Source organism: Beta vulgaris, chromosome 1 (assembly GCF_026745355.1).
Source record: "Beta vulgaris subsp. vulgaris cultivar EL10 chromosome 1, EL10.2, whole genome shotgun sequence".
NCBI lineage: Eukaryota > Viridiplantae > Streptophyta > Magnoliopsida > Caryophyllales > Amaranthaceae > Beta > Beta vulgaris.
The window spans coordinates 60,504,162-60,648,340 of record NC_079202.1 but is presented as its reverse complement, the minus strand read 5'-3'; the positions used below and the strand labels follow the sequence as shown (position 1 = coordinate 60,648,340).

The following is a 144,179-nucleotide window of genomic DNA, read 5'->3' as shown; positions in this document are numbered from 1 at the left end:
CACCTCTTAAGACTAGCCGCTAGCGCCATATGTATTTGAACAACTATGAAATGTTGTTGCCTATTGGAGATTTGAAGGTCTCGTTCTTTGTAGATATCAAATTTTAACTATATTGTATAATAAGGCGCGAACGATCCTTACTTAAAGAAACTTGTAAAACTGAAACTGAATATTTCAAATATGAGTGTCATTTGATCTATATAAGAAAATATGATATCCGCGTTTAAGTAATTCTTGGATATGATCATCCTATACTACTAGTTTGTTGTGAATATTAAAGAGATCGATTTGTGTGGACATGATTCATAGTAAAATTAGTAGATATCAGGCTCGCACGTGAATTGGGATACAAACTACTATAAGACATAGAAATCTGTCACAAACAGAGATACTATACAAGAGAGACATAAACTATATTACAACAAATACACTATAACATAAATAGACACTATCACAAATAAACTGTAGAAGTTTGTGCCTTGAATATGTTTGTGGAAATGCGTCAAAAGGCTTCGAGGGCTGTTTTGGTGCACCGCCCGATCGAGCCCGTAACTGAGCTGAGGAAAGAAGTTAAAGGAGTTCGCCCGATCGGGCGAGTCACCGAACAACGACTCGGGCGACTTCACCCGACCAGGCGCGCAAAGAAGATTGGGGAAGTAAAATACCGCCCGATCGGGCGGCTGCCCGGTAAACGCGGAAATGCGTTTTCTGAACGGGATATAAATACTTTTTTGTATCCTAGGGTTTTATACTACGAAAATTCATTCTTTTCTCTCTGTAATCTGTTCTTCTCACATAATAAAATATTCTCCCTCTCTCTGCCGTGGATGTAGCCAAATTGGTGAACCACGTAAATCTGTTGTCTGTTTTTATTGTTTTTGCATTCGATATCTGTTTCTCTCTCACGTCCGTTATAACAAATTGGTATTAGAGCTTTGGTGATCGATCTGTGTGAGAAAGATGTCTGGGTGAATGTCAAAATCGATAAATTTTCTGGGGGAATAGTTTTAGTCTGTGGCAGATCAAGATGCGGGCTTTACTGAAGCAACAGGGGTTTGGGCACCGTTGGCAAAGAAAGCAACGGATTCAGTCACCGCTGAGATGGCCGTTTTGGAGGAGAAGGCTCATTCAACGATTATGCTGTGTCTGGAAGATGAAATAATCACTAAAGTCGCGGAGGAGGAAATCGCATCTGGTCTGTGATTGAAATTAGAGAGTCTGTACATGACAAAATCTCTAACCAACAAGTTGATGATGAAACAACGTCTGTTCAGCCTGCGTATGCAGGAAGGTACGTCTCTAAGGGATCATCTAGATAAACTAATACTATCTTGCTAGATCTGAGAAATATTGATGTTAAAGTAGATGATGAGGATGCTGCTTTAATATTGTTGGTATCTTTGCCTATATCATATGAGAATTTTGTGGATTCCTTTATTGTTGGTAAAGATAGTCTGTCGTTAGAAGAAGTAAGATCTGCTCTGCATACTAGAGAGATTCGTCATAAGGCGTCTGGTACAGGTACAGGCGATCAGGCTGCTGGATTAGTAGCCAGTAGTAATGGACAGGAGAATTCGGACAAAAATACAGGAAACCGTTTTCTAGAGGTCCTAAATCTAGTGATGTCTGTAATTACTGTAAGGAAACGGGGCATTGGAAAAGGGAGTGTCCTAAGAAAAAGAAGCAGGAGGACAAGAATGAAGGTTCTGCTGCTTTGGCAGAAACTGGAGGTGATTCTGAGGAAGATCTGGCCCTAGTAGCTAATAGCAGTCACATTGTAGGATGTGTGGGTTCTTGATTCTGGGGCTCTTGTCATATGTGTTCGCGCAGGGAGTGGTTTATGAACTATAAACAGGTTGATGGAAGTGTTACTATGGCCAACAGTGAGGTCTGTAAGACAGTTGGTATAGGGTCCATCAGAATTAGGACATGTGATGGCAAAGTTTGTACTTTGAATGATGTTAGGCATGTTCCACAGGTCACAAAGAATCTGATTTCACTTAGTCTGTTAGACAAGAAAGGGTTCAGTTTCAAAGGTGAGGGTGGAGGGTTGTATGTCTACAGGGGTTCGAAGATGATTCTGAAAGGGGTTAAACGGGAGACATTGTATGTGTTGCAAGGGTCTACGTTATCTGAGTCTGGGGTTGCTACATTGGCTGTTTGTGATAGTGTTGAGAAACAGGTGGAGCACAGAGGCACTCTAGGTTGGAGTGGTGGTTCACGTCAGGGAGAAATCTGTCAACACTCACAATCTGAAATTCCGTGTTCTTCGTCATCAAAGTTGGGTCAGTCAAACTTGACTCCTGGTCAGCATGAAATCTTTGGGAACTCTCCCCAAAGGGACGGTTGTGAAGACATGGTGGGTTTTGCACTGTATGTCGGAGAGGTGAATATTTTTGGGCCGTCCAAGGAAGGTGTTACTTGTGCTAGGAAAGAGTATAAGGAACACATCTGTTCGAATCTGATTCCACAGGGTAAGTTCCAAGGTTGCTTGGACTTACAAGCTGTTCGTGGTGGGTTTTGCACTGTATGTCGGAGAGGTGAATATTTTTGGGCCGTCCAAGGAAGGTGTTACTTGTGCTAGGAAAGGGTATAAGGAACACATCTGTTCGAATTTGATTCCACAGGTAAGTTCCAAGGTTGCTTGGACTTACAAGCTGTTCGTGATTGTTAGTTGCCCTCTTGGGGCAATTCTGGGGTCCTTAGGGACTAATCTGTTCTGGTTGTCATTTGGGACAAATCTGGCTGAAGGGAGATTCTGGGCGTTATGATCAATGCATCTGTTTTTCTGGGTATTGTGAGAGGATTCAAGTCAAGGTGGAGATTTGTAGAAGTTTGTGCCTTGAATATGTTTGTGGAAATGCGTCAAAAGGCTTCGAGGGTTGTTTTGGTGCACCGTCCGATCGGGTCGGGCGAGGCCGCTCGATCGGGCCCGTAACTGAGCTGAGGAAAGAAGTTAAATGAGTTCGCCCGATGCCATTGGGCTGGTTCGCCCGATCGGGCGAGTCACCGAACAACGACTCGGGCGACTTCACCCGACCAGGCGCGCAACGAAGATTGGGGAAGTAAAATACCGCCCGATCGGGCGGCTGCCCGGTAAACGCGGAAACGCGTTTTCTGAACGGGATATAAATACTTTTTTGTATCCTAGGGTTTTATACTACGAAAATTCATTCTTTTCTCTCTGTAATCTGTTCTTCTCACATAATAAAATATTCTCCCTCTCTCTGCCGTGGATGTAGCCAAATTGGTGAACCACGTAAATGTGTTGTCTGTTTTTTATTGTTTTTGCATTCGATATTTGTTTCTCTCTCACGTCCGTTATAACATAAACACTATAGGTCTATAGCTTCTGTGAAAAAAAAAAATAAACACACAGAAATACACTATATCAAAATTGACAATATTATCCTAATCTCCTATAATATGATTGTACAATCAACTGTTATACACATTAATTAGTACATTATATAACAAACAAATACATATATAAGAAAAAAAAACACTCTAGCACAAAAAAAACTATCACAAATAAACATACTATAGTACAAAGAACATACTATATTACACACAAACACACTATATCGAAACTAACAATATAATTCTAATTTTTTATAACAGGTTCAATTGTACAATCAACTATACCACAAAATCGAAAGATACAACAAGAACTTGAAGAGATAGAAAGTGAAGCAGTTATGAGAGAGAAAATGAAAATGTAAGGAAATATGAGGAAATAGAAAGACAAAATAGTAAAAGTTGTAATATTACCACCTAAATAACATCTATTGAGTGCACATTAATTAGTGTATACCGGTATATATGGATTTTTTTGTAAAAAGATAGCCCAAAGACTATAGAATAAAAGAAAAATGAAATAACATACCGGTTTTAAAAGATGCTGAACATTCGTTTCAATTACTAGCTGGTATATTTTTTTAATCCATATGAGCCACGAAAGTGGTACAAAGTACAAATAAGGGCAGGGGGATTCAAACTTTTGACCCATCGTTCACAACACCTCAATCTCAACCACTAGGCCAAGAAATCTTTGGTATTACTAGCTGGTATCTAATTGATAAGTTGAGTGTACGACTAGTTGAGTGTTGTCAGGAATGGTCATAAACCATGAACAAATATTTATAAAGGATACTTTTTATGAAATATAAAATATTCATTTATTACATTTAAAAAGAAACAAAAATATATGCTTTTACTTATAATGATGAAATAGTAGTACTTTATTCGTTTTGTTTTAAATGCAATAAGTTGGTATTATTTATAAAATATTTATTTATTGTATTTAAAATGAAACGGAGGTAATATATATTCATTCTAAAATTAAATACTAAGTCATGAGCTAGCAAACCAATAATAGCCTGACATGTGGTGACAGTGGTGTTGTCAGGTTACTTCTCAATTTCTTTGTACAACTTTGCAAGATTTAATTTTTTAATTAAACAAAATAAGAAATAATAAATTTTTTTATAAAAAATCATAACTTTCTTATTCTTTTGCTTGATGATTATTGTAAACTTGTAGTTTAAGGTTTGCTTTTGTTGAAATTCTTCACTCTAATTCTCAACAAATCATCGCCCCAAAAAACTTTGGCAGATTACTTTCAAATCTCAACAATTCTGCTGCCACGTACTAACGTTACCAAACTTAGCATCTCTTTATTAAACAAAGGATTAAAAGGTTTCATGCAGCAATAACATTAACAAAATCAGAGTGGCGCAGCGGAAGCGTGGTGGGCCCATAACCCACAAACCTGGCTCTGATAGTTTAAGAGAAAGCTTCCTGCCTTTTTTTTCTTTTTTCAGTTTTGAGGTGTGACAGTGTGTTGGGCCTGTGGCATACTACAGCATTTTGGGCTCCAAATAAATTTTGTCAGTAAAAGTCTTACCCAGAGTAAGTAATAGTTTAGATTTTCATTCTCAAATTCTTTTTGAATCTTTGTGGGTGATAACTGACAAAAACACTCTGCGATGTTTTATTTGTTTTTCCTGTTTTCTTTATTCACGGGTGTAAATTACACACTTGTTATCAATATCTTTAGTTTGCTGTCAAAAAAAAAATATCTTTAGTTTGCTGTAAAAAAAAAATATCTTTAGTTACTCCTTTTTCTGAAATTATTTGTGTGATGTGGCAATACATAAATAAAAAATACACTTTTAACATATATTTTTAGTTACTTTTTGGTACTTCTTTTTTTTTTTTCCCAAATAAGGTAATATGCCATTTAAAAATTCTAAAACAGTGTAATTTAGAAATTTTCGAATTACTCGCACTAGGGATCGAGCTTGATTTTTTAGGTCTGGATCGGGTTTGGACTGAAAAATTAGGTCTAGTCCAGGTCTAGATGATCTTTTTAGACTTGTTTTCAAACAATTGAATTATATAGTAAGGAAAAAGGAAAACATTAGGAGATCGTACTCTCGAGAGGAACTCCTAATGCATCATTTATAAGGATAGAGTATAAACTAAAATTATTACACGGATTAATAACAAAAAAGTATCAATTAGATAACCCACATTTGCAATCTAAGTTGCTGTCCTATTAGCTTCTATGTAAATATATTTGATTTTTCAATTTGCCAAAGAACCGAGCAAAAGTTGAACGTTCATAATGATGTTAGCAATCTGTCAGAGGATTGAGCAAAAATCAGGTTTTTTTTATGTGATTTAGTAAGAAAATTTAAAAAACTGATGGATCGTAGTATGTATTAAAATAATTTTCATATCCTCAATACATACTTTAAAACTAGTCTTCCAAGATTCCAAAAGATAATATCTTCTATTTAAAATATATTTTATTTAAATTTTAGTAAAAGTGTGATCAAAATTTACAAAAGAGAGATTTTATGCCATTGGAAAAAAAGACAAAGAGAGACAACCAAAATCCAGAGTAACAAACAAATTTAGAAGCACCGCAAGTAAAGCACTGGGTATGCATGATGAATACTACTTGTGATGTAATAATTTAACTTCTTCTACGGTTCACCTCAAAAACTATAACTTCTTCTACGGTCCGTATATTGATGCACTTATACAAGAAACAACTCCAATACTCCATGTTCCTGTTCTTTCTCTTCTTCACTAATCCAATAAAGCACCTATAACAATAAGTTTAGAGGTCGAACTTTAACTAATTATTATTCTCAAAACATATAATTGATTATAATATTTTAAATATAGTATCCATCTGTGTGTTTGGTTTGGAATAAAATACTTTTCTAAAAAATTGTATTTCATATTATAACACACATTTTTATTGTTTAATATGTCATTTGATTGTATGGTGGAGGGGAATACATGTGGCAACATGTTATGTTTTTGCTTTGGATTTTATATATATAGAGAGATTCGTTTCTTGAGAATTTTTTTTATTTTTTTTAAAGGTAGGGAGAAGGCGCCCTAATAACCTGACCATAACCTCGCACAGGTCAACCTAACTCGGTTTTGCAGGCAAGTCCCCTTAGGAGTAGGGAGGAATGGTAAGGGAAAATTCCCACACCCAAAGTGCCTCTGTTGAAGTTTGATCACACAACCTTAAAATTATGAGATACAAAATAAACTACTAGACTAAGTAGTACTCCCTCTGTTTTTTTTATCCTTCTCACTTGGAATCTTGACACTATTCATACATAGACGGCCCGTTTGGTAGTTGGTCATAAATGGTGGTAATGGGAATGAATTTGTGTGTAAATTTGTGAAAAATATCATTGTCCATTCCCATGGTAATGCTAATTTATTCTAAAGTGTCTACTTTCCTTCTTGAATTTTCATTTCCATCCAATACCACCTTGTTAGGTGGTAATGAGTGGTAATGAAAATTGCTTCCTCTTGGAGGCAAAAATACAAGTTTAGGGGTGAGATTGCTTGTCCATGGAGAAAATATGCCTCCTTATGGAGATTTTAAGGGTGCTTCCCTAATAAAACTATACTTAAAATTCATTCCCATTACCGCAATTTATTAACGACTATCAAACGGGCCGAGAGAGAATCTTCTCAAATGTTCTCAATTTATAAGAAAAAACATAGTCATGTGGGGTCTTGTTTGATTCGTCTCAATTAGTATTTTATTAATATTCAATCGTTATAATTTTTACTAATATATAATGGAAGATATTTAAGTTTTAAAACGTGCATTGGAAGACGCACACAGAAAAATAGGTATGATAAAAAAAACAGAGGGAGTAAGTACTACTTGATAGGCCACCTAAAGCATCTGCCTTCTACTCAATTTTGCATTGACGAAGCCATACGTGGTAGGGTATACAACTACGTACAGTACAAGTCAAGCACGACTGCACGAGAAAGAAAGTTGGGTCATATTTCATCTTAGAAAATTTGTCTAGGTCTAATTAGTAAATCCATATAGATTCATATAATGGGTTAAATAGTAGGTCAACAATTTAGGGCTACTAAATCTAATGTAAGGCCTAATTAGCCGGCTATTTTTTCTTTTTTTGATAATTTTTTGGATTGTTTTCTATTAATAGAAAGAGAAGTATAAACTCAACTCTACACTAGGTATTAATAAGACTCTAAGAGAATTAGGAGTTTGTTTTCTGCTTGTTTTCTTTAGTAGTTCCTTTTGGAATTTCTCCCTTTTGATCGGAGAAAAAAAAGGATAAGGTAAGTAAATTCATACAATAGGATCGTGTTAAAGCTCATTTACACTAACGGCCCGTTTTGTAGTTAGTCATAAATGGTGGTAATGAGAATGAATTTGTGTGTAAATTTGTGAAAAATATCATTGTCCATTCCCATGGTAATGCTAATTTATCATAAAGTGTCCACTTTCCTTCTTGAATTTTCATTCCCATCCAATACCACCTTGTAGGGTGGTAATGAGTGGTAATGAAAATTGCTTCCCTTTGGAGACAAAAACACAAGTTTTGGGATGAGATTGCTTGCCCATGGAGAAAAAATGTCTCCCCATGGAGATTTTAAGGGTGCTTCACTAATAAAATTACACTTAAAATTCATTCCCATTACCGCAAATTATTAACGACTACCAAACGGCCCGTAAGGGTTTGTGCTCTTTGGCATAAAACAACTGAACTGAGTCAATGGAATTAAATTATAACTAAGATGATTGATAATTGGAGCTGGACTGAACCAAACCGATTGCAACTAAATTAATTGAATTGAACTGATTGCAATTGAGCTGAACTAAAAATTAGTTGGGGAGGACATACCCTAATATATTATAAAGGCGTCTCGAAATAATTAGCGACATCATGTAGCGCTTTGCCTTAAAGTGTTTAACTCCAAGTAATTCATGTCCAATTAAAGATGGATTGTGTAAGATTCGATCCTGTGATCACAAACATATCTATACTAAAGTCTTAACAACAATAGACCAAATGATACTTTTTTTTTTTGGACAAGATAAACCAAATGATACTTGATGATACCATTTTAGCATAAAATATTAATAAATGAAATGTTTAATTACCCGAGACATAGTTCGGACGTAAAAATATATATAACCTAAACTATGTTCATATTCATATAAGTCCAAATATGGATGTCATAATGTAGGATATCATCAGAAGAGAATTAAACTTTCCAAAAACACTCTCTGTCTTATCTAAACATTTCTAAAATACTAACAATGTTTTCTCCAAAATTATGCAATATACTCTTGTAAGTTTTTTATATGCAAATGAGGGAAAAATATCCTAAGAAAAGAAACAAAAATAGTCTTGTAAGATTGTAGTATAAAATAGGAAGGTATTTTGAGACATTGACTTTTTATATGCTAAAAATCAAAAACTATTATTATTATTATTATTATTATTATTATTATTATTTTCATTATTATAATATGTATAATCAACATACTACAATGATAATTTGTAGTTTATTAGCAATGGATTAGAACAATAAAAGATAAACAATTAGTATAGTTAGTAGTCAGCACTCCCTCTATTTTCAAATAGATTCTATATTTTGACTTTTATACTACTCGCTCTGTTTCAAAATATAATGCATTCTCGTTTTATGAAAATTTACTTTGACCCGAAATATCTCTCATAATATGATAAATAAAAATTATAAATATTATACCATTTGATTCGTATCAAAAAATACTATAATAATATTATTTTTTAAAATTTTCTATCAACATATATTGAGAGTCATTAACGGTCAAAGTTTGACCTAGAACATCGTGCATGCCTTAGAGCCTGTTCTCCCCAGCTTATTTTCAGTTCAGTTCAGTCCAGTTCAGTTCAGTTCAATTCAGTTCAGTTCAGTTCAGATCAGTTCAGTTCAGACCAGTTCAGTTCAGTTCAATTCAGTTCAGATCAGTTCAGTTCAGACCAGTTCAGCTCTTGACAATACTTTTACTCTCACATATCACTATTCATTTCAGTTTAGTTCAGTTCAATTTAGTTCAGATCAGATCAGTTCAGTTCAGTTCAAATCAATTCAGTTCAGTTCAGTTCAGTTCAACTGTTTTATGCCGAAGAGAACATGCCCTTAAATTTTGAAACGGATGGAGTACTTACGAACTCTAATTTAATTATTTCCCCCGTTTTTTTATTAGATATTATAATTTTCAAATCACGAACTCCTCGGTAATTTTTGGAGAGGAGAGAGATAGAAAGAATGAAAATAAAAGGGCTCCATGTGAACATGTGATAGGAGAGAGATAGAGAGAAGTTATTACCCAAAATAAAAGTATATTTTTCTGTAGATGTAATAATACCAATGATAGCATACAAGATCTTGTTGAATATGTTTCAACGTATATTTTCGAAATATTTTTAAAAAAATATTGTAATAATACACTATTAGATATAACAATTGTCAAAATTATGTATTAATAAAAGCAAAAGATGAAAGTGAAATATCTATTTAGAAAAAGGGGATGGATGAATTGAGTACCACTCATTGATGAGACATGCCAAATAACCAATTGGTCGGCCAATATTTGATTGGTCTCTTGGCTAGCTTATCTAATGGTCTCCTAGCATGTACGAATTGTGCAAGAGCACGTAAATGAGAAATTGCAAAACCGCCTAAAAAAGAGGGTTATACAAAGGAAGCTAAGAGGGTACGGACTACGGAGTACTAATTTTTTTAGGTAAAAAGGTACGGAGTACTATATAAAACCCTATAATGAGCAATCACTCACTACTTACTACAATTAGTAAAGATAAAAATTTGTAGAGACATGCAAGTATAAGTTACTATAACATGAAATGATTACCATAGAGTTTATATATCACCGGTAGAATAACGAAAACTAGGATTACAGTCTATAAAAGACAATTATTTTTCAAGCTCCAGCCATATCTCGAATATTTATATATTTCATGTATTAGTATTTTATATTGAAATTATAACACCAAATAATACTGATTTGGTGGTAAAAACATTAATACACAAGTTTGAAATCATGGGAGCAAATATTATACCATGCATAATCTAAATTTTTTTATTATACATAAAATACATGAAGTCAAAACTGTAAGAGGTAGCGCTAAGTAACACAATTCCTTGTTAAAAAAAATACCTTTTAATATATTATTATATAGTATTTCTATAAATTAATGTCCATAGGAGTCTATATATAGATGGACGTTCAAATGGGACAAAGTTGAGGAACATATATAAGACGAGGAAGCCATGTAGTAAATTTGTCAATATTTTGGCCACTAAGAGGAATAACATGATACTCATAAATGGCCAAGTGTGGCATTTTACTCATAAAATGTATGTCATCTCCATATGTTTGGTGTGTTCGCGTGCACACGAATTATAAGACATGTACACTGCATTAATATCAATAATCACGCTAAATCATGTTAGCTTTCCACAAGGGCCCATGAAGTGTGAGAATTAAAAAGTCAAAGTTTAAAAGAAGTAAATTTCATAGCCAATTTGCTTCACCTTTATATTTAGCCTTGACACTTTATATATATACAATGTAGTTTGCTATTTAGAACTGCAAACAGAAGTATTACCAAGAAGATGGAATAATCTTAATTAATACCCCAAACCCTAATTGGGAGTAAATTGTCATGATTAAGGCTATGTTCAGTTTACCTTATTTTTGCTTATTTCATATCAGATCAGATCAGAAAAATAAGTTCAAATCAGTTCAGATCATGCTTATATTTAAAAATCATTATTACTATTAAATATCTTTCATTACATATTAGTAAAAATTATAATAATTGAATATTAATAAAGTACTCACTGAGACGAATCAAACAAGACCCCACATGACTATATTTTTCTTATATATTGAGAAAAATCTAAAAGATAAGATCTTGTAATCAAATCAGATCAGATCAGTTCAGACATATCAGATCAGAATAATAAGTTCATATCAGATTGGATAAGTTCAGATCAGAAAATTTCGGGTGAACTAAACATAGCCTAAATGTGTATCTAGTACCACTAATAACTTTTTCCACAAATCAACACATACAAATTCTGTCGGCACATTTTGTCTCATCACTCGTGTGAAATAGTCATATATGTCTTGGTATAATGATTGACTTGAACATGATTTCATGATCATCTATCATGCATATTGCCTAATCCCTTAAATTCTAGGGCCTTAATCTGTCTCAGACTCAGACATAAGTATATGAAGCTTCTATTGTTTTTGACTAATTCAACGTTTACATATTAGTGAAGTTGCCTTAGACATAAGTATATGAGCTTGCCTGCAGATTTGGTTATGGCAAGATTATTTTCGAAGGGGATGCCCTGCTTGTGGTCAATGCCGTGAAGAATAAATGTGATGGTGGCTCACCTATTTTTCATATTTTTAGTGATATTAATCGTATGTGTTTGAGTTTCGAATCTTTTTCCTTTTCACATGTTAAACGAGCGGGTAATTGTGTGACCCATTTGTTAGCTCGTTGGGAGTGTGCAGGTAACTCTGAATAGTGTATGGTTTGAGTCTTTCCCCCAAAGTATTTCTACTTTGGCGGAACTAGATCTCCTTTAATCTAATCTGCTTTCCCCTCAAAAAAAAAAGCTTGGTCCCTAGCCAATACTTAAATGCATGAACCGTATTTTTTTAAAACAAATTCTTCAATGCATTTCTGCGATTCTTCTAAGTTTAATAATCTTACCAATTATTTCTACTACTTAGGACTAAGGTGCGACATGCGAGACAAGAATTATAGGAGAGTAAGTTAACATTGGTAAGGATATTCCTATTGTTTCTTGTCTCAATAATCAAATAAAGAGGCTACCAATATAAAAAGTTACGAGTACGGCTTTCAAAGTCATAAAGAAATTATAAGGTACTATAAATCTAGAATGATGAATTTCATGTTCTTGTTTCGGGACCAGTATCTCGAAGATCTTTGAAAAAAGAGAACGTATTGTGTCGGACTCGTCCGACCAAATGGTCGGACGACTTTCAGGTGGTTCCAATTTTTTTTCAGGTAGTCTTCATTTTTTTTCAGGTGGTTTCAATTTTTTTTCAGGTAGTCTTCATTTTGTTTTCAGTTAATCTTCTTTGTTTTTCAGTGAGTTTTTGTGCTTCAGTTAGACTTACTTGGGTTTCAGTTGGTCTTTATTCTTTTTCAGGTAGTCTACATTTTTCTTCAGGTAGTCTTCATTTTGTTTCATTTAATCCATTATTTCTTTCAGTTGGCCCATTATTTCTTTCAGTTGGTCCAACTGAAAGAAAAGAAAGTCCAACTGAAACAAAACAAAAACTGACTGAAACAATACAAAAACCAACTGACCTTCACTCTCCTCAACCTCACCAATATCTTTCAGTTCCATAATTACTAACCTTGCGCTTCTTTCTTCTTCCCTCCTATGTCCCAACTCCCAGGTTGCTCTCGTTAGTCATCCCTGCTTTCTCTGCCATTCTTTTACAAGTACTCTTACATCATAAGGTCCGAATAATAATTATATCATTATGGAGCCATTCAAGAAGAAGACATAGATTAATGGTGAGGTCAAATGTTGGAGCAGCCTTCACGCTTGATCAGATGTTATGACTCGGTATGACTCCTTCCTTTCAAAAAAAAAAAAAAGAAGATGGTATGACTTCCTTACTGAGAGCATTTCAAGAAGTCTGCTTTGGTCGAGAGACAAAGATGGAAACACGCCGCTGCATTTGATGATTGAAGCTAACCGTTTCGACCTATTAAAGATTTTCTTTGATGTTCTTATGGAACGTGAGTCGCAGTCGCCATCAAGTTCAATGCATCTATTGAGTATTGGGCTCAGCCCGTCTGACAGTAAGTATTGGTCAGACGGTCTGACCCAATACTTTCACATTGAGTATTGGGCTCAGCCCGTCTGACAGTAAGTATTGGTCAGACGGTCTGACCCAATACTTTCACTTGAAGAAATTGTACATGCATCTAACATCTAGTATGTGATATTATTCACATAGATCAATTCAATTCACCACACATACAGCCGTGTCTATATTTGCTCGATTCGAATTTTGGTTATATATTCACCTCAATTTTTACATTATACACATATTTTGTTTTCAAATTTTCGTTGTATTATTTTTACCAAGACATGTAAAAAACATGCATATGTGAAATAGTATCAGGTTTTTTTATCAATGTAAAATTCATGCAAAAAATAATGTGATATGTTAATACTATATATCAAATCCTCCTAAAACCTAGCCATCTAGCTAGCTATATATTACTCCATTAATTACCAAGTTTAACTTGACACACTTGGTAGGAATTCCACCTCATGACTTCAAGGTGTGAGGGCAGTCTAGAGATTATTCATCTTACCATATCAAATATATATATATAATATATATATAATATATATATATATAATATAATAATATTATATATATATATATATTATATTATATATTATATATATATATATATGTTTGGGCTCATTTCTTGGACCGGCCCATCTACGACGAAGTTACTAAAATACCCCTAACATCAGGGAACATAATCCTCCAGCAGCTGGAGCCGACTAAAATGCCCTCATTCATTACAGGTCTCACCCTCTATAAATAGGGGTTGTCTCATCAGACAAAGGTATTCAATTTTCACCTAACAAAACCAGAGCATCTCTCTCTAGACTGGATTACTTTCTCTCTCTCCTCAATCTAACTGACTTGCGCGTCGGAGGGGCTTTCCTGGGAACACCCCCGGGCCAGTTTTCCTTGTTTTGCAGGATTGGAGACTACGAGACTCGGATTCTAACCTAACTCGGGATTTGACTCTCACCTTAAACATATTACTCTTTTGACTAGTTTCGAGGTAGAAACAGTTTGGCGCCGTCTGTGGGGATACTACATCTCAAAGTCATGTACCGAGAGCAACATGGCACCCCGAAGGAAAACCACCCGAGGCTCACTGTCTCGCCAGCCCACACCCCTCCAACCTCAACAACCTGTCTTGGTCGAATCCCTGGCCCTAGACGACGAGGGATCAGCCCCCCGCGATGTCGAGCTCTCTGCACATGGGACGACCCAATCACAGTTACCATGGCCGACATTGAAAGGATAGCCCGATAGCTGTACGATATCATGCAAAGGAGTCTGCAGGAACTCGTAGCCGGATCCCTCAGTTCAATCAAGGGGGAAACAAAGAGTTGACTCGGGGAGAGTCTCGAGGCAGGAGGATCCCCAAACTCACGTTCCTAACCGGGACGGGCAGCGAGTGAGGGGAGAAAGGTCCCGACAGACCAACTCTCCAAGGACCCAGAACTCAGATGTCAGGCGCATCATTGAGGAAAATCGCAGGAGCAGAGCGGAACAGGACGCTCGGGAAGAGCCAGCTCATTAGGAGGATGATTAATCTACCTCTCGGGATAAGCAGAACAGCCTCAACTCTGGAGCTAATTTCCTCTAAATCCACCCGCCTCCACTCAAAGCGGAAAGGAGGATGCTCGGGAAGAAAAGGACCGAGAAGGTATTTCACATCACAAATCCCCGTAGAAAATGTGAAGGGACTCCCCTCGGATCCAACAAGCATAAATAAGAAAGATGCAACTCGGGCCCCAACAGGTGCTCAGGATTCTTCCTAGATATCATCACGAATTACCCATCACTCGACACTTCAATGTCGAGCCGGCGGCACATAAGCCTATCGGCGAGAAATTAAGGAAGCAAAAGGAGAGGCTCCCTCCCGGGAGTCCACCAACAAACATCATAATGCGAATGCTCATTAATCAGAAGCTGAACCAACTTATCCAAAAAGGGCTAAGTATCATTTATTGTGCCCTACTTGACATCCGAGTAGCAGCGTTCCGGTAAAAAAAAGACCTCATCGGGAAGTTGAGGCTCATTAGCCTCCCGAGTCGAGAATTTCTCCAATGGCACCCCCTCGGTCGTGAGAGGAGTGCCCAACCAGCTTAGCCAAAAAATGGCTAAGTATCGATTATTAGGACCTACTCGGCATCCGAGTAGCGTCGTTCCAACGAAAGAGACCTCCCCGGGCAGCTTAAAGTATCTCAACACCCGACTCGGGATCATCATGGAGGTCTCATTGGCCCCCGAGTTGGTGCACTAGCCTTCTCGACCTCAACAGGGGGATCAATGCTTAGCCTAAATTTGGCTAAGTATCTCAACACCCGACTCGGGATCATCATGGAGGTCTCATTGGCCCCCGAGTTGGTGCACTAGCCTTCTCGACCTCAACAAGGGGCTCAACACTTAGCCTAAATTTGGCTAAGTATCTCAACACCCGACTCGGGATCATCATGAAGGTCTCATTGGCCCCCGAGTTGATGCACTAGCCTTCTCGACCCTAACAGGGGGCTCAACACTTAGCCTAAATTTGGCTAAGCATCTCAACACCCAACTCGGGTTTACTATGGGGGGCTTATTGGCCTCCGAGCTGGTGCATTATCCTTCCCGGCCTTGCCAGGGGGCTTAACACCCAACTAGGGATCATCAGAGCACCCAGAAAGAAGGCGAAGTCTCGAACTCTTCCCCCCCATCCCGGGACCGACATGGTGCTCCAGACCAGGAATCTTTTTCAGGTTCCGCTAGACGATCGCTTCGGGAAGGAATGAGGCTACCCTATTCGTTCGTCCAACGTGGGGCTAATTGCTTGAACCCATCAGCTATTCCAATAAATGCATTCGATAGAGGGATGATGGTGTTGGTCATCCCCCCGAGTCAAGATTTTCTCCAATGGCATCCCCTCGGCCGGGGAGGAGCTACCCAACTAACTGTCATTATCCGAACAAATCAACCTCCTCGGGAAACATGGGGCTCATGAGCCTCCCCGAGTCGAGCATTCATCACGCGGTACCTCCTCGGCCATGCCAGGAGTACTCCATCACTTAGCAAAAATAGCTAAGTGCAAACAAATCAACCTCCTCGGGAAACATGGGGCTCATGAGCCTCCCCGAGTCGAGCATTCATCACGCGGTACCTCCTCGGCCATGCCAGGAGTACCCCATCACTTAGCAAAAATAGCTAAGTGCAAACAAATCAACCTCCTCGGGAAACATGGGGCTCATGAGCCTCCCCGAGTCGAGCATTCATCACGCGGTACCTCCTCGGCCATGCCAGGAGTACCACATCACTTAGCAAAAATAGCTAAGTGCAAACAAATCAACCTCCTCGGGAAACACGGGGCTCATTAGCCTCCCCGAGTCGAGCATACATCACGCGGTACCTCCTCGGCCATGCCAGGAGTACCCCATCACTTAGCAAAAATAGCTAAATGCAAACAAATCAACCTCCTCGGGAAACATGGGGCTCGTTATTCCCCCGAGTCGAGCATACATCTCGTGGTACCTCCTCGGCCATGCCAGGAGTACCCTATCACTTGGCAAAAATGGCTAAGTGCAAACAAATGAACCTCCTCGGGAAACATGGGGCTCATTATCCCCCCGAGTCGAGAAACTCATCCATCGGCACCTCCTCGGTGATAAGAGGAGCGTCCTATTAACTTACCCGAAAAACGACTAAGTATCGATAATTGGACCTACTCAGGATTCGAGTAGCGTCGTGAAACCTCCTCGATAAACATGGAGCTCATTAGCCCCCCAAGTCGAGCATACACTTCGTGGTACCTCCTCGGCAATGCAAGGAGTACCCTATCACTTAGCAAAAATAGATAGGTGCAAAACAAATCAACCTCATACTTAACCAAATAATGAGCTAAGTTCATTCATAACCAACTCGGGATTGCATATGGAGGCTCATTAGCCCCCGAGTTGGGTACCCCTACTTGGTCAATCCAAGGGCTCCCATACTGATATGTCACAATTATATATAGTTTTTAGATGCATTTAATTGCATTTGGAACTCTCTTTAGAGCATTTAGGTGCATAATGGTAAGTTGTGCTCTACTACTCCCCGTTTGCGTGTTTTGATCATTTTCAGGTTACTTTGATGCAAATGGATTATGATTACCTAAGATCAAGCCTATTAATCATTGAAGATGAAGATATCTTGCACAAGGATCACAATGCATCATTTCGGGACAATTTCGAGTTAGAATGAAGCAACGAGTTGGTGAAAGAAGAGTCAAAACTGACACATATTCACTATTTTGGCCATAACTTTTGATATACAATTTATAATCAAGAAATTCCAGTTGGGTTGGAAACTAGACTTCAAGGGCTTTCCAATGATAGGTCACATACCCCAATCCGACATCTGGTTCGAGAGATACAGCCTTCACAAGTTGACGCAAAATCACTGTTTCTCCGCCCGGTCGACCGGGCGGTTTTGCCCGACCGGGCGAAATCAATTTTTCACCAAAATGCAAGGAATGTTAGCCCGGTCAACCGGGCGAGAAAAGATCCAAAATCGCTTGCGCGCCCGATCGGGCGGATTTCGCCCGGTTGACCGGGCGGAATTTTTCCTTCGTTGTAAGTTTGCGATCACCATCGCCCGACCGGGCGGTTTCTCGGGACGCGTTTTTTCGGGTTTTTTAGCCGGTTTTGTAAAGAGGATAAATAGGTTTTTTATATTTTCGAGGAGATCTATCTTATTTTCTACGTTTTTTAGGGCAAAACACTTAGTTTATTCTCTCTACTTTTGTTGAACTTTTACATTGGAAGATTATATAGATCGTTGATTTCCTTTTCCATCGTTCTTCAATCATTTGGTATTCTTCTCTACTTAGTTTAATTTTATGAATTCTTTTACTTTGATTATGTTTATCGTTTTCAATATCATCATGAGTGAGTAGTCTATTTCTAGGGTTTAGAGAGGGAAGCCATGTTTATACCTTTTTTATTGTGATTTGATGTTCTTCAATAATTGGATTGAATTAGAATAATTCCTATTGATTTGTTATACTTGTTTAATTCATGTAATTGCGCAATATCATGAGTTATGTTTAGCTAATAAGAATTAGAATCGAAAGATCATATTCATTAGAGGCTTGTTACAATAGGTAGATTTGATTATGTTGAGCGACCGTACTGGCATATGTTAATCTAGGAGTTGTTAATGCCTGACCAAGGATTAGCGAAATATTTCATTTATTCGAACCTCAATCCAAGTGTTGTTGAACTATATTATATTGATTAAACTGGTATAAGCATGGTGGACCGATCGATTGCCCTAGGCTTTTAATTATTTGATAAATCTCCATTTTTCTGCGTTCTAGTTTATTTTAGTTTAGCTATTAATTAATCAATCATTTACTCTCTGCAAGTAGTTAGATAATTGACACAAATCTGTAGAACTCCTCTCCCTGTGGATCGACCCGTATTTGCCAGTTTCTGCTAAACAGACACCGTGCACTTGCGGTATATTTTAAAACACATCACATACTTAGCCAAATAATGAGCTAAGTTCAATCATAACCAACTCGGGATTGCATATGGAGGCTCATTATCCCCCGAGTTGGGTACCCCTACTTGGTCAATCCAAGGGCTCCCATACTTAGCCAAATAATGAGCTAAGTTCAATCATAACCAACTCGGGATTGCATATGGAGGCTCATTAGCCCCCGAGTTGGGTACCCCTACTTGGTCAATCCAAGGGCTCCCATACTTAGCCAAATAATGAGCTAAGTTCAATCATAACCAACTCGGGATTGCATATGGAGGCTCATTAGCCCCCGAGTTGGGTACCCCTACTTGGTCAATCCAAGCGCTCCCATACTTAGCCAAATAGTGAGCTAAGTTCAATCATAACCAACTCGGGATTGCATATGGAGGCTCATTAGCCCCCGAATTGGGTACCCCTACTTGGTCAATCCAACCGCTCCCATACTTAGCCAAATAGTGAGCTAAGTTCAATCATAACCAACTCGGGATTGCATATGGAGGCTCATTAGCCCCCGAGTTGGGTACCCCTACTTAGTCAATCCAAGGGGCTCCCATACTTAGCCAAATAATGAGCTAAGTTCAATCATAACCTCCTCGGGAAACATGGGGCTCATTAGCCTCCCCGAGTCGAGCATACATCACGCGGTACCTCCTCGGCCATGCCAGGAGTACCCCATCACTTAGCGAAAAAGCTAAGTAGCGTCGTGAAATCTCCTCGGGAACCATAGGGCTCACTAGCCCCCCCGAGCCGAGAAACTCATTCATCGGCACCTCCTCGGTCATAAGGGGAGCATCCTAGCAACTTATTCGGGATCCAAGATTCAGCATCCACGGGTCGGGAGAGCTTCTGTAAGCCCCCTTGCAAATCATAGACCCAACTCGGGACTTCCAGCCGCACCAAGTGCCGCGTCCTTGCAAATCGGCTGCCGGGTATCTCTTAAACCCAACTCGGGACTTCCAGCCGCACCAAGTGCCGCGTCCTTGCAAATCGGCTGCCGGGTATCTCTTAAACCCAACTCGGGACTTCCAGCCGCACCTAGTGCCGCGTCGCGCCAGCCCTACTCTCGGGTATCTCTTAGCCCCAACTCGGGTTGTCAAGCCGCACCAAATGACACGCCCCGCAAGCTCCACTGTCGGGAAACTATTAACGCATACCTAAGGTGTTGTCGGGATTTCAGCAATCAACTCGCACTGTCGAGGCTGTCGGGTAATCCTCACTTCAGCAATGAAGCGCTGGCGGTGGTACTGTCTCATGCCCTAAGAGTTCTTGGGATTGGGGAGGCGGGCACACCCCCAGAGTGTCCTAAGTGAGCTCTCGGGTTGGGGATGTGAATGTACACCCCTCTCGGGTTAGTCCCAACTCGGGAGTCAAGCCTCGGGCAAGCAAGGTACCAAGGTTAAAGCCTTGGAGGGGCACTCCCGTGCGCTTTGGACCTGCTCGGGGTTGGGGCTGTGAATGTACACCCCTCTCGGGTTAGTCCCGACTCGGGAGTCAAACCTCGGGCAAGCAGTTTAATAGTTTGGGGGAATTCATGAGACCTCCCTCCTCGGGAAACGTATACGTTGAAAAAGTTCGGGGGCGTTGCCCCCTAACCCCCACCAGGGCGTTTCACCCCTGGACCCCGACATGGTTAATCATAGCGCCAGATAGCTAACTCAACATCATTAAAACTCGGAACAAGCATTATTTTTCCGCCAATCAACCGCACTAAGAATGGCATACTCCGATTACTTGGCGTGGGGCTAATTGTTTGGGCCCATTTCTTGGACCGGCCCATCTACGACGAAGTTACTAAAATACCCCTAACATCAAGGAACATAATCCTCCAGCAGCTGGAGCCGACTAAAATGCCCTCATTCATTACAGGTCTCACCCTCTATAAATAGGGGTTGTCTCATCAGTTAAAGGTATTCAATTCTCACCTAACAAAACCAGAGCATCTCTCTCTAGACTGGATTACTTTCTCTCTCTACCTCAATCTCAACTGACTTGAGCGTCGGAGGGGCTTTCCTGGGAACACCCCTGGGCCAGTTTTTCCTTGTTTTGCAGGATTGGAGACTACGAGACTCGGGATTCTAACCTAACTCGGGATTTGACTCTCACCTTAAACATATTACTCTTTTGACTAGTTTCGAGGCGGAAACAATATATATATATATATTATTATATATATATTAATTATATATATATATTACTCCATTCATTTTCTACTTATTTCATTTTGAATTATACACTTTTTTTTTGTTTTTTTTAATAAGCAAAGAAAACTTAAACAATCCCCTTAATCCGATGCCAACCTAAAATGTCCTTATGCACGAGAAGAGAGAAATTGACATCAAACGGGGGAGAAAGGAAGTGAAGATCATTAAGGGAATGTCCACTATGCGCTATAAGATCTGTCACTTTATTCGCCTCCTGAATGAAATTTTGAACCTGACAATCATCAAACTTAAGTAAATAAGAATTACTGTAATAAAAACAATATTCTTAATTTCTCAAAGAACTTTCTAAATTTGAGAGTTTATAACAGCAAAATTGTCTCCTTCGATCACCAACTTAGTACTATCAAGGGATAAAGCTGCCAAAATGCCTACCTTTAGACCCCAAGCTTTAGCTTGAAGGATATAAATGTGAGAACCAAGAGACCGAGCCCCAGCCAAAAGAGGCTCACCTTTAGAATAGAGGTGATCATGGGCCAGGCCGCGGTCAAAAATTTTTGCCCATTGGTCAGGCCGGGGCGGGCCTAAATTCGGGCCGAATTTTTGTGTCCAAAGCCCGCTATTTCGGGCCTAAATTAGTGGGCTTTTGCGGGCCAAAACGGGTTGGGGCAAAAAATAGACTGAAAAGTCGTTTTTTTTTCTTACCCAAAGCCAAAAAAATATGACCGGGCCGAAAAATTATGCCCAAAACCCGGCCCAAAAACGGGTCAGGCCAAAATGATCACCTCTACTTTAGAATTACGAATAACAAAACCTAAAGCATAACTACCATTACTGAGTTTAGACCCATCAAAATTTAATTTAATGAGACCAGCGACAAGAGGGGATACAGATATATATGTATATAGGGGATCTTGTGAGAACGCATCTCTTATGTAAGAACACTTTATTATGTGACAACAAATTTGGGTTTAGAACATATGCAACATTTTTTTAGAACATACCTATTTTTTTTTATATAAAACATACTTAATTTTTTAGAAAATGTACGTGAAATACTTTTTAGAACATATGCAAACACGTTTTAGAACAACATATTTAACTTTTTTTTAGGAAATATACTTAACTTTTTATAACATACGCAACAATTTTTAGAACAACATACTTCATTTTTTAGGAAACATACTTATTTTTTTTAAAAGGAAACATACTTATATTTTAAGAACATACACAATAATTTTTAGAACAACATACTTCATTTTTTAGAACATATGCAATTGAGAACAACATACTTATTTAACTTTTTTTTTAGGAAATTTTTTTTTCTGAGGAAGTATATACTTAAATTTTTAGAGCATATATTTCATAATATATTTTTCTCCCATGTAAATTTTTTGCTTATTTTATTGATAATAAAAAAGAAAGGATGTTCTACGTGCTTGTTCTTATGCTCTAAATATAGTAAAATATATGTTACAAATAGTTGTTCTAGTGTTCTAAATAGTTCTTGTTGTGATCTAAATAGTTCTTCTTATGATCCAAATAGTTCTTCCTGTGACCTATGAGGTATGACCTATGAGGCTATGACCAAGTGATAACACCACCAGGTAAGCTGGAGACGAAGCTAAGACATGAGTAAAGTACCTCCATGATAGGCAAGTGACCCAAGTCTCGTGCAATTCGTTGCAAATTATTTTATTGGATTGCGACTAATTCAACCAGACAATTAACAAGTAGGAGGTAGCAAGTACCAAGTAGCAAATTGTTAATCACTACTTGCTCGGCTGTTGATTAACTGCCATGTGTGCACTCTATTCTTAAGTAATGAGATTCCTCATAGATGTATTAGGTTATTCTTTAAAAATCATATAGATTAGTGTTCTATATCACTTATTTTTTTGGATTTACATATATAAACTTATTTTAACTTTATTAAACTTAACTTATTACAACTTATCTATGTAATTAAGGCGCTCCGAACTTATCTAATCTTATTATTATAATTTCTAAAATAAGTTGCACTACTGAGCATAACCTTAGTATAGCTTTCTCATATTATATACTCTTACGGTCCTTGTAAATTTGTGAAGAAAAATAATATTTATTTCATAGTAATGTTAATTTATCTTAAAGTGTCTGATTTTCTTCTTACATTTTCATTCCTATCCAATACTACCTTGTAGGTGATAATGAGTGGTAACGAAATTGCTTCCCATTGGAGAAAAAACACAAGCTTATGATTGAGTTTGCTTTCCCATGGAGGAAAAAAAAGCACAAACTTCGAGGTTGATTTTTCTTTGACATAGAGGTTGAAATAATAGAGATATTAACGATCCTTCCTTGTAATATTACACTGGTTATTAGGCCCGGGCTATTCCCCGAGTAAGAAAACATTTCATTTATTAATATAATACTTTATGATAATAACACTAAATACAACTTACCCTAGTGGTTAAAACTTTAGTATATGTACTTGAGGTCTTGAGATCAAACCCTATACTATGCAATTTCTTAATTTTTTTTATTGTACATGGATTACATGAACTAAAACTCCCTAGGGAGAGCGCCACGTGACACAGTTTCTTGTTTTCGCACGCCTTTTAATATATTTGTATAGATATTAAATTCAATTCTCATTATCACCATTTATTAACGACTACCAATAAGGTCGTAATGCCATAACCAGGCATTGCATAAAGCGATACAATCAATCATAAAGCGGCCGGAGGCTGGGATAGGCCATGACCTCTATTATTAACGACTACCAAGTACTTATTGTATCGTAGATGAATTGGTTATTACACTATTACATGATTGAAACATTTCACAATTTGATCAACTTGCAAATTTTGACGGCTTTTGTCCAATGATGGAGCTCATTCTAAGCATATAGTTCCCGAGTTAAATACAAACCTGTGCCTCTTATGTCTTAAATATATCAGTTAAATATGGTACGTTTCCGCCACTAGATATTATTATACTGGCAATATATAGTACATAGTATAGACTACTTGCTAATTCTATTTATTAAGTACTCCATTCATGGATTTTTCAACGAAGCAAAAGGGCCCTGGCGCCATATCTGCATTGTTCGCAAGCTAAGTTTCGTACAGCGCGCAGGGCTACTTGCACCCCAAGTTGCATAAGTTGTCTATATACATATCTTCGTCATTTATTCCATCATTGTTCTTACTCTTTGTAAGACCGTTTCCTTACGACCTTACCTAACTATAATAAATTATACTTCTTCGCGTTATATAATAAGTAAAACATTCCTCTCACTCAAAAATTCTCACAAAAACGATAGAAGTATTTCACATATTTTTCGAACTGATAAAGTATTTGACAACTTATTATGTACCCGAATATATTCAAAAGCAATGAAATAAAAAGATTTGATTATTAGAGGGTAATTTACTTCTTTTTATATATTAGGTATAAGGTATATATTTCAAGTGTGTAACAGTTTATATGATTTTAACGTATTATGGCCTTAAATTGAAGACGACAGCAAGTCCTCTACATTACTCATGTAGTTATGTGCGAGAACGACTTCTACCACTGATTTACTAGGCCACATATAATTTATCCACTTAATCAGGCCTCCAAGATTTATAAATTTGCATTTATGCATATCACAAATTTTGTGAAAACAGACTATATATGTAGTTTTATAGGAAAAAAGATAAGTAACAAGATAGAGAATAATTGTTTTTATCATTAATAGTGCAAGTCTGGCCAATCCAAACGAAATTATTAATAACACCATTCGGTGCATATTATTACTAATTTAGGTTTTCTCTTAGTGCTATAATGTGGTCTCTACGTACGAATATATTTGTTGATGTCGAAGCATAAGAATATAAGGGTAATAATTAAGTACTCATTCCTATCAAAAAATGAAAATAGTACATCGTTATGAATTTAGAACTAACGAACGTTTGAACTATGAAGCAAGCAATTAGCTATATATATAAACCCCAAAGTAATGTCAATGTGTCATATGTATTCCTTCCTCCCACGCAATCAAATGACATATTAAACAATAAAAATATGTGTTATATGCCTCAAACAACCATATGTATATGTATATCAAATGAGACATTAAACCATAAAAGTGTGTGTTTAAAGACTCAAATACATGACCTCTCATTTGGTATGCAAATGCACTAACCAACTACACTTAGTACCCACTTAGTACCCACCTACGATAGGTGGGTAGCTATTCAAACTCAAATTTGCATCATGATCTTAAAAAGTAACCCTATACTTATACTTTCTCCGTTGTTTTTAACTTGCATTGCAACACTTTTTTCACTCCAATACAAAATTTGGGTAGAAGAGAGGTAGAGAGGAAAAAAAGGAGAGGGCCCCATGTAGTGTAGCAATGCTCATGTCGGTCTTTGTAGGGAAAAAAAAATCACTTAAAGACATATATTTTGAAGACTTTAAATGCATGTCATTAAATAATCCGGGGCGTATAATCCGGGACAACAACTAGTTGTTATTTAATTATCAAATATAAGTAGTGGGATCGTTGATCCTAAGCACAAGGATGCAAAACCTCATTAAGTTACTAGTACTATTAAGAAGGGATTTTTTAGGTGATTAAGAAAGGGTTTAAGACAGTGGTAATTGCGTTAGTCAATTATTATTTTAATAGAAGTAAACCCTAATAGGACTGATCTATTCATCCCCCCTCCCCCTAATTAAGCAAAGGATTTACATATCTGGATGACCACATGATAAATTGATCCACAATGCGATTTTTCATGTGCGTACGAAGATTAGATAATAACACCTGCACCTGCAAGTGTGACATCTTTCGAGAATATAAGTTGGATTATACGCCAACTATTAGCTGTTCTAGAATAAAGCGGCCTTCTAGATGGTATTTCTAGATGTACTGCATCTGCATGTACATATACTAGTATTCTTTTGAAACTATTTGAACGTAGTTTAAGTTTCAATTACAACTTCCTGTAAAAAAAAATATTCAATTAGTACTTGATCTTTTTATGAAACTAATATAAGGGATTGAAAATAATATTTATTAAGATTTTTTTTATATTATGTTTAAGTTTTCTTTAATGTTTCTCTTTAAATCTTTTTTTTTTTTTATATTGATATACAATACTCTTTCCATTTTTATCTGTTCTATAGAATATGGGAAGAAACCAATGCAAGTATATGTACTTTTTGCACTCTTAGCTCTCTCCCATACAATCTGAAATTTCTCTCTTACTTTCTGCTTATTTGTTGTTGCTCCAAATCTCCAATAAGTAATACCATCTCTATTTCTTAATAGATGTATCATATTAACTGGAAACACTTGTTGATTCACAATTTTGACCGTCAATATCTTGGTAATTTATTATAAAAATTAATATTTTGAAAATATACATTGAAATTAACCCAGTAAATTAAGATAATGACTTTTATTTTTATACAATTAATTTTATATGGTCAAAATTGAATTCTAAATAGTGTAAAAATTCAATATAATGCATCTATTAATAAAAAACTGATGAAGTATTCTCTATAGGAAATTTTTTCTAAAACATTTCAATAAATAAGTAGGGTTGATAAATAAAAACAGATTAAATACTTAGAAAGGACATTATTTATATAATTTTCAACTTTGTTATTAGTGTTAGTACATGCCTATACAATATACAAACTGGACGCAATTTATTTATTTCTATGGTTTGTTTGATGTCATTACAGGTAAGGTGGATGTACGTAGTTCATACTAATATAAAGAAATTTTTATACTTCCTCTGTTTTAAATTAACTGCAGCAAAAGAATATTTTATGTCTCACAAATAATATCTCTTTATTACATTCAATTAAAAACGGAGAAAGTATATAAGAAGTTATTAGATTGCATGTATATATATGTTGGCTGAATTTCTTATAGGCAAAATAATAAGTTTATATGTTATACTTATAAGAAGGTATTGGGTTGCATACTTGTATCTATATGAGTATATGAATATATGTTGGCTGAATTTCGTATTTGGACTACGTGTAACGCTTTTTCTCCTTCCTTAAAGAGACACTTTGACTTTCCACGTTCATGGTTTGTCGTTTCTTACAGCCTACTTTTCTTGATCTTTATGAATATGTGAAGAAAGAATTATGGATGAAAAGATTCTGAATTGGAGTAACTAGAAGAAGTCTCAATGTCATACCTCAATTATTTCTGATGTAGGCTAATTATTTAATAGTACTAACTTTTACGGTTGCAGTACTCTGATGAAGTGATAATCAAGAGTATTACTAATATAAGTAATAAGTTGGTTAAACAACAATGGAAAAGATCCACAAAAGGTATTACGTTACATAAATAATCTCAACTTCTTTTTAAAAATAATTGTAATTTCAAATTTGTCACATTTATCCTATTAGTAACCTAAGACAGTCGAAGTTTCTTTCATATTAAACCATATCACCTAAAAAGATCCTAGAGATAAAATTTATTTTTTGCAGGTAATAGACTTGATAGTGGAGAAGAGAGACGGTAGAAAATAAATTATTTTTTCATAAAGAAACTTTTAGTAATGGAAAATGGAAAGAAATTTCACTCAGGTGATATTGATAACATCAAACTTTGAATTATTCAAAGAATTTATCTAATTTTTAAGATTATATTAAGTCAAATTCTCTCACTAACGGTACCATTGTTTAATTTTTTTAAGTATTAATAGAGTAATACGGTAACAATCTTGTCACCTTTATCTCGTTCTTACATCGTCATTGACAGAATTGATTTGTCTCTTGTTACGCTTAACGCATAACCCAAATTAAATTTAAACACGCTCTAATACCAAAATTGTTTTGCACAAAATGACAATAAAAGGTATTCCGACTTTCAAATTTAAACATAATTTAACAAGATTCAAATGTATGGCATTTTGAGGTAACTAGAACCCTAAAACGATTTATATATCTCAACAACCTTGCTATTTGACTCAATTATATTATGAAGATTGGAGCATGATCAATGAGGTGTTTTATGCTTATGGACTGAAAACGTAAGCACGGGTTCTAACTATGACCTCCCATCTTATACGTCATTCTTGTCTTTCTATCTTTTAGGGGTGTCACTCTCATTTCTTCTCTCTCCACTAATTAACACCTCTTAATTTATTTATTTATTATTATTATTAAAATTTCATTCTAAAGTTTTAACTATATATAATGTGGTAGCAACCTATGGACAAAAAGAGAGAAGAGAAGAAACACGGAAAGAGGGGTTTGAACATTGAAAATTCTTGCTGTTTTCTTATCGTGATTTTTTGACTTTCCTTGCACTTCTTAATTTAGACAACAATAATAATAAACTAGCATTACATTACATGGATTACTCTAGAGATGGCCACCTAGTGTGGGCTGATCCGCGGGTCCTAGTGGGCCGGGCTGAAATTTCACGATCCAGGACCGAATTTGTGAAATTCACGGTTTGGGCAGGTTGGTTCAAGGGCTGAAAAATCTTGGCCCACTTCGGTCTGTTACCGGTTTTCACGGTTCGAGACGCGATTTTGGCGGTTCGTGGACCTACTGGGCTGGCGGGCCGACATGAGATTTTTTTTTTTCAAAATTATTTAATCATTGGAATCATTTATTATTGTTACATAACCTTTAAAATTAATTAAAATATATACAATTATTAATATTAATGAATAATTTCATTATTTTTGAATTTGATTGAATTCTAATATATGATATTTGATTAAAATATATACAATTTGATTAAAATATAATTACTTTGGTTCAGCTGGTCTGGTTCATGGGCCGGGTTGGATCGAGTTGGGCAGTTTTAGTAGCGGACTTTCATGGGTTGGGATCAAAAAATCTGACCCACGGCCCGTCCACCAATTTCACAGTTTGAGCTAGGTTGGACCGGGATTTTCGTAGGCTCATCCCACACGGCCCAAGAGGCGGACTGGGTTAGATAATGGACTGGATTGACCCGCACTATTGGTCGTTTAATTTCTAGATTACTTTTTTAAGGCAATGACATGGAGTATTTAATATTTTCTTATGTTGACGATGTATGTGTCTCAATACACTTCTTTGATTTCTTTTATTGCATATTCATTTAAATTATAACGATTGAATATTAATAAAGTATTCATTGAAACAGATTAAACATGACCTCACATTTATTTTTTCTTATATATTGAGTTAATTTTTTTGTCAATAATTTTTTTAACTTTAAAGATCTTTTATTGCATCTTAGTTTAAATTATAAACGATTTACTATTAATAAAGTACTCATTTATAGAAATTAAGCATAACCCCACATGACATGACTATATTTTTTTTCTCATATATATTAAGATTTTTGCTCTTTTATTTTTATTTATTTTCACAAGCTAAATTATTATGTCAATATGTTTATGTGATTAAATAGGAAGTAGAGTTGATCAAATAGGAGGCCGAGTCACCCCTAAAAAAATGTCCCTTAGTCGAATCGGGATAAAATTCTAGTCACTATTTTTTGCCCAAACCCCGTTATTTTCGGGCCAAAATTGTAGCTTAAAAACCATTTTCGGCTTTCTCAAAACCTATCGAAAGCTAAAAAATTATGCACAATCCCGGGAAATTTCGAGTCGGGCCGGGACAATTTGATCAGCTCTAATATAAACTATTGATTATTAATAAATGTTTACCTCATTATTTAGGATAATATTATAAAATCTTAAATTTAGAAAACAAAATTTTCTCCTACTAGCTACATGGATCCAAAAGCTAGCTAGTTTTTTGTAGTTCACATTTTGCTACTATTAGTAAGAACTTGTTTGGTTAACCTTCAAGTATATGAGAAATTAGAATTCCTAAAAAGTAGGTATATGTGTTCTTGTTTGGTTAGCAAAAACATGGGAAGTAGAATTTTCTAGAAAGTTTTATATCCTACAAAATGGAGGAAATAACTTACCTAGGCCCCCTAGGTAAGTGAAAATTCCCATGAAAAATAGAATTTCCCATGTTCAACGAAACAAAAAAATATACTTCCTAGGAAATGAAATTTTCATGGATAATGCAAATTCAAGAAAAGCTATACTCCCTCTGTTTTTTTTTTTTTATCTTTCTCACTTTCCATTTACACATCTTCCAATGCACATTTTTGAACTTAAATATCTTTCATCATATATTAGTAAAAATTATAATGATTGAATATTAATAATGTACTAATTGAGACGAATCAAACAAGATCCCACATGACTATATTTTTTCTTATAAATTGAAAAAAATTGAGAAGATTCGCTCTAAGTATGAATAGTGTCAAGATTCTAAGTGAGAACGATAAAAAAAACAGAGGGAGTACTTCCAACTTCAACCAAACGATCCCTAAATGATCATATATCTCATATATATTATTGTCTCACCTAACTTCTACTCTATAACAGATTAAACTACTTTAAGCACTAAGATATGATAGTTTAATATAATCATTAATTTTAACAATAATACTAATTACTAAGATAACCATACCTATAATAATTCTTATGAAATTTTGTACTACTACTTCATGACATAGTATTGAACTATTGATATGACAAAAACAACTCGTTTTCTCAGTCAAATACCACCTTTCTCATCATACTCTTTCTCTCTCCTCATTCGTTCCCTTTATATTTTTCCCCTTATCTTTTCATTTTTCAATCCCCCCATCTTTCATAACTCACACAAAATTTTCTCTCTCCTCCTTTTAAGATATCTCCTCACTTACCACTTACCTCACCTCCTCTTTCTTACACACTTCGCCCACTCTTTTCTTTCGCTCGTTCTTTTATTTCATCAAAAATAAATATATTAAAAACCCTCAAAACCTAAACATTTCTACGTAGTTTCTTGTGCATTTCCTTACAATATCTAAGTAACACCTTTATTATATATTCTTACTACTTTTTGTAATAATTGTCCTTTTACCTATTTCATCAATCATCATATATATATATTTGTAGAATGTCTACACCCTTTTATCAAACTTTCTCATGTTTTCTGATAGAAGCAGTCGACAATTGAATCCAAATTTTCGCATTATTATTTTATGTAAAACACATTTGTAATATAATTTTTTTTTCCAAATTTATTACAAAACTCAAGGGTTTTTTTTTTATTATTATTTAGGATGGAAAAGGTAAATAGTTCTGATAGAAGGGCTGAAATGATGAATGAGCTACTACAAGGAATGGAATTTGCAAAGCAATTAAGGAATCAAATTTCAAAACCAGGAAATAATAATAATCATTCTTCATCATTAAGTAATAATGATGATCATCAAGCTCTTTATTATTTGGACAAAATGTTGTCATCTTTTGATAAGACAATCAATATTGCTAAGTTGATCCACATTAATAAAGTTCCTCAACTAGAATCTCCTCATTCTTTGACTATTAGTAGCCCACATAGTGAAAACTCTCACCCTGAGTTTCCTCCTTCTAAGAGAAGGTAAATTATTATGTACATCCTTTTTTAAATCTTCGTCGAAAGATCTGGAATCGAATCCCGTCTATTTTATAGTCTCTTAAGTATTTTATGCTAATGTGAATATTGAGGTATAGTTTTAATTTGATGCAGGAAATCAGTGATGCCAAAGTGGACAAAGAATGTGAAGATTAACAATGGAAGAGTGATTTCAGGCATAGAGAATGCTCTTGTAGATGGGTATAGTTGGAGAAAATATGGGCAGAAAGAAATTCTTGGAGCCAAATATCCCAGGTAATTATGGAGAATTAACCTTTTTTAATTACTATATGTAGTATTTAGTATTTAGTATTTACTATGGGTTATATATCTCATATATCAACACTTAAAAATGCATGAGGAAAGAAAAAGGATTTTTTATTTTTTGTGGGGTAGGATTTTTTTCTTTCTTTTTCTAGAGCATATATCTTAATCCAAAGAAAAAAATGGAGTTTTTTTTAAGGGAAAATAAATGGATTTTTTTAAGGGAAAATAAATGGATTTTTTTGAAGGGAAAATAAATGGAGTTGAAAAAAAATACTAAATTTTAGCAATTGGGGGAATTTTGCACGTGGGATAATCATAAAGAGTTTTGGTATGGATGCATTACAATCTACTTTTGAGAGGATTATGACCTTTTCTCATTAATTTGGGGGAACAATTTGAAGATGGTAGTTGTAGTTCCCACTTTTGATGTAGTTAGAACGATAATAGCATGTACACCCCACTTTAATTTTTTGATAATAAACAATGGGATTGTCAATTGTTGACTTATTCTATAAAAATGAGTTTGTAATAATCTTTATATCTTTTTTTTTCATTATTCAACAAATGACTAGTTTTTTTGGCAATCTCGTTTCTAAAATCTTGGTTGTTTTCATAATTCTGAAGCTCAAATTTAGTATTAATATGAGGTTTTTCCATTTGTAAAAGGAAAAAATTATAACAAAGGACTCAATTATTATTCATTTTTTTTAAAGTCCCAACTATGAATTATTCTCGGAAGGTTTTAAGTTTACTATCTTGTGATCTTCATAGGTCATGAGTTACTTATAACCGGTTTATAAGATAAGATTTTTAAATGTTTGTCATATTCGAACACTTACCGCAAGTGATACAGTCATATGAATTGGAACTAATTAACGTTTAAAAATCTTATCTTCTAAACCTTTTATAAGTAAGTCAGGATTTATAAAAATTATAAGATGGTAAACTTGGAATCTCCAGAAAATAATCCACAGTTGAAAATTATAAAAAAAAGGAGTAATAATTGGGTTCTTTCTTGTGAAATTTTCCTTTCTAAAATGTTTTCTTTAATTGATTTTGTGCTATATAATATCATGGCGGTACTTTTTACAGAGTTGTGTTTTTTTTTAACTAGTAAGAATCACTTCTTATCACTACAAGTTAATTATAAATAGTAATTCTAATCAATATTAATTAGCTAAGTTTAACAAAGATAATATCAGGCCAAATGTGTTGCGAGATGTAACTAGGTTTCAGGGTCCTAAACTTTTGGACTGCTTGTTTATTTGTCAAAATCTGCAAGTTGATAGTCTTTAACAGGAGAAGCATTTGTCGTGATGTTCTTGTATTTGATGATGATCTATACAAAGCACCCAAACTAACCTTTGAAGCATTAAAGAGACGTATATGGTAGGCCCAAATTGCATTAAATGATTTCCAAGAGACTACTTTCTAACTCCCAAAATGAACCAAGTAAAAAAAGTGAAGTTGATTATAGTTATTTTAGGAACTTTGGTGGAGTGATTTTAAGGATTGGTAATTATAACGAGAGAGATAGAGGAAAAATATAATGACGTAATATTTATCGAAATAATTTTTCTTAATCTCTTATCAATCCACAAAATCACCCGAAATATTTTTCAACTTTGACCATATTAAATAATTAATGTTCATATTATATATGAAATATTTATTAAAGTATAAGACATTAAAATGAATGTTTTTCCTTGTACAATTTCCTTATTCTAAACATTAAAACTTCTATACTTTAAATGAACTGATGAGGTTTGGTGCACCGATCAACTTTTAACATCCTCCTTATAGCATTAATGTAGCTATAGTGTGCACCCTGAGAAGTGGGTAAGTGTGGGGTGGGACTTGGGAGTGGGGACTAAAGACAACATTCATTTGCTTGCATGACTTGGCCTTTTGGGACTTTTGCTAGCTTTGTTTGGATCAACTTCCACTTATAAGTCATGACTCATCAGAATAACTCAGTTCCAAATATGATCTTTTTCCTATAATCTGCTTGTTGGTTTGTAAAGCTTGTCTTTGTTGGGATTTTAAGAATTATAGGCTTCAAGATATGTCAACTAGTATATCATATAGTAATTCATCTTTGAATCTCTTTTTCAAAAAACATGTAAATGAAAAGCATAAAAGGTTGACTTGTGATCATATTTATGTTGCACTCATGTCAAAATTCAAAAAGAGAAGTCCATGATTGCCACCACAACCCACCATCATATTTTTTGTATCGTGATAAACTTGTGTTATTGTGTGACCAAACTTATATCGAGTTGTGTTTTCCGTAATAAATATCATAACCATTATATCAATTCGGACAATAAATAATATAGACAATATCTGAATGATGCTAATAAATATTGTTGTTACAATGAATCAAATTATTGCCTATGGCCATGTTTGTCAATTAGCGAATAGTTGTTAGCTGTTATCTGATTTTACTAGTTGATAACTGATTGTACTAGCTGATTGATTTTGCTGCTTGTATAAAGGTGTTTGGTAAGTGCTGGTAGCTTATTGCTACATAATTGTATAAATCGAACCAATAAAAACATCTTTATAATCTATTGTTGTACCTTTTAATATTTATTAATGTAATTTTCAACAACTTTAGGACATGATTCTAATTGGCACACTCATTCCCAAACCTCTGATGTCAAAAAGCTCATACACTAACTTTTTCAAAGAGAGCTTTTTGGACCCAATCAGCTAATTTAAACTTATTTTACCAAACACTCAAATTAGAAAACTGACTTATCAAATCCTCTAATATCAGTTTAAACCTCTAATTTTGGCTTTTATCAAACAAAACCGTAACGTTAATCGTAATTTAGCTTGCTAATAAGTTTCATGTCATGTATTCTAGTTGTATGATTTATAGATACGTTTCATGTTTTATGATTTATATTGAAGCTGTAACACATCCCACTCCCAAAATCAAAGTATTCTTGCAACTAAATTGCGAAGGTGTTAAACATATGCAGGGGATATTACAGATGTACCCATCGCCACACAAGAAATTGTGTAGCCACAAAGCAAGTCCAAAAATCAGATGAAGACTCATCAATGTACAAAATCACATATAGAGGCGAACACACTTGTGTCCAAGGAACCCAATTAATGAAGGCCCAACAAGATACCATTACACCAGCCCAAACAAAATCAAGCCCACAACAACCCTCAAGCCCACAACAACAAGAAATCTATATAGGCTTAGGCCCAGGAGGAGACCTCAAAGTTGAACCTGAATTAAAGCCCGAAAACCAGGCCCAATTATCTCAGTCCTTATCATTCAACTCAGCCTACCTACAACCTGATAACATTGAAAATTTCATGTTGAGCTTTTGCACTCCTCTTGGCTCACCAACAACCTCACATTCAAGCTATCTTCCGGAGTCTCCATACCCGGCTCCGATGGCGCATACCGGACTTTCCGTGCTGACGACAGAACCCGACATCAATGAAGCTCTTTCAGGTCCGAATTCGGTCACGAATTCATCAGGAATAGGTGGTGGTGACTTTGAGTTTTCCTTTGAGGAGTACATAAATTTTGAAGGAAACTTCTCTTTTGACAATTGAACTAGTCTATATGTAAGTTAAATAAGCAGGAAAAATCAACTCATCAAGTGGGTGCCTTTATACTAGTATAAGATACTAGTGTGAACTTCTTTTTGTAGTCTATATTAGCTTGGCTAGCTATCCCTAATTTTTTCCACCTCAAGAAACACTTCTACGTACATGTTTGTTATATGTTGCAGACTTGCAGTGTGTTTTGTGAAGATTGCTGAGGTGTTGTAAGTTGTAACATATGCTAGAAATCTTTTGTTGTATAATAGTAATAGGAGATTGGAGGTAGTTCACTAGTTTGTACCAAAATTTAGAGATGGCCAAGTGAATAAAATCTCTCTATATTTTGAGAATTGCCCATTCTCTCTTTGACCAATTAGTCAGATTGGTAGAAAATATCTACTAGTTTTTGCCATTTTAGGGGGTGTTTGGTAAGATTAATGGAAACGGAATGGAAAGGATTTTGATAAGGAGGAGAAATGGAAATAATAACCGTTACCTTTAATAGTTATTTGATAATCTAGTGGAATGGAAACAATTGAGAGGTTTATGATTGAGTAAGGAAACGTGATTTGTTTCCACTAGTTTGATAAGGGTAACAAATGGGGGGATTATGTTTCCCTCCGAAAACGGTATTTGTTACTTAACACTCATACCAAACAATTAGAAACGGAAACGCTTATTTGAATCCGTTTCCTACCTCAAAAGTTTTCATACCAAACACCCTCTTAGTATACTAGACAACATTTGTGCATATCTACATAATTAATTCGGTTCAACACATGTTAATATTTGTGGATATCAACTAATTAAGTTCGTTAATGTCATAGGAGGTGGTACTCGAAACTTAGGATCAAATTTGTCTAGATCATTTACCGTATGGCTCTCTTTACACCAAAAATAAAAAAACATGTTAATATTTCATAAAAATTGGAGTACAGGAGTCCAAAATGCAAAGATAGTAACAAAAATCTTCAAGTTATAAAAGCCGAACATTAAAAAATTCCAAAATTACAGTGAGTTCTACCTAAAATACATATAAATATAAATTTCACCACATTTAGTCACCAATTTTTTTAACCTTAAAAAATACTACTAATACGATATGTTTGATAGTCGTTAATAAATTGCGGTAACGAGAATGAATTTTAAGTGTAATTTTATTAAGGAAGTACCCTTAAGATCTCCATGAAGAGACATTTTTTCTCCGTGGACAAACAATATCACCCCTAAACTTGTGTTTTGTATCTAAGGGGAAACAACTTTCATTACCACTTATTACTACCGACAAGGTGGTATTGGATGGGAATGAAAATTCAAGAATAAAAGTGGACACTTTAGGATAAATTAGCATTACTATGGGAATTGACAATAATATTCTTCACAAATTTACACACAAATTCATTCTCATTACCACCATTTATAATCAACTACCAAACGGGCCGATAGAGTAATAGTAGTCTGTTGTCCTTTATTTTTGGAGAAAGTACTCGTGTATTGTTCAGATAAAGAGACTCTAAAATCTGAAGTATATTTTAGAATTTTTTCCTTAGATAATGCAAAAGTGGGTTTTAATTCCCAAAATATGCCCAAAAAAATTACAATTCCCTGCGTACCGTCCACGTAGGATGGCACGCGAGAAAATTATTTTTTTTTTGTTTTAACCCACGGAAACCGCTACTCAAAGTAGCGGTTTAATTTTAAAATAAACCGCTACTCTGAGTAGCGGTTTATAAATATAAACCGCTACTCGGAGTAGCGGTTTACCCTGGGCAAAATATGGTAAGCAGATAGCAGTTTTCATAATAAACCGCTACTCGGAGTAGCGGTTTACAAAAAAAAAAAAAAAAAAAAAAAAAAAAAAAATTTTTTTTTTTTTTTTTTTTGTAAACCGCAACTCCGAGTAGCGGTTTTACCTAAGTTGAAAAAAAAAAAAATTCTCGGCACTTGTAAACCGCTACTGCAAGTAGCGGTTTTACTAAAAAAAAAAATTCTCGCGTGCCGTCCTACGTGGACGGTACGCAGGGAATTTTAGTTTTTTTGGGCATATTTTGGGTATTAAAACCCAATTTTGCATTATTCAAGGAAAAAATTCGTATATTTTAGGTTGGGAGTGGAACAAAATCAGAGAGATGAAATTTCGAGTAATCCACCAGACCTCCTTACACATTTTACACTATCATCTAATATCATCTTCATGTCATAACCATACTTGAAACCATGGTCAATTAGCTTTGTTGATGCAAACCTAATAGTCCTCTTTGGTAAGTCCATATACCTGCATTTTACATAGAATCATAAATATTGCTCCTATTTGATAAGTAATTTTGTTTGATTATACGAAAGAAAGTAAATACTCCCTCATTTTTTAAATATTATGCCGACATTGAGAGTATATACTACATTACGTAAAATGAGTAAAAAGATTTTTAAAATAGAAAAAATATAAAATGAGAAAAAAAAAATTACAAAATAAGCAAAGGTTTCTGAAAATGAGCAAAAAAAACATGAAATAAACAAAAAATTTGTAAAATGAGCAAAAGTTTCCTAAAATGAACAAAACTTTCTTAAAATGAGAAAAAATTTCCTATTCAGTTAGGTTATTCATTATACATAGAATGTTGTTCATAGCAGAATCATATTTGTACATTACAAAGAATAATAATGACAACATAAATATTCATCACAGTGAACATATAAGTAATTGAAAGAACATTTTGAAGAACTTGGATTAACAAACTAGAAATTTGGATCAACAGTATGTTAATCAAGCGAGAAATGAAAAATAGTAAATTTAAAATATATTTTGAAATTTGAATTTTGAAAATCATCATCAATTTTGAAAATTCGTAAACATATGGAATTGTGGAATTAGTTGAAATTCAATCCAAAATTGCAATTGTTCATTCAACAGAAAGAATGTGTTTACTACACTAAATTTTTCAATAATGTTCACTCCAAAATTGCAAATGTTTAGTCAAAAATAGTGTGTGTTCGTTATACTACAGTGTCTATTGGAATAAATTGGATGTTTGTTGGTTAACAACGCACATGGGGTGAAAAGGTTGAGTAAAGAGAAATTGAGGTGGGTTCCACAAATGTTCATTCCAAAATTGCAAATGTTTACTGGATTAACAAAACAGTGCCATTTTGTGCCGTGTGCACAGATAGGAAGGTGCTTCCGTGCGCAAACACCAATTATTTCCTTTACTATACTAGTAAGGCACATATCCATTCCAGCAGAGTAGATGTGATCAAATAGCGAGCTAGGCCGATTAGCATCAAAGATATTCAACATCATGTCAGGCTAGATCGAACCAAACTTCTGGACAATTTTTGTATCCAAACCCGACTATTTCGAGCGAGATATAGCGCGCTCTTTGGAAAAGGCCAAATTTCAAAATAAAAATTTAGTTTTAAGCTGTTCAAATAAATGTAACATTGGGCAAGGTCGTACGATTGGGCTTAAAAATTCCGCCCAAACATTTGTCAATGCTGATTAATAACAAGTAGTTTATCCCTCTCACCTTCTCGAAGAGATAGTAGGTAAATGTCTTTCACTAATGATGTTTCAATTGAATTAGTGGCACCACATTGATAAACATAATAGTCGTTTGTCATGTAATCAAGGATTCAGACAAATCTTTTTCCTACTGAGTAGTTCTAACTTTATAATGAAGAGAAAATAGATGACAAACTTGGACTAAAAAAGTTATAATTATTACCCAATTAGCATGGCCCAAGTAAAGCAATGGATACGTCATGCGCACGAACACAAAGTGGCCCGCCCAATATCATTATTGTCAAAGTTGAGTTGGGTGATGTGGGACTTCTATTTATTAATTTTATCAATAACATTTTGTGTATCGGATTGTGAGACTATCTCACTTTTAGCAAAAATAATAAGTCACTTTTAAAATTAAAATTAGTTAATTTATAATTCAAAAGGAATCACTATTAAACAAAGGGCTATTTTTACCTTAGACGAGTCATTCTTTATAAGCAAAAGTGACCAATTTAAGGCAAAAATAAGTTACCTTTGCCGATTTACTACAAAAAAGTTAATCACTATCTCGCAATTATAATTATTGTGCATATTAGCATATACATCTCATGTAAGAATTTATGTATTAGTCTATTTACATTTAAGTCACTAATCATATACTTCAACAAATAAGTTAAAATGTATCTCATAGCCAACAAAATTATTTCTCTAACACTTTATTTGGATAGCAATCGATATAAAAGAGAAAGGAAGTAGAGGGATAGAGGGGGGAGGAGAGGAGGGAGATGGAGTTGTATTTTTCCTCCAAATCTCTCCAATTTAGAATAGATGTTGTTTTTAGAGAGGGAGGAAAAATGATTCCTTTTTACTCCCACCCCTTCCTTCCCTCAATCCCTCATCCATTTAAGTCCCATTGTTTTCATCCTTTTTGTTTCTTTCCGTTTCCTCCTACCTAAACAACGTGTAAAAGAACCATCAATTATATTTCTCCATTCTAATATAAGTAAAATACTCACTAATTAAGACCGTTTTTTTTTAAAAAAAAGGAAACTCTACTTTGTTTGCTACATATTTCTCTCCATTTCTCTTCTCATCACATGAGTCCCTCTTTTTCTTTCTATATGTCTCTTCTCGTAAATCCTTACGCCAAGTTCCTATGTTTCATTTAAAACAACAGAGGATGTATCATTTTTGCAAATAGTATAATGCAATTATACAATATTGCAATTGGTCTAGTTTATTTATAATATATAAACTATAATGAAATGAGAGAGTTGAGTTTAGGTGATAACATTTTAACTATCACACATATCACAAAGTATTATTTATACGAAAATATATATATAGTCATAAACGTATAGTCTCATATCCATACAAATTGTGCGTATTAAAACAAAAATAACTTCTATATATTTTTCTTACCGTATCAAAACAACAATAGTATAGATGACTCGCAATCACACATCTAAAAATTGCATATTGCGGGAGGCGCTTCAATTTAATTTGGGGCAAGTTTCGAGCTCGACATATGTCGAGTTTCAGTTAAGTGAGACTAAGCTTTGGGTACTCTCGCAGCAGGGTCATCAGTCACCAAAGGACATGACTTCATTGTAAGTTGAATCTTAGGAGGATGGTTCTTTTCATGGACCTTGGAATTTAGCATCTAGTGGACATTGGAGTCTACTAGCTGTCGTGCAACAATCTCTTTCTGAAGACCGTCGATGTTTGATCATATCTCAACAGGTTCCCTCTCATATCAGGTATTTTTCATCAAGACATATAATCCAACCTCATCCACCATCAAATCATGTTTGGACTGGACACATACTAGTTAATGTTTTCTTTACAAAGTATGTACGAGCAAATTAAATAAAGCTCTAGTTAGTTTCAGTTTGTTTCTGTTTGGATGTATTAGCCTCAGGTCGTACTCCAGTTTTGATTAATGCAAGTTTTCTCGATGTCAATTAAAAAACAACAATAGTAACATCTCAAGTGGATAAACTTAAGATATGTTTCCCCTAAAAGAAAAAAGCTTAGATACGTTTTATAACAAATTAAAACTAACACCAATGTTACCCGTAAAATAGATACATATAAACAATGTGCAACACATGCATGTGCATAAATGATTGAGGTTCAAATAATGTACGCATTCAAAGTCAAATTTTTCGATTAGACAATCAGCATGAGCTACCACGTTTGAGAAGTCCCAACAAAAGACGAAGTTTTATAGTAAATGAAGCATCTAACATAGATATATGAATAATGAAAACTCTACCAAAAATCGAATATCGTACATAAATTTTCTAGATGGGCCACCCACTTTTCATTATTGGAAGAAAAGAATAAGAGGAGATTTAGAGCAGTTGAGATGTCAAGATTGCAAAATTTCATATTTGTCCGCAAATTTACAAGGATTACTTGAAGGAAAACTGTGTAAAAGCCACTTTTTAAAGTGCTAACAGATGAGTTGGTAGTTTCTTTTTTTCCTGATGGAATTTATATAATATTTGGATTCGCGATAATTACGACTTATGCTAATCACAACATATAATGTATGTCCAAAGTTGTATAAAAAAAAAAATTAAGCATAAGATAATTATTTACATACATTTATCAGATTGGGTTTTTTTTTTTAGATAATTTGGATTGTGTTTTACTATCAGATCGGTTATTAAGATCAAGTCGATTTGTGTTGGTACTTGGTATTGTGTCGGATTCGACTTTTTGACTATTATAAGTCACATGTTAGGTGTAGCAGGTGTATTCGGCAGCTCCTTATTTAGTGCTATGCATGGTTCTTTGGTAACTTTTAGTTTGATCGGAAAAACCACAGAAAATGAATCTGCTAATGAAGGTTCCAGATTCGGTCATGTATCGACTTCTCATTAGCTATAGATTGTTCGCTGTTCTCCAAAAAACAGATTGGACTAAATTATTGATGAATAATTTTCAGTAGGCAGTGGTGGCTTCAAACCATCAATGATCCAATTTGCATGAAGAAAGGTAGATACCAAACATATGATCAATTTAATTTGAACTGTTACAATATTTTTCTTGTTATGGGGTCCATCATATAATTTTGGCTCTTTGTACCTTACCAATTTATAACATGCATAAGTCTCAACAACTGCCCTACCATTTAAAATTAAAAGTTGGTAGAAGCAATAAGAAAAGATTGACAAAAGAAAACAATTCCAATTTACATGATTCCAAGGAAAATTTAGAACAAAATGGAATTCAATACTTTATACAATGATGTCCAATTTACACACTAAGACAATGACATAAATGAAAGTTTGATAACAAATTAAATTGGAATTGAAAAGGATAAGCAGCAACAAAAGAAGTGGGGAAATCACAAGTTCAACATATAGAGGAGGAAAAAGATTGTACATTCACACGCACTAGAGTAATGAATACCCACCCATCTTTTCTTTTGTTTTCAATGCCTTCATGTAACATTATGAGTTTATGACTTTAATTTAGTGAGATTTCCACTTTTGAATCACTTCATAAAGTGCTTTTGTTGATGAACCATCTTCTCCCACCACTCTAGTGGCTGCATCCTTCAAATCATTCATCCGATTTCGGATTTCTTTCCCTTCTTCGCCTTCCATTAGACCCTTGACAACCATTCCAATCTCCCCACGACCAACGATCCCGGACTCATCCATGTTAGGCCTCAATGCAACCTTCATACCCTCGGTTAGCATTATCGCGTTCATTTTTTGCTCGGCGTAGAGTGGCCAAGCAATTAAAGGCACCCCGTAAACTATACTTTCTAATATCGAGTTCCATCCACAATGAGTCAGAAATCCACCTGTCGAAGAATGACTAAGCACTTTAACTTGTGGAGCCCATGTTGGAATAACTAGGCCCCTCTCTTTAGTCCTATCTAAAAACCCTTTAGGCAAATAATCTAAGGGATTCTTTTGATCACCTTCTACACTAAAGTACGTAGCATTAAGAGTCTCATCATTGGGACTTCTTAAAACCCACAAAAATCTCTGCTCACTCATTTCCAAACCATTAGCCAATTCAATTATCTGATTATAAGAAAGGGTCCCACCACTTCCAAAAGAAACAAATAAAACCGACCCACGTGGCTGCTCATCCAACCACTTTACACATTCGCATCCGTCACCCGTCTCATCACCCGCTCCGGTCTTAACCAACGGTCCAACCGGATAAAATAAAGGTTTCCCCGGTTCATGTTTTTGCAAGAACTTAAAAGCCCCCTCCTCTAACTCATTAAATGAATTTACCAAAATACCCTCAGCTAAACCATACCTTTTTACATGATGAAGAGTCCATTTATAAGCATCATTTTTTCTATCCTGAACCGGGTCCAACAGATCTTTTCCATGAACCGGAGTACACCCAGGTAAAACAACCGGTTCTTGCATGTCCTTAAACTCACAGGACACTTGAGCATCAAGCTGTGGAAGATGCATGAAAAAAGATAAACACATACCCGTGGTTGGGTAGAACAAGTACGACTTAATCCCAAACTCGGAACCGACGTCAAAAGCGTCGGTCCCGAAAAGGTCTACGACGAGGGCGGCGATATGATGGTTAGACTTTTGAAGGTCCGTAAGGTAGGATCGGAAGGCAGGGAGTGATCGGGCTAAGGTGAGACTAATCCTAGTCTCAATCATAGCATTCGCAGGTACATCATCAAGATTTACCTGCGGAAGAAAAGTGGATGAGACTCGATCCTCAGGAAGGACCGCCAGCACGGACTTTTGTGCCCGTGTTGGCGGTCCATTAGTAGGTACAACAAAAGAGAGTTTAAATTGAGTGATTTTTAGGATTCTCTTGGCGAGTTCTACGAGGGGAATAAGATGTCCCATCCCAGGAGTTGGGAAAAGCACTATGTGTGGAGGATTATTTTGAGGTTCCATTTTATGAGTTTGTGTTACAAAAAAACTTGTTTCAAGGGAGAAAACAAGAGAAATGGTATATTAGGATTTTAGGAGAAGTGATGCTTGAGAGAAATTGTGATTGTTTTTAAAGTGGTTGGGAAAGAATCAAATTATGGGGAGTGGTATTTATAGAGTGCTATAAATCTTGATAAAAGATTGTTTTGAAAAGTAAGTTATGGTTATAACCTTGTGGGTCTGCGTGAGTGGGGGGTAGAGAGGTAGTGGAAAGCATGCCCCTTGGTATACAATACAATTTACAAGTCATACGATAATATGGGATAGATGAACGTTATCAAAGAATAACAAAGAAGATGCTTTATTAATCAAATAAATGGGACACATATAATGTTGACAATTTTATTTCCCATATGTTTTTAATTCCCTAATTGATGTTGACCTAGAGTTTGTTTTTTCCACATATGAACTAATTCAAATTTTAAAAAAATTGTGTTTTCTTTACATATGAGCTAATTCAAATTAAAATAACTGATCAACTTGATATAATTAATTCGTTATGAGTTTATCTTATAGGTACATTTTATAGGTCGTTGTTAATATAAAGAAGTCTTGAAACTTACGTTATTAAGGTTGCGATAATGCACCTTTACTATTATGCTTTCATTTCGTCTTCAAATAGTTGTTTTGTATACTGATTTGATCAGTTTCCATTTTTAAAAAATCTTGTTACCTTAATTAAAAAATTTACCCTGTCCAATCCATTCAATTCATGTGACGTGGATTGCACTACTAACCATTTTTCTCTTATTCTCTCTCTTTTTCTATTCATGTGATGTGAGACCCTCCACTAACTCTCGATCTCTTACTCAGACAATAATTTATACTTACTTTTTCTATCTACTCATAATAAATTCTCCTAGTATTTGCTCTTAATATATGTGTCCAGACCTAGCAGGGCAATAATGTGAGGACGATGAAGGATTGTTACTTGAAAGATACACACGCAAGTTGTTGGTATATAATTGTCCAAATTCCAATCATTGTTAAATGGTACTCCCTCTATTCCAAAAGTGTTTAGCTGGTTGCTACATAGAAGTATAATTTAATTGTTAGTTTTTTCTGTTTTTTTTGGAAGAAAAATGAAAATTTCAAAAAATAAATAAATCCTAAACTCCTGGAATCAAATGACACATACAAAAGTACTGAACACACACATGTATAGTAATGCAAGGTGCATGCATCGCGTGTGGAACTGGAGGAGCCTGGTCATTTAATGTGCTCATACACACCCCTGGAAATGCCCAACGTTTATAAATAGCAAAAATTTGTTGCAAAGTACTAATTCTGCATACTAAGCCCAATAATATTATGGGACGGAGGGAATACTAAAATTTGTTGGATTTTTAGCGTTAGTTGTGATAAAATTTTACATGGCATTTTATCGTTGTATTTGAAAATCCTTTTGTACTTCCTCTATTTTTCCCAAAGTAAAGTGAGTAAATTAAAAAGAATCGGAGGAAGTATTTGCTAGGCAGTAATAAATTATGATAATAAGTGATGAACGTAAGTATACTTTTGAGAAAATTCTCATATCAATTTAATTGGGTAAGAACTTATCCTCAAATATATATTTTTATTTTTAGACTTGCAACTAGTCAGTTATATATACCAAGCAGTTCCAAATGTGCGTGGAGACTGGTAAAATATGTGACAACATTAGACAAACGTTACCAAGGTCCATGGATAATGACATTTTTTTTTATTTATAATTAACTGGTCCAAACAGGCTCAACTCATGAGTTAGGGGGTAAAAAGTGAATCCCAACCCATAAGAAAACTTTCAGAGACTGAAAACTGAAGATTTATAGCCAAAAGTATAAATCCACACAAATATCCCAAATATGGAGTTGATGAGAGTCGATCTCCCGGCCACAAGGTCGGAAGGTGGGAGCTCTTCTCCCATGAATAATGACATCAAACTTCAATTGTGATATTACATTAAAGAAATTTGAACGTCATATACTACCATTTACCAAAACGGCCATTAATTTTAAGATTTTTTTTTTTTACATTCTTTTGAATTTAATTTAAAATTACTCTTTGACGATCAAAACCATATATTTTGTATCTTCTGCAAAGACATGTACTCAAAAGATAATAAGAATTATGCATCTACGTATTTATTAAAGGAGGGGGTGTTTATTTAGGGGGTTATAAGAAAGGAAAAAAAGGAGAAGATTGATTCCATTCTCTTGTAAAATTTTTGGTTGAGGGATTTTGCTTTTTCCTCTCCCTCTCTATTACCCCAAATCCTTCTACTTTGATTTTCCACCTACCTTCGCTTAGAAATAAGTGTAGCGATATTCTCATATGACGACCCTTCGTAATCCCACAAACACCCCCCAATCACCCACCCGACCGCCAACACCGCCCATGATTCACCCCACCCTAGAGAATCGCCCAACCACCCCCAAAAAATTTCAACCAAAACACCTAACATTCACCGAAATTTTCCACCACCTACCCAACCACCCCTGAAAACCAACTATGACCACCCCACTCGTAGGATATCCACACCATCTATGTGAAAACCCACCCCTGCTACCTACAAACACCACCAAACGACGACAAAAAAGGGGAAGAAGCTAAGTTAGAGAAAAGAAGTGTCGGGAGAAATGATGGAGGGCATCAACAACGAAAGATGAGGGGAAGAAGAGAGAGAAAAGAAGCATCGAAAGAGAGGAAGAAGGGCATCAACGGTGGAAGAGGGTAATGGGATGGCGACGGAAGAGGGGAAGCAAGATGTGACAGGGTTCTAGTGGTGGTGGTGTAGGGGTGGAGATATATTAGGGTTTCCTGTACATAACCTACCAAATTTAAGGTTTTCACGTTCTATTCTCCTTCTTTTCCTTTCTCAAATCCTTTTCATTTTTCTTTTGTGAACCAAACCCCCTTTGAAATACTCCGATGGATAAGGAAAGGTGGTCATTTTAAGACATAATGAATAATGATTGGTGATGGATGTCCCAGTGAATTTGTTTTTTGGTTGATACCGATGAAAACTGGAAGAACCAATTGCCGCTACAATCTATTCAGATTATGAGATATAATTATCTTATCAGTATTCTATTGCAAACCCTTTACTAGTTTTGATATTATGAGTAAGATTATTTAGACGGGAGAATTCTATTTCAAGAGTTCGTTTAAGCTTAGACTATTATTTTTTTTTATGTTAATTAGCCTTTTGAGACCTTATTAGGATTCTAAGCCTAAGCTCTTAAAACAGAATTGTAATGTCTCATTCATGATATTTTGCTCAACTTGATATTTGCGATCTTCAAGAATCATGTATTAATCTATTACTAATGTCTTTAATTACATACTGGTAACAATTGTGAAGAGTTAATGGTTTAAAACTACACATTACGGTGAATCTATCTCCAAAGAACCCATATGATCGTGTTTTTTTAATTATATTTTGATGAGAATTTAAAAACTGTTTAATAGTCGTTGAATTATACGAGCATGCATGACTACATATCTAAAAATTAAATATCTAAGGGGCTAAGAGCAATGATAACTTTAGTTGATCAATCAACACCAATAGTCCTACTATTTCACCTTAAATAATGTTTGGTAAAGTGACTTGGTTAATTAACTTTATTATTGACTTTCAAAATTTCTTTCTTATCAAACAGACAAATTTGCATGATTGGAAAATCAGCTTTTGAACCAAAATTAATAAAAATTTGATATCAACTTCTTACATAATTTTGCACCAAACAACAAATAATGTATGTCAATTAATTTTACCAACTAGAATTTGACATGTTTACATAAGTTTCCAAATGATAGAGGGCATATTAATAAACTATAAAAACAAAATGATTAGTCAATAATTAGTACTTCTAATAAGTAATCTCTTTATGCTCTTGCTTTATCTGAAACATTCATGTTCCCAGCTGTCGATGCCAAAGATTAAAGGTGTACTTGGTTCCTTGTATGGTGTCTTTGGAATTTTGATGAGGTCAATTATTAGGCTGCTGTTGTGAAAGGAATTCTATTTGAGCAAGCTGACAGAGAGCGAAATCATGCATCAGGATGACAACAACTGAGTCGTCAGCATATTGTTCGATTTCAGTAGTCAAAGACTCAATAAAACTCACTATGGCTATGTTTAGTTCATCTTATTTTTGCTTATAAGGTTATTTTAGATTTAATCAGATTAGATCAAAAAAAAAAAGTTCAAATCAGAGTAGTCCAGATCATACTTATATTTAAAAATCATTATTACTATTAAATATCTTTTTTACATATTAGTAAAAATTATAATAATTGAATATTAATAAAGTACTCATTGAGACGAATCAAACAAGACCCACATGACTATATTTTATCTTATATATTGAGAAAAATCTAAAAGATAAGATCTTGTAAATCAGTTCAGATCAGATTAGAAAAAATAAGTTCAGATCAGATCAGAAAATTTCAGGTGAACTAAACATAGCCTATATGGTATTTTTTTTTCGACAAATGACTATATGGGAGGTATTTTATACTAATATGAAATAGAAGATATAATAGGTCAAATGTATGTTTTATAACTGTGCAAAAAGAAACATGAACTATATTTTGAAACGGATGGAGTAGTATTTGATCCAGTGGTTTGGTTTATATCTCACAACCTTAAGGTTGCGGGATCAGACCCCATTAGAGACATTTTGGGAGTAAGAATTCTTCCTTACCATCCCCCTACTCCCAAGGAGCCTTGCCTTCAAATTTCGGTCCGATCCGATCCAGGTTATGGTATGACCTTAATCTTTGCACAACCCTACTTGTAGCCATGTACAAGAAGATATAATTTCATCTCTACTAACATGGGACCATTTCGATTTCATATTCTTAAAAGACCTACTAAAAAAATCATCCTCTAAGGTTGTATCTAGCTTTTTGTACTTTTTGTTTAAATTATCAGGTTTCCTTTTACTATATATAATGGGTTTGATTCTCGAATTGAATTTAATAAATTCTATAAATTATTTTTACTTTAATGAGACTGTATTTATAGCTTGAAACTTATATATTTATTTTGAGTCACAATATTATTTTAATTAGAATGTTAAGAATATAAATCGTACTCCCTCCGTCCCATAATTTAGTGCTTGTTTCTATTTTACACGGTCTCCAAGACGTAATTTTGACCTTTAATATCTTCAATTCTGTATTAATAAAAAAAATAAAAATTTGATATTATGAAACTACACATTGAGACGAATCTAACAAGATCCCACATGAATATGTTTTTTTATATATACAAATGAAAATATTCGGTCAAAGATTTTAAAGTTTGACCCACCAAAAATGAAGTAGGCACTATATTATGGGACAGAGGGAGTATTAATTTATTTGAATTTTTTTTGCAATATATCAAAAATTTGACTTTCTGTCCGAATATACCAAATAATTTGAGTTTTTCAAAAAGTAAGTAATTCAGAAATAAGTTTATATTTGAAACAACATATACTTTTCGTGATATGGTCAACTTTTTACTTGTTAGAATCAAGTAGGTAGCCAGGTAGGACTATTATTAGTTAGACATACGAGTAAGTAGATAAGTCTTGCAAGTTGCATATCATGTAAGTTACTGACAGAACAAAAACACAAGATTTTTTTAAACAATATTGGTGTTTATGTTTAAACCCTTGGCAGCAAATACTTGTAGTTTTCGGCCAACATTCAATAGACAATAATGGCGGGTACTCGTTGACGTGATGATGATCTACCGGTGACGCAAACTATATACACCGGACATTATTCTAGAAGTAAAAACTAGAAAGTTAAGGGACCTTTTTGTGTACTTGACCGTGAAAGAAACTTTTGATGAATAGAATGATGGAGCAAGATATTAATAGATTGATACATTGACTACTTCCTTTGTCTTTAGTTACTAATGATATAGTACAATACATTGTTGCGGATACAAGTATTTAAAGGAGTTAAAAATTATGGTTACGACCGTAACATTATGGGGAAATGACAAATATTTGGTAGTTTTAAGTAGGAAGACGACATCCCTTCAAAAAAAAAAAAGATGACAAAAATAGAGGGGAATATTAGTATCTCTTTTGTAGACCATTTTACCAAATAAAGAAATGTTGCAAATAAAAAGAGTCATCCATTTAAGAAAAATATAACAAGTAAAAAAAAGACGGAGGAATATTAGGTAAGCTATTCACTCATGGACAAAACTATTTTGGGTAGAAAGGGACCTTGCCTCACCCGAGGTATGATAAACATCTAATTGCTAGATGTTTTACTAGCATCTAGTAAGGAATAAAAAAAGTAATAAAAGACAATATAAAAAAGATTTTTTTTTAATTTACATATTTTTATTTATCTTTTAATATATAAAACTACTAGTTGGTTTCATGAACACTATTTATATTTCATGGAATAATATTTGTTAGTTGCATAAAAACTACTTAGAAATACATGAACACTATTTGTAGTTGCATGAACATTATTTGTTAACATCACAATTTTAATTTCGAGGTCAATCTTTTTGTTAGACCGACAACTTTTTGTTATACTGGCACTATCTGTAAACACTATTTAAATTTCCAGAACACTATTTGTTATTTACATAACACTATTTGTAGTTATATGAATACTACTTATAGCTGCATGAGCACCACTATTTGTTAACATCACATTTTTCGATGTCACATTCTCATGTGACAAACATCTTTATCGTTCTTATTTAATGTAAATTGATAATTTTACCCCTGCTAGATGTTAGTAAACATCTAGTAGTTAGATGTTTATCATAGCTCGCCCCACGCTCTCTCCACTCTATACCAATGTGGCCTTAGGCCTTAGTGTCGGTCTAGAAGTGAACAACTTGGGCTCGACCTCAAAATTACCGAGTTTTGAGTAAAATTTTCTGCCTGCGGTTCGAGCAGGATTTTTGAGCAAAAAAGTCGGACAATGCGCAACCTACATCCAGAAATCAAGGCTAATTTTCGATTCACCCAGTATTAGTGGGCATTAGCCCATAATTTTTGACCAACACTTTTTGGCCATAGCCCAACCGGTCCATGATCACCTCTAAGTCGGTCTAAACGATAGCATACATGAATAACGGCTAGATGCTAATGTTGGATGTAACAATTGTCTTCAATAGATCATATAACATTTAATACTTTTTTTTTTAAGTTCGATTTTATCGAATCATTATAAATATCTAACTCTCTATATTTAATATTCGAAGAACAATTAACCAAATAAACCGACTAATATTATCAAATATAGCCACTCATTACATAATTTATCCCTCCATCAATTTTTCATAATTAGCAAGTTTACACACATTTCTCATCTAAGGATTTACCATATTTCATCACTGAATTATGTCATTTTTACATTTCATAAAGCTAGATGTTGGAATTGGTCTTACATAATGATCCATTCCTCCATTGACTTTGCCCTAGCAATCTGCCCAAATTTTTTGCACAACGGGCCTAGTTCCTCCATGGGATAGAGTAATCCTGGTCATATCTAAACCAGATTCAGTTGCTTTTGATACAACATTATACAATATTCGTCATGTTATACATCATTAGTAATTTCTTATGCAACATTATTATTTTCATCGAGTAATATCAAGTTTATGTTTCTCTTTAGCTTGTTTTCTCTTTAACTACCTTTATTGTATTGCAGACGATATGAAACATTATTTATTTCTTTCTAAATGACCTAGGATTTTTTATATATAGGTTCGTGAGCAAACATACAAGCTTTATAACCTATCTCTCGACACACAACAATGCACCACATCATGATGACGACATTTATAAAGTCATAACACTTAAGCTCAAATTCTCCCTAAAAGATATATAAGATAAGAAATAATTACTCTAAAATAATATTGAATAGTAGTATCTACTTGTTGAAAAACATCAAAAACAAAGATTAAAACTTGCTGCATATAAAAGAAGATGGAATTCTAAAAGTATGAAACCATGCCATGGTCATAACGACTAATTATATCTTTAATTATACACCATGGTTCCATTTTATAACATATGATTTGATTTCCATATGTAATACATACACATATACTACGTTCCTGCTAATTGGGGTTGGCATGAGTAATTAAGGGTCTCTCACTCCTTAATCAAGGTTTTGGGTTCGAGTCTTGGGTATGAAAAAAATCTCAATTAGGACTTGGGAAAGATGCTGCCCTTTGAGATACCTATGCAAACTCCCGCAAGAGATTAGTCCACTTGTCGAAGGCGGTGGGAAACTCCTCGTAGTTGAAAAAAAAAACATACACTACGTTCCACGAGCTTTGGTCAACATCCATTTTGTAGCAACTTCATTTAGTGCATCAGTGGAATCCCCAATATCACTTATAGCTTTTTTAGCATGATCACTAAATTCTTTCATTTGACTACGAATCATCCCACCATTTGTACCTAGCATCAACTCTTTGACAACTATAGAAACATGTTCTGCTTCAACAATACCGTGCTCATTGAATTTGGGCCTTAATGCTACCTTTAGTCCTTCATCGAGCATAATTGCATTCATTTTTTGCTCTGCATAAAGTGGCCAAGCAATCAAAGGTATAGCATGTATTATACTCTCGAGTATCGAGTTCCACCCACAATGAGTCAAAAATCCGCCTATTGACTTGTGACTTAGTACTTCGATCTGTGGGGCCCAAGACGATATTAGAAGCCCACGATCCTTATTCCTACCAACGAACCCTTTGGGTAAAAAACTAAAAAGTTCATCTTGATCAAGGTCATTGTAGTATGACCCAAAAGATGATTGATCATTTGGGCCATTAACCACCCACAAAAATCTAACTTCACTCATTTCCAGCCCAATTGCCAATTCTCTAAGCTGGTCATAAGATAAAGTTCCCCCACTTCCAAATGACACAAACAAAACCGACCCAAATGGTTGTTGGTCCAACCATCTTAAACACTCCAACCCACCCGAATCACAACCCGTACTCGACCTCACTATCGGGCCGATAGGATAAATCGGAGGCCTGTTTGGGTCTTCTATTTGCAAAGCCCGAATAGGTCCGGGCTCAAGATCCAAAAAAGTGTTAATTAAAATCCCCTCCACAAGCCCATATCTCTTTATATGGTAAAAAATCCAATCATAAGCCTCACTCTTACGATCATGAAGCCCATCCTCAAAATCCTTACCATGGATCGGTACGCAACCGGGTAATAAAACCGGGTCATTCATATCAACAAAGTCACACGACACCGTTTCATGCAGTTTAGGTAAATAAAATAGAAAAAGCAAATACATAGCATTAGTAGTAAAATACATGTAGGGTAATATACCTGAAAGAATTGGGGGAAAAGTATATTTTGAGGAGAAGTATCGGGGGTACGGGAGGGGCGAGGGGGTGGCCGAATAGAGGGATGAAGAGATTTGAAGGTAGGGCAATAAGTGAGAGTGTGGCCTTGGATATTACACCACTGACAGCGGCCTTTGAAGGGGTTACGAGGGTTTTGGTTGGGCTGGGAGTTGGTGGCGGGCGTGGGAGAATAGGTGGATGGGCGAGAGTAGGCAGGGCGAGCATGGGTCGGGTGGGCGACAGCAGGGAAGGTTGAAGGGGAGGTACGGTTTTTGGTAAGTTTAAGTTCAATGCGAATCAATTTTTCATTTAATTCGTCGAACGAAATGGGAGTGTCACGAGCTTGTACGGCATCAATAAGAGGCTTATAATCATCGTCCAGACCATCAAGTATGTGGTCCGTGACATCCTCGGGTCAAGGGGGCTCCAAGTAAGGCAAGTTCATCGACAATGCGGCGAGTTTTGTGCATATAGGTTTCGATATCAGTGGAGCCTTTGGTAAGATTTTTAAGTTGAGATTTGAGTTGTTGAATGTGGCCACGGGAAGGTTTGGCATAAGTGTGGGCAAGGATGTCCCAAGCTTCTTTGGAGGTGTGAGCACGGGAAATAAGAGGGCCAAGAGATGGGGAAAGAGTGCCAGCAAGCGCACCAAAGAGGAGTTTGTCTTGGCGCACCCAGGTAACATGAGCAGGGTTGAGAATAGATTGACCATCCTCAGTGGCTATTTTGGTGGGAGGGGGGTTAGAGGAGCCATCAATAAATTGATGGAGGTCATAACCAATAAGTAGGGCCTCGAGTTGCGCCTTCCAAATGATATAGTTGGAGGAGGTAAGTTTTTGAACTGAGTGAGCGTTCATAACGGTGAGGGGTTTGGAAGGTTCAGTGGAGTTGGAGAGAGAGTGGGAGTCATGAGCCATGGCGAAAAAAAATGTTAGAGTATGGATCGTTGCTGTGATACCATGAAAGAATTGGGGGAAAAGTATATTTTCCATTGATAATAGCCGTGGCTTATATAGTACAATGTAGGTATAGAATACAAGTAAAGATAACTTACGGAAGATAATATTCTATGCTAATATATCTCAACTAATGAGATCTAGAGTATCTACGTATAAGACTACCAATCTCAACAAGAGATAAGTAATACAAAAGATAAGTAATACAAAAGATAAGTACAGCTAGGAGATAACAATGTGATGAGTTGGACAAAGTCAACTCTTATCACTAACATGGCCCCGCAAGACGGACGGCCGAGGGGAAAGTCCGATCTTGGACAGAAGCATGGTAAGCCGACGGCGAGCAAGAGGTTTAGTGAGAGCATCAGCAAGCTGGTCATCATTAACGACGCGAGTAACACGAAGAGTACCAGCTTGAACCTTTTCGCGGATAAAATAAAAATCAATACCAAGATGCTTCATGCGCGAATGAAATACCGGATTAGCAGCTAAATTTGTGGCGCCAATATTGTCACAATAAATGGTAGGAGTTGAGGATGGAGAGAGACCCAGCTCGAGAAGCACATTACTCAACCAAGTAATTTCAGCCGCGGTTTGAGCTACGGAGCGATACTCAGCCTCGGTTGAAGAGCGGGCGACAGATCGTTGTTTCTTGGAGCTCCAGGAGATGGGGTTGCGGCCAAGATACACAATGTAGGCACCAGTACTCACGAAGTCATCCTTATCACCTGCCCAATCCGAGTCGGAAAAGGCATGTAATGTATGCGGTGAATGAGTGTAGATGTTGAGGCCATATGTAAGCGTGCCAGTGAGATAGCGGAGGAGACGTTTAAGAGCTTGCCAGTGAGTTGTAGACGGACGATGCATATACTGGGAGAGTTTGTTGACAGTGAAGGCCACGTCAGGACGAGTGAGTCCTAGGTATTGAAGACTTCCAACAAGAGTGCGATATTCAGTGGCATCATCGAGAGCAGAGCCAGAGCCAAGAGTGAGCGTGGCATTCGGATCCATAGGTCGGTTGAAGTGGCAGTAGGGGGTCGAGGTGGTAAGGGAGGGGAGGGGGGAGGAGTGGGTTCGGGGGCGGCTGGAGGCGGAACAGGAAGAATGGGGCAGGAGATAGCGCACCATTCATCAAGGGTAGGAAGAGGGGGAGGGGAATCGGGTTGGAGTGTAGCAAATGGGAAGGAGGACTCAACAAAGCGGACATGGCGAGAGGAGTATAGACGGTTTGTGGAGGTATTGAGACAGAGATAGGCGTGTTGAGTTGGTGAGTAACCAACAAAAACACACGCGGCAGAGCGTGGCTCAAGTTTGTGGCGAGTGTATGGGCGAAGCCACGGGTAGCAAAGGCTACCAAAGCTGCGAAGGTTATGATATTTCGGTGGTGAGCCGAAGAGGAGAGAATAAGGCGAGTCATGGTTTAGAGTGGTGGTGGGCATGCGGTTTATGAGGTAAGTGGCGGTTTGAAAGGCGTAGGGCCAGTAGGTGAGAGGCATAGAGGCGTGGGAGAGCATAGCAAGGCTAGTTTCCGTGATATGGCGATGACGCCGCTCCGCAAACCCGTTATGTTCGGGAGTGTGGGGAGGAGACGTGAGGTGAGCAATGCCATTAGAGGCAAGATAGGGGTCGAGTTTTTGAAATTCGCCACCATTGTCTGAGTATAAGGTAAGTATGGGGCGACTGAATTGTTTTTCAACGAGAGCTTTGAAGTGAAGAAAAGTTGGTTCAGTGTCAGATTTCTTTTTAAGGGGAAATAACCATGTAAATTTAGTGAAATGATCAACAAAAATCACATAGTATTTGTAGCCATCAATGGAATAGACAGGGGAGGACCATAAATCACTAAAAATAATTTGTAGGGGAAAAGAAGTAGTGAGAGAAGAGACACTGAAGGGAAGTTTATGACTTTTATTGATGTAGCAAGAATTACATGGCAAATCTAAAGATTTAGGAAGCTCTAACATTGATAACATTTTATTTAAAACTGCAACGGATGGATGCCCAAGACGATGATGCCAATCTATGGTGGTATGATGGAGAGAGAGAGCGAGAGGAGGCGTGGAGCTAGGCCATTGGTAGACACCACTCTTAGTTGTTCCGGATAGAATTTGTGCCCCCGTCACTTGATCCTTAACACAGAAAGAGGAGTGTGAGAATTCAACAAAGACATTATTATCTAAGCAAAGCTGAGAAACAGAAATAATATTTTTATGCATAGAGGGAACACACAAAACATTATTAAGAGAAAGAGAGTGAGTAGGGGTAGAGAGATGAGTTGAACCAGTGTGAGTGATTGGGAGCCCCGAGCCATCACCAATGACGATTTCGTCAGTGCCATCATAAGGATAGTGAAGAGAAAGATTGGCTAAGTCGGAGGTTACGTGATGAGATGCACCACTATCAAGAAGCCAAGAGGGAGAGGGTTGAGAAGAAGTCGTGACTGTGGCGGCGTGGACTTGAGGAGAAGTATCGGGGGTACGGGAGGGGCGAGGGGGTGGCCGAATAGAGGGATGAAGAGATTTGAAGGTAGGGCAATAAGTGAGAGTGTGGCCTTGGATATTACACCACTGACAGCGGCCTTTGAAGGGGTTACGAGGGTTTTGGTTGGCTGGGAGTTGGTGGCGGGCGTGGGAGAATAGGTGGATGGGCGAGAGTAGGCAGGGCGAGCATGGGTCGGGTGGGCGACAGCAGGGAAGGTTGAAGGGAGGTACGGTTTTTGGTAAGTTTAAGTTCAATGCGAATCAATTTTTCATTTAATTCGTCGAACGAAATGGGAGTGTCACGAGCTTGTACGGCATCAATAAGAGGCTTATAATCATCGTCCAGACCATCAAGTATGTGGTCCGTGACATCCTCGGGATCAAGGGGGGCTCCAAGTAAGGCAAGTTCATCGACAATGCGGCGAGTTTTGTGCATATAGGTTTCGATATCAGTGGAGCCTTTGGTAAGATTTTTAAGTTGAGATTTGAGTTGTTGAATGTGGCCACGGGAAGGTTTGGCATAAGTGTGGGCAAGGATGTCCCAAGCTTCTTTGGAGGTGTGAGCACGGGAAATAAGAGGGCCAAGAGATGGGGAAAGAGTGCCAGCAAGCGCACCAAAGAGGAGTTTGTCTTGGCGCACCCAGGTAACATGAGCAGGGTTGAGAATAGATTGACCATCCTCAGTGGCTATTTTGGTGGGAGGGGGGTTAGAGGAGCCATCAATAAATTGATGGAGGTCATAACCAATAAGTAGGGCCTCGAGTTGCGCCTTCCAAATGATATAGTTGGAGGAGGTAAGTTTTTGAACTGAGTGAGCGTTCATAACGGTGAGGGGTTTGGAAGGTTCAGTGGAGTTGGAGAGAGAGTGGGAGTCATGAGCCATGGCGAAAAAAAATGTTAGAGTATGGATCGTTGCTGTGATACCATGAAAGAATTGGGGGAAAAGTATATTTTCCATTGATAATAGCCGTGGCTTATATAGTACAATGTAGGTATAGAATACAAGTAAAGATAACTTACGGAAGATAATATTCTATGCTAATATATCTCAACTAATGAGATCTAGAGTATCTACGTATAAGACTACCAATCTCAACAAGAGATAAGTAATACAAAAGATAAGTAATACAAAAGATAAGTACAGCTAGGAGATAACAATGTGATGAGTTGGACAAAGTCAACTCTTATCACTAACAATACCTAGCTCCCTTGCAACATCAAACACCGGGGTGCCAAAGAGGTCAGTGACCACCGCGACAAGGCGGGGGATCGACGATAGCGAGTCTCGGATGGAGGGAACTGAGTGACGGAGAACAAGGGAGATGATAACATCGAGATCATCGTTTGGTACATGGGAGAGGTTGATAGGAGGGAGGTAAGTTTAAGAAATGGCATTAGGAAGAGAAGAAAGCAATGACAATTGTGTTTTAGTGGGATCATCATTTGCCCTAGAGGGAAGTAGAAGTATAATTGAGAAATTAAAACGGGAGATTAACACTTTGGCTAACTCTATGAATGCAATTAGGTGCCCTATTCCTGGACTTGGAATTAAGGCTATTATTTTTGCTGCTTCCTCATGTTGTACTTGCTCCATTGTTTTACTTGTGGTTTTGATCAAATTGCAATTATCTATGCAAATGTCAAATTGTTAGTATCATGTGTACATACAAATTATACAAACATATAAATAGAATACATGTATCATCATCATGGCAACTTGTAATATATCTTGGTTTTAGCAATGTCAACCATATTAATTTTTATTACTAAGTATTAGTATTGTATTAATATATTTAATTTTGCTAATAAATGATACAAAGATCTATTGTTGAAGTAAAGAAGACGAATGAATTTACTAATCTTGGTCTTCTATAATGTAATGCCAGAGTGAATGCATGTGTTGAATAGTTCAAATTGCTTTTTTTAATTATTCATATGAGCTACGAAGGCAGTACAAAGTACAAATAAGGGATGGGGAATTCGAACCTGTGACCTATCATTCACAGCACTTCAATTTTAACTACTAGGTCAAGACATCCTTGGTTTGAATAGTTCAAATTGTCAATTGAAAGCCATGAAGCTAAGAGAAATCAAAATTATTCATTCCCAAAATTTTTTTATACCCTTTTTGCGTGGCACATCATTTTAATATTTTATTAATTAGTTGGTAATATCACCATAACTTATTAATTTTAGTTTAAAATTCAAAATACATTAAAATCAAACAAAAAAAATATATCACACACAAATAATAGTAGTACATAAAATATGTGAGAAAAGATTTGAATTCCATCAATTCAGCTAATTGGTCATTATTTTGATTTTTGAGGGGTGGCTATTGGCTAAGCTAATAGCCTAATATGCCACCACGAAACAGCAGAGACTATATTTGTAAAACATATATTATTTGGTAGCATGAAAATTGATTAACATTGTATCAATCATATTTAATAGTAAATACTCACTCGGTCTCAAAATAAGTATTCCATTACTTGAATTAAGTAACATTGACTATATTTTCTGGTCACTATTATACAAAGAAAAATATAATTAAGTGAAATCTTGTTAGATTCGTCTCAATACTTTCAATATATTAAGTTTTTATAATTTTTACTTGTACGTAATTAAAGATATTAACAATCAAAGAAGCATATATAATTAAAGATATTAACATCAGTTCAGTTCAGTTCAAATTAGTTTCAATCAGGTCAATAAGTTTCAATCAGATCCAATAAGTTCCAATTAGTTCTAATCAGGTCCAGTAAGTTTCAATAAGGTCCAAAGAGTCAATAATCAATAAATTTACATTTAAATTAAATTTTAATTAAAGTACCACTACGATTATTATATAGTATTTTATATATAATATTGTCTATTGTTTTATGTTAATACTCATTAAATTTTTTGTCAAAAAAGGTCAAATAAGTTCCAATAATGTATGATAAGTTTAAATCAGGTTCAATCAGGTCTAATAAGTTTCAATCAGCAGGTCAATAAGTTTTAATCAGGTCCAATAAATTTCAATCAAGTTCAATAAATCAAACTAGGTTCAATAAGTCAAATTACCATTATTCAGATGAAAAAAATAAAACACATCATAAAAAGTACGATTTTTTCACGAGGTACCCTGACGTTTCTTAATATGCACCTGGTACCCTCTCGTTTTCCAAAATTCACCAATTACCCCTATGATTTTAGAAAATCTTTAGACGTGATCCTACCATTATATTTCCGTTAAATATGATCCTAAAAAACTTAATTAACCCTAATTTCTAACCCTACCCTAACCTCTAACCCTCCCACCAGCATCCCCCTCCCCCACCCTCCCACCAGCATCCCCCTCCCCCACCCTCCCACCAGCATCCCCCCTCCCCCACCCCAAACCCCCCTCCCTACCCCCACCCCCTGCGCATCGCCACCCCCACACACGTGCAACCCCTCCACCACCCCCACCCGCTGTGCAACCCCTCTCCCGGTCCTTCGCAGCCCCCGAGTCGATTTTCCCTCCCCTCACATTCGTCAAATTTCGCTCCTCTATCCCCCACCCTCGACGAATTTCGCTCCTCTCCCACCACCTTGTCGAATAGTCTTGCTTGCGAAACTCGAAGGGGGTGGGGTGGGGGGGAGCGAAACTCGACGCGACGGAGGGGGAGAGGGAGGGGGATGGGGAGGAGGCTGTGCGGCGGAGGAGGAAAGGGGGGGATGTGTGGGTTCTACCAGGGAGGGGGGCCTGCGTGGCTGCTACAGGGGAAGGGGGTTGGTGGGTTTTGGGGTTGGGTGGGGGCAGGTGTGGTTGGGTTAGGGTTAATTAGGATTAGTTAGAGTTTAATTAGGGTTAAATAGCGTTAATTTGGATTCATATGAATGATTTGGACGTAAACCTAATGAAGTTGATGGAAACTTAACGGCAGGATCATTTCAAGAATTTTTACCAAATTTCAAGATATCTGGTGAATATTGGAAAACGCGATGGTAGCTGCCTAGCTGGTGAATATTAACAAACTTTAGGAGTATCCGGTGAAAAATCCGTAAAAATACCTATAAATTTAGATTAACAAAAATAACGTAGGAAAAATTGTCGGCTACGGGACTCGTTCCCCCAACCTCCCAAAAAGCTTCCTCTCATACTTCCCTTTGGATCTCCCTCTTTCTCTCTCTACCATCATCGAATTCATCCTAATTTTGGCTGTGCTTTAATTTCGACCGAATTAGGGTTTCACTTTTTTCATTGTCTTGTTATCTTCATCAAATTTCTGGTAATTGTTCTTCACTTTGATCTTTCCTCCATTAATAAACGCGTGGTTTAGCAACATATATTAGTATTAGTATTATTTCGTCTTAGACCGATTTCAATTTCATCAAATTTCTGGTAATTTCTTCAATTTTTTCGAGCAAGTAGCATAATTATGTGTTAGACAATTATTCCTGCGATTCAAAAGTTTAATTACTATATCTGAAACTTTGTGTATTTAATATTTTTGATGAGAAGTGGAAATTGCGCATTTACGCCCTATTTTTGTTGTTTTTGATTAATTTCTGGGAATGTTTTATTCTTCGTTTCATACTGTTATTATGCAAAAATGTGTTGCTCATTATACTAAAACTCATAGATTTCCCTTGCTTTCTACCTAGTTTAGTTGAAGTGAGAAGTAAGAAAGTGTGTTAAAGGAGGAAGAACAGAATGATTTACAGAAAGTGGAGTCTGCTGAGCAGCACTGGGGTGATCGCTGGTGGCATCGTCGGTGCGGTTTTCCTCGGCAATCTCCTCTTTGTGAATGTCAGTCATTCTATCTTTTTGTTGCTATCATAGATCTAAATTTCTGATTGAGAATTATTCTTCCTCTTGATTTTGATCTGACTCTTTGGAAATTAAAGGTCATATTGATATTGCTTGAATGCTTGAATCAAAATGGTTTGAGGATGAGATTTGGATTAGTAGCTTGGTTGATTATATCATGGTGTCGTGAAATTTGTTATTTAATTTTATTTTTTTAATTTGATGGGTGTTGCTTAATTCATGCCTTCATGGTTGCATTCATTGTTGAGCAAGTTAAATCTAGTAAATACTAGAAATTGGTGTCGAGTTCTGATCCTTGTGTATGTAATATGTAGTTTTGCAAAGTTAACGATTTAGCCTTATGGATTATGTGACAGTTTGAGTGAGGAGAGCAGAGGGTTTGAGATGGAACTTGTTAGTCAACATGCTTATAGTGTTATACAGAAGTGAAAATATTGATGGATGCATAATACTATAGATCTTCAATAATTTCTTCCACTATGATCCAGACATTTGCCTTGTTTAACTCATATGCTTTTCAACATTTGTTCAGATTTCTTATGGATAAGTCATTACAGCTTCCTATGTTAGTTTGTTGGCCTTTTTTCCTCTCCCCTCCCCCCTTTAGCAAGGCTTGTTGGCTTATGCAGTCATTCAAATGAGGAAAGTGGAGGGTTAGTGAAGTGTAGGTTCTAATTCTTTAGGGCCTTAGGCTATGATGTATCTAGCGATCTTTGATAGATGAAAGTTTATTGGGAAGTCTACATATGTTTATGACAACATTGTCTTAGGCAGAGTCCTACCTTGACTATTGGTTTTTTACTTTTTACTTTTTAGCATTGGTTTTATATTGTCTTCTCTAGTTCTCTACTTATTAATCCAATGATGAATCCTTCTCTTCCTTGAGGAAGTAAAGAGATGGTTGCTTCTAGTATTGCGTGATCTTGCTTTTTTGACGAAACCACTAGGGAACAAATTTCTTATGGAAGATTTGCATATAGTTGGAATCTATTGCTTTTTAACCTGTCAAGAATCAAGGTCTTTGCGTAATCATAGTTTATGATTTTTTGAGAAGAAGAAGAAGTTTATGATTTTGTTCATGAGTGATGGGGAGAGTGGCGTACTAGTCATATGTTTATGCTTGATATTTACATTAGTGATGTTTTGTTCAACTTCTGTTGACTTATGTCAGCATTTTTTTTTTCAAAATGTTAGATAATTTTAGGTAAGTCTAGATCTATTCAAGCTGAGTTAGTTGAATAGAACAACACCCTTCTTTTGTGATTAATCAATGGTATAATTTCATATATGATTAACTAATTTATTTACTCCTTAGTTGTCAATTCTCTGATGCTTATGATCGTATTCCAAATGAAGTTCATTCTTCTCTCATCTATTTTAATATAGGATCCTCTTATGAAGCCTGCACCAAAGAAACAGAGTGAGTCTTCATCAAAGTAGATCTGTTTCGTAAGTGCTGTACCGGAATCTTATCTTCTCATGTTTGTGAGTTATATCATGTATGTTTGGACGGATGTATTGAATCTCATCTAAAAAACTGGTTTTATGGCTGAATAAACTTTGCCTCGTTATTATGGGCATCATTTGGCAAGTAATGCCTACAAATTGGTTAAAGAATGTGTCCTGTAAAATTTTGTATCTCCAGCTTGCCTGGTGGAATTGATACTGGAATTTGAGGCACTGCCTCTGGTGAATCCATAATTAATGTTTGATTGTCCATCAGTTGGTGATTGCCAGATTTATCAGTTTCTTCTGTATCTTTCTTTTATGAGTTCCTAATTGCAGTAGATATTTTTATCTGTTGGTAGGAGTATTTAGCTAAGATGAATTTCTTCTTCTTTTAGGATCAGCAGTTTAGTACTTAGAAAGATTTACATTCATTGGATACAACATAATAACGCATGTTAATGAGGAATCATGACCCTGGGGACAAAATTTGATGGCGTGAGGATGCCCGGGATATGAAAGGTCTTGAAGATTGTCATACACTGCCTCCGTATAGAAAGAGTAAGCCAACTAGCTTCTTATTGTGAAAGTATTAATGCCCATACCTTGAAATGTTTAGAAATATCAATCACATATTACTTTGGGATTTTAGATAAACTTGTTTAGGATTGAATTTGTAAGATGCCTTCACCCTGAAGATTGGGAGAAAGTTCAATTGATGCAATGATTACAAGGACCTGTTTACTGAGACCATGTGTATGTGTTGAGGAGTGGAATAAAAGTACTTATTTCTGAATGCTAATGACAACAAAAATATAGATGGGAGATGGAGAATTTGGCAGTCTCAAGGACAGAAGAAAGGTTCTGGTAGTATGAAAATCTGTAAAGATAAAATTCAGTCGAACTATACTACACTTCCCTTGCTGACAGCTTATCCTTAGCATTCCTCTTTAAAGTGAACAAACTGAAAACCTTGGAGCATGTTTCGACTCGAGATAATTAGACCTGGTTATTGGATAGGGTAGCCCAATGGTTAAAGGGTTAGGTTCAAATTTAAAGGGCTTTTATTGGACAGAGCTTTATTGGATAGAGTCATTATTGGGCAGGGCCATTATGGAGCCAATAAAGAAACCCAATAATTTTTAAAAACAAAATAGATTTTGTAAACACAATTACATATTCGGATTCACATTCATTTAAACTCACTTTTGCCTCTCTTTGTTCCTTATTTTTCTTGCTCGTTTGCCGGCTTGCTCATTATCAACCCGCTCTGGCCCACTATCCATTTGGCCCGACCTGCAATGAGGCGACCCTCTTATACCGACCCACTTCTGACTCGCCCCGATCCACACAATAACCAGGTCTAGAGATAATTAAAAGGGAGTAAAGACCAGACATGGAAGATGAGTGGAAGTGGTTGTGGTGGTAGAGTGAGGATTTCCATAACGCACACAAAATAAAAAATCTACTACTTTAGTTATTCCAGGTACAGAATAATACTTGAATACAATTCTGTAGATGGTCATGGGAGACAATAGTTGCTTTTTTTTGTTTTTCTTCCTGCGTTTGTTTCGTTAAATGTTCTTCATAATATATATGAATCTGGTTTGGCTTTAATTATTCCATAGCGCACACAAAACAAAAATTATTACTTTTGTTATTCCAGGTACAGAATAATTTCAAATACGATTTTGTAAATGGTCATGGAAGACAGTGGTGGAGAAACCTATTTTTGTTCATATTATGGGACTCACTATCATTCACCCATTTACCAAAACCTGTATACAAATACAATATTGTAACCATTAGCAATTTAGCGTAGTAACTTTTCCTATAGAAAATTGATAGGTAGTAAATGATGTTGTTTTTCCTGTTTTCTTTCCTCAATTAAGCTTATTAGACGTTGTAAACTCATATACTTCTTTCGTTTCTTTTTACTCGCTATATTTCTCATTTCACGGACTCCTAGACAATTTTTGGAGAAGAGAGAGGTAGAGAGTAAAAAGAAAAGGGACTCATGTGGGAGGAGAGAGATAGAGAGAGTTTATTGCCCAAAAAAAAAGTGTAACAAGTAATGTGAAACTTCCCGTAATGGAAAGTGTAGCGAGTAAAAAGAAACGGAGGAAGTAACACCAATTTACCAAACTCAAAATACAAGTAAGAAATTTGCTCGTAAAGTAGAAGTGTACAATCGATTATTGGATGTGTTACAAGGACATCTTGATATTTTCTCACATTTGCATAAAGGTAGTTTCTTGGCAGACAAATAAACAGTGTTAAAAGACACCGTAAATCATTTTTGGAGTTCAATTACTTTTGACTCCATATTTGAGCAACTTGGCTAAGAGTTCGTGTAGAATCTCCATCTTGACTCCTTGTCTTTCTAGCTAATTCACTAAATTCCTTCATCTTCTCTCTTGCTTTCTTACCTTCTTCACCTTCCATCAAATCCTTGACAACTCTAGCAACCTCATCTGCTTCGACAAGTCCACTTTCACTAGCCTTAGGCCGCAACGCGACCTTAAGCCCTTCATTAAGCATTACAGCATTCATCTTCTGCTCTGCATAAAGCGGCCAAGCAATCAGGGGCACCCCGTACACAATACTCTCTAAAGTTGAATTCCACCCACAATGAGTCAAAAACCCACCCGTAGACTTATGGCTCAAAACTTTAATTTGCGGGGCCCAAGACGGGACTAACAATCCACGATCCTTAATCCTATCCAAGTAACCCTCAGGAAGAAACCCGAAGGGATTATCTTTATTACCTTGTGTGAAAAACGACCCAAAAGTTGAATTACTAGGAGCTCTAACAACCCACAAGAACCTTTGCTCACTTTTTTCTAACCCAACTGCCAACTCAATAATCTGTTCATAAGTTAAAGTCCCCCCACTCCCAAATGATACAAATAAAACCGAACCGGGTGGTTCCCGGTCCAACCAAGTCAAACACTCGAACCTGTCATCCGAATCCCCTCCCAAACCGGATTGAATCACCGGTCCAACCGGGTAGATTTTAGTCGAATTTGAATCCCCGGATCTCAAAGCATTAATCGGACCGGGCTCAAGATCCACAAAGGAATTAACAAAAATACCCTCAGCCATATTATACCTCTGAATATGATAAAGAAACACATGATAAGCCTCATCATTACGATCCTGCACAGGATCAACAAAATCCTTACCATAAAGCGGCACACACCCAGGCATTACCAATGGATCCTCCATATCCCGGAACTCACACGACACTGTTTTATACACCCGTGGGAAGTTAAAAAAGAACATCAACGCATAAGCGTTGGTAGTAATATACAAAAAAGGCGAGATGAGCAGCTCGCGAGCAACTTGAAAGTAGTCGGTACCGAAGAGATCGGTAACGACAGCAACAACATTAGATAGCGAAGAGATAGCAGATCGTGCAGATGAAAGAGAGTGAGAGTGGATGATATTGATGGTAACTTCATGAGCTACGTTAGGAGGGAGGAGAGTTGGGTCGACAGAAGGGAGAAATGTGTAGGATATGGCAGACGGTAAAGTGGCTAAGAAAGTTGTTAAAGCAGAAGTTGGTGGTCCGGAGTTTGGTAGGAGGAGAGAGATTGAGAAGTGATGGTTGAAGTGGAGGAGTTTTGCGAATTCTACGAGTGGGATAACATGACCCATTCCTGGACTTGGGATTATGACTACGTGCTTGGTTTTTGGTTTTGTGTTGGTGTTTTCCATTTTTGTGTTGATAGTTTTTTTTTTGGGGTTGTTGTGTTTGTAGGGAGAGCTGGTGGTTTAGTTGTTTATTGGATGAGATTTTGTGGAGCACGATTTCATTGGAGAAGAGTGTGGTGATTGGTGAAGGGAGGTTGTACTAGTAGAGACTAGAGCTCAACTGTAGAGGGATGTGATTGGAATTTTGGGATATGTGACTCACTCTGTCACTATGACAATATGACTTATGATATGAGAATTAATGAGGAGCGTTTTGACACGTTTTTTCCTTTATGTTATTTTTTTGTTCCTTACCATGTTTGGGTATTTGACATACTGGCATTGTATCACTTTGTAAAAAAAAAAAAAGAAATTAGGATTTCAAATTCCAAGGAAATAAAAAAAATTCAGGAATCACATTAAATTTTTTGAAGGATTTCAAATTTTGGTTTTCCAAGAAAATAATTAAAAAAGGGAAAATTCTAAGATGATTTTTTTTCGAAAAAAGAGAGTATTGTCTCGTATCTAATATTGGACAACTTGTCCCATATCATGGCATGTTTTATAATTTTATTAGCAACTTGATTCAATATAATATTAATATAACATTCACTCAATATGATTAGATGCAAGTGGATATGATATAATAGCTCATTGATATGATAAGATGATATTAAGATATGATATTAGTCATTTAATACATCAATAAGATTTCAACTAACAATTCCCAAATAAAAATATATGAAAATAAATAAATAAAAATTAATTATAATTTTTAAGTATATTAATTTTTTTAAAACAAAATAACTGAAATGCCATGATATTGAACAATTTGCCTAATTGAGTATTGGAATATCATTGCTCATGAAAAAGTGAGGGACGGTAATGTGAGCACATGTTTTACTTTTGTTTTCCCTTTTCTTTTCAATGTTTTGCAAATACAAAAGTTATTTTTATATAATATCCAAATAAACCAAAAAAATGGATTTTTTTTTCAAAAATGTGATAATGAGTTTGTTAATAAAAAAAATATAATTTGAACAAGAATAAACTAAAAATCAAGATTCTAGGTTATTATGAATTTCACAAAAACATGATTTAGATTGTTGTATGATGTTGAAAAACCTTATTTTGTGTCTTCATGGAGCCGATTTATTATCTCCTTAAGTATTGATGACCAAAAGTAGAATAATTCCGAAGTAAACTAAGATTTCTAAGGAGAGAGAAAATTTGAAATGTGGAAGATTACTAAGGAAGAAGATGGCAAAACATAAACTTTAGGTAATTTCTAAAACAAGTTTAAGTAAGCAGAAATTAGACAAAACTTCAAAACCTACACTTTAAAAATGTATTGGAAAGAAACATTTCAAATCAATACTCCAAAGTACAAATAAGTAATCAATAAAACAGTCAAAAAGATATTTTGATACTACATCACATAAAATATTACAAAAGACCTTTATATTTTTTTAGAAGTTTATCCTCCATATATTTTGATTAAAGTAAGTTTTTGGCCAATGTGTTTTTTTAGAATATATCCTCTATTAATTAACAGTGTTAACACTAGATTGGTAATGATCAAATACATGTTCAGTAATAATCTAAAACCAACGTATTTGAAATTGAATTGAGCTTTTTGGCAAAAGGAGGGACAATGGGATTGATGTTTGGCAAAATTAGCGGTTCTAGTAGCTGTTAGCGATTCTATTAGCGGTAGCTGTTGGGGGTAGCTGTTAGCTGTCTACTAGTAGTTGTTAGCTGTCTACTAGTAGCTGTCAGCGGTCAGCGATTAAATTAGTTGTTTAATTAGAAGTGTTTGGCAAAAGTAGCTGTTGGAATTGTAAAAGATAAAAAAAAATTAGTTAATAATTATACCTTATGCTAATATATAGGATTATTTGCTAGACCGCTACCTCTAAATCTCAAACGTTATTTGTAGTAACGTTTTACAACCGCTACTCATATTCTACTCAAACTGCTACCCGCTACTACAACCAGTACCTTACCAAACACTCATAATTTTCTTGAGTAGCGTTTCAATCTTGTCCAACCGCTAACTGCTACCTCAAACGCTAATGCCAAATAGGGCCTAAGAGTTACTCTTGCGTGGACCTGATCACCATATGTAACTAAAAGGCAAAAACCTACCTCTTCTAAAAGTTAGGAGCCCTAAAGCCCCTAACTCCAGTTCTTCACCAGTGACGGCGACACCCATACTCACATAATCACATTCACTCCTTTTCTTTGTCTCTCCATCTATAGCAACCACCAAGTTTATATATGCCTTGAATTATGTGTCGCTAATTAACCAATCAAGTAGTACAGGCTACAGGGTATCGCCAGATTATCTCTCGCGGCTTGCTCGATTCTCTCTCACCAGTCACAACTAACGAGTATGACCATCGCGGCACTGTGGCACCACCAGCTCCTTACTCCTTGTTTTTCTGGGCTTCTGGTCATCACAGCTCAGTTGTCCATATATCTGGTCCTAGCATTGACCCATTCCTTGCGTCAAATTTGGTAATGGATGTTACCCTTTGACAATCGTGAGATTGTATCAGTACCTTGCACAGTTCTATTCCATGCCATCACTCAAAGGGGTTAAGGTTTGGATAACAAAATTATAATTTTTTTTGGTAGAAAATGAACTTTCATAAATTAAACAGGGTTCCGTTACAGTACTAAGTTGCTGCTGCCAATAGAGTTTCAGTTTGACAGATTACTACATACTAATAAGTCTGCTTCATAAGTACTAATACAATTCGGAGGAGAGGATGTCAAAATAAAAAGGTTATTAAAACCTTCTGTTATCCCTTTCGCATTATTCCTTGCCATGGAGTCCGCGAGCTTGTTCTCTTCGATCTCTTGGTTCATGCCTAATGGAGGTGTCTCTTTGCCCTCAGAGGTACTCCCTACAAGAATCAATAATCGGAGGTTCATTTTAATCATATTATTGATAGCTTCAACCGCTTTAGCACAATCCGAAACAACTTCGCGTTTACCCCAGTTTTTCTGATCAATCCATTTGAAAGCAAGGAGGATGGCTAGTGTTTCGGCTTCAAGGGTATCAGATGTCTTGGATCCCTTCCACCCAACGCCCTTTGTGGTCCCGACAGACCAAGCCCAAGTAGGCCCTTTTAGAGCGCAAATAAGTACATACACCCAAGTGCATGTAGAGCATGGTGCATCCGTATTTATTTTCAAAAAATTGGTGTGGGATGGTTTCCAATTTTGGACAAGAGGGAGGGTTTTTTTTGGGTGCTTAACCCACCTTAGGCTGGTTTTGGGTGAAAAATCATTCGGTGGCGAACAAAATTATAATTAGTCAATAAACATACTACTATATTTGAAACAATCAGTAATGGAGAATATGATATTGTTACTACCATTTTAGATGCTGCATAAACATTTATCATGGTACATTGTATTAAGCCTCAAAAAGTTTAACATTGATTTTAATATAGAGGCCTAATCATATTACGGAAGCCCATGAAAGAAAGTCAACAGAAGTCAAAGATTAATTCAATTCTTCAAGAGATAGAAGTCAAGCAAAGACGAAGAAATGGGCAGTTAATAACATGATCATGGGACGATGCTACGTGAATATCAGTAACGTGCATACTTCAGCGGCCAGAAAAACAGTAATGATCTTGAATCAAAGATGATTCAAATCATTTCCCTCCAAAAGATGCATAGAAGTTATGTAGCACATATTGGTGTATAAATACAAGGGAGATGACCAAGCAAAAGACAACAAACACAACGAACAACTTGCAATAACTTACTTTCTAGCGTAGTCTTAGCCTAGCCTAGCCGACCCCCTTATGTGGTTATAGTTTAGTTCTTAGATTTAGAGCATGTATTAGTGACGAGTTTGTTCATTTTCAGTTTTAGCAGGAACTCATGGAAGTAATCATCTTTGTGTTTTCGCTTTAATTGTCCAGCCTGGATTATCCTCATATGTGTTATAAAAGTTTATTCTAGAAGTTTGTGATGTGAATGAAAATATTTGGCTTTAATTAATAGATTACTTATTGCATGTCTTGTTCGATTTAATGTTTTTCGTCTGAATTTATTAGACGTTGTAGTTTAACCAATTAGATTACAACAAAGTATGTTAGCAATGTTTTATCAAATTAGAACCGGTAATCCTCATGGACTAAAACTCATGTGGCACTTAATATCAAATTATTGGATATGCATCGACTTGTTTGCAAAGTCAACCAACTAATTTTTTACACCAATAGATATTTATCCATGAAACTAATACCAAGCTTATGTAGTATTTTACTAGTTAACCAGCTAATATGCGATCGAATCAAGTCTGTCTTGTCTGCTCAATGTCGAATATACACTCAACTGAAGGGGAAAAAGAATCTCGACAGACGAAATTGGAAAATGACGACTCACCCCTAGTTGACTTTGTATGAAAAGACTATAAATAGTCGAGATGATTGTATATAGAAAGCCAACCAAAATAAAACTGCTCAAGTATAATATACTTCTAATTTCTAAATATTCTGCCAAACAAGCTAAGCTAATTCAATGGCAGGGCTCCAATTCAAATTTGATGTGAAGCTAATAATTTTTGGGTTACTCTTAATTTTCATCTCATCAGGTTTGGTATAACTTCATTAATTACCCCAGCTTTTAGATTAATATATTTCGAATAAGCTCATTTGCATAACGCAAAAATTAATGAGGGAGATGTGTTAGTTCAGTGGAGTAACACTCCGAATTTCAGAATTTTGTCTAGTGTTTAAATCCTCATCCTAATAATAAGTTGGGGATTTCTCTCTTGTGGTGGTAGTGGCATTTAGGCATGTCGTCGTTTGGGCTATTAAGCTTATACTCGCCTTTGAATTGGTTGGTTTTCGGTATTATCTCTCCGAGTTAAAAAAAACAAAAAGTTAATAGTCAAAATATATGAATATTTTCTCTGTGTTTTTTTTACATCTATCATTCTGACTTTTGACACTATTTAAATTATTTACTTTCTCTCTTTTTTTTTTTTACTTTTTACCATTTGCTGCTTACACATTGGCCTTTGCGCAACTTAGAGCAATTATATCTTTAATTAGGTATAATTAAAAGTTACTTATAATTTATTTACATACGCTAAACTTATAAAAAAATTACTATTGATATGGAGACGATTCCAACAAGATCCTATATGATATGTCTTTCCTTATGTATAATTAACATAAGAGGATCAAAATAGAATTATTGACTAGCGTCAAAATCAAAATGGTAAAGATAAGAGAAGGAATCAGAGGAAGTATTTATTTTGACCATTAACTAATATATAAAAAAAAATGCTATTATTTAAAATTTCATCGAATTTGTCTTAATGTATAGTATATTTTCAAGATATTTACTTTTGTCATTGTATTTTGTACTCATTAGATAGATATATTAGTTTAGCAGTCTTTTAGAAAATACAAGAAGTTATAGTTTTATCACATCTAATAAATGAGTTTTTAATTAACTACTTTATGATGAACTAGTAGTGGCTGTTAATTGTTGCAGATTTTGCAACGGCAAGGATGGGTGAAGTGAGTAGACGAATGATCTTTGAATGGCCGTGGGAAGGGTGCTTGGAGGAAGGTTGACCATGCTCTGGCGTAGTTGACAGCGGATGTTGTGAAGGACTGACATGCGCCAACCATAATGTATTAAATTTCGGTACATGTTGTAACCCTTCAAAGTCACCCGAGGAAGGGGGCTGCATGTGGTTTTAGTCCACTATGTGAGTCTGGATCCTCTAGAGTTTTATGAAAACTCTAAAAAGTAGAGTTGAATCCTGACCATATATTATAAAAATTATGTAACCTTACAAAGTCACCCACGATGTTGTTTCAATTGATCATTTCATTTTCTCGATCTTCAATGAAGCAGTATGTTGTTTCAATGAAGCACTATGTTTTATTTTGTTAATGTTATTTATCTAATTATGTTTCTTTCATGCCTTTTCATTATTGTTTGAATGATCATTGTTAATGATATTGTATTCAATGATTATAATAAATGCAATAGTTGCACTGTTGTGGGGAAAAATTGTCTAGATCAATAAGTCAACTTTTGGCCTGTATGCTTAAAATAAGTTGGAATTTTGATTAATTTAGAACAAACAAAGCTTGTGGGGTGTATTCGTTTCTAATGAGAAAAATTAAAATGTCAAGATTCAGTCAACCATTACTAGTTATTCACTTTGCTTCATACAATTGCTTTTACTCTATTAACTATATATATTTTTTTGTGAAAGTATTGGGTCAGACCGTCTGACCTAATACTTTCTGTCAGACGGGCTCTCTCTCTCCTCCATATTCACACACCCACCCGTAGGTTGTATGCGTATCCATTCTCTCTCCTCATTCATCAACCTCCCTTTGACTTCCCCTTACTCCACCATCTTTAATGTCGTCCATGCTACGCACCTCTAACTTCTGGTTTTAAAACCCCAATCAAATTTGCCACGGAGCAACACAATCTGCATTCAGAAACCAAAGTATTCACTACTGATTCAATCGGTTTGAACTCCTCATTAAACTCCGAATGCAAAACCAATGAAGAAAAATGCTCGTCCACGACAAAACCAAGAGACTTCACAACATCTTCCAGCCTTGGCACCCATTTTCAACCACCAGTACTTATACTCTCAAATTATTTTGTAAGATCTAACTTGGATAATCATCAATAATATGTTCAAGATTTTCTATCTCATCTTCATCTCTCCTCTGTTCAATGGCTGTCGCGCCGAATTCTTCACGGGCCTGGTATGGTGGATTTTGTGGTGAGTTTGCCCGATTGATGATGAGAAATCAGAATAGTTAGAGAGAGGTTGGAAAGATGTAAATGTTAACTCGTTTTTGGACGATTTTTTTTCCAGTTAATGCTTATAATTTTTCAGTTGATGTCTCTTTTGTTTCAGTTGATGTCTTTAACTTGTTTTGTACAATTTCAGCTAATTGATTTATTATTTCAGTTCATTGGTCTATTCTTTCAGTTGGTTGGTTTATCCTTTCATTTGATGTTGTTTTTCTTTCATTTAGACATTTCTACCTTTCATTTGGTATTTTTGATTTTTGCTTTTCTTTGATTATTTCAGTTGATTATTGTATTCTTTCAGTTGAAACCAACTGAACAAAAATTGAAACCAACTGAAAAAAAAATTGGAACCGACTTAACAAAAAGTGAAACCAATTGAATTTTTTTTGAAACCAACTGAAAAAAATTGAAACCAACTGAAAGTCGTCCGACCAAATATTATGGTCAGACGCGTCTGACCCAATACCTTCTCATTTTTTTTAGCTACTCTAATTCATTTACTTTTAATATATGTTAGAAGACCCACCTTTTTCACTTTCTTAAAATTGTTCCCCAACCATTGTTGCAATATAGATAAAGAAAGTAACTTTCATTATATATAAAAAAAACTAAATTTCACAAAATTTGACTATTATCTCTCAGTACCAAATGTCTCATGTATTTATTTCTAGCACATTAAAGTTGTCACTACATGCATCATGATTATATTGACTATCAGTAGCCTCACTAAAGAAATTAGACAAGTACATAGTTTTAGACACCCTTCATTCCTTTTGAATCTTATGTTGAGACCATTTGAGAAAAACTTCGTTAAGCATCTTGGTAGAATATCCACTCTCACTCTTGGCCTTTTTAGCTGCATCACTTAATTCCTTCATCATACCACGAGCTTTCTTACCATCTTCACCACCCATCAAATCATTCACAACCTTAGCAATCTCGTCAGTTTCAATTAGGCCACATCCATTTCCCTTAGGCCTTAAAGCCACCCCCAACCCTTCATTAAGCATCACAGCGTTCATCCGTTGCTCTGCATAGAGTGGCCAAGCAATCAAAGGAACTCCGTAAACTATACTTTCTAAAATCGAGTTCCACCCACAATGAGTCAAAAATCCGCTTGTCGACCCATGAGCCAAAACCTTAACTTGTGGAGCCCAAAAGGGAACTAATAGACCACGTCCCTTAATCCTATCAACATATCCCTTTGGTAGAAAACCAAAAGAGCCCTCATCTTGACTTTGACCACTACTAAAAAACGAGCCACAAGAGGACATATTATCAGGATTTCTAACCACCCATAAAAACCTTTGCCCACTTTTTTCAAGTCCAATTGCAAGTTCATTAATCTGCTCAAATGACAAAGTCCCTCCACTTCCAAATGACACAAATAAAACCGAACCGGGTGGCTGCCGGTCCAACCAACTTATACACTCCAACTCCTTCTCACTATCCCCCGAACCGGAACGAATTATCGGCCCAACCGGATAAATCGAGGTCCGGTTTAGACCCTCGGATTGCAAACCATTTAAAGCACCCGGTTCAAGATCAAAAAAGGAATTGACAAAAATACCCTCAAACAGTTTATACCGTTGAACATGATAAAGTTCCAACTTATAACCCTCACTCTGACGGTCCAAAGCAGGTTCATCAAAATCCTTCCCATAGAGCGGTACACACCCAGGAAGAACCACAGGATCCTCCATATCTTGGTATCGAAACGACACCGTACGGTCCAACTCAGGCAGATGAAACAAGAAGGATAAACAAAACGCATTAGAAGTGAAGTACATGTAAGGTAAAATCCCAAGTTCTCGAGCAACATCGAAGTAGTTAGTCCCAAAGAGATCGGTAACGATAGCGACGACATTCGAGAGAGAACACATGGCGGACCTAAATGAGTTAAGAGAGTGTGAGTGGATGAAGTTGATGATCACACCGTGGGAGGTGTTGGGAGGTAGTAGAGAGGTGTTCACGGGTGGGAGGAACGTGTAGGAGATGGCGGGAGGTAAGGTGGAGAGGAAGGATGTTTGAGAGGAGGTGGGAGGTGTGGAGGTTGGAAGGAGGAAAGATACCGTGAAGTGGTGGTTGAAGTGGAGGAGCTTGGCGAATTCTACAAGTGGAATGAGGTGGCCCATTCCAGGGCTTGGGACCATTACTATATGAGGTGATTGTGAGTTTGAGAACTCCATTGATGTTGTGGTTGGAGTGGAGTGGAGTGGAGTGCGGTAGTCTAGTTTGTTGGACGAGTTGGGATATATGTAACACAAATTATTGGGGGCAACTGGGGTTTCTGGCTGAGTGGTTAAGGGCATCTCGCTCGTTCCTTAATCAAGGTCTCGTGTTCATGCTTTGGGTATGGAAAAAATCCCAGTTGGGAGGGATATTGCCCTTTGAGATACCCATGCAAACTCCCGCAGGAGATTAGTCTACTCACTGAAGGCGGTGGGAAACTCCTTGTTGTAGGACAAAAAAAATTAAGACAAAAAAAATAATGATTAGGCGCAAATGAGATTCATGTTATTATTTGTATAGTTTAAGTTAGTTGTTAGTTTATGTCATTATATATGTTATACAATAAGTTATGGTGTAATATGTTGACATAAGACATATTTTATATGTAAAAGTATGTATTTTGTGTCTATTAGAGGGTTTTAATTTGATCTTAATTGGAATGTTAAATTAGGTGGGTTAGCACTTTGGGGGGTTGATGTTGATCTAGGAGATGAATGGAAATTGTAAATTAGATGATATGTTTTGTACTTAAAGAAAGATTGATTATGAATCACATTGTTAGAAAAACTATCTTTTGAAACTTTTTACAAATCTAAGTAATTACCTTTTATGATTACAAATTTTTGATTTACAGAAACATGTTTTGTCAAGTATGTCCTACCTTCTTACTTTTGCCCCCATTCGCTTGATTTCCTCCTCATTTTGTTTTTGCTTATGTTCCGTTGCATGCAACTCCAATACAATTGCCATATTTCTTGGATTCTATTTTTTTAAAAGAAAAAATAAGATTTTGAAATTTACAGCTTGTTTGATAGAAAGAATTTAGAAGGAAAAGAAAAGAAGTGGAAGAAAATTTGTTACTTTTTAATGTTTGGTTCATTAAAAAAAATTAAGTAAAAGGAAATGGGAGGAATTAGAAGGAAAAACTCTTTAATAAAATTTCACTTTCCTTTCTTCCTAAAAGTGGGGGAATTTGGGAGAAAAGAGAAAATTTATACCAAACATGAAAAGTTAAGGTTTTTTTTTCCTTTCTCTTCCATTCTTTTCTTTTCTCTTCCCTTCCTTTCTCTTCTCTTCCTTTCCTTTACTAAAATGAACCAAACACACTGTTAAGGATCCTTTGTTTTAGAACCCGATGAAAGCTCTACTCAATTCCTATCAAGACTAAGATTTGGAATTGAATTTCAAATATCAAGCTCCTTAACTATTGGAGGGTTTTTAGAAATTCAGGCTTCCATTTTAGTTGTTAGTTCATTGTTATTCCTTTCGTTTTTTTTAATTGTTGCATTTTTTAGATGGTTGTTTCTTTTAAATTGCTACATTTTTCTTATTTGGATTACTTGGCCAACTATAAAGTAATACTATTATATAAACCGAGCTCTTTTTTCTCTCTAAAACCCTAGCCTTCTCTACCCCTTCTTCATCAGTTAGGGGCTGCCATGGATGATTTCATCCATGGTAAGCCCCTTTTCCACTTTTATTTTCAGTTTTTTATTTCATTTTCTTGTTTTGTTGAATAAATTAGTATCTCTTTATGAGATTTCTTCAAACCCTGTTATGGGGTTTTTATTAGTCTCTGTTGTGGAGATCTCCTTCTCCCCTATGGGAGTTGTGAGTGTAGTTTTTTTGTTTTTACATATGAGAAATTGTTCTTATTGGTTGAAGTTCGAGACTCAACATGAAAGTATTGGAATCTCGGATGCGGTTAACATTGTTCGATCAAGAATGCTCTTCCCAAACTATGTCAGAATGATAGACTTTGTCATCAATAGTTGTTTGATTCAGCAAATACAAGGGAGTTGCGTTGTATTGCTCGATTTAGTTCATTATAGTTTCTTCGAAAACGAATTTGATTTAATCTTGTTTAATCGTATCTTGTTTTTTTTTAATATCTATTGTAGATGTCGTTTGGCCTTCAATTAATGAAATTTCTCTTTCAAAAAAAAAGTAATACTATTATATATGTTTTTCTCTTTTTCCACCTAAAAGTACTACTTTTTAACTTTTTCCCATTATTTTACATTAAATAAGCCAAAAATTACCATCCTAAAAGATTGAAAGTGACATTGCCTAAATTATTATGCATACAATAATACGACAGAAAGTTGGAAAAGAAGTGGTTGCATGATTGAATCCCAATAATAGAGCGAATTGTGATTTTATTTGGTCCTCAATGTGAAGCAATGGGTAGAGCAAAGACTTTTTCAGTCAACACCACACGATAATATTAATTACACAAGTCATTGAACGCACGGGTTATAAGTCAGTTTTATAATATTCCTCATAGACGATATGATTATAAAAATATTAAATCACGATATAATATTCACCCCATAATTTTGGGCAAAACATCATAAAATCATAAAATTTAAAAATAAAAAAAAAATCTCAAAACCTAGTACAATAATATAGCAATTAAAAGTAATGAAAGAGTACAAGTTTAAATTGTATTGAGTTTTTTCCTAGCCTTTGAGGTGTTAGATACAAAATTCGCATTTAATGTCTAGATACGATTTTACTTTTACACTACATATGCAATCTTTTTTTTACCATCTTTTGTGATTTTAACGTAAGGAAAAATATAGTCAAGTGAGATCTAGTCAAATTCATATTGATATAGGTACTTTCATAATAATATCAACTTTTTTTAAAAAAAATTTACATGTAGGAAATTGAACATAGTAATAGTTATGCATTTACAAGCATTATCTAGACAAATGTGTCAAGTATTTAGAAACAAATGAAGCATACCTTTTGTGCTATTTTTCTTTTTGGTGGAACTTTTTTTCAACATTTATCTAATTATCTTCATTTTTACTATGTTCTATATTTTGTTATCCATATTTGACGTAAATCAAATAGCAACATTAAATATCTACTATAGTAGAACTGATGGTTTAAATTAAATGAAAGACTACAAAATTTTGGGGAGGTGGGAGGTGCAGAGGTGAGAGGAGGAGATAGATTGTGGACTGGTGGTTGAAGTGGAGATTGGTGAACTAGGCTTGGGACTAGGGTATTGGTCGGGTCCGTTCACGAGTACGGTCCGCGGGCTTGGGGAAATGACGAGGCAGGCTCGAGCCCGTGAGTGTCGGACCTGAAATTTCCAGATGTTGTCCACGGGCCTACGGGTTAGGCTCGTGCATATTGCGAGTCTGACCCGTGTTTTATTTTGTTTTTGGATTATTAGTAGTTTTCGACTAAAAAATAAAGAGATCGGGAGTTCGGCCCATGGGCCATATATCGTCGTGCCTGATCGGGCATTAAATAAAATTCTTGACTGTGACAAGCTCATGACCCACGTAGCAGATAACGGGCCGAGCCCCAATCATGCTTGGACCGAGCTGGCCCACGTGCCTGCTCGGCCATGTCCACCTCTACTAGTGACCTTTGCTATATGGGCTGGTTGTTGGTATGAGTTCTCCATTGTGGGTAGAACCTTTTTTGGTGCTTCGGTTTTGATGGTTTTAGACATATTGCAGATTAAACATATATTACTATTTCATATCTTACCTTTCTTATTCACTTAAAGCCACATAAAATGGTTTCAATCCCCCAATCTCAAACAAAAATAAATATTTCTTCCCTTTTTTTTAAATGTTACACTTTTTATTCTAGAAAGTTTTAAATTAGATGTTATACTTTCGTTTTGGGTAACTTCTTTGTATCTCTCTCAGTCTCTCCTATCACATTCTTACATACTCTATTAAATTCAATGTTATAACGTCTCATAGGTTGTTTTCTCTCTCTAGAATTTTCTCTCTAGAATTTTCTCCCTAGAATTTTCCCTTCTAATGGAAAATCTTATCCACCCCACTCAAGACACTCACCAATCCAGAGAAGAACAAGACCAGTTAGTAAGATCAACTAAGAAACCAAAACGAAAAATAAACCATCTGATCTTTGGCCATGCTTCGCAAGAGGACACGAAGGTTATGGAGTCAGATGATAATGAAAGGAATAAAGTTCATATGTCCCATAATATTGGTCAACCAATTCCTATGTCTTTTAAGGATCTAGTTAGAAAGGGTAATGAAAATTCCTTTTCAAAGAGTTACACCTACTTTCAGGTTGAAGAAGACGAGGCATCTGATGATGACTCTCTACCGGATGACTTTGTAGAAGACGAGCGTTGCCCAGTTATTTTGCTGACCAAGGAGGAGAAGAAAAGGATGAGGAAACCTTGGAAAAACTCCCTTATCATTATCATTAAGGGGGTGTTTGGTTCACTAGTTTTAGGTATGAGGTATGGGTTTGGAATGAACAAAACCCATACCTAGTGTTTGTTTAACTTATTTCTAAATTTTAAACCCATACTTCAAACCCATAAGGTATGGGGTTTACAAACCCATGGGGGGAGGTGGGTATGGCTCATACCTTACCTCTAGGTATAAAATAAAAGAAGATTTTTCATTCCTAAATGAAACCAAACACAAGGTATTAAGTATCAAGTTCCAAACTCATACCACCTTGGTTTTATTCCTGATTCCAAACCCATACCATTATATGAACCAAACGCCCCCTAAGATGTTTGATGGTAAAATAGGCTATATGGGGCTTATGCGCAGATTGAAGAAAAAATGGAGTATCAAAGGTGAATTGGCGCTCACTGATATTGGTTGTAACTACTATATTGCAAGATTCACTAGTGAGGCAGACTATCAATTTGTGATCACTCAAGGTCCATGGCTAATTGATGACAATTACCTCACTATCAGGAAATGGGTGCCTAACTTCGTTCCTGATGAAAACCCCATTAAATTTCTCACTGCGTGGGTGAGAATCCCTAATTTGTCAGTAGAGTACTTTGACATTAATTTTCTCAACAAAATAGGCTCAAAAATTGGCAAGGTTCTCCGAGTGGATAAAACCATTGCACAAGCAGAGAGAGGGCAATTCACCCGTATTAGTGTTGAAATTGATATTAGTAAACCACTGCTTTCCAAATTCTGGCTTAAGGGGAAGATTTGGAAAATTCAATACGAAGGTCTTAGAATGATATGTTTCAGGTGCGGGAAATTGGGTCATCAAGAGGCCGAATGTCTTACAAAAGAAGATATTGTTACTGATTCAATGTGCATACCAGAAGAACACATTCATAATGGTGAACTGGAGCATTTGAATAAGCTGACTCTTTTCACTTCCTTCCCTACTAACTTTTGATCTCTCCTCTCTTAGGAGTCCACCTGCTCTTGACTTTAGACCCCAGTTCAGAAGTTTCGGTGACGGCTGTCACCCTCAAAGAGACAGAACTCTTAGTCTCTACTGCAAATAAGTTTGCGTCTCTCCAGGAGGTTGAAGGAATGGGCGGCGAGCACGATTTGCAAGGAGAGGATGTCCCTGCTCCTGTCCTTTCATCCAAAAAGACTCATGATGAGGGCCAGGCTACCAGCCACCCTACCCCCCCGGGAACACACATCACGCAACCTTTAATCCTCCTCCCCCGATTTTTGAACCCATTGTATCCAAAAAAATCCACAATAAAAAAAACCTCCCTCTCTCTCCCGAAAAAACTGTGAAAAATGGACCCCCAAGAAGTGTACCAGTTCTCCCCGTCGTCTCCACCTCCACCTTTGTCTCCCCCTCCATCCCCCTCTCCTCCGAGAATGGTACTGGAAAGGAACTGCTCCTCAATCATGTTCAACCGTCCAGTGAGGCCGATCATGCCAATGCTGAACCCAGGGTACATAGATTATCTCCTCCCCGAGGAGGAGAGCCCTCAAATTTTCTCGGATATAAGCCTGAAGGAGGTGAAGGCACTGATCCTAAACCCGAAGCTCTGTCCCGAGACATACAAGGAATTAATCATGTATGCGAATTCCGAATTAAGGGTGCCCCACATTCCCCAATTTCAGGTGGCGGCACACCTCCCCCCATTGTTCAAGATTTTCATCAAGTGGTTTCTTCAAAGAGAGGTCGTAGTCGAGGAAGAAGACCGGTGCTTGATGATGAACTTGGGCCCTTGGTTGGACCCGGCCCCGATATTGCCGAGAGTGAGAACGGTTGTCCTCATCAACTCAATGGCGTTTCGGGAATGGCAATGAGCAACACAGATGCAATCATCCTAGCCCGGCTCCACCGGCCTATGCGCCAGTTGGGGATAACAATATCATGGGTCGAGGCAAGAGGGAGAAGAAACCCACGCGAAGCAGAGATGGCTCTTTGGCCACACCGAAGGATGTGGACTTGTCCCGAATCCGGAACCGAAGTAGATCCGTGGGCTCTAGGAAACGAGGGAATTCTACAGAGAATCCTTCACACGCCCAACTTATTTGAAGGGATGACTATCCTCTTTTGGAATGTGCGCGGCATAGGCCGGCCTTCTTTTGTTACAAACTTTCGGTTGCTCGTTAACCAGCATTCCCCGTCTATGGTGGTCTTGGTTGAAACCTGGGTGAACAAAGCTAGAACGGCGGATATTGTGGCTGGTCTGGGTATGGACTCGTGGTTCCTTGTGGAGCCGATCGGTTTTGTAGGAGGGATCCTTCTCCTGTGGAACTCGAATGTGATCGACTTCCATCCTTTAGGAGACGGGGCCCAAGGCGTGCATGGCATCGTTCAGGTACATAATATTCATACATCATTTTTATTTTCAGCTATCTATGCGAGTCCTAAGAAGCATGTTAGACAAACTTTGTGGGAAGAAATTAAAGTTTTTGCTGAGAGTGTGAGTGAGCCCTGGCTAGTAGTAGGAGACTTCAATGAGGTTACATGTCAGAGTGAGAAATTTGGGGGTAGGAAAATCTCTTTGTCTAGGGCGGCATCTTTTAACTCTACGATGAATGATTGTAACCTAATCGACCTTGGCTATAATGGACCAAAATACACTTGGACGAATAAAAGGAAAAATAACCCGATTTATGAGAGGTTAGACCGTGGGTGGGCTAATGATGAATGGATCCAATCCTTCCCGGATCATAGTGTGTGGCACCTACCTAGAATAACGTCAGACCATTGCCCCATCCTAATTAAGTTAAAAAATGAAAACCAATCGGTAGGCCCCAAGCCATTTAGGTTCGAACCAATGTGGACCCTAGATAGAGATTATCTTCAGGTGGTTAACCAGGCTTGGAATATTAACAGTATTCTGGAGGAGAAGCTAGGTAAGACTAGAAACGCACTCTCTGAGTGGAACCGTTCCCAGTTTGGAAACATATATGCCCGTAAGAGACACATATATTACCGCTAGACTCAATGGTACCCAGATCTACCTCCAAAACAATCCCTTATCAGGCTATCACCAGGACCTTGAATCTAAACTTCAATCTGAGTTAATGACTATTTTAGACCAAGAAGAACTTCTTTGGAGGACCAAGAGTAGATTAGAAAGGATGGAGGAAGGGGAGCGAAATACTAGATTTTTCAATAGGAGTGTGATAATCAAGAGGAACCGGAGTAAAATCTTTTGTTTAAGAGACGAGGTGGGTAATACGATCACGAACCCTAATGACATATCCACCCATATCCTGGGCTTCTATACCAAGCTTTACTCGTCGGAACATATAGAGTGCCATATGACTTACCGGGACCATCCATGGGACGTTTCCCAAACTGACATTAGTCAAGCCCCCGGTCATGAGGAAATCCGAAAAGCCCTGTTCAGTATGAAACCGTTGAAAGCCCCTGGGCCGGATGGTTTCCATCCGTTATTCTTCCAACACTCTTGGGACTTGGGAGATCACATGCGGAGACGTGTGCACGAATATCCGGAATTGGTTCCACCAGGGTCAGATTCCGGGGGATCTGAGTCACGCCTTAATATGCCTCATTCCCAAGCAAAAGGACCCGAAGACCATTAAGCAATTTCGTCCCATAAGCCTGTGCAACACTCTGTATAAAGTGGTCACGAAAATTGTGGTAAATAGGTTGAAAAATGTCATCCCCAGTTGGATATCCAAGAACCAGAATAGCTTCATTAAAGGTAGAGGGCCTGATATAAACCTTGTAGTCGCCTCCGAAGTTCTTCATTCGATGAACAAAAAGAAGGGGAAATAGGGGTGGTTTGCGTTAAAGATTGACCTTGAAAAAGCCTATGATCGGGTGGAATGGAGTTTTGTTAGGGAGTGCTTGTTTATGTGTGATATGAATACCCAGTCGGTTGAGTTCATTATGGATTGTGTGTCCAAGGCCTCCTCCGCAGTATTGGTTAACGGGAGGAAAACGGAAGCGTTCAACACTCTAGGGGCCTCAGACAGGGTGACCCGATGTCACCATACCTATTTAATATCTGCCTGGAGGCCCTTTCGAGATCTATCCATGAGATATGTGATAGGAAGGAATGGACCCCCTTTTGGGTTGGGAGGAAAAATGTCCCCATCTCCCATCTTCTATTTGCGGATGACCTGCTGTTGTTTGGTAGGGTGGACGATGATACAGCCTACGCTGTTAGGAACACAATGGAAACATTCTGTCGTCTCTCGGGTCAGAAAATTAATGAAATGAAAAGTAAGCTCATTTTCTCCCCGAACACTTCTACCGAGCACAAGGAGCTTTTCCAGGAAACGCTTAGAGTCCAAGAGAATGACAACCTGGGATCTTATTTGGGTCTGCCGATTTCGCATAAGAGACCGAATAGGGCGCAAGTGCAATTTGTGGTGGATAAGGTGAGGTCAAGATTGACCATGTGGAAGACCAAATATCTCTCCAAAGCGGGCCGATTATGCCTTATAAAATCAACTCTCTCTGCCATCCCGGCGTATTATATGCAAGCGACGGTCTTTCCTGCAGCAACGCATAAGGATCTGGATACAATTAGTAATAATTTCCTGTGGGGAGACACGAAAGATAGAAACAGAATTCACCTGGTCGGCAAGGAGAAGACGTTTAAACCTCTGAGATGTGGAGGTCTGGGGATTAGGGAGCAAAGCCTCATGAATAAGGTTTACATGGCTAAACTTGGGTGGAAGCTAGCGCAAGCCCCGGCCAACCTCGCCCAGGAGGTGATAAGATCAAAATACTTATCCAGAGATCAGGCTACGGAGTTCAGAAATGGGTCCACGCGATGGAAAAACGTAGGTCTAGGGTGGGATATGCTTCGGGACGATAGTTTTTGGGTCCTCGGGAATGGTGAGAGTATCAGGGTATGGGAGGATGACTGGTTAGGAGTGGGTATGCTATGTGGGTACGTGGCTGGGCCTCTTAGTAAGGAGGAGGACTCTTTGAAAGTTCGAGATTTAGTTGTTGATAGGGAGTGGAAATTTGACAAAATATCTTTTGACCTCCCCATTTGCCTCCATGACCAGATTAAAAGTATCCCTCTCCCTCTCCCCCAAGATGTTGATGACATCATCACGCCCCCACTTCGCTCATATCCAAGGATTCTCGCTGGGAGATGCCTATGCGGCAATGATACAGGTCCCTCAGGTGGACCTTGACTGGGTTTGGAAAGGGAAAGGCGAGCCCAAATCAAAGTTTTTCTTCTGGCTCCTGTGGTTAGATCGTCTTCCCCACAGAAATATGCTCACCATACGTAATATTGCGACTGATACATCCTGCCCCCGTTGTCCTGGGGGGCCGGAGAATTCCAATCATATCATCAGGGACTGTCCTCACTCTCAGGAGGTCTGGATGATATGTACTCCCCCCATACCGTGTCATCTGCCCTTCCAGGAATGGTTGCGTGCAAACAGTGAGATGGAGTTCGAGTTTAGAAACATTAGCTGGCCTGTTCTCTTTCCCTATTTATGTTTTGAACTCTGGAAGGACCGAAATGAACGCTGTTTTCGGGACGCAAAACCATCGCCAGCAAGAGTTGTTATCCATAGAGCGAGTGTGCAAGCTCGTAACCGCATCCAAGCCCTCAAAATCAGGGAACCAAAACCCCAGAACTTGTTTAATTCACTTACTTTTGCTCCGAACGCCCTCATCATTCATGTTGACGCATCCTTTGTACGAACCTCTGAGCCGATAGGAATAGGGGGGTGGTTAGGGAGCCAGATGGGTCTTGGCACCTTGGGTTTGGGAGGAGAAGCTATGCCTTAGATCCCCTAACTGCTTAACTAAGTGCCATGTATGAAGGTCTAATTATAGCCAGGGATAATCGGTTAAGGGTGGCAACCATATATTCGGATAGTTCGATCGGTGTCTCTCTTCTAAAAGACCAAGTTGACTACTCTAACAAATACACTAGAATGATTTTTTCTTGCAGAAAGCTGTGGAAGACGTTGCCGGGAGTGAAGATTGAGTACTGCAACAGGAGCTGTAATAGTGTAGCTGATGTATTAGCTAAGTATCTTCGTTTGTCGGATTATGATTGTAATGTAACTAGGCTTTTCCCCACCCCCCTAGTTATTGTATGGAACCTCTTGTGAGGGATTGTATGGACCTCTTTAAATCTTAATTTATGTTTGGGTTGCTGTGTTCACCAAAAAAAAAAAAAAAAAAAAAAAAAAAAAAAATAAGCTGACTCACAAACCAGAAGACAAGGAAGATTTTGGTTCGTGGATGCAAGTGAAGAAACCGGTGCGAAAAAGAAATCCACGCCATGATAAAAAAGCCCAGATTGTTGGGCCACCCCAGCGCGGTGGTGCCAAGGTGGTTGAGAAAGATTCTGAGAAATTGGTTCACAATAAAATTGGCGCGAACATTGCAGAGCCTGAAATTTCGGCAGGAGTTACAGAAGTGAATGGCTCAAGATTCCCAATTCTTGAAGAAAATAACGTTAACAAGTTAACTGATATTCAGGAGCAAAATTTGGAAATTATGGAAGAAGATAATTCCTTCCAAACGATGGACCTAGCAGCCAATTCTCAAGTTGTGTTAAGGAAAGAAGATCAAGTACCAACCTTTAATTTAGGAAGCCAATCCCCAATTCAGCACAAATCAAAATTAGCCAAAAATACCGCAAAATCTTTCCAAGAAAAATCTAAAACTCCCACGACCCACAAAGGCCTACCCCTGCAAGAAAAAAATTCTAACATCCCAAAAAAGCCTAGTACATGCCCTAACCTAGACCTTACTAGTGGGAGAAAAAACAAACTATTCACAGTTGAAGCTAAACACTCATGCCCTCAAACGACTAGCAAGAAGAAAAGTTTGAGGATTGCAGAATCTCCAAGTACACAACAGGATGTTTCCCGGGTCCCTGCAACGTTCGAATGTAATCAGCCTCAACATCCCATCGGAGAAGACTCTATTCATAGGCCATGGGATGGAGAGACCTTACCCATACACAACCGACCCCCTGATTCATATCCTGGAGGTGAGAATCGACTCATGGCTAGAACCAATATCGACGCCCAGGGAGTTAGTGATGACATTACTTCCCCCCAATGAGGTAGAACGTGTACTTAGACTTATTAGTCAAGCTTTTATGTCATCTCTTTCATTTATTCCTGTTTCTATGTTTGAACAACTACCAAATCTTGTTCCGGAAAATCTTGCTATAACCTGTATGGTCTGGAATGTGCAAGGAGCGGGTAATAGAAATCTTGTTTCTGCTTTAAAAGAGATTGTAAGACAACATCGTCCTACTGTTATTGCTCTTGTAGAAACGCACATGGGTGGAGGGCAGTCCTTGAATATTGCCTCATCTCTGGGCTATACTGGTCATACTAGGGTGGATGCTATGGGTTTTTCAGGTGGAATTTGGGTATATTGGAAAACTGAATTAGTTATGGTTGATCCTATTATTAAACATGAGCAACATATTACAATGGAAATCAAGAGGGTAGGGCCTATTCCATGGTATTTCTCAGCAGTATATGCAAGCCCGGACCCAACTAAACGCCAAGATCTTTGGAAGGAGCTTGAGAATTTTGCGAAAAACCACAACCTGCCGTGGCTTATTGCAGGTGACTTTAATGACACTAGATACCCCTCTGAAAGAAATAGTGCATGCATTGAAACTCAACGTCGTTCTCATAAGTTCAATGAATGGATCCATGATAAGAATTTAATTGAAGTAGAATTTTCGGGTGCAAATCACACTTGGGCGCGTGGTCTAACGCCGGAGACTCGAAAAAGTGCCCGACTTGACAGAGCTTTGTGTAATGGAGATTGGGGTTTTCGGTTTACCAATGCTAAAGTGAAACACTTACCTGCTATTCAGTCAGATCATTGCCCAATTTTTATTTCACCCAATGGTTTTGCTCCTTTGCACAACATTAATAAACCATTTAAATTCCAAGCTGCTTGGTTGAAGCACGAAAGTTTCAAAGAATTTGTTGAAAGTAAATGGGATACATCGAGGCCCTTGCTGCCTGCTCTCTCTAAACTCGCTGAAGAGTTACAAACTTGGAACAAGGAAACCTTTGGTAACATTTTCCATCAGAAGAAAACCCTTCTAGCTAGAATTGCGAGGATTCAAAAAAAATTTTCTACAAGAGTAGATAGAGGTCTCATGAAATTGGAGGCTCGTTTGAGACGCGAGCTAGATGATGTGCTTGAGCGTGAAGAAATCTTTTGGTATCAAAAATCTCGTATTGATTGGTTGAAAAATGGTGACCGCAACACATCATTTTTTCATATGAGCACCATTATTAGGAGATGGAGAAATAAAATTGACTCACTTAAAAATGATGAGGGAATTTGGCTGCAGAATTCTGATGAAATTCGTGACCATATTGTTAGCTATTTCAAAATTTTGTTCACCGCAGACAATGAGCCTGAAGCCTTTAATGTCCCTAGTGATATCTTCCCAGAGCTTTCCAGTCGTGATTGGGAGGCCTTATCCAAACCTTTTGGTAAGCTGGAAATTGATGAAGTGGTGAATAATATGGGGTCGCTTAAAGCCCCTGGGCCTGACGGGTTTCAAGCTCTTTTCTTCCAAAAACACTGGACAACGGTTGCGAAAAGTGTATATGACATGGTACTATCGGTCCTTGAAGGCAAAGGTTTTCCTGAACACCTGAATGAAACTAATATCGTTTTGCTGCCTAAAAAAAATAACCCAGAGACAGCGACTCAATTTCGTCCAATTGGATTGTGTAATGTGTCTTACAAGATTATTTCCAAAGCTCTGGTAAATCGCATTAAACCTCATCTTCCAGTTCTTATCTCAAACACTCAAGCCAGCTTTGTTCCAGGGCGGCAAATCACGGACAACATAGTGATTGTCCAGGAGGTTCTACACACGATATGCAGCGTAAACAAGGAGTTAGAGGTTTCATGGCCCTTAAAATCGATTTTGAAAAAGCATATGATCGATTGAGAAGGTCGTTTATCAGAGATACTCTAACTCAAATGAACCTGCCAATTTTATTAGTGAATGTTATCATGGAGTGCGTGACTTCTGCTTCATTGCGAGTTATCTGGAATGGAGAACCTTCTCAAAGATTTCATCCAAGCCGTGGTATACGTCAAGGTGACCCACTGTCACCTTATCTGTTTGTTATGTGCATGGAAAGACTTTATCAGACCATAGAGGAAGCAATTTTACAGAAAAGATGGAAACCAATTCGTGCTAGCAGAAATGGTCCGTTATTGTCAAATCTGTTTTTCGCAGATGATATTATATTATTTGCGGAAGCTGATGTTGATCAAGCTTCTGTAATTCATGATTGTTTAAGTCGATTTTGTGAGGCTTCAGGACAATGTGTTAGCCTCGCTAAATCTCGGGTTTTCTTTTCCAAAAATGTTAATGCTCAAACACAAGAAAATATTGCAGCGGCCTTAGCAATGGAGTCCACCTCAGATTTGGGTATGTACTTGGGAATGCCAACTCTCACTAGTAGAGTGACTAAAGAAACATTTAGTCATTTGTGTGAAAAAATTGATAGGAGACTTGCGGGATGGAAGACTAAATATCTCTCATTGGCTGGGAGAATGACGTTGGCAAAATCTACGTTGTCAACTCTAGCTAATTATTCAATGCAGTCTGCAAAAATTCCTCGTAATGTTTGCGAGGAAATTGATAGAAAAACAAGGAAGTTCATTTGGGGTGGAGATGAAGACAGGAGGAAAACTCATTTGCTCTCTTGGGAAACTCTTCAAAAGCCAAGACAACATGGAGGTATTGGGATCCGCTCTGCGCAACAAGCTAATGGTGCGTTCCTAACCAAACTCGGCTGGCGAGTTCTTTCTGAGCCCAATGCATTGTGGTCACGGGTTATAAGAGCTAAGTACTGCAAGGGTCGCTGTGATATAGATATGTTCACTAGCAAATCTGGGGCTTCAAATGTTTGGAGGGGAATAACAGAGAATTCTAGGCTCCTTTGTGAAGGTTTAAAAATGGCAGTGGGTAATGGACGTTCAACGCTTTTTTGGAATCATGCTTGGGCGATTGATAAACCTCTTTCCAATCATGTTTTGCAGCCTATTCCACCGGAGTTAGCTGGGGCTACAGTAGATGAAATGTGGGATCACTCTACAGGCTGGAAATGGGATACTATTGCCCCTTTTCTGCACCAAGACACGCTGAAATTAATTCAAGCATTCGAGTTAAAAAATGACCCTGAGATGGCTGACCTCGTGTACTGGAAGGACGCTAAGCAAGGTAAATTTTCTATTCGATCCGCCTTTAGTCTAATGCGTCATGACAGTGACACTCTTGATGAGAAGTGTTGGAAAGCAATATGGAATGCACCGGTTCAGCAACGTATTCGCGCATTCATGTGGGTTGCTTGCCATGACCGTGTTCTTGGCAATCTGAACCGTTACAAACGTCGCATGACAGATGAGCCGAAGTGTTATATTTGTGGTGCTGATGAAGAATCCACGTTACACATTTTAAGAGATTGTCCCGCTGCACGCCTTGTGTGGCGCAAAATAGGTGGTCCTGCTCATTCTTTGTCCTTTTTCAATTATGGTCTCAAAGAATGGATTGAATCAAATGTGAGTAATGTGAGTTCTAACATGGATGATCACTGGAATACTATGTTTGGTGTGACTTTATGGTGGATTTGGAGGTGGAGAAATTGCTTTGTGTTTGATAGAAGGCAAGAGATTCCTATTGACTATGGAGCGTTCATTCAAGTTCGGTATAATGAAGCTAGGAGAGGGTGGGAAGAAGCTGGATCGCAGCAACCAGAATCGAGCACCAAAGTCCAGAAATTCGTGGCTTGGCATACCCCCCTAGTGACTGGTATGTACTGAATAGTGATGGTGCAGCAAAGGGATCACCTGGTGCGGCCGGTGGAGGAGCGTTAATTAGAGATTGCATTGGAAAATTTGTTTCAGGCTTCTCTGCCAACTTCGGACACTGCGTTGCACTCAAAGCTGAGATTATGGCACTTCGTAAAGGGATCGAGCTGGCACGAGAACTTCGCATCCACAAGCTCGAGGTTCAACTTGACAGTTTAACTTGTGTTCAAATGCTCAATAAGAATGCACCAATTGCTGGAAATTATGTACATGACATAATGGTATGTCGTGAGCTGCTCGCCAAGTCGGACTGGGAAGTGAAGGTAGTTCATGTATATCGTGAAGCAAACCGCGCGGCGGATTGGTTAGCCAATAAGGGAGTCGCTCAAGAAAACATAATGTCCTTCATTGATTTAATTCCTATTGGTCTAGCTCGTATTTTAGATGAGGATATCCAAGGGGTGGCCTTTCCACGCCTTGTTCCTCCCTAATGTTTGTTGTTTAGTCTGCTTTTTTGTTGTTTGGTTTTCTTTCTTTTGCTACGTTTCTTTCTCCTTTTGATGTAGCTCTTTTTGAATCAAAAAAACATTCTTACATACTCTCTCTGTTCCAAAAACATTGCTACATTTTGACCGTTGACACTATTTACTTGGTAACTTTGACTGTCATTTAGTTGATATACATAAGAAAAACCATAGTCATGTTGGATCTTATTTGATTCGTCTCGATTAGTATTTTCCAAATATATAATTTTTATATTTTTTTTCATATATGTAACTCAAGATATTGGTATTTGAAGTTGCATCTCATAAACTGTGAAAAAGTAAATGTAGCAACATTTTTGTGACAAAGGGAGTAGGTGATACGACCCTTTTGTTTTCTTTGTCTCTATCTCTCTCCTCTGCGAAAATTACCTAGAAGTCCGTGATTTTGAAAGTGTAACATCTAAAAAAACAAAAATCATTAGAAAAAACGGTCTAATTTTAACATAAATTAGATGAACTCAATAATGAATTTTCTTACAAGTCCATTCTGTTTCACTATAACCCAACATTATCCTAGTCATCCCTTCTCTTCTCCTTTTATTTCTTGATTCTCAAACTACAATAGATAATTTCAAAAACGTAACACGATAGTCTTACTGAACGTATTAAAGTAGTCACCAAACGGGTTAAAGAATGTCATTACTGAATAGATTAAATTTGTCACGAAATAAATTAAATTGGTTCCTTAATAGATTAAAATAGTCACTATATTAAAAAAAGGTAGAATGTTCCCTTCTTAATATTGGACTTGGGTCGTGCCTAATTTTAAGTTAAAAGTAGACAGTCTCTTATAAGACATCAACTGTTAAAAAAATGGAGGAAGTACAAATACAATTTTCATTAAAGAAATTTTTTTGGGAAATTTCCTCAGGTACCCCTGAGGTTTGACGTAATTCCCAAATTACCCCTCACATTTGGGGAATTCCTCAGATACCCCCGAGGTTTGTGTTTGTGCTCAAAATACCCTTACTCTTGACGGAACCCTAACGCCGTTAACTTTTTTTTCTCTCTTTCTTCAGTTTCTCTCCTTCCTCTCACCCTCCTCTATGGATGAACCTCCAAGCTTTCTCTCTCCTCCCACTATCCCCCACCATCCTCCAAACTTTCCCCATTTTTCTCGCAGCCCCTGCCTCGGCCGCCGCTCGCCGGAGCTTCGCCGTCCACCAGCATCCTCGTACTCTCTCTCTTTCGTCGCACTCTCTCTCTTTCGTCGCACTCTCTCTCTCGCTCCTCTCCTTCTCTAAAAACCTCTGACCCCTCATCAATGGTGGACGAATCCCACCTCCCTCTCGTCACCACGACCTCATCAAATTCCACGAAGCACCCACCACGGGCCCACTTGCGCGAACCAGCCAGCATGCCCACCACTGCCCCACTTGCGCGAACCACCCACCAACGGCCACACTCACGCAAACACCCAACCACCCACCTCCCTCCCTCTCGCATACCACCACCAATTCAATTCGAATGGGTTTAATTCGAAATTTCCCCAATTTAATTGCAAAATATGGGTTTCTCGAATTAGAGTTTTGATTGCTCGAATAATCTAGGTTTAATTCGAATTTGATTGCAAAAATGTTGCTCGAAAATTTGGATTTCTAGTCGAAATTGGGGTTTTGTTTTCCCAGCTGCAGTGGTGGCTCGCGTTAGAGAGGTGGTGGCTCGCGTTGGGTGGGTGGTGGCTCGCGTTGGGTGGTGGGCTGGGTAAGGGTGGGTGGTTGAGTGAGGAGGCAGGAGATGGTTTGGTGGGGTAAGGGTGGGTGGGTGGTTGGTGGGGGATGGTGGGAGGAGAGGGAAAGCTTGGAGGTTCATCCATGGAGGAGGGTGAGAGGAAGGAGAGAAACTGAAGAAAGATAGAAAAAAAAGTTAACGGCGTTAGGATTCCGTCAAGAGTAAGGGTATTTTGAGCACAAACACAAACCTCGGGGGTATTTGAGGAATTCCCCAAATGTGAGGGGTAATTTGGGAATTACGTCAAACCTCAGGGGTACCTGAGGAAATTTCCCAAATTTTTTCAATTTAAAAAAAAGGAAAAAAATGTGTACAAGTGTGGAGAATAATTGTGTTAACCTAATAAGGTTAACCCTGGTATTCAATATATATAGTGTTTACAATATAAGATCTAAGACTACGAAAAATCCCTTATATCCTTTTACATACAATATTACTCTAATACACCCCTTCAATCATCACGGGATGAAACAACGGATAGATTGGAACGGTGTTTAATAAACAAGTCAGTAAATAGGCCCTTACTAAAAATATCAGCAATCTGAGACTGAGTAGGAAATGTCGAACAATAAGGCTTCCCTTTACAACCATTTTACGAACAAAATAATAATCAACATCAGTATGTTTGCTACGATCATGATGAATTGGGTTAGCAGTGAGATAAGTATAGCAGAGACACTATCACAACACACGATCACATGTCGTCGAAGGAAAAATGGTCGATATTAGCAAGAAGTTGGCGGAGCCAAATTGTTCTTGTAGCTGTGTATGCAACTGTTCTATAGTCAGCTTCAGTGGAGGTTTTAGACACAATGGGTTGATTATTCGAGTGCCAGGAAATCAAATTTTTCCCAAGAAAAACAACATAACCATTAGTAGAACGACGAGTGTGAGGACAACCTGCCCAATCTGCATCAGAATAGGCAATAACAACAGTAGAAGAAGTGCTGCTAAGTAATACAAGATCAAAATCCAACGTGCCCTGCAGATATCTAAAAATTCTTTTCATATATAGCATGAAGGTGAGTAATACGAGGAGCATGTATATAAACTGAGACACCATATTAACAGCATAAGCAACATTTGGACGTGTCATAGTTAAGTACTGCAATGAACCAACCAAACTACGATAATATGTGGGATCAAGAAGGAGGTCTCCGTCAAGAATAAACAATGTAACTCTAGAGACAACAGGTGTGCGCACTGGTTTAACAGTATGAAGATGGAATTTACGGAGTAAATAAGAGATATACTTATTTTGAGGCAAAAATAAACCAGATGGAGTACGCACAGCCTGAACACCTAAGAAATAATGAAGAGCCCCTAAATCCTTTATAGCAAACTGAGAAGAAAGAACAACGATGAATTTTGTAACAAGTTCAGTACTACTAACAGTGAGAAGAATGTCATCGACATATAAGAGAAGATTGAAGAGATGACCATGAAATTTGAGAGTTAACATGGAAGTGTCACAACTGTCGCACTTGAAACCAATAGATAAGAGAAAATTGTTGAAATGACAGAACCAAGCTCGAGGAGCTTGTTTCAAATTATGAATGGACTTACGAAGACGACAAATATGAGTTGGTTTAAACGGATGAACGAAACTCGGAGGTTGTCGCATATAAGCTTCTTCATGAAAAAACCCATGAAGAAAAGCATTTTTGACATCTAATTAACTAATAGACCATTTAAGACAAACAACAATGGTAAGAACTTAGTGAACAATAGTAGGCAATACCTACCTGATGGTGATTGCCAAATACAACAATTCTGGCTTTAAACTGCTCCACAGAACCATTAGAATTGTACTTAATCCGATAAATGCACTTACATTCAAGTAAATTCTTGTCATAGTTGCAAGGTATCAATTTCCATGTATCATTGTTAATTAACGCCATATATTCATCAAACATAGCTTGACGCCAACTAGAGAATAACCTAGCTCTCAACTTCTAAATCTAAATTTTAATAAAAGAATGAATGACTATAAAATAATACGAGTAATATTTTAAGTTATAATGAAAGACTATATAAAATATAGATAGTCATTGTATATTTCTGAGAAACTCGATGATCATTAACGTAAAATAATTGACTTAAATTTATAAACGAGTAGTATTAGCACGTCTAGTTTGCGTCTACTAGCTACGTACACTATTAATTTTAGGGATATTCCATTTGGTACTATTGTACTTTTGGCTTTTCCATTTGGTACCACTATTTTTCAGATATTCTACATGGTACCACTATAATTTAAATTTATTCTCTATTGTAGCATTCAACTAAGTAAAGTGTTAATTTAAGTTAGAATATGCTAGAGTTTTACTTCGATTTACATGTTTTAATTTGCGTTAAGGTTTTAGTAATTCTTTGAGTCGTTAAGGTCAAAGTTGAGGTCATATTTGACATAAAAAGACATAGAATATTATGATCATTTTTATGAAAATTTTGACTGAAAAATAGAGCTTTAAGGGTTAAAACGACACCCTAAAATCTTAATTTATTAAATTTTTGCAACTGCAAATAGAAACATGCAAACTCAAACAAAATCGTATTCTTATTCAACCATTAACTAACAATTTACTTGAAAAAATGGTATGATAAAGATTAATATTAAATTATAGTGGTATCATGTGGAAGTTTAAAATAACAGTGGTACCAATTGGAAAAGCCAAAAATTCAATGGTACCAAATGGAATATCCCTTAATTTTATAATGCGATCGAATGAAATTAATTAGCATCTTCCTGAAATTTTATACTCGTATAATTATTAAGTTTTAATTTAGGGTCGTTTCCAGCTATGTTTACTGCAGAATTGGTAAAAAATAATAACGAGCTGACCTTACAAGTTATAGTACTGGAATTCTGGAAAGACATTATAAATAGAGAAGATGTGTATGGAAAGCCAACAGTGAGTCTTCAATACTAATCATTTGTCAAAGTAAGGTTTTTATTTTTTGAGAGGTGATATTTGTAAAAGTAGTTGATTATCATTTACCAGAATGGCGTGCCTCAAAAATCTGAAGTTATTAGTTTGTGTGATACTGCTCATTTTCATGGTATCAGGTAACGATACTTAAAAAAACCCTAGCCTCTCCTCTCCTTTTCTCTCTCTAAAACCCTAGCCTCCCTTACCCCTTCTTCATCAATTAAGGGGCTGCCATGGATGTTTTCATCCATGGTAAGCCCTTTTTCCCTTTTATTTTCAGTTTTTAGTTCATTTTCTTGTTTTGTTCAATAAATTAGTATCTCTTTATGAGATTTTCTCAAACCCTTTTATGGGGTTTTTAGTTTCTGTTTTGGAAATCTCCTTCTCCTCTATGGGAGTTGTGAGTATGGTTCTTTTGTTTTTAGGTATGAGAAATTATTCTCATTGGTTGAAGTTCGAGACTCAACATGAAGAATTAGGGTTTCACAACTTCTGTAAAATTATGGAAGACTATTGGAGTACGTTCATCCCAAAATTTCCGCATCTGCAGATCGTATGCCGAACCAGAGCGAACTCACAGATTGCATTGCTTCAGATGAAGATTTTTATTAAGGCAAAATTAAGTCAAATCTACGATGTTTACATTTCTAGGGTGATATGTATTTCTATTAGAATTTTATGTTTTTCAGAAATGACTTGTAAGTGTCGTTTGGCGAAATATTAATGAAATCCCTTTTCTTTCAAAAAAAAAAAAGGTAACGATACTTTATACCTTCTTTTAATATAGTGTTATTATTATTGTTGTTTCAAGATTGGAAAGGAGAGTATCTTATATATGATCGGAATCTCGTACAAGTTAACCCAATATAGCTACCCAAGCAAGATCATGTTAAAGTTGTGGGAGTATGGGAGTATAATGGAGTATATGATCGGAATCTTGTACAAGTTAACCCAATACTAATCATTTGTCAAAGTAAGGTTAAAGAATGTCTATAGTGAGAATTGATCCCACAACCCTACCACTAAACTAAAGTATTATTTCGTCTATTTGGTACTACAGCAATATATATTATTAGCTAAAAGATAGAGTAAAACACTATTATCGGGACTCTAACCATCCGTTTAATTATGTTTTTGGTTGAGTTGATCCTTTAACATGGTATAAGAGCTCGGGTTGTGAGTCTCTTCTAAACTGGAGGGGTGGATGAGATTTGAACATATGAACTTTATGTCACGCTCGTTCTGATACTATGTCAAAGGACGAACTCAATTTAAGCTGGTGGTTGGAGTCCTAAAAATAGATTTATACTCTATCACTTAGAGACTACTTTCAATATGCATTGAATAATATATTTTTTGGATGATAAAGGATAACAGATCGATTGATCTATACAAATATATTAATAGGCGTGCGAAAACAAGAAACTGTACTACGTGACGCTCTCCCTAGGGAGTTTTAGTTCATGTAATCCATGTACAATAAAAAAAATTAAGAAATTGCATAGTACAGGGTTTGATCCCAAGACCTCAAGTACATATACTAAATTTTAACCAATAGGCTAAGTTGTATTTAACGTTATTATCATAAAGCATTATATTAATAAATGATTTTTTTTCTTACCCGGGGCATAATCCGGGCCTAATAACTAGTTAATTTATAAAATGCATAAATTGTGTATATTTAGCTTCAAATTTTCCCTAAAAAAAAAAAAAATTAGCTTCAAGTTTTCTCTCAAAAAAAATATTTAGCTTCAAGTAATGCTTAAAATTAAATATTGTACCTTGTAATTTTGCAGATTTAGCATCAGGGCAGTGGTGCACCGTGAAAGGTTATGAATGCAATGCTAGTACATATCCATGCTGCCCTGGAACAGTATGTAGCGGGGTAATTTCTGGTTTCTGTTGTGCTCCTGTATGGTGGGGACATGACTGCTCCCACTAACCAGTAACCAATGACACAACACAAGTGCGTTATTGTGTGTGTGAACATGTGGTTGATATTTGCTATGCCTATCAGCCTATATTATACTACCTCTGTTTTTTTTAGTTGCAATGATTAGACATTTTCTACTCACACTTTATGTATAATCGTTGCAACTAAAAAAAATAGAGGTAGTAGTAATATTTACGTTTTAGTTGGAAGTAGGCACGTCGCCAAATAATAACTCCTCCATATGGAGGAGTATGTACTATGTAATATGTGTATGATTGAATGATGGTCCTTCGTCTGACTATCACATTATCTTTGTTGTTGTTTTTTTTGCCGAAAATCTTTGTTGTTCAATATGGATGTATTATCAATATTGTCTATGTCATGAATATATATTGAGAACTATGGGATATGTTTGTACTATATATGGATTTTTTAAATGTTTTTTCTGAACTTTTGATTTATTTGATGTTGTTTTCATCCTTAATAACAGGAAAATGTTTGAATAATTCTTAAAGTTGTCAACCCTCTTAGACAACAATAGTTATCTTAATGAAATAAGATACCAAAATGAAGAATACTTTTACAAAAGCGCCTAATTAATGAACCACAAGTTTCAAAACGACGAAGTTATTAAAAAATCTCCCTAAACTTTGAAAGCAAACCATGTTTTCCTTTTTCTCTCTATCAATATTTTAGTATACTTTCTATATTAATTCTCCTCTCTTTCGTACATAGAAATTAATTAATGTCACGCTAATCTCATTGTAAAGCTCAACTCATCTTCTCTCGACTCATATCCTCAATCTCGACTCATAGACTAATAGGTGTAATGTATAAAAACCAAAAATATTTCCACATTGTTTGTGTGTAAGAGCGACTTTATTTAATATTTAATAAATAAATAAAATCGTAGGCCATTTTTTTTTATAATGTTAAATATTATTATAAAATATTCATTAAGACGAATCAAACATGTTTCACTTAATTGTAATTTTTTTATATATTAAAAAGAATTTAAAATTTTCATTTAGTGTCAAAATTTCAAGTAGAAAAAAAAAAAACAAAGGGTGTACCAAACTCAGGTGCTAGATACGAGATTTGCATTATCAATATGGAACGAATTGGAGGAGTACAATCAAATTGTCAGAGTCTCACAGATGCATTGTAAACATAAGAAGGAACATTGAACTGCTTTGCAACACCAAATGCATCTGCCCTAAAGCTTCTGGAGTGTAACTAACTCCGCCCATGGAATAGGTTATGCTTCTCGAGTTAAACCTCCAATTAAACATTTTCCTTATTGGAATTGCAACTTTCCTTCTTTGTATCATTTTTTCTATGAGTTAACTATCCAATAAGGACCTAAACTATGAGAATTTTTTCTAACAAGGACCTCAACAATTTTTTTGATCTACTAAGGACCTCAAATTAACCATGGTTACATTTTCCATCCAATAGGTTACATTTTCCATCCAATTTTATTAACTTTGTTTATTTTTTGTTTAAAAAATTGAAAAGGTCCCACCAACTCAATTATTCTTTATTGCTCTCCATCTTCCTCCTAACTTGACGTCAACTTTTTTTTCATAAAACTATGAGTATTTTTGTCAAATTGGTACTTTAAGATACATTCTTTGATCATATGATCATTTTTAAAAAAAATCACCACATGTGTTTATTTTTAAAGATTTCCTTCAATCATATGAGTATTTCTAAAAATTTCGACTATATATAAGATATTGTAGAAATTTATTAAAAACACATATGCCGTAGTAATTTCTTTAAATACTCGTATGGTAAGTTCTTAACATATGTTGGCGTCCACCTTCCAACGACGTTGTAAACTCAATTTTGATGGATAAAACACTTCTTCTTCCACGTCGGCTGGTTTTTGCCTTTTATCCTGCTTTTGGGAATAGTTCTGGCATGAATTCATTAACTACTGACCCGAGACTTTTTATTAGTGTCCGAGAGAGAAAAGAGAAAAAAGGTAATGAATTGAGAGAGATATAATTATCGATTCTTTAGAGTTCTTTTGAGACAATTACTCTAAGAATATATAAGATGTAAATATAGGTGAATATATAACATTAGCTAAAGGGCTTATATGGTCAATGAAGATTTATTAAATACTTATAAGTAGTCCAAATATTTAAAAATACTCATATGATTAAAGAAAATCTTTGAAAATACACACATGTGATAATTTTTTAAAATATGTTCATGTGATCAAATAATGTATCTTAAAGTGCCAATTTGATAAAAAAAAAACTCATAGTTTTATGGGAAAAAAAAAGTTAAAGTCAAATTAAGAGGAATATGGAAAAAGTCAAAAAGATAAAGAATAATTGAGTTGGTGGGGCCATTTCAATTTTTTAAAACAAAAAGAAAACAAAGTTAATAATATTGGATGGAAAATGTAACCATAGTAGATATGAGGTCCTTAGTAGATCAAAAAAATTGTTGAGGTCCTTAGTAGATCAAAAAAATTGTTGAGGTCCTTGTTGGAAAAAACTCTAATACTTTAGGTCCTTACTAGGTAGTTAACTCTTTTTTCTATCTCTCTCTAATCAAATAGTTCCACTTTTTATATATTTCCATCTCTTGCCCTTTGTTTGAGTTCATGTGTCAATAAGGTATATTGCAATAATTATAGAACAGAGGAAGGGCATGTTCTCTCAAGCTTATTTTCAGTTCAGTTCAATTCGGTTTATTTCAACTTTGGACAATACTTTCACTCTCACATATCACTATTCATATCAGTTCAATTCAGTTGTTTTATGCCGAAAAAAACAAACCCGAAGTACCTATTATTTATTCATCGGTGCAATAGGTCATGTTGACAGGCCAATCACATATTATTATCTCCGTTTCTTTTTAATGGTTGCACTTTGAATTTTGACACTATTTACACAAACATGTTTGACTATCATTTGTGATTAATGGGTAAGGAAATATATAGTCATGTAATCTTATTTGATTCGTCTCGATAAAGTCTTTTGAAATATCAATTTATATAATTTTTACAAATGAAAATTTATAAATATTTATGTTCAAACATTTGCATTGACAAGCCGCAAGCGTGAAAAGGTGAAAGTGGAACTATTAAGAAGAAAAGGAGGGAGTATACCAATACTTATAATTTTTAAAGATCTTTTCAATTTTTTTAAACAATTACTTTTTTGGTAATACCTTTTTTTCTTTGACATTTATCTTCTCATTTATGTTTAATATTTTGTTATGGGAAAAGATATATGCAGCCATAGCCTTAAAAATGAAAAAAATATGCATTAATTAATCATTTATTACATTAGTTGATGCATTATTTTTCCATAAATTTACAACTTAATTATTTCCATTTTAGATAGTGTATTTATGTTTTATATACAATTATAAGGGTTGCATATAGCCTCATGAGATCACGTTGAATCAAGCCCTTAATCTCACAAAAGAATTTATTGCTAATCAATTCACGATCCCTTTACTAAAGACTCCTCAAATTTCTCAAAAATGGAAAAGTTATTCTATGCCTTATGTTCATGTGAATGTTGATGCTTCCTTTGTGAATATTAAAACGATAGCAAGTATAGCAGGTGTTATAAGAAATCATTGAGGAGATTACTTAAGCGGTTTTCAAAGTCTATCATATGCTACTAACCCTTTTCATGCAGAGTGCCTTGCTAATAAGGCAAGGTTTACAAATTGCTAGCAAGGAGAAATTTGCGTACATTGTTATACACTCGGATTGCAAAAGTCGTCGACCTTATCAACTCCAATACTAGCTGTATAGATATATATAGTAATATTATCAATGATTGCAGTGAGCTGAGGCATTACTTTATGGACATGGTGCTAGAGTTCGTTAGAAGACACGACAACCAAGTAGCGGATGTAGTAGCTAAAGAAAGTAGAAATGGGTCCAACCCCTCGAATATAATTAGGCATTTTCCCCTACCTCCTAATTATTGTCAAGCACTGCTGGATTCGGATTGTACTAGGCTTTTTGGCCAAAAAACTTAATTTAATTAACTTAAGGTTATCCTTTTTTTAAAAAAAAAAAATTTAAGACATAAATCATATACCAATTGGAGTTAACTACCCAATAAGGACCTAAACTATGCGAATTTTTTCTAACAAGGACCTCAACAATTTTTTTGATCTACTAAGGACCTCAAATTAACCATGGTTACATTTTCCATCCAATAGGTTACATTTTCCATCCAATTTTATTAACTTTGTTTATGTTTTGTTTAAAAAATTAAAAAGACCCCACCAACTCAATTATTCTTTATCGCTCTCCATCTTCCTCCTAATTTGACGTTAACTCTTTTTCATAAAACTATGAGTATTTTTGTCAAATTAGTACTTTAAGATACATTCAACTTTTGTCTTCATTCCGGAAGGTTACAATTGTTCACGTCTATCGGGAAGCCAACCGGGTTGCGGATTACCTCTCAAAGATTGGGCACCATCTCCAAAATCCATCTCAATTAGTTGATGTTCAGTCCAATATGTTTTTCAATTATTCAGTTACTTTAGATAGTTTAGGGTATACTCTTGAAAGAAGAGTTCCCTAAACTTTACTTGTATCTTTTCAAAAAAAAAAAAGATAAAATTTTGAAAAATATTGTTATACCAGTATCACCATTTTTTTAAAATGCCCACATTGCGAGAGGATACATTTTAAAATTTGCACTATCAATGGAAAAAATTAGGCTAAAGAGGAAAAGAATTTTAACTTTTAGGATAAATTTTGAATTTGTAAAGATGGTGGATGAGAGCTACGACCTACACAAACATGATATATTTTAAGAGAGAGACAAAGGGTTGGACGGTTGTGTAGGGTCTGATTAGTAATTACCAAATGAGTATTTTAAAATATAACTTCTCGCAGTAATTACCAAAGGGTAAAGAATTGAGACAGATATAATTATCGATTCTTTAGAGTTATTCTGAGACAATTACTCTAAGAATATATAAGATGTAAATAGAGGTGAATATATAACATTAGCTAAAGGGTTTATATGGTCAATGAAGATTTATTAAATACTTATAAGTAGTCCAAATTTTAAGAAATACTCATATGATTAAAGAAAATCTTTGAAAATACACACATGTGATAATTTTTTAAAATATGTTCATGTGATTAAATAATGTATCTTAAAGTACCAATCTGATAAAAATACTCATAGTTTTATGGAAAAAAAGTCAAATTAAGAGGAATATGGAAAGAGATAAAGAATAATTGAGTTGGTGGGGTCATTTCAATTTTTTAAAACAAAAAGAAAACAAAGTTAATAATATTGGATGGAAAATGTAACCATAGTAGATATGAGGTCCTTAGTAGATCAAAACAATTGTTGAGGTCCTTGTTGGAAAAAACTCTCATACTTTAGGTCCTTACTAGATAGTTAACTCCATATACCAATATATACTACAGATCTACTCTATAGCAGGAGTAATAGTTTAAATTATATGAAAGACTTAAATAAAATATTGGGTCAATTAATATTTGTACGGATATCGGTGAAGATTAAAGTAGTTGATGAGATTTAGATGAGGATTAGCACGTCTGGCTTGCGTCTAGAAATTACACTCACAATTTCATAATGCAAATTTTCCATAATTCAATGCCATCTTTTCCTTCTCTTGTTCTTCTTGAATCAAAATTGTGCTGAAAAACAGAGAAACGAGATAACAGAGAATGTTCAAGAAAAGTTCATTGCACAACAAACATAAAAGGCTTTTCTTGCTGCCCAAAAAAAAAAAAAAAAAAGATTTTGAGAATTTTCAGGTAACTTTTGTCTTTTAATCCGAGCCATGATCTAAAGGTTGATATTTGTTTTCACTTTTCATATGAAACACCATTCTCACCTGAACTCAATATATATATATATATATATATATATATATATATATATATATATATATATATATATATATGGTTGAGTTCTAATGAGAATCTTCTTATGGTGAGAATTGTGAGAATCACTTAAAATGAGCAAAAACTTCCTAAAATGAGAAAAAAAAGTAACAAATGAGTAGAAACCATTAAATTATCAAAAACGTAAAATGAACAAAAATGTAAAAGAAGAAAAACGTAAAATGAGCATTAAAAAGCTCAATGAGAAAAAAAAGTAAAATGAGCAAAGCGTAAAATGAGCAAAAACGTTGATAAATGAGCATAAAATTGTAATTGTTAAATGAGCAAAACAATAAAATAAATGAAACAAAAAATGGGCAAAAATATTATGAAATGATCAAAATCTTCGTAAAATGAGGAAAAATGAGTGGTTCTCACACTTCTCACCATAAGGATGGTTCTCATATGAACTTAAACCTTTAATTTTTTTAGTCACGGATTCGTGTGATGACAATTTTAATGGATGGATTAGTTATCTCCAAGCTAGTATATGTATTAAATTGAAAAAGTATATGGAATAAATACATTTTTATGGATACTTCTTCATTACATTGAAAAATTATTGAAAAATCATGTACCGACGGTGTGAATGTTGAGTTGTTCACTGATACTTTTTCCATTTCTTTTTAATCTACACACTTTATATTTTGATATTCACATATTTTACTATGACATTCATTTGTGATTTATATACAAAGATAAATATATTTATATAGGATCTTGTTAGATCTATCTTAATATATATTTTTCAAATGTTACCTTTATAATTTTTTCTTGTTTGTTAATGAAGATATGAATGGTCAATATTTTACGTTTGAGAAAAATAAAAGTCAAACGGCATAAAATGAAAAGAAAGTTATAACTACGCACCATGAAAAGTTATTTACTAACTCTACTGGATCTAAACTCCTTATTTTCCCCAAAAATCCTCCCCCTCCTTATCTCTTTCATAAAATCTGAGTCGTTGATTTTAAAATATAAGGTTAGGATTCAACTCCACTCAGTGGCGTATCCAGGATTCCGACCCTATGGGTTCGGAGCCGGTAAAAAAAAAATACTTTCATTTAAAGTTCAATACATTAATTCAAATATCAAATTACAATAACTAAATAGAATGTTAATTCATTACATTACATCAATAAAAAAAATTACAAAAGCATCCTACGAGTTTTCATACTTTGGAAACATTTTAATACATCATCATCACTAACTTGAACAAAAAGATCTCTCTCAAGAAATGTGACTAAGCTATCTACACAATAACACAAGCAAAAAATTTCAGCTCCATGAGTCTAAACACTACAAAGTTCAATCACATTAATCATTCATTCATCCACAATCCACAATCCACAATCCACAATCATTCATTGAAAATTTATTCAACATTCACAAATCACAATCCAAACTCCAAAGTCCAGAATCCACATTCATTCATTCATTCAAGTATTCATTATTCAACAAGACAACAATCAACATTTAAATGATTAACAAAATTAAATAACTACAATTACATATTTTAATCATCTAATGTGTAAAAGACTAAAACTGAAATAGTAAATTCATATTTAAAATTGAAGATATGGGTTTGGGCTTTACCTTTCAAACGGCCAGAAACTTGCTGTGGTGCTGCCGCAGTGCCGCCTGCCTGCTGGTTCGCACTTCGCCGTCGCGGTGGGGAAAACGGCCAGAAAGGTTACTGAAGGCGACTCGCTCGTTGGCTTTGGCTCGAGCCTCGTCTCATTGGTTTCGTTACTTGTTAGGGTTTACTTTTGGTTTGGGAGAAAGTGGAAACACAAAAAGAAATGAGAAGCAGACAAGGTTTAAAAAAAATGAGAAGGTTTTTTAAAAAAAATGAGACTTTGAGGTTTCGAACCTCAGACTTCTGAGTTCAAATCCCGCGGCCCGCACGCATGTGTAGGGATACAAAACCACTGAGACACTTGTTTCTTTCATGTTTTATTTTGCACGCATACAGTATATATCTAATATCTAAAATATTTTTAATTTAAAAAAAAAACCGGGCAATTTTTTTCCAAAAATCACTGGGTTCACCTGAACCCAGTGAACCCATAGTAAATACGCCCCTGACTCCACTATGTAGAGTTTTCATCAAACTCCACCGAATCCGAACCCCATGAAAAGTTATTACAGCAGCAATGAAAATACCTACCCGTGTTGCGAAGGACTAATTTGTTACGGTGGTACGTGACTACGTGTTGTCAATTGTCATCCTTTGTTATTCGGGCGGATTGGGCCTTTGGAGTTTGGACTGCTGCAAATGACACAAGTTTGAGTTACCAACTTACCAAGGAATATCCGAATATGTTATATTGTTAATTTGTTATTGTTGTACGGACTTGTATAACTTTCTTGTGTTATTTTGGACTAAATCATTGTGAACCAAACTGAATTAAAATGAATTTGTCTGGACTGAAATAAAATTGTTTGAATTGAAATAAATTTGAATTGAAATGAATGAAAATTGTGAGAGAAAACTAACTGAATTTAACTGAAACGAATTGATATCTGATATAAACTGAAATGAATTTGTCTTAACTGAATTTAATTTTTATTAATTCGATCAATCCAAAAGAACAGAGTCTTCTGTTACAAAGAAAAGATTTAGTTGTTGGAATAAGCCATGTTGCCAAGGTCCAACAAATAATAACTATGCTATTTTGTACCAATAAAAAATAGTATTCATTTTGTACGAGTACAAAAAAGGAATATTATTTTATAGTGAGGATGATATTAAAAAAATCAAGCAATATATTAATGCAATAAAAATTAATCTACGTTGGTTCATTAAACATGCAAAAGACTAATTTTGGATGACATGTTACTATGTAATCAAATTGCAAGGAACCGTTTACCAAAAAAAAAAAAGCAAGGAACCTAATCCAATTGTCCAAATAATCTAACTTTAACATTGAAACATTTATTTAGGACTTTGATTAACAATAATAAATATGTGAGGTGATAAAACATTAGATCATACAAACATGCATGTGCATATGAATAATATATACTGAAAACAAATACTTCCTCCGTTTCAAAATAAGTGCAGCATTTGCATAGTGTTTACTATTCACAGTTTAAACTTTAATTAGCTTTGGTGATTTACATTTTAGGAATAACATAGTCATGTGGGATCTTGTTAGATTCGTCTGAATGTGAATTTTTTTAATATCAACTTTTTATAATTTTTACTTATTGATAATTGAAGATATTAACGGTTAAAATAATGCATTGGCAAACGTGAAAACAAGAAGTGTTGCACTTATTTAGAAACAAAGGAAGTATATAAAGAAGAGATTTAGAGACATGTAAAAGAGAGCGTTAATTCCTTTAACAATCTACGTGATCATGACAAACAGGTTGTTAGTGATTTATATTTCATACATTTTGATTATCTTTTGTGATTTATATTTTAGGAAAAACATAATCTTATTGGATCTTGCTAAATTCTTCTTAATGTTTACTCCCTCTGTTTCAAATTATAAGGCATTTTAGCTAAAAAAATTTGTTTCAAAATATAAGGCATTCTACAATACCAATGTAAGATTAAATGCAACTTTATACTATCAAGATAAGCTTATAGGTTATTTTGTATTATCAATACAATTTTTAATGTCAATTCTTGTTACCCATGCAAACCCAACTAAAATTAACTAAATTCTTAATTTGTGTGAAAAAACCTTAAACGACTTATATTTTGAAACGGAGGGAGTATTGCTCTAATATGAACTCTATAATATTTACATATTGATAATTAAAGATATTAATGTTTGAAATTATGTATCAACAAGCGTAAAAATATGAAATGGTTCAACTATTTCTAAGCGGAGGAAGTATATAATTAGAGTTGTAAATATGCAGCCATGCAGGTGTGGAAATAGCAAGGATCAGTGGAGTGGTGAAACGATTCTTTAGAATTTGGCTACTTACTCGATCCACTTACTTCTATTATGTCAATGTTAATCACTACTGTTGCAATTCTGGTTCTTATTTATAGTGATAATTATATGTCTCATGATCGAGGATATTTGAGATTTTTCGCATATATGAGTTTTTTCAATACTTCTATGTTGGGATTAGTTACTAGTTCGAATTTGATACAAATTTATATTTTTTGGGAATTAGTTGGAATGTGTTCATATCTATTAATAGGTTTTTGGTTCACACGACCTATTGCTGCAAATGCTTGTCAAAAAGCATTTGTGACTAATCGTGTAGGAGATTTTGGCTTATTATTAGGAATTTTAGGTCTTTATTGTATAATAGGTAATTTTAAGTTTCAGGATTTGTTTGAAATATTCAATAATTTGAATGAGTAATGACCCAAGAAAGGCTATGATCTGCCGTAAAAGGTTATACATGCCATACTATATATGATTGTTGCGAGTGAATTTGTAACAAGTTTGGTACGTGTTGTACCTCAGTGTGGTAAGGGTGGGGTGTGGGGATTGCAACCACTAGCTATTGAAAAACTGATATTGGCAAAGCTTTTATAAACTCTGCAATGTTGCTTCCTCTTCTGGAGTCATAGGTTGTTTGAATACCAGTGTTGTCCTTTTGTGGATGTTTATGGATGATTACTGTACTGTACTATCATCATATATATCATTGGGATGTTCAATGAAGATGTTCTTTCAATTTCTAGCAACTTATCATGTATCGACTATCACCAACTACGGCTAGAACTGCAGCAATGATGTTTTCATATCTGGTATGGTCCAATACCATAGCATTTATGTAATTTTCATGACAAGTAATATTAAAAAAATATAATTATTTTTCATATATTTTTATTTTTGGGTATTGTTAGTTGAAATCTTATATCATATCTTAACACTATCTTCTCATATCAGTTAGCTATATCATATATGGGCTACATCTAATCATATCAAGTAAATGTTATGGAAAAAGTTGTTCCCTACCAGGTATGGGAGAATACTTCCTCCTAGAACTGTCAGTCGGGTTAGATCCGTTAACTCATCTATCAACTATCACCAACTACGGCTAGAAATGTCAGTCGGGTTAGATTCTTTAACTCATCTATCAACTATCACCAACTATGGCTAGAACTGTCAATCGGGTTAGATCCTTTAGATCATGAGTTATCTTGGTCGGAATCAGTTCGTATTTGGCACATCTACAAAAATAAATATAAAAAAAAGGAAAAATTGTCAGAAACTACCTATTAAAGACACTTTTTAAAAAAAAACTACCTTATATCATGTTTATTTTACGAAACTACCTTATAAGTGGAAAAACTTTAAAAAGCACTACCAAATTCAGAATTTACTAACCATGGTTAATACTCCCTCCAATTCTAATATAAGATTACTAAAATACCCCCTTTAATTACCCTAATCCCTCTTTGTTAGTTCCCTCATAGCCTCACAACAACGAAATTTAGGAACTTCTTATCAATTCAGTTTGTACTTACGTGAGACTAGCATATCAACCAGCTTGAAATACGAATAGTGCTGATATTTAGGGTGGGTTTTGTGAACCAATTTTTTTTCCTTTTCCTTCTGTAAGTTGGTGTGTGATCTAATAATCTGTCAGAAGAACTTGAGTTATGCTTTCTCCGATTCTTTTGGTATTGGACATAAGGACATTACATATCATCCAAAGAATTTCCAGATGTGCATGCTCTTATTATGCATGCTTACAACTTAGATAATGTTGATTTGCGTGTGGATCACCTGGGCTTGCACAAAGCTCTCTGTACGTTAACAGGGTGGAATTACTTGGTGATTATTAATAACACAAATACTGGCAAGGGCCAAGGGTAAAGGTGGGTGCATGGAATAGCTACCTCTTAAATGGAACTATTGCTAATATTTTGCTGTCCTCACATAAACTTATGTGCCTTGTATATTCGGTATTGGAGGTTTCTCCATATTCAAAATATTTGCAGTTTAGTTTTATATGCTTTTGAAGTCTCTCTCTTAGTGGTCTTCAAGTATGACTTGTCTTTGGCGCTTTTGTAGCTTTTAAATTCATCAACAGATAGTATATTATAGATGGCTACATAACGTCAGTGCTAATATTAGCTTGGTTTTTAAAAAAAATCAGAAGACACTTGCTACAGTGAGAAAGTTAAACGTTGTTGTGAGGCTATGAGGGATTAGGGTAATTAAAGAGGGTATTTTAGTAATCTTATATTAGAAGAATAATTGGAGGGAATAGTTAACCATGGTTAGTAAATTCTGAATTTGGTAGTGCTTTTAAAGTTTTTCCACTTATAAGGTAGTTTCATAAAATAAACATGATATAAGGTAGTTTTTTTAAAAAAGGTGTCTTTAATAGGTAGTTTCTGACAATTTTTCCTAAAAAAAATGAATAGAAATATCGTCGACTTTCTTGATCTTGTGGATTAGAGTTTGAGCATTCTCAATCAAAGAAATTTGTACATTTAAAACATTTCTCTTTTTTTTGGGTACATTACAAGTGAATCATAATTCAAAATTTTGCGCAAAAGAAAAACTTTCTGCCAAATCGATTAACTCGAACACTAGGCTCATTAGCAGCATACCCTTCAAGGTGTTAATTGCTCTTCCAATCCTATCATTTAACCATTCATCAAAATCTCCATGACCAAATCATTCCAGGAGTCAATTGGCCCGGGCAAACACCAATGCAAGCAATCGTATTGAACCTTAGCATTTTTATCCTTTGCAAAAGGATGCGACTGTCTGTATGGGCCGGGATGTCCATCCGGCCTCAATAGTGAGAGTCGAGTCGTGTCGAGAAGCTTCAATGAAATCTTTTTCTCCTGCACAACTCCAACTGCCCTATCAAATTCCTGCAATTCTACCTCATAAAGTACCCTGTCTATATCAGTTATGTTCACCTGACCGTCTTTAAAAGGCACTCGTCTATTGCAAGTTCCCCCATTATGCCATTCGCCATTCTCAAAGTGATCTGGGGTGATTGTTCTAAATACAACTTGTGCTCTATGACTCGAACTCATCACGAAGTCGAAAACCAACTCGAGTGCCTTGCGATATGCATGATCAAACCCGATTTCAGTCAAGTTCTTCCCGTGGCAGTAATGGCATCCCTGGACCATGTTATTCTCATAGTAGATTGCAGTTTTAAGAAACCATTTTCCACCAGCGATTATCACATAATCAAAGTCATTGTATTGGCTCGTCCATTTCTCGTCCAACTTGTCGAGATGAAGTCGGGTTTCGGCAGTTGAGAATCCATCGTTGTCTTCAAATATCTCGGCTTTGATGAGAAATGGGGACCAAATTACCGCGATTGTAAAATTGTACGAGGGAAAAACCCATTTCCTAGACTTATATTGCTCATCATGATAAATCTCCTTTGCTTGCTCCACCTGCAAAACAAGCAATTCAATCCACAACCATCCCAAGGCTTCAAGTCGAAGACCACAATCTTTAAGCATATTGTTTCGAGTTTATACTTAGTATACTCACTGTCCCTTATGAAATAAGCCACAATATTTAAGACTGTACTATGACAATAGAACACCTTCTAAATTAATTAAGTAAAAGTTTAATCTTTCCCATATATCCTATATACCCTAAACAAATACTATATCAAAAGAAATATTGGTACAGTGAAGATGCAAACTTTTAGATAGTGAAAGATAGTAGTCGTGATTTAACTCAAAAATGACCCCAAACCGAATGTGAACCATCAATTTTCCTCTTTCAGAGACAGAGGAATCGTACTCGTATTATTCTCATCATTCTTTCTTAAGACCTTGTTCAAGGTACCTAGGCGAGAAATTTGGTCTTCTAAAGGACAGTTTAACCTCAAACATGACTTTGCAACAAACACAGCATCTGGCACCGACAACTAATCCTACATATTTTTCTACAAGACCCACCAAAAAGATTATGGTGCTCATGAATGTTTAAGGGAATGTAGGACCCTGACTTGCATACTAAGAAAAAGACAGTAATTATAGCTTTACACATTTCTATGCTCCAATTAACAACAAGTGATATGCTAATCAAAACAACAGATCGCATAAATTTAAGTTTTTAACCATTAAAGTACATACAAAATTTCCACACAACGCAAAACCATATACCTGTGATAAGATACAAAGAAATGATTGCACATGATTGCGAGAAATCGAATCGCCGATGAATCCCCACGACTTGTTTCTCATAGAATCAAGAAACCTCTCCGGATCGAACTTGGCCAACTTGCAATCCAAGGGATTCCACCTCCAATAGAGGTAATCGGAATCCGGACGACCATTACTCATACAATTCTGAGGTTGCTCAATGAAAGGGCAGCTATTGTTATTGTAAACTGAGCCAGATGGATATGGAACCCATTCACCACTAAACAAATCACATTTTGGTTTTGCTTCGTCTCGAAACAATTTGGTTGAATTGGATAAAAGATAACCTATATTTAGGTAAAACGCATTGTGAGCTTCTCTTAATGCTCATACAATATACTCATTCAATAAGTAAACATTCACATTTTTGAGCTTAAAATCCATTACAACAAATCTTCTTTAGCAAGTTGCTTCAGTTGACTTAATATCTACTAATAACTTCAATCATTAGTTTATTTACTTGTGGAAAAAAAAAGCTTAATCATCAAGACAAACAAAAAATTGTAGTTTTCTAAGTCATCTATGTCACACCCATCATTTCATAATTTGCACCCACCAGAGAAAAAAAAAAAAAAAAAAAAAGTGGATCATAGAGAAGCAAAAGAATTGCATACACCTGAAAATTGTATATAATTCATAAAAAAAATCATGCTAACCAAATTTAATTCAATTACTACTATATTCTTTGTTTGATTATATCAAAGAAATTTTTAATCTAAGATGAATTCCCTTATTCCCAAGAACAGAAAAACCCTACAAACTACAAGAATCTTCAAAAACATAGAGAAAGAATTGAAAATTATGAAATGAAATTATACAACAAAATTATGAACATGCATGCTTAAATAATAACAGTATATAAATTGCAGAAATTTGGGAAACAAAGAAAAAGATTGTACCTTTATCAGAAGAAAAGAGGTCAGTTTCTGGGGAAATAAATGCAGGAGGATAAGACTGAGTTTCTAAAATTGTTGATGAATAATCAATGGAATGAAAAGGAAAGAAGCGAATTGTTAAACCCAATAAGAGAAAAAGAAGAAGAAGTTTAACAAAAAAAGAAGTTTGTTTGTAAAAAGAGAGGGGTTTCAATGGGTTTGAATCCCCCCTCATTTCATTCCTCTGTTAATTCCCCTGTTTGTTTTTTCTAGGGAAATGAAATTCTAAAGAATCAAGTTTTTTGGTTTTGTGATATTGATGTGTATGTAGTATTTACTACAACAACTTTAATGTGAATTAAGGCATGCATGAATTATAGATGAGATCTGGACCTCATTATTATAATGAATACAAAAGAAAAGTAGTTTAAAGATGTGGATGTTTTTACCTAAAATAATTAGTCATATGTGGATGAATACTCCTTTGTTCCTTTTCTTTTTTCTTGATGAATACTACTCCTTTGTTCCTTTTCTTTTCTTGAATGGAATGTTTTGATTAAAGAGTTAAATTTTGAACAAAATTTATTATTAATTTATAATTAAAAGATTATTATATTATCCGACTCGATTATAATATGAATTTTCAGAATAGCACAATGTAATAATTTAATAAATTTCATAGAGTATCGGCAACTTGGCAAGGCTTGGGACGTCCTACTTCTAGCCCTGGCCATGGCTATATAGGACGACCCTATTAGACGTCTAATTGGTTTTCCAAAATATACGAAAAAAGAGTTCATCGGCACAACGAAACTGGACTCTCTTTTGGGACAATAAAATATTGTTATGGTAGGTTCTTTCCCCGACAATGGTGATCAGCGACAATGGATGGTTGTAGGTGGAGCTAGGTTGGTGGATGTGGTGTTGGTGATAGAGCCTAGAGGTGTGTGTTAGAGGTGGAGGTGTGGTGGAGGATGATGAGATCAATGGGAAGTGTGAACAAGAGAAAAGGAAAGAAGGTGAGGGTGTGCTTAGAAAAAAATGTGAAAGTTAGAGCAATTTCAACGGACCATTTGAGATCCCAACTTGCTAATATGAGAAAGTTGGAGCTAGTTGCTTACTTGCTGGAGTGAAAAGCATGTTGTTATTTGGGGAAGTCAAGTAGCTCAAAAGCCTAGTTGTGTTGTTCTACTTTTTATAGGCCCTATTTTCCACTTTTCATTGGTTGTAGCTTTCCCTTGGGACCTACAAAAACTACAAGTGGTTGTACCTTTCTACTGGAAGAGGTTATAGCTTGGAAATCTGATGTGGCACACAAAGCTACAAGTAGTTGTAATTTACGATTGTAGTTGCTCTTAAAATCGACACTAGGTAAAAGGTTTTTTTCACTCCACCTTATTTTTTTCTCTAACTTTTCCTTTTTTCTCAATGCTTCTAAACTTTTTCTAAATAAAGAAAAATTAAGGTGAAGAAAATAGCCCAAGTAGGATGGCGTTTAACAACACTCCCAAAAACACACTAGTATAGTAGTGGGTCCAGATCCTCTAGAGTTTTATGAAAACTCTACCAAATAGAGTTGAATCCTGACCATATATTATAAAATTAAGGGCTCATGATTAGTGGGAAAGGAAAAGATATGGCAGGATTTTTGAGGGGAAAATAGGGGGAATTTTTGGGAAAGAAAATGCAAGCCTTTGATTTCTTAATCAACGACTGATATTTAACGAACTCTACTGTGTAGAGTTATTTTGAAACTCCAGAGGATCTCAACACGTATAGTAGTATGCATTAATAAGTGTAATTTAAGCAAGAAGTTAGCTTCTATCAGGAAAAAAAAAAGAAAAAAGAAACAATAAAAAAAGTTATCTAAGGTAGTGCTATATATTTAAATTACACTTTTGATCCATACTGGACATTTATGGATATAGAAGTATAAATGAAGAACAGCCAACCTACTGGCTACTGTATCACTGACTGTAACAACAACTCAAGAGGAGAAAGCTTTCAGAACAGCTAGAGTTCACATATCTAGGACCCCACCACGTCATGGCTTTATAGCAATTGTAGATGGTGGAAGTCTTTTATCTGTTTTATTTATTGGTCATAAATGATGACTTCTTGCTTAGCTTTGCCTACTTAACAGTTAATTCTGCAATATCTGATTGTGATTTGTAGTCCGTATTATGTAGAGTGTAGAATTGTAGATGAACAAAACTTATGGTGATGCTCAAAAAACTTCATGTGATATGTTTGATTAGTGGTACTAAATTGCTTTATCAAATGGCCCGCAAGTGGTAATCAATTGAATCTCGGATTTGCTTTACCAAAAATCCCAAATTTGAGAATATGATAATTCTATGACATTATCATAGCATGATTATTTTTTTTCCGAAACACAATAACTTATAAATAACTCTCTATGTCCATTTTCCTTCTTATTTAGAAGCTTTTTAAGAGATAAAAAAGTCGAACTAGAAAAAACAAAAAAAACAGAGTGTAGTATAGATTTTTAGACGCGAAAGTGGTAATTAAGTCCCCTAAATTATTATAATATTCAGCCATTTTCCCCTAAAGTGGTCAAAAGTGAGATTAGGCCCCTCAAGTTTCACTTGTGGTGATTAACTCCCACAACTTTACCCAAATGTGAGATTACACACTTATTATAATATTCAGCCATTTTCTCTTTAGTAAATATTTTTTTTAATACTAAGATATTAGATTATAGGTATTTTTATACAACTTATTCTTCCTGGCAAGGCTATGAAGAAGATGAGAATGATTGCATAGTGATAGGGCCTAATCTGACAAGGTTATGAGGAAAGAGAGATGCACGTCTAGTGAAGAAGTTTTTTTTTATTTATGTATGTTTGTACTTAATATGTATAATTTATGTATGTAAGCTAAGATATTTCATATCATCATAAATGATTTTTGAATCTTTTCCCATGTATTTTTCCTTAAAAAAACCATTTGTAAAGAAAAAAATGGTTATATATACTAATAAGTGTGTAATCTCACATTTGGGTAAAGTTGTGGGGGTTAATCACCACAAGTGAAACTTAAGGGGACTAATCTCACTTTTGAGCAAATCTAAGGAGCCTAATTATCACTTTGCCCGATTTCTAGACATATCAAATCAATAAATTTAGCATTAATCAGTGTTACTCCGACACCTTCATTTACCTCAAAATAGGGTGTCGTGTCAGTGTCCGGTCCGACATGACACTTTATTTGGATACTTCATTTTAAACTAAAAACTTGACTTTTTTCTACAAAATAGCTTAGTCGGACACTTGGACATCCGTATCCGAGTAGACACTCATTCCGTGTCTAAGTAAGATAGGCACTAACTACATTTTTGCTAGGTGATATGCAAAATCTCTTTAATGTTTTGGTTTTTATGGTGTAAGTCCTATATATCATGATTATTAGGGTTGTCTCTCAATTTGAGTGTTGGAAACCTGGTACTTCATTTGTGAAAAAAATGTTGGTCCATGTCAATATTTCCATAGTATGTTGCCTACACTTTCTGTTAATTTCTTCAGTGGGATTTTGTTTATGTTACACGACAATAGCGCAATCTAGTATATTATGGCAATACTTGAGTTCCATGTAGGTTATGTATGCACTTATATGCTAGTATATAAGCTAAGTTTGACCTAATGAAAAAAAAAATACTTTTAAAATTGGAGGTTCAATTTCCATATGAACACTTTGAGAGAAGAGATCCCCTTACCCTCCTATTCTCCTCCCTCAATCCCAAATCGTCTATTTCAATAAGTCGAATCAGATTGACTTGCGAGAGATGCTAATCTAGTAAAGATTTAAGAATATCACCTCATAGAATGTTTAAGTATAAGAGCTTCTTCTATAGAAGTTTATACAAACTTTTTTGAAATGCAACAGCTTTGAGGTCAATGTTGAATGTTCTCTTCAACTTATAACATTTGATTAAACACTTTCACGAGTAAAGATCATTTCCAATAAAAATTTGGCTTTAGCTAGCAAAAATCATTAACAATATACAACAATAAACACTAACGAGTAAGGAATTCTTCCATTATTTTTCCTTGCAACGTTTTTCATTTTAGTAAGTTGCACATACATGAAACATTGACACTTTTGACAATATAGATATACTATCTATTTCTATCGCACATGGGAAACATTTTTTTATCTCTTTCTCTCTCTCTACTCTTAAATTCCGTATCATACTTCAATGTTACAAGTGAAAAAAATGGAATACGTATATTACTATAAATGATAAACATGTTTTCATCAAATATTGTAGGGACTAGGGAGAACAAATAGTTTTCTAGCAAAAAAAAAATTATCTGAAACGTTTGACACTGATGTTGATACTTGTTAAAGAATTTGCAATCGTTGCCTCTAAATTCATCACAATTTCTTGAAGACATTACAAAGAAGCATATACGAGGAAAGAAAGTTACAAGAGATATAGCAATTTGTGACATTTATCCACCAACGCCCTTTATATCTAACATGATACAACATTCTCAACTTTTTCATCATTTCATGGCAAGAAATATACTAACTGGATTAAGGCCGACACTCTAACAGCACATCTAAAAGATATACAACGATACAAATTACCTCCACTAATTGATATTACATAGATAATACCGAAAGACACAACAATCCCTGTATACAACCCTTTCGAGGCAACTAAACCTCTCCAAACAAAGCAAAGCCACCGATGAAAAATCTTTGCATATGACGGACAAACCAATGATAAACACGAAGGCGATTGCGAGCTCAAACTCTAGCAAACGGGAGCGTTTGGGTGAGCTTGTGTTTTTATGCATGCAAGGTTAGAACCTTAGGAGGCTAGGACACAGTTTTTGGGACTCTCATTCCAAAACCATGCTTCACCTTTTCAATCCTGACCAAAAAGAGAAGATTTTATCAGATTACATGAACTATATTATGTGAAGAATAACTTAGCTGCATTATATACATACTCATCAGATAAAAGATCCAAGATAACATATTCAGATCTCAAACTATAACTAAAGCACCAACCCTGTAAAGAGGATCAGCAATTCGGGAATCCCTATAATGCTCACGCAAAAAAGGTCCTCATTTCACCAGAATGAGACCTTTGTTATGCAGAAAAAAAAAACGCTAGAAAGCTGTTCAAATTGCTTCCCAACAACCAAATACATATGGCCACATAAGCTCACAAGGTTGATCAGCTTGGTGTGCTTTCTCTAAGACAAAAACTATGTTACTCGGACTTGACTACTAGTGTTGGAAATGAGTACATGTCGAAGTGTTGACTCGGCTATTGTATTTAGATAATTCATGTTTGATCCAAAATAAGTGTTGAGTGTCTATACCCATGTCAGAATGTGGAGGGTTAAATTCAAGTACTTGAGCTGAAATGAAGGATCCGACATCCAAGTAAAACAGCTCTCTAGGAGTGTTTATTTCTATTTTGATTTGCGGAAGGGTTTGTTGCAGAACAGTCAAGTGCATTTAGTCATTGCTGCTTTCTTTTATGAATTTTCACTGTTTTTGGGTTATTGGTCAAAGCCAAAGTGTTCACCTAGATAACTTTACTACTATCATTAGGGGGGGGGGGGGGGGGGGAGAGGCAGCAGCATTGGAGGAAACTGAGGTCAAGGACATTTACTAGTAAGAAATAAGACTTACGTTGGGGCAAGTTTACCAAGGCTGTCAAGCTCTTGACCAGAGTCTTCATCCACAACTCGGCCAGAGATCTCAACAATGTACGATCTATCTCTAGCATCTGGAAGTCCTCTGATAGTAAGCAAATCCAAATCTTTTTGATGAAGCTCTCTACCATTAACAAACACACCAGTGTTCCCCCCAGCACAATTCTCTGGGATCCGATGATTGAACTCTTCAATAAATGGCTGCAGAATTTAAGAAAATTGAAGAGTCTTCATCAATAAAACTAATATTTAGAAGGTCATTGAACTTCGAAAATACAAAACAGAAACTGCAGAACTTACAGGTATAATGCCAAGACAAGGCCCACCCATCACACCCCAAAAACCAGCTCGGTAGTCGTACCTGATAGAGTGATAAGAAACAATTATATATAAGCACCTCAACAATAATGTTCAAGCAGAAAATGTAATATAATTAGCTGACTAGGTACTGTTAAGACGACTTCCAAGTTCCATTGCATTCTAAACTACAACTAGAAAAGCCAATTCCACGAGTCAAAAACAAAACTAATTCACGGACATAATATCAACAAAAAAGAAACTGTACACAACATCAAATTTTGGAGAATAGTTAGTTAACCTCACTGTTAGCAACCCTCATGAGAAATATAGAAAGAAAATGGCACTAGCGTAATACGTCATTCTCTCTAAAGACTATTGCAATTTATGATACTTCCTCCGTTTCTTTTTACTCGCTACACTTCTCATTTCACGGACTCCTAGGCAATTTTTGGAGAAGAGAGAGGTAGAGAGTAAAAAGAAAAGGGACTCATGTGGGAGGAGAGAGATAGAGAGAGTTTATTGCCCAAAAAAAAAAGTGTAGCAAGTAATGTGAAACTTCCAATAATGGAAAGTGTAGCGAGTAAAAAGAAACGGAGGAAGTAGTTCCCTCTCTGTCTCTGGTGAAGGTTGCCAACCCTAAAGGTCAATCAAGCATTTTCTAAAAAAAGTCACTTGTGATCAATTTCCTTCAGCCATCAGCACCGTTATCTTTCAAAACAAAGATGGGCACAGGTTTAATGGAGAAAATGTGGGGCTTGAATTCGTGAACTCTGACATGGGCCTTGCTCAGCTGAGGCACGATATCATGCCTCATCCAAGGAATTAAGGAGTTACGATCTGTAGCAAGAAATAAAACTCGGGATATGAGCTGCAGTTCGAGATTTAGATTTACGCCAGATTGAATACTTCAAGATTATTGACACTCTAGCATATGATCAGTCAGAGATGAACTTGGTAAAAGTTCCAGAAATTTACTACAGTAGTTATTTTACTGCTGGGAAACTTTTAACTCTTATAGTAATCAAACCAAAGAAGGCCTCTCAGAAAAGCAAATAATAATTAAATCTATAATGTCCATCACAGCACAACGAAAATCTACGCTACCATTCAAAGATAGTATAAGAAATGGTATATGATGTACTGCAAGAACATACCAGTATTGTCCAGGGTATATTGGACCTGCCATCTTTTCTGCCTTCTTGACCAATTTATCTGGTATTAGATGCCCATTAACTGTAACATTTCGTTTTCCACTTTCCATAGTTTGATTGGATTTAGAAAAATCTCGGAAGCTTTTCTTAATAATTCCTGATAAAAATGAATCTACCCCTCTCTTAATTTTTGGGTTATTGTCTTCTCTGGTTTTATCTGCAGAGTCTTGTGGCCCTACATCGCTTCTGTAAGCATTAGGTGATATCTCCATCTCAGTTGCCAGTGACTCCTTCAAGGAATTCTGCCGAACAGCACTCTTGTTTGTAATAATCCTCTCTTGGTCTGAGCGACTACTCAGATTTCCATTTCCGTAACGGTTTATTCCACGATATTTGGATGTGTAATCAAAAGGATCTTTAAGAGGTGAACCCGGGGGAGAAGGCGAAGATGCAACTTTTTCGGGTGGGATGTTTGTGGAGGTAACTCCTTTCTTAACAACCAAATCATCTGAAAAATGTTCATCCTCGGAAGTAGTAACAGAAACTGAGTGAAGGTTGTGCATTTCATCAGACTTGCTGGAGCTTACACCCCGGCAAGTTGATGAGGAAACAGGTTCTCTATCCATTGCTTGAAAATCATAAACCGAGTTAGCATAATCCTCGGAGCAAAAGCTTGCATTATTTCCATGACCCACCCCATTGGATTTGTCAAAAGCTTCAGAGGTTGTTTGCTTCACCGATGTGTCAACAGGTACAAGTTTTTCATCTGTAACTGTGAAAGAGATTATAGTAGAGCATGCTCCACAAGATATTTGCCACTCATCCTTCTTGCAAAACACCTTTTTAGGCAACTTTAGTACCTCAAAGCAATTGTGACATGTTACAAATGGAGCACCACCTGCTACAGGACGGTAACGATGTCCACTAGGTAGAACCACCCTTTGAGGACGACCACGAGATAAGCTCCCTGTTTCAACACTAAGCTCACTTGGCCACCTTGTGTGAGGTTGTGGATCAACTATCCTAGAATTATACCCATGTGAACCGAAAGCCCCTTGAAGTTCACGATGGCATGACATGGACTTGTTCGCAACATGAGGAAACCTTCTATTTGCAAAGGGTGGTGGTGGGATTTGCATAGGAGCTTGCAGTTGTCGTTCATAACATCTATAGCAAGAACACGGATGATGATTGGAAGCCATACCATATGGATGAGACTCAAAGGAGTCTAGCTCAGGACCCATATATTGATGGTGACTTGGGATTCGTTGTGGAGGAGGTCTCCGGAGTATTTGAGCTTCAAATGCATCTTCATACCTAGGGACATGATTTGAGCTGCTTAATGAGCTGTGGTAATTATGGGTAGCTGGAAAACGCTCATGATAATGCTCAAAGTAGGGTGGTCCAGCAACATGTTTATTAGGAGAAGAATATTGTCTTGAACCTTGGTGGAAGCTAGAGGGATGATCACGAAAACAATCCACGGGTTCAACACAAGGCTCCACAGAAGCCATCCTGTGCTCCAGTGGAGGTTTCTCATGGAACTTGTCATTCACATTGTTAACCCTACTAAGTTGATCCTTCAATTCATCCAACTTTCTCAAAAGCTCCTCTCGGTCATGTTCAATAAGCTCCGCTCTTGTAACTCGACTTGCTTCATCTCGATAGACAGAATCCAAGTTATACTTGGAAGAGTCACCCAAATGATTTGAACTTGAAGACCTCACCCCTTCAAAATAATCTCGTCTAATCCTCCCAAATCGCTCCCCCGCCCCTATATCACTTGATTTACGCTCAAACACTCGACTCGATCTCCTCAAACCATCTACATTACCACCTGCAGTCTCTAACTTATCTACTTTAGCTTCCAAATTGCCATTACCCATTTCACTTTTACTAGAATTTCCATTCTCAACATCCCAAGCACCAATTTCTCTCTTAGAATCATTCCCAGAATTTTCAACAACTCCATTACTCCCTTCACCATTACTCACCCTACTCTCACCATTCTCAACCCCAGAAACAGTCCCTTTCCCCAATATTTTATCTGATTTCCCCAAAAAATTCTCAGATTTGTCAGAAACCACCCCAACTATCTCCTCAGTGGACTTATGTGCCTCATTACCAGCTTCTGAATTAACTTTCTTTGCTGCAAATTAAAAACCAACAAAAATGGAAGAAAGAACCAAAAAAAAATCAACTCAAAATCACAACCCAAATCTTGCAAAAAAGAGCAATATCAAGCAAACCCACAAACAAAATAAGCAACATTAACATATAAATAATTTCATTTTAATAAAAAGATCAAATCTTTAACCAAAAAATAATACAAAAAACTGTTAAAATTACCTCTTAAAACTGCACCACAGCCACCACACTGATAGACAGAGTAATCAGGGAGCTCAGGAAGTAAATTTTCACACTTGGGACAACGAACTAACCTTAGTTTGGAGGATTCAACAGCCATTTTCTGGGATCTTTTCAACCCAAAAAATTACAAAAACTAATGTAACATCATTGATCTAAAAGAACAAACAAAAACTAAACCAAATAACCTCTTTTTGACAAGAAAAAAAGGACAAATTTCTAGATTTCCAATTTTATCTTAATATTTTTGGGAGAAATGTGAAAACTTGGTAACAAGAAATTGACCCAACATACATTAAAGAGGCACCAAATTAAAGGAGAGGAAAATACAGAAACCCAGAAGTGAAAGTTACATGAAATTGTTGTTCTGTTTTGTACTATTGTCAAATTTTGGGGAATTCAAAGAAGCAAAAATTAAGTGGAAAAAAGAGGGAAAAACAAAATAAAAAAAATAAAAAAAATTGAGGGACCCTTTGCTTTTTTGTGGGTGTTGCAATTGAGGAAATATTGTGGGTTGGGATTCTTTTTGCCATTCTTGCGGTCTTTCACATCAACAGATAAAGTTTTCACTGAGAATAATTTTTTTTTGCAATTTTTGAGACTAAAAGTAACAAAAGGATTAAAAAGGGTGAATAAACGACATCGTTTTAGTTGTTTAAAGGTAAAAATTGATGCTAGAGTATGCTTTTTCTACAGCTTTAATTTGCTTTAATTTTTATTAGACAGCTTTAATTTGCTTTGTTTTATTTTGTTCGAATTTCTTCTCGTTTTTTAATGCTTAATGTGGACTAGTGAGAGAAAGTAAAAGAAGGGTTTTGGCCGTTGTGGAAATTTTTTGAAGAGTTATTGTCTAATGGAGTAAATCACAAGTCTTTTGTAGTTGATGACTTTGATTTTAGATGGAGATTCTCTTCTTAAGTTGTTTGAAATTATGACTGTTTTTTTGTATAATGGAGTAGCAATTACTCTTTTTAAGTTCACACATCTAAAACATGATGCTGATTGTTGATATTATACATGACTTTACTTCATATATATACGGAAAATGGTAAAGCTATGTTGATAATATACATCTTCATTATGTTAGATCTTTATATATGTTAAATTTTTTTAATTAATTCTTAGATTATACTATTGCATATATTTCACATTGTGTTTTCCATTAATAAAACATATTATATTGTATATCTTTGTAGAACTCATTATATAAAATTAGAGATGGCCAACAGTGCGGGTCAATCCAGCCCATCCTGCCTCTTGGGTCGTGTGGGCTGAGCCCGCATAAAGTCCGGTTCATCCTAGCTCTAACCATGAAATTGGTGGATGGATCGTGAGACAGATTTTCTGAACCCAGTCCACGATAAAGTCCGCTACTAAAATCGCCTAGCCATATCCACAAAAGCGGTCCAGCCCAACCCATGAACTGGACCAGCCCAAGTAATTATTCAACCAAACTGTGTATATTTTAATCAAATTGTATATATTTTAATCAAATTGCATATATTATAATTCAATCAAATTCAAAAATAATGAAATTATTCATTAATATTAATAATTGTATATTATTTAATTAATATTAAAGGTTTTATATAACAATAATAAATGATTATATAACTTTGAAAAAAAAATCTCATGCCAGCCCGCTAGGCTCACAAACCGCCAAATCCGCTTCCCGAACCATGAAAATCGGTAACAAACTGATGTAAGCTAAGACTTTTCAGCCCGTGGACCAGCCCACCAAAACCGTGAATTTCACGGTCCGGTCCTGGACCGTGAAATCTCAGCCCGACCCACTAGGACCCACAAACCACCCCGCACTAGCCATCTCTATCTATATGAAGTTAATATCTTACCAACCCGATACACACTAAATTAGTATGCATCGGGTCCATTTGATTTCATTTTTTTTATAAAAAAATGGAGTGATTACGTATGGAGGAAAATATAGGAGACTAGAAGCAGCAATATCATCATTTATGTAACTTCTTGTCTATATTTATGAGGGCTACATTAACACTGTATTTTTGCAGGTCATTAGCATTGCATACTTCTATATCTCTCTGTGGGCTGTGCCTGTGTGCAACATCTGTGGTTGTTTACTTGTTCTTCTCTTCCTCTTCTCCCAACCAAACAGGAAAAAAGGCATCATTTTTAGGTCTAATCTTCTGTTTTTTCTTAGTCCCATTTTTCATTTGGTCAGCAAACATAGAAAGTATAGTTTTCTGTCAAAAAGAGCTCACAAATCACAATGGGTGTGATTGGGTGGTACAGACCCACCATTATACCAGCACTACCCCACATTTCAACAATTACCTCTTGGCTTCTTTTGACTTCTGAGCTCATTCAACATAAATTAGCCTTATGTTTAATGAAGGGATTAGAATACTAATTATAGGTTTCTTTCTTAAAAATAATTCAATCAATGCTATTTATGATGTGTTAGTACTTCCATTTTATGCTGTCAAACCAACATACAAATTGCTATCAAGTGCATAATGAGACAAGTAAGCTTTTTGGCAGTGTTTGTCATTCAATTTTTTAATTAATTTGCTTCCATTAATCGAATTGTTGATTTGTCTCTTGCTCTTGGCTCATAATGAGAGAGATTTTAAATTGGAGTAATTATCATATTTCTTGCGCAATTAGATAGAGTATGATTTCATACAATATGATGCAATCATCATTTTTTTTTATGCCTGTCAATGATTAGAAGATTGGCGGCAACACTTAGGCTATGTTCAGTTCACCTTATTTTTGCTTATTTCAGATCTAATCAGATCAGATCAGATCAGATCAGAAAAAAATAAGTTCAGATCAGATCAGTTCAGATCATGCTTATATTTAAAAATCATTATATCTTTCATTACATATTAGTAAAAATTATAATAATTGAATATTAATAAAGTGTTCATTGAGACGAATCAAACAAGACCCCACATGACTATATTTTTTCTTATATATTGAGAAAAATCTAAAAGATAAGATCTTGTAATCAGAAAAAATAAGTTCAGATCAGATCAGAAAAAATAAGTTCAGATCAGATCAGATAAGTTCAGATCAGAAAATTTCAGGTGAACTAAACATAGCCTTAAGCCACGGTGTTTATATGCTAGTTTGGTGTGTACTAATTACTATGGTCTCCTAATATAATCAACACTTCACAAAACATATGTACTTCCTCTGTTTCATAATACTCGTTGCTTTTTTCATTATAAAAAGTTTCACATTACTTGTTACACTTCTCCTCTCACATGGATCCCTTTTCTTTTTACTCTCTATCTCTTTTTTCTCCAAAAATTGTCTAGGAGTCCGTGAATTGAGAAGTGTAGCGAGTAATATGAAACTGAGGAAGTAGATAGAATATTAATGATAAAGACGTGAAAGGTTAAAAAAAAATGTATTTGTACATACTATTGTGAATCATGTACAGGGTGGGTTTAATTTTCTAACCTATGGGTAAAAAAAAATTTATAGATGATCACGAGATCTAATTTGTTCTTGATGTCATGTTAGATAATGTCAATTTCTCGTTTGATTGTATTCAAAACATTTATAAGATATATTGCAATAATCATATAAAAAAACTAACAAGATAGGTAAAGATAGATAACATAATACATTAAAATATTATTTTACAAATATAGTATAATATCTCAACCTAGGAAGAGAATATCATGTATTATTATTCCTATCAGTAAAATATAACAATTTTTTAAATTAGATTTTTTTCCATACGTATTGCTAAAATAAAAAACATTTTCCGCTTTGCATCAAAGTGAAAATAATTCCTAACATACCGTCCACATAGGGCAATATCGTGCAAAAAAAAATGTCTCAAAACAAAACCGCTAAGTTGAGTAACATCATCACATGTATATCAAACAAACACGCCTGAAAGCAAATTAAGATAACGCTAGTGGTTAAAGTCTCATATACTCTATCACGCCTAGGGATGTCAATGGGTCTTACCTGGATTCATGGAGCCAGATTCGTTTTTAGCGTATCTAGATCCTCAAATTTGGACTCCGCGGATCCGGGTAGGATATATATCCTATTTTTAGAAAACATATATGGATTGAATCTTAAATTATTACCCAAACCCGAATTCATTTACGTTTCTTAAAAGTTATTTTAAAATGTATAATTAAAGGATAAAACTTAATGTTATTTATGCTTAGATTTCATTTATTTAGGTTGAATGCTTGTTTACTTAACGCCGACAAATGAAATACTAAATAGTGGTGTTTTGTTATTTAAAGATCTTTAATTATTGTGAAAATTAGGATCATTTGAAGAAAATAGGCCAGGATCCGTTTTGGACCCGAATCTGGATTCTCAATTTTATTACACAATGGATCCAAATCAAATTTGGATGCATGCTTGAAAACAGATCTGCATCTAGATCCAAGAGAATCCGGTCTAGATCCTACATATTGATATCCCTAATCGAACCCCTTCACGCGAGAGCCCATTGGACTTGAAGTTTGGATGCAGCACTGACCCCTCTAATATTTGGCTCTAAATATTCTACTTAGAAATGAGGGGTGGATGAGATTTGACCCCGTGACCTTTATATGACATTGCTGTGATACCATGTCAAATGATCAACTCAACCAAAAGTTTAGACTGCTGGTTGGAAACTCATGAATGGTTTTATCTATCAGCTTCAAAAATAAAGATTAGTTTAAGAAAAATTAGTTATAATATAGAGGTTTGTGATTTTTCCAAGACTTACCTAAAGTATTTTGTTGAGTTATTACTAAGTAATCATTTTTTGCTAAATGTTAACTTTGAGTTGAAATGACATAGAGGCTTGTAATGAAGTATATAAAAAAAACCCTTAACTAAATTTGATTTTCCAGGACAAACAAACTTTATCATAGTCCAAATTATGATTAAGTCATGAATGGTGTCTGGAAATTCTCTTAGTTAATCTTGTTCACCTTATCATTGCAACTTGAATTATACCACTAACCTTTTTCAACGATAGTTAACAAATATCCTTATCCTTTTACTTTTGTTTCCAAACATCCTTATCCATCAACAGGGTGTAAGGTAAAAGCTCGTTGAACAATATAGACGTCTAGAAACATCGATGTGTAGTTTTGATAACCATAAATAGCAATACAACATGAATTTTTGCTCTATTGGCTTTCGCTTAAAGATGCGGTGGATAATTTTAGTAAATTTTGCGTGACATCTTTCTAGGGCTTGTGTTTCGGTATAAAACAGTTAAATTGAACTGAAATGAATAGTGATACGTGAGAGTAAAAGTATTGTTCAGAGCTGAATTGAACTGAATTGAAGTGAAATGAACTGAACTAAATTGAATTAAACTGAACTGAATTGAAAATAAGTTGTGGAGAACATACCATTAATTCTTACGGGTGAGAAATTGTGAACCAACCAACAACTGTTGCTATACCGATTTTCAACAAGTTCTACACACAAAGTTTATGGATATTGAAAGCTTTTTTTACAACTATGAAAATTTAAATCTACACATATCAGATATATCTTTTCTATTTTGTGTAAATGAACGACTAAAAATAGTAATATAGACAAAATTCTATCACAGATCTTGGGTACAACATATATTCTAAACGTATAATATAATTGTTTTCATAATATATACTAATAAATTTACCATGTTTAGATCACTTAAAACATATTATTTTGACCATTTTTTATAAAGGGATATACATACGACTATAAGTATATGACCTCATAAAAGATGGATGATAAGTTCTTCTAAATTTCGTTATTTCACGAATGAGAAACTATTCCAAGACCATCTCACGCAAGTTTATACATAATTATTTATCTTTTGTAAGTGAATCATATACAGAGAGAAATTTAATTTTTTTTATTTATTTGCCTTCTCTAATAATGAAAAAGTGAAGACTAATTTGTTGCACCATAATATTAATATAATAATGATCGTATAGCCAATTAGCTATATACTTCCTCCGTTTAGAAATAGTTGCACCATGTCTATTTTGTGCACTATTCATATCTTACATTTAGATTGTCTTTGGTGATTTATATTTTAGAAAAAAACATAATTATGTGTAGTCTTGTTAGATTTGTTTCGATGTAATTTTTTTAAAATATAAACTTTTTATAATTTTTACTTCTTGATAATTAAAAATATTAATGGTTGAAATTATACATCAACATGTGTGAAAGTTAAAAATGGTGCAACTATTTTTAAATAGAGGAAGTATGTTATACTTAAGTGGTTTGTGACTTATGATGGAACATAAAGTCGATTTTTTTTTTTTTTTTTTTGACAGCAACATAAAGTCGAAGCTGAAGCAGTAAGTCAGTAACGATTTGGTGAAACATGTAGTTCTGGCTCTTATATACGATACTGGCTCTTGTTTACGATATTCAACAACATTTAACATGTCCTTTTGGCCCATGTTATGCTACATATATCACAATGTCCAAATGGATGGTGAAACTTGGATAAAGGTCCACATTCATACTATCACCGTACTTTCCTGGCCTCTTGACAATGGACGTTGCTATATGCCTAGTTGCCTATATAATTTATCCGTTATAAAATAGATGTTATTTTTCAAAATACATTCTTCTAAGCAATTTTTAAAATAAAAGAGAAATAGAGAGAGAAAAAAAAAAGGAGACTCATGTGATAGGAGAAAGATAAAGAGAGATTGTTGCTTAAAGAAGAACTGTAATATCTATTTAGTTACAACCATATTTAAAAAGCGTAACATCTATTTTGTTACTGAGAAAGTATATGCCTTTGGCAATTAGCACCTAACTTATATTTATTAGTTAATTGTATAATTATATTTATTGATAGTTGATTATATTAGTTGATTTGACTAATTGATATTATTAGCTATTTGTATAGAAGTGTTTGATAAGTAGTTAATGGTTGATTATTACTTAAATGTATAAAATACTGGGCATAATCCATTATTTTACATGGATGTATTTTCGTCACGTCAATAATTTTCAAAACTTTTATAACATAAATGTAATTTAGCCCAATCATTATCCTGTAATGTCAAAAAGTTGTTCTCCTAACTTTTTCAAAAAGAGCTTTTTCGGGCCTAATAAGTTATTACAAACACCTTTGTACCAAGCACGTGTATTAAAGATTGAATTAATAGATCCTCAATTATGAGTTCACACCTCTAACTTTATTCCAAATTCTCTTTTACCAAATAGGGCCGTAATTTTTGCTAGTATAAAATTCTCTTCACCTTATTTCATGATTTATTAATATATGTTATTATCAAAATTAGACCAAACTAAATATAAATACCATGCTCAAAAGTTCTGCTGGTATACAAAAAATATTCAGGCTATAGAAAAAAAAAATGCAGACCATACCATACCAAACTAAAAAAATGACACGATGATATTATATCTTACATATTAGACCATAAATACCTTATTTGAGGCGAGAACTGCGAATTATATAGCCTAGTATTTGACATGATCAAAATTCAAAAGTACCACATCCATTTCTTTTTAGTTGCAGCATTTGGTTTTGCAGAATTCGACACACTTGTTTAGCTATTAGGATTTTTTTTTTTTTTTGAGGGAAATTAGCTATTAGGATATTTAGTTATACAAATTACAAAGTACAAAGAAGGGGAAGAGAGATTCGAACATGTACCCTATCTTTCACAGCACTTCAATCTTAACCATTAGACCAAGACATCCTTGATAGTTTTGGTAATATGTAATTTACATATTAAGATATTACAAAAAGTAAGTTAATAAATTTTGACTCTCAAAAGTCAAATGTTACAACTTACAACTAAAATAAAATGACAGAAAATAAAATATATCAAAAATAGAAAACGGACGAAGTAATAATTACACACTGTTTAATATCAATATATCTTGTTCTCCTTTTTTTTAAAAAAAAATATATCCTCTTCTTACAATAAGGTATTAATCACCCCTTTTCCAACAATAACATTAGAACCACTTTATTTTACTTAAAATCTTAAACCATACAATAATAATTTTTTAAAATATAAATTCTTATTTTACTTAAACCACTTAATTCCTAGAAGCCTAACTATCTTGAACTTGATCTTCATAATTCTCTCTTGTCTCATCTCCCTCCACATGAAACAACTTCCTATGCACCCACCATTAAACACCATATAACTCCCTTTTGATGCTTCTGATGATTTCATTGATACCTTTGATGCAATCACAGCCGTTGATGCATTATTTTGATGATATTGATGCAATTTGAACCGCTTTGATCCACCAAGAGATGGGATGATCATCAGATGCCGTTCAATCAAGTGGCTCAGAGAAGCCAATTCATAGGAGTCATACAATGGACTCCCACAATCCCATATTTTCACCATTTCTTTCTTACTCTTTACTACTATTTCACCATCATAAGGATTAATTTTGTTTTTTGACATATTTTCTTTGGGAAAGATGTTTTTTTTTTTTTTTTGGAGGTTTAGTTGATTTTTCATTGGAGGTTATTATATATGATTATGAATTATGATGATGAAGAAGAGATCAAAGACATGGGACACCAAGACATGTTTTGTCTTGTATGTCCCATGAGGACATGAGTAAGAGAGATCTCATGTAATAAATTTCTCTTAATTTATAGTCTTTTAGATTTGCCTTAATAGGAAATTTTTTTCTTGGATGATTACATTCAATTAATGTAAATTAAATTATTATTTTTTATTTCAGTATCTATTATGAAAATCGCACATGAGTATTATTTAATCTGTACTAGTTGTCTCATATTGAGAAAGTTAAAAGGTATAATGACGACTGATGTATTTGATTTTTTTTAATGATTATCAATATTCAATATTTTTACGTGCATAGTTTTTAAGACACAACTTTGACCATCAAAATTTGTCTATTTATATCAAGTAATTACTGAAGTATTAATCATTAAAGTAAGTGATATTTGTTGTTTATCATTTTAAAGTAAAATAGTAATTAATAAAAAATATAATTACTTGGGTCTAAAAAATAGTTTACACTTTAAATTTTATTTAACAAAATTCCACATTTTATCATTTTTCTTCCTTATATATATTGATAAGAATTTATTGTTACAATTTATAAAGTGTAACTTTGAAAAAAATTAAAATTGAGAACTTTATCATGGAACAAAGATGTATAAAAATTGCGCTAGTATATTATTGGTCTAGAATGGGACTCATAACAGTAAATGTAAGCCCAACTGTGCCTTTTTCCTATGTTGTTCTCCTCTTAGGATGGTGTATATATAGTGTTTCATGAGGGTAATTGTTGACTTAGCTTGTTGTCTTTTTGGACATATATCATGTTCAATGTGCAAAGATGCTGCTAATAAAAGTGTCAATCATTTGTGAGTAAGAAATTGACTGATCTGATCTTAATAATCTAGGATGTAGACATCGGTTTTGGAGCAATATATATAATTATTTGTGGTGCATCTCCTTTAGGTAGATTATTATGTCATATGGAGCAAATTATTTATGACTTACAGAGCTCATGCATGAAAATGAATCTTTTATGATTTCTTTCTCTCTCTAATTTTGTACTTATTACTGAATACTACTGGCTTCCAAATTGATTTGTCCCAACGTCAGTCACGAGAGAGTCCATATTTTTGGACTTAAGGATTGTTCTATTCGGCATAAAACAGCTGAAATGAATAGTGATATGTGAGAGTAAAATAGAGGTTATTATGAGCCGGGCCGGGCCGCGACCAAAAATTTTTGCCCATTGGTCGGGTCGGGCCTAATTTTTGTGTCCAAAGCCCACTATTTCGGGCCTAAATTAGCGGGCTTTTGCGGGCCAAAACGGGCCGGGCCAAAGAATAGACTACAAAGTCGTTTTTAGCCTGTCCAAAGCCCGTTCAAAGTGAAAAAAATATGGTCGGGCCGGGCCCGCGGGCCGAAAAATTCTGCCCAAAAAGGGCCAGGCCGAGCCAGCGAATCGGGCCAAAATGACCACCTCTAGAATAAGAGTATTGTCCAGAGCTGAATTGAACTGAAAATAAGCTGGGGAGAATAGACCCTTATTCAAGATAGCCCAACTTTAAGGGCTCTCTTTCTAGAACGATCCTTTAGCTTAATTCGGTTACTGAATTGGTTAATTGTAACATATTAAACTCTTTAATTGGCTTTAGTTAATTTAAATTATGGGGACTGGAAGAGTGTCGGATGTTTTAATAAACTGATTTAGCAAATTAATTAAGTTGAAGACCACTTTGAAAATGGAACTCCTAAGGTTGGGCTGTTGTGAGATAACCAATAGTTAAAACCTTTTAAAGTGAAGCGACCATAATTAGTTTTGGACTGATAGTGGAGTTCTCCTTCCAAAATAAGGTATGCAATGTTATATATATGCAATGTTATGTATTCAATGTATTTCGACTTCTTTCCGGAAAAAAAAGTTCCACAAGATGCAGTTTCTTTATAAAATAGATTAAAAAAATTCTAATATGTTCATATAAATTTAGATAAATTATGATAAGTTTAAATAAGTTCAAAAATATTCAACAGTATGGTATCCTCAAAAATAAAATTTACCAATTTACCAAATTACTACTTGTTCTCGATTTAGCCATATTTTCCTTGGTGGTGTATGGACAGCCAGTTCAGAACATGTTCTTGGACAGCCCATGTGATACTCCTGGACCAGATATTTTTGTTTCATCGAACGCAGCCCGGCAAGATACTGTTGGAGCTTGTCACGCTCAAACCGCCACATTTCTCAACATAATAGGAATTAAACTCTAGATTTAATAGAAAAGATGAGAGAACTCGCCACTTAATCCAACTTCAATTTTTAGGCTGTTTTAAATATTTCGGTACATAGTATTAGTTATAAAATTCAGACTCTAAGAAGAGAAAGAAGTAATATTTACATTTTTAAATTATACAATTATGCGAGTTAACTAATATAATAGGCATAAGTCTGATAATATAAGGTTTGTTTTTTTTACCTTATTTTATCTAAACTAATTTGAACTTTTCTTATTTTTTCTTAACTTTATGAACTTTTGTTATTTCTTCTTAAACTTTCTTAACTTTTCTTATCTAATCTGAAAATAAACAAAAATAAAATAAAGAGAATACTCCCTAGCCATATCAAACTATACTTCCTCCGTTTTTTTTTACTCGCTACACTTTCCACTATGGGAAGTTTCACATTACTTGCTACACTTCTTTTTGGGGCAATAAACTCTCTCTATCTCTCCCCTCCCACATGGGTCCCTTTTCTTTTTACTCTCTACCTCTCTCTTCTCCAAAAATTGCATAGGAGTCCGTGAAATGAGAAGTGTAGCAAGTAAAAAGAAACGGAAGAAATAGCTATATTTTAGATATTTGGATCATTTAAAAAAAGTAAGAGATTTTGCATTACAAGAAAACTTTGTGCACCCTTTTAAACAAAGCTGTTGTTTTGTTGCCCACTTAAATTCTTAGAAAGTAGAAAAGTGCCAAATTGATAGCCAAAAATGTAGAAATTAGAATTTACTAAGAAAATCTATTTCTTACAAATTGGGGAACTTGCTTAGCTAAGGGGATCTAAGTAAGTAGAGTAGGTAAGTAAAACTTTTCATGATGTTCAACGAAACAAAAATTATCAGTTTCCATGATTATTAATTTATGAAAACTTTGACGTTTCATGTATAACCAATCATGTCCTTTCAAGTTTTTTTTTTTTTTTTTTTTATATAATCAAACGAGCACCTAAGACTCCCCATACAATCAATCATAGACATATAGCCATATAGGAGGATGATAATTAGCAGTCTTAACACTATTGTAGTCTTGCCGTCTTGCATAAAAATAACACTACCGTTACCCCCTAACCCCTCGGGGGAAGCTTTCCGGGCATTTCTGGTCGAACCCGCCTAACTTAACTAAGAAGAATCGAACCTAGTGGACCTTACAATCTTACATATTTTGATGGAATGAAATTGTAACTAGTGGTTAAGGAGATGTAAAACATAAGACCCTTAGGCTCAACGTTTATATTAAAAGTAAAATTCAGTGATATAGTATAAATTTAAATCCTAGATTTAAAATCAGAATTTGCACATTTTATTTTCAATCTCATAATGAGAAAAATAAAGGATACAAGTAGTAGGAAGCGACATGTCAATAGTTAAACTGCCCCTTTCTCATTGAGCATACATCAAGTTTTTACCAGTAATAACATACTAACATACACACTCATCTAATTCACTAATAAGCAGTACTGAAGTAAGTTTTAACAACATTATTACACACAATTTGCAAGACAGACTTATTACTAGACCCAACACATCTTGGTGTCTTAAACTGGTTAAGAGTATTTCCCATGCTCAAACTATGAAGTAATATCTTATAGAAGGTTCCCTTCTTCAATATCCGGAGCTCAAGTGGTCCGATTGAATTTACCTTACGCGAGCTTACATAACCGGCATCAACGAAAGCTCGGTCCAAGCAGTTGCAACACTCTTTTAGAACATTCTCATCAGCGTCACCACTTAGCTCCCAGAAAATCACATAATGACCTTTTTCTTTGGATACATCTACATGGCTAGTGAAATCAATAAGGTCTACCTTCTCTGCTACCAATAGCTTGCTCGCTTCTTCCACCGCGAGCTGTAAATCTTTCTCAGTGTTCTTGTCTATGTTGATGCTCAGCAAAAGGTTTTGACGGCATAGAAATTTTAGCTCTGGAGTAGAGTTATAGAACCCCATTACCTTGACAGCATCTCCTAGCCTATAGCGATATAAACCTGCAAGTATAAATAATAACTTCTTTTAGTAATTTCATAGGAGTGCAAAATCTTTGAAGCATATGTTAAAATGAATCGTTACAGGGTTAATAGTAGGTCATCTAGTTTCTTTTTGATCCATATGAGCCACGAAGGTAGTACAAAGTACAAAGAAGGGGAAGGGAGATTCGAACATGTAAAACCTCAATCTTAATAACTAGGCCAAGACATCATTGATAGTAGGTCATCTAGTAATTCTAGTTAATGGGTCAAAACGAGTCAAGCCAGGCATGTTGTGGGCAAAAGAAGGTCGATAATTGGACTATAGTGTCGATTAACCAAGCCTAATCAACAATATATGAAATTGATGTTCCAAACTTCCAACTCTTAAATTAACCAGATAATTATGATTAATCATGATCATCCATTAGCTAGATCATAAAATTGGATCATCTAGAAAGAAAAACAAGCGCAAAACAAGAGCAAAACACTCATAGATTACAGCTAGATAACAGGATAAGTATAACTTTGTCAGTTTTCAAAGAATAGATTACTCCCTTCAAAGCATCTTTTAGAGAAATGTTCACTAAACTAATTGCACTCAAACTTTTAATAAAGTTGTAAAGCTTTATGGACTCTGGATTTGTTTATGCTCCAGAACAGGTCCACCAATAATACAAGGTGATATGGACGTATTAGCAACCTTTGTTGTACTGCACTAGGACTAGGCTCTCACTTGTTTGACAAATGATTTTCTATTACATTTCTTAGATTGTTCTTTGTTTTATTATGAGTTAAATTTCAAACAAATATGTTTCGTAATGAACTTTATTTAGCTTTTAACAACAAAAAAGCAGAGTTTAACCATCACGGATTTTAACAAAGACTTTTTTAAAATAAACGACACTAAACAGTAAACATGTTAAGTGAACCAGCCAACAATTGATTGCCAACCAGAGTTGTTGCGCATGAGGGGAGGACTGGAGCCCGCCATGGCGCCCACTATCGGGCCATCCCCCTGGCAGCACCTTACATGCCAATTACATAGAGAAACAAGGGGATCTGTTTTTCAATGAGTATATAATAGTAGGCCAATCAGAACTACTAAGAAAAGTTGGGTAAAGCGATCGCTGACTATGATTCCACAAGTAACGCAACAACATGCTATAGGACAAACTCGGCAGAGTAAGATATTCTGTCAATAGATGATTAAACTAGGCAATAGTACGACTAGTAATCACTTAGTTATACACTGTAACTCTGTAAGCTTTCCAGGAAGTTTTGAACTAACTAGTAATATTGTAAATATTCCCTAGCCAAAAAATAAGCTTCCAACTGTATCTTGAGTACTATCAACTATGTATGTATGTGACATCTAGATATGTCTTAATCTTTCTCGCGGAATATGATTGATGACTGTGAGCATATTGCCCTATCACAATTAAGCTTTAATTATCTAAAGTAATGTTTTTGAGATCAAGATTAGGTTTCTTGTTTCTATATAACCCCGTCATCATGTCACTATTCGAACCTCTGCAGCCTACACAATTTATAGGTACCCGCTTGTTTATGTTTTCTAAAAGTCTACAAAATAGTACTTGGTCTAAATGTTGTGAAAAGTTTGGGTTACTCCCCACCTTTTTTACACTCATTTCAACAGAAATAAAATTTAGAATAATTCATATAAGCTTAGTACGTTCAGGGTCTCAGGGATAGTTGATAAGTTTCAATAAGTTTCAATAATATCACATATGTTGAAATTTATGACGAAAGTTAAAGACTAGTCAAATTCAGGTCCAATACGCGCCACCTAAGTTTCATTTGTCATGCTACAATAACTGTATATCAGATAACTAAAGACCACTTGAAGAGAACACATACATAGCAAGTAATAAATTTAGATATATTACCTGCAAAGTTGGTGAGAATAATTTCATACTCTTGGCCAACTTCAACCTCAGACAAGCCAATAGATTTAGGTTCACTGGTCCTAGACTCCTTCAAAGGAATGAACTCAAAGTAGCCAATGTTGGGAAGAACAGCAAAAGTAGCGGATTCAGGGGGTGATCTTGGATTAACATTGGCTGCAACCCACCCTTCTGACGCTCCATAATCAGCACAAACCAAAGGCAACCAACCAGCATATCGCCTTAATTGTTTCACGTAAGGCTCCATGGAACCCGTCATTATCCCATAAACATACTTAGCATTCGGGAAAAGCTCAGGAATTAGACCATACCATTTACTCAAACTTGAGCATTTTTTGTAAATCAGGTCAGCTAACTCCGGGTTAGGCTTAAGGAGTTTAGACATTGCAGCTCGAGTTGGTAGATCAGTGATTCTTTCATTCAAGATTCCATCTCGGATATCAGAGCAAAGATCTTCCCATATTAGTTCGAATGTTTGAAATGCTTGTACAAGGCTATGAGCAAAGGTTGAGGAAATGAACTGAACCTCATTGTAGTATAACAAACCGCAGAGAAGATGACAGTATAAGGATTCATGAAAATCTGATCCAAAAACCACTTCATCAGGACTGCAACATTGGGACTGTATTCCCTTCATAAGCTGTCTATATTCAGGGTGCCGGAAAACATTAGTAGTTGCAGTTCCTGCAGGTATACCTCCTTTGGTTGTGAACTGTTTGCTACTATAGATGAAAGCTAAGGCTTTTCCATTTTGGATTGGATAGTCTCTGCAAATACAAGAATATTCAGGGTTTTTCACAATTTATGTTTGAGTTAAGAGTATAGCTATTTGGAAAACTGTTCTCCGGCAAACATGTAAGGAAGAGCAATTTGTTTGCCACAGAAAAAGTTTTCCATGTAAGTTAAATCCAATAAATATCGGTACTGATTATATCGCCCCCAAGAAAAAGCCTCAATTTTTACCTAAAGTGCTTCAATAAACCTTAAATTCTTACAGGTTAAGTACTTGACACTTTGACGTGGGCATAGTATAGAACTATAGACACTGACCCTTTATTTTGGGCCAAAAAAACTTGTAACATTATCTTATGATAAGATTATAGGCAATAGACAATACAACTTTTATGTATATAGCAAATGAAACTTCATTAGAAAATTATCATGAGCATGTAAGCATAAAATGCCTAATTATGGCAATTTTATCCAATCATGACAAATGTGTGGTTATAACAGATTCTCAAACAGAACTTTATCAATATTTAGTAATGAACAAAAAGGAAACACCAATTGTTTGAGTCTCTCCCTTAGTATAACACTTTGCAGTTTGAGAATATCACAAAAGGCACCAAAAATGCTTTACCAATTGGTTATTTTAGGTGGGAAGATCCTAAAGAGATGCTATTTAAAACGTAAGTTCTATCCTACATCATCACTCCTCACGACTCTCAATGAATCCCTAAAAAACTTTTAGGGAGTTTAAATCTTCTAGAAACATTTGATGAGTACATACGAAGAAATACTTACTTCGTCCCAAAATAATTTATAAAAATACTAAAAAGGACACTGACAGTATTAGGTGGAAGGCTAGAGCTGGCAAAATATTACCCAACCCGCCAACCCGACCCGAACCAAACCCATTAATAATGGGTTGGGTAAAAAATTTGGACCCGTTTAATTAAATGGGTCGACCTGACCCAACCCGTTTAATTAAATGAGTTGGGTCAGGTTGAAAACTCCAACCTGATTTTGACCCACCTAACCCGTTTATGAAAAAACAAGCCAAAAAAATCCCTAAAAAAATTGGAGTCCTCTACTGTTCTTGCTTATTATGATTTAATCATTACACTTAAGGTTGAACAATTTTGTAATGATGTTAATTTTGAACATTTGTGTTGAATTTGAACAAAACTTATGTTGATTTTGAACAATATTATCATATGGTTATGTAATAACTTAATTTTAATTTGTTGCCTACTATTATTTGCAAATAAATTATGTTGTTTTTATTTTTTTTCTAGAAAAAACACGAAAAAAAATTAAACGGGTCGACCTGAAGGTTGACCCGTTTATTATAAGGTTGGGTTGGGTTGTAAATTTCAACCCGCTTAAGTTAACAGGTCAGGTTGGGTCAAGGGGTTCTCAACCCGCCAACCCGCCAACCCAACCTGATCTTGACCCAACCCGACCCATTGCCAGCCCTATGGAAGGCTATGGGACCCAATTTCAAAAAGTAGTTGATTACCCAAAACATTAATCCTAAAAAGAATATGGAAGCATTAATATCTAGATTATCATTGTAACACGCACTTTGTCTCATACTAGTTGTCACAAATATTATGGTATAGATTACAATGGAATCTATACTAATATATTAAAAGGCGTGCGTAAACCAGGAACACATGTACTAAAGTTTTAACCACTAGACCAAGTAGTATTTAGTGCTATTATATCAAAGTACAATATTAATAAATGAAAATTTTCTTACCCGGGGCATAGCCCGGGCCTAATAACTAGTTTAAAAGGAAAAAGTGTGTAGGTGGACGAAAAGAGCGAAGGCTGACTTCGTAGAAAAAGAAAGGAAAAAATTTACCAAAGATTGTACCATGTTGCAACTAAACTAGAATGTCTCAAACCAGCAAATGTCGCAACTAAATTGAGAAAAACACAGTCCAATAAACTTATAAAAGTAGTGTGTGCACCTTCTGGCTTCTTCCATGCATATGAAACAAAGAACTTGATAAACTAAAGGCAATAATACTCTTAATATCAGATATCTATAATCTACTTGTACCTCCAAAATAGGAAAAAAAGATAGAATAGTTAATTCTTACCTGTTTCTGTACGCAAATGAGGTAAGGTAGATTTGCATAGTGTTCTGAAAGAGTTCATCATTAAATGGTACAAACTTCTGCTTTCCTTGGGTTGTTCCTGAGCTGCCAAAGAAGAAAAGAAAAAGTTCAACCCATCATTAATAACAAGAAAGAACTACATAAACCTCAAAAGAAATCCTTTTATAACTAAAATTACTAACATAAAAATGATCAAAGGAAATAAACTACCCTCTCAATTAAATGATCACAATAACGACACAAACTCTTATAAAAGACCGTCTTATCTTACAGCTTAAAAAATCGCGCTATTTAAGAAAGTACGATACCTTAAAGAAATGGTGGGGACAGGTTTGCCAGTAAGGATAGGATTAGTTTCTCCATCCATAATTCTTTGAATGTAAGGTTCTAAATCTTTGTGAGTTGCAAGAGGAACACATTGCTTAAAACTTTCCACGTCTGTTTTTCCATTTAAACCTAATAGTTGCAAATACTCTGTTTCAGCATTTTCTTCTAGTATCTTCTTCAGTGTTTCCTCCTGTACTTTTCCTGCATTCTTGGTTAACTCCTCAAAATCCTTGATCACTTTTTCTGACTCAAATTCTTCCATTTTCAGCAACATTTTCACTCAATTAACTTCCTACAATTAATTTATAGTAGCAACAAACATTATTAGTCTATGAAATAGTAATAATAATTTATATTATATGGTTTGAATTAAAATGAATTACAATAAACCCACCTCTATATTTATTCCAAAAGCCAATAATACTAATTCAATAATGACCTTTTATCATATTACAAAAACAAAAAAAAGTGGGAACCCATTAAAGGTTTAAGTCTTTTTAGTTTTTAAGCTCAGTCAACAAGTCAATTTTTCTAGACTAAGTACAATAAATTCAGATAATAATAATACCCAACTCAAAATTTTGAGTAAATAGAAATAAATATGTGAATATTTATACAGAATATGCTGTTTTTTTCTTCTTCTGCAAATTAAAGGAATGAAAAAGATCAAACCCCAAAAAAAGTGAAAAAGCTTAAAAGGTATTGAAATCTAGTAAATTAGGAGACAAATTCAGATAGAATCATAGAAATAGAAGTGAATATTCCAAAAAAAAATAAAAAATCAGAATCTTCCTGATAGTTTGGACTTAGACATCATGAGCTAATAATATAACAGAATCTCTTCTGAATTCGCGCCTTCATGATTATAATCTAACAATACTAATCAAGGATAATACTTCAAATTTATCATAATTATATCATAGTATTGTTAATATTAATTAAAAAGACAAATGTTGACGGACGTCCTGACGCGCTAGATAAGAAACTTAAACTTATACTTCCTCCGTTCCATAATAAGTGAAACACTTCTCTATAAAAACTCTCACATAAAAGAGAGAAGTGTTTCACTTATTATGGAACAGAGGAAGTATATTACTCTTCCTTATCTAGCGTCCCGGGACATCCGTTAGCGAGATCGAAAAAAAACCCATAAAAGGAAGATTTGGAAAATTACCTGGAATATGAAGTGATGAACAGAGGAAGAAGAAGAGGAGAGAGAAAGAGTTGGGAGTTTGAAGTTGTTGTTGTTTGTTGGTAGTGAAAGTGGTGGATAAGTAAGATAGATAAACTTGAAGATAGAGAGAAAAAAAATGTTATTCTGGATTTAAATGGTAGTTAAGTGAGATCTTTTTTACTTGTTTTATAAAAATTGTTACAAAGAGATAAAAAGGAAATGTGTTTTGACTCTCTCTATCTCTTTCTTGGTTGAAGACTAATCAATACAAAAATTGGTGAAGAGGGAAGATTCGTCGATGTCTATTTATAATACTTCATCATCGATGACTTCGTGTTTCTCATCCATTCATCACCGTCCACCTTTACAACCCCAATGAAATACTAATATCTATGTCCCAAAACTTTCAATTTATTTTTGCTTATAATGCTGTTTGGTAATTAGCGAATAGCTGGTAGTTGTTAGTTAATTATATGAGAATATAAGTGGATAGTTGATAGCTATTAGCTGATATAATCAGCTAATAGCGGCTTGTATGGAGGTGTTTGGTAAGTACTACTCCCTCCGTCTCATAATATAGTACCTACTTCATTTTTTATGGGTCAAACTTTAATTCTTTGACCGAATATTATCATTTGTATATATAAAAAACATATTCACGTGAGATCTGGTTAGATTCGTCTCAATGTGTAGTTTCATAATATCAAATTTTTATATTTTTTATTAATATGAAATTGAAGATATTAAAGGTCAAAGTTACGTTTTGGAGACCGTATAAAAAATAAACAAGCATTATATTATGGGACGGAGAGAGTAGTTGATAGTTGATTCATATCTGATTGTTTAAATGACCAACAAGGACATGCACATAATATATTATTGTACCTTTTATTATTTATTAATGTAAATTTCAACAATATTAGGAAACAAATATAATTGGTCCATCCATTTTCAAACCTCTAATGGCAAAAAGCTTATTTCCTCAACTTTTTCAAAAAGAGCTTTTTGGGCTCAATAGACTAAGTGAAACCTCTCTTTGCCAATCACTCAAACTAGAAGATTGATTAGTCAAATTCTCTAATATGAGTTCAAACTTCTAATTTTGCTCCAAACCTCACTTAGCAAACAAGGCCTATATGTACTTAATCGAATTTATCTACATTTAGCTGACCTTAATTAAACCACGAGGGATATTTCAACCACTGAGCTATTTCTCAGCTCTCTTTTTTTATGGACTGAAAATAAAATGAATAGAATAAGGTCAATATACTATTATAGTATTTCCCTCTTTTTTTATGGTTTAGTCGATGAAAATTTTAATTTAGATGCTATTTTGCTATAAATTTCGACAAAACGTGTTGGAAGGGATGAGTTCACATAATTATTGTGCACCCAAACTAACTTTATTGCACAAAACCTAATTATATTAGGAAAAAAATTGACTAATAAAAATCGGGTATTCAGAAATTACAGATCATGATATATCATACAAAAGTTAACTATATATAAGGTGATTATATCATAAATCTGATTATATCAAACGAAAACTGACTTTATCAAATGCAAACCTATTATATCATATTGTTTCCGACGCATAATAAATTATTGTGAATCTGGTCCGTTCAAGTTTTTTTTAGAAGTTTCGATAAGCTACTCCCTCCGTTTTCTAAAGATCTTCCCTCTTTCCGTTTAGGTGCGTTTCCAAAAGATCTTCCCTCTTTTGCTTTATTCCTTATTTGGAATTTTTTTTCCCTTTATACCCTCCCATGTCTCTATCATATGGTCCACTATTACATTATTAATTCAATTTTACTCCATTTCTCTCTCATACTTTAACCTTTTTTTATTTGTTTAATTATTTATCTTAACCCCTTTCTCTCTCTTACTTTATCCACCCCACACAAATGAATTCTCCTTGGTATCTGTAAGAACAGTAACAAGGAAGATTTTTAGGAAACGGAGGGAGTATTCAAGTTCAATTCTTATTTTAATGTGGATTGAGGATATGAGTTACTCCGAATTTTAAGAAGTGTTAATAAATGTTTTATATGTTAAATAAAACTGAAGTCTTGAGTTCGATTTGTAAGCATTTAAGCTCATTAAATTAAGCTCTATCTGTTGAACATTTTAGCGAAGTCATTGTGTTAGATAGTTAAGTTACATAAATTAAATTCGGTTAATTGTTTTAGAAAACTTACTATTCTAGTAATTTTAAAGTTTTGATTTAACAAATTTATTGCAATTCAGTTTGAATGCTGAAAGGTATACATACTATTGGTAGTAAATAGTGATTAGTGATAATCGAATATGTATGTTACATTTTTAGCTGCATGGGTTTATGGACGTATATATAAGAAAAATTTATAAACTAAATGAAATTTTTTTTGTCAAATATGGTGTATGTACTTTTGTAGATATAATCTGATATATATTTTTCTTTTGTGAATTATACAAACACAATAAGATATCTCTTTTTTTCTTAAATAGGCTACGATTTGGTATAGCCTCTCCTAAATTGGATAAGCACGGTTCTTACAACCAATTGGTGATAAAATTACCGCATCAAGTGATTGTTTTCCTATACGATTATAGTTTATTTTAAGGTTGTGTACATTATACCACATATAAACACACTATATCGAAATTGAAAATACAATCCTAATCTTCTATAAAAGGTTCAATTTTACAATCAACTATATATCAAAAGTTCAAAAACAAAGAAAGAACTTATATTAAAGAGAGAGAAAATGAAGCAGTTATGAAAGAGAAACTGAAAAGACAAAAAAAATTGAGAAAAGAAAAAAATAAAATAATAGAATTTGTAATCTTTGCAACCTACATAATATTGAATTAGTATGCATAGGTTCATATGAGTTCTTTTTATTAAAAAAAATAACTCGAGTCACTTTCGTCTTAACACAATAAGTTTTGTCAAGTGTTTTAAAAAAGTTTTAAAATATAACATCAACATAACTCTAAAGAGGATTAAAGATTTATATATTATTGATTTGTTTAGATTTTTGCATTGAAACATACACCCTCATTTGATTCAATCCGATAATCCAATTTTGTTTGAAAATTGATTGCAACTTAATCCAACACGATAATTCAATTTGAATTGATAGTACAGCCCAAATGCTAGTAA

At 35.4% G+C, this 144,179-nt stretch overlaps 8 protein-coding genes, 2 long non-coding RNA genes and 1 pseudogene across 12 annotated transcripts; 3 read left to right on the top strand and 8 right to left on the bottom strand.

The window, feature by feature from the left end:
• Window positions 1–30,563: 30,563 nt before the first annotated feature.
• Window positions 30,564–35,564, top strand: LOC104886506 (probable WRKY transcription factor 41). The gene is made up of 3 exons (XM_010670954.4): window positions 30,564–31,356; window positions 31,486–31,626; window positions 34,629–35,564. The coding sequence occupies exons 1-3, from the start codon at window positions 31,037–31,039 to the stop codon at window positions 35,221–35,223; spliced, it is 1,056 nt and encodes a 351-aa protein (XP_010669256.1). The 5' UTR covers window positions 30,564–31,036; the 3' UTR covers window positions 35,224–35,564.
• Window positions 35,565–41,894: 6,330 nt separating this feature from the next.
• On the bottom strand, window positions 41,895–43,754 carry LOC104886514 (hydroquinone glucosyltransferase). The gene has a single exon (XM_010670963.4). The coding sequence runs from the start codon at window positions 43,621–43,623 to the stop codon at window positions 42,202–42,204; it is 1,422 nt and encodes a 473-aa protein (XP_010669265.2). The 5' UTR covers window positions 43,624–43,754; the 3' UTR covers window positions 41,895–42,201.
• Window positions 43,755–51,652: 7,898 nt separating this feature from the next.
• LOC104890270 (hydroquinone glucosyltransferase-like) lies at window positions 51,653–58,090 on the bottom strand (annotated as a pseudogene).
• A 2,393-nt stretch (window positions 58,091–60,483) lies between these two features.
• Window positions 60,484–72,326, top strand: LOC104886530 (uncharacterized). Of its 3 annotated transcripts, none has more exons than XR_789211.4 (5): window positions 60,484–60,679; window positions 61,061–61,200; window positions 62,608–63,228; window positions 69,828–70,981; window positions 71,893–72,326. It is a non-coding gene; the product is annotated as an uncharacterized LOC104886530 (long non-coding RNA). The 3 variants fall into 3 exon arrangements; XR_007269945.2 differs by having other exon boundaries at window positions 61,056–61,200; XR_002039167.3 differs by lacking the exon at window positions 69,828–70,981 and having other exon boundaries at window positions 60,487–60,679; window positions 61,056–61,200.
• Window positions 64,787–66,609, bottom strand: LOC104886523 (hydroquinone glucosyltransferase). Its single transcript, XM_010670970.4, has one exon. It carries the CDS (start codon window positions 66,385–66,387, stop codon window positions 64,978–64,980), a length of 1,410 nt encoding a protein of 469 aa, XP_010669272.1. The 5' UTR covers window positions 66,388–66,609; the 3' UTR covers window positions 64,787–64,977.
• Window positions 72,327–73,765: 1,439 nt separating the features above from the next.
• On the bottom strand, window positions 73,766–75,678 carry LOC104886541 (hydroquinone glucosyltransferase). Its single transcript, XM_010670994.4, has one exon. It carries the CDS (start codon window positions 75,501–75,503, stop codon window positions 73,956–73,958), a length of 1,548 nt encoding a protein of 515 aa, XP_010669296.2. The 5' UTR covers window positions 75,504–75,678; the 3' UTR covers window positions 73,766–73,955.
• A 17,736-nt stretch (window positions 75,679–93,414) lies between these two features.
• Window positions 93,415–94,621, bottom strand: LOC109135310 (uncharacterized mitochondrial protein AtMg00810-like). Its single transcript, XM_048648098.1, has 2 exons — window positions 94,466–94,621; window positions 93,415–94,203 (listed from the first exon to the last, which is right to left on the bottom strand). Exons 1-2 carry the CDS (start codon window positions 94,619–94,621, stop codon window positions 93,415–93,417), a joined length of 945 nt encoding a protein of 314 aa, XP_048504055.1.
• A 927-nt stretch (window positions 94,622–95,548) lies between these two features.
• LOC125499524 (uncharacterized) lies at window positions 95,549–98,006 on the top strand. The gene is made up of 2 exons (XR_007276396.1): window positions 95,549–95,790; window positions 97,450–98,006. It is a non-coding gene; the product is annotated as an uncharacterized LOC125499524 (long non-coding RNA).
• Window positions 98,007–109,911: 11,905 nt separating this feature from the next.
• On the bottom strand, window positions 109,912–112,914 carry LOC104886550 (protein trichome birefringence-like 25). The gene is made up of 3 exons (XM_010671004.4): window positions 112,528–112,914; window positions 111,590–111,915; window positions 109,912–110,866 (listed from the first exon to the last, which is right to left on the bottom strand). Exons 1-3 carry the CDS (start codon window positions 112,736–112,738, stop codon window positions 110,093–110,095), a joined length of 1,311 nt encoding a protein of 436 aa, XP_010669306.2. The 5' UTR covers window positions 112,739–112,914; the 3' UTR covers window positions 109,912–110,092.
• Window positions 112,915–116,858: 3,944 nt separating this feature from the next.
• On the bottom strand, window positions 116,859–122,600 carry LOC104886558 (hypothetical protein). Its single transcript, XM_010671015.4, has 5 exons — window positions 122,003–122,600; window positions 119,657–121,802; window positions 118,503–118,563; window positions 118,180–118,403; window positions 116,859–117,406 (listed from the first exon to the last, which is right to left on the bottom strand). The coding sequence occupies exons 1-5, from the start codon at window positions 122,118–122,120 to the stop codon at window positions 117,352–117,354; spliced, it is 2,604 nt and encodes an 867-aa protein (XP_010669317.2). The 5' UTR covers window positions 122,121–122,600; the 3' UTR covers window positions 116,859–117,351.
• An 11,471-nt stretch (window positions 122,601–134,071) lies between these two features.
• LOC104886569 (jasmonoyl--L-amino acid synthetase JAR6) lies at window positions 134,072–141,316 on the bottom strand. The gene is made up of 5 exons (XM_010671026.3): window positions 141,035–141,316; window positions 139,842–140,152; window positions 139,516–139,617; window positions 136,667–137,451; window positions 134,072–134,777 (listed from the first exon to the last, which is right to left on the bottom strand). The coding sequence occupies exons 2-5, from the start codon at window positions 140,132–140,134 to the stop codon at window positions 134,239–134,241; spliced, it is 1,719 nt and encodes a 572-aa protein (XP_010669328.2). The 5' UTR covers window positions 140,135–140,152; window positions 141,035–141,316; the 3' UTR covers window positions 134,072–134,238.
• Between the last annotated feature and the right edge of the window lie 2,863 nt (window positions 141,317–144,179).

Coding starts and splice junctions, on each gene's coding strand:
- LOC104886569 (XM_010671026.3), bottom strand. CDS start 140,134: ATGTTGCTGAAAATGGAAGAATTTGAGTCAGAAAAAGTGATCAAGGAT. Junction 137,452..139,515: donor TCATTTGCGTACAGAAACAG/GTAAGAATTAAC, acceptor TTGTATTTGCAG/AGACTATCCAATCCAAAATG. Junction 134,778..136,666: donor TATTCTCACCAACTTTGCAG/GTAATATATCTA, acceptor TTATACTTGCAG/GTTTATATCGCTATAGGCTA.
- LOC109135310 (XM_048648098.1), bottom strand. CDS start 94,621: ATGGCGTTAATTAACAATGATACATGGAAATTGATACCTTGCAACTAT. Junction 94,204..94,465: donor TATTTGGCAATCACCATCAG/GTAGGTATTGCC, acceptor ATTGGTTTCAAG/TGCGACAGTTGTGACACTTC.
- LOC104886523 (XM_010670970.4), bottom strand. CDS start 66,387: ATGGAAAACACCAACACAAAACCAAAAACCAAGCACGTAGTCATAATC.
- LOC104886506 (XM_010670954.4), top strand. CDS start 31,037: ATGGAAAAGGTAAATAGTTCTGATAGAAGGGCTGAAATGATGAATGAG. Junction 31,357..31,485: donor TTTCCTCCTTCTAAGAGAAG/GTAAATTATTAT, acceptor AATTTGATGCAG/GAAATCAGTGATGCCAAAGT. Junction 31,627..34,628: donor CTTGGAGCCAAATATCCCAG/GTAATTATGGAG, acceptor AAACATATGCAG/GGGATATTACAGATGTACCC.
- LOC104886558 (XM_010671015.4), bottom strand. CDS start 122,120: ATGGCTGTTGAATCCTCCAAACTAAGGTTAGTTCGTTGTCCCAAGTGT. Junction 121,803..122,002: donor CTGTGGTGCAGTTTTAAGAG/GTAATTTTAACA, acceptor TTTAATTTGCAG/CAAAGAAAGTTAATTCAGAA. Junction 118,564..119,656: donor ATATACCCTGGACAATACTG/GTATGTTCTTGC, acceptor TCACTCTATCAG/GTACGACTACCGAGCTGGTT.
- LOC104886514 (XM_010670963.4), bottom strand. CDS start 43,623: ATGGAACCTCAAAATAATCCTCCACACATAGTGCTTTTCCCAACTCCT.
- LOC104886550 (XM_010671004.4), bottom strand. CDS start 112,738: ATGAGGGGGGATTCAAACCCATTGAAACCCCTCTCTTTTTACAAACAA. Junction 111,916..112,527: donor CCTCTTTTCTTCTGATAAAG/GTACAATCTTTT, acceptor ACCTAAATATAG/GTTATCTTTTATCCAATTCA. Junction 110,867..111,589: donor TTCTTTGTATCTTATCACAG/GTATATGGTTTT, acceptor CTTGTTTTGCAG/GTGGAGCAAGCAAAGGAGAT.
- LOC104886541 (XM_010670994.4), bottom strand. CDS start 75,503: ATGCCCTTAACCACTCAGCCAGAAACCCCAGTTGCCCCCAATAATTTG.